At 50.1% G+C, this 142,165-nt stretch overlaps 2 protein-coding genes across 2 annotated transcripts; both read right to left on the reverse strand.

Annotated features, from left to right (window-relative positions):
- Positions 1 to 278: 278 nt before the first annotated feature.
- Positions 279 to 5,653, reverse strand: LOC142021166 (melatonin receptor type 1A-like). The gene is made up of 2 exons (XM_075009688.1): positions 5,470 to 5,653; positions 279 to 1,063 (listed from the first exon to the last, which is right to left on the reverse strand). The coding sequence occupies exons 1-2, from the start codon at positions 5,651 to 5,653 to the stop codon at positions 279 to 281; spliced, it is 969 nt and encodes a 322-aa protein (XP_074865789.1).
- Positions 5,654 to 18,840: 13,187 nt separating this feature from the next.
- Positions 18,841 to 103,029, reverse strand: FAT2 (FAT atypical cadherin 2). The gene is made up of 23 exons (XM_075010102.1): positions 99,765 to 103,029; positions 98,693 to 99,007; positions 90,710 to 90,771; positions 87,519 to 87,830; positions 86,555 to 86,765; positions 82,097 to 82,236; positions 79,826 to 80,101; positions 77,688 to 77,898; positions 69,520 to 73,572; positions 66,173 to 66,369; positions 64,407 to 64,560; positions 63,012 to 63,245; positions 61,264 to 61,653; positions 59,335 to 59,549; positions 58,691 to 58,828; positions 57,762 to 57,905; positions 53,164 to 53,361; positions 50,222 to 51,029; positions 48,391 to 48,536; positions 38,205 to 38,646; positions 35,212 to 35,365; positions 30,841 to 31,412; positions 18,841 to 20,991 (listed from the first exon to the last, which is right to left on the reverse strand). Exons 1-23 carry the CDS (start codon positions 103,027 to 103,029, stop codon positions 20,465 to 20,467), a joined length of 13,164 nt encoding a protein of 4,387 aa, XP_074866203.1. The 3' UTR covers positions 18,841 to 20,464.
- Positions 103,030 to 142,165: the final 39,136 nt, after the last annotated feature.

Genomic DNA, 142,165 nt, shown 5'->3' on the forward strand with positions numbered 1-142,165 from the left:
ACTGTAAATCACTTGGGAGGAGCTATTTCCAGCATACCGATCTGACTGAGGCTGGAGAGGCCGTGCCAGTGCAATTAAGGGATGAGGGATTTTCAAGCCTCCTTGCCCTGTAAGAGACAGTCGGTTGCAATATGGGCTGTGGTCTTGTTGCAGACAGCTTGTAACTAGAGCTGTGTTCTCTGCTGAGCTCTGTACGCTTTGCACTGAAACATGAAGCAGGGGATCAGTGTGTATACAGTAAATCTGACCCCTCCTCATCCCAGCTCAGCGTGTGGGTATTAGTCTCCATTAGTCCTGTAAGTCAGCTGCAACACAGTCAGTATGATTCTCTTGTACTCTTTCCTGAAGTTATGGTTCATCGCCCCATACACCACGGCATTCAGACAGCTGTTGAAGTAGGCCATGAAGTAGCTGGCCATGAAGAGCCATTTGGGTATGGAGGAACCCAGTGTGGGTCTGACTGCCACCGCGAAGCCGATGAAGTTTAACGGCGCCCAGCACACAGCGAAGAGCACAAAGACCATGAACATGGTCAGGAAGTTCCAGAAATCATGGGGCTTGATTTTCAGCTGCATGTCTGGCTTGACCCTGCGCCGCACCTGGATGACCAGCACCCAGATCTTCAGGTAGCAGTAGCTGACGATGGTGATGGGCAGGAAGAAATGGACCACCACCACGGCGATGGTGTACAGGGTGCTGACGGACTGGGCGAACGTGCAGGAGTACACGCGGGGGTCGTACTGGAGGGACTCCACAAACAGGTTGGGCATGATGGCCAGCAAGGTGAGCACCCAAACCAGCCCCACGTAGCACACGGTGTTGGTACCCGAGAACAGCTTGTCATACCTCAGGCTGTGGCAGATGTAGCAGTAGCGGTTAATGGCGATGCCGGTGATGTTGAAGATGGAGCCAATGACGCTGATGCCCATTAGGAAGCCGCTGACCTGGCAGTGGAGGTTCCCCATCACCCAGCCATCATGGAAAATAGCCACTAGGACCAAGGGATAAGGGTAAAAGGCCACTAGCAAGTCTGCAACGGCCAAGCTCACCACGAAGGCGTTGCCTGGGGAGGGGAACGCAAAAATAAAATCTGTTAGAATCCATGACTGGCATGCAGCAGCTATGTCCATGGAAATACCTTCTCCTTGCTAAACCCGTCCACCTCCTGTGTCTATTCCAAACTTTAGAACGGCCACCCTGGGTCAGGCCAAAGTCCATCTAGCCCAGTATCTGGTCTTTCAACAGAGGCCAATGCCTGATGCCCGACGGAGTGAACAGAGCAGGGAGTCACCAAATCAATCTCTTTCCAGACATCCGTTTCCAGCCTCTGACAGACAGAGCTTAGCGATTCCATTCCCACCCATCTTGGCTAATAGCCATTGATGGACCCAACCTCTGTGAATTTATCTAGCTCTAATTCCAAATGACAGCTGCTTAGTTTACTGTCTTTTTCCTTCCCCTTGCATGTCAGGGACAACCCTGTGGGACGGAGCTGGATTCTGTTCTGGCTCACGAATCATCTGCAGAATAACTCCCTGTGACCTCTTTAACTACCACGACTTCCTCCTTTCACTGCTACCTTGTGCCCTCACCCCATTGTCCTCTTTATCCCTTTGTTGCATCTTATCACAATCCTAGATCTGTAGCTCTTTGGGTCAGAAATTGTTTTATTCTTTTTCTAACACAACCGCTCTGTGATTCCCTCATAGGTGACACCACAATTTAAATAATATTAATGTGGAGCATCATCTTTAATATACTTATCCTCGGCCACCCTCAGGAGGCAGGGCAGTGCCAGTAGTACAGGTGGAGGCTGAGGGACAGATGGGCGAAGGAATAGATTTTTTTTCCCCCCCAAAAGTGAAACCCACTTTTGAATACTTGGGCAGTGACCAAAGTTCCGTGTAAGCTGAGTGCTGGGGCAGCCGCCCAGGAGAGATTCAGCTGATTAGCAGTGCAGCCACAGCCACCCACAGTTGGCAGCATGTCTTCCTCCTGGTGCTGCACATCCCCGTACGCCTTGGTGCACATAACATTTATTGTGCCTGTGGATGGAAAAAATTAGAGGGAACCCTAGCAGTGAGTGACTTGCCCACCATTGTCTGTGGGAGAGCCAGGCACTGGTTCTGGATCTCCCTCTGTCAGTCACTAATCACTGAGCCAGGCTGGAGTTGCAGAATCTTCATAGTCATGAGCTGCAAAAATCCAATTGCCTGGATGGAGACTGGGCAACTTGTTAACTTTTATCTCCAGCTGTGTTCATTCTCCATGAAAGCCCCTGGTTGCCACTTCAGTCATGGTTTTTCCAAGCAAAGCTGCACTTGTGTTGCTGAGGGAAAGGAAAGCCAAGCAGGGGCTTTGCTGTTCTTTGGCTTAAAATAACGCACATGCTCTCTGATGTGGGCATTCACCCCCTAAAGGGGAGAGCGCTGTCCACAGCTATCTGCCTCCTTTTCCACGAGAGAGAGAGAGAGAGAGAGAGAGAGAGAGAGAGAGAGAGAGAGGACTCCTTAGCTCCCTGCAGTGGCCTGTCATGCAGAAGGTTTTTGTTGTCATTGCCGAGAGAGAAGGTAGGGCTTTTCGGAGCAGTTCTAGGGTACAGAATTCGGTGTTAGGTGAAACAACAGAGATGTGGCCAGGCCTAAGCCACCATTCGCAGGGAATGGAGAGAGAAGCAGCAGAGAGCTTGCAACACAACATCGCTGGTTGTTCTCCTCCTTCCTCTTTTGTCCCCTCCCAAACTTCCCCCTCCTGTTCTTGTCCCGCTCCCTCTACTGCTTGCAGGGACAGAGAAGAGCGGACGAGGTGTTTCCATCACTGATCTCAAGGGAGAAGGTGCAGCTCAGAGGTGTTCTTCTGGGACTTGCAGAGGAAGCCAAAGCAGATGGGAACTGCTCAGTTGAATGCAATGGAGCCTTTCAAGCTGGCTGTGCTCCAGTGGGGAAGTGGTATTGGCCACTCCTTGTAGCCGGGGAGTTGGTCATCCTCAGCTGCTCGGGATGGACTCTGGACTTCGACCCCAGCGGGGGGGATGTTCAAGTCAGTCCTGCAGTGCTGGCGGATTTGCTTCAGGCTTTGTGTTTGCAGCCTCCATTGATGTTTCTCAGCTCTGTAGGCTCAGATTACACCACTCACCCCTGGACTAGCCTCAGCTCCTGAGTTAGCAGTGGGTTAGACAGTGACACTGCAGGTAGTGTAAGTGAAGCAGTGGCAAGGTGTGCCCCTGTAAGGGTCATGCAGGTGCACGCGAGTCTATTGGTTGTCTGCTCTCCGAGTCTTGATCCCTTTTGGCTTTTTCCTGCACTGAAGTCAGAATGCTGGGGGTGGGGCAGGGATCAAACCCCAGGGGCAGCCAGTAACCCAACCCTGGCCAGAGTGGACTCCCCTCCGGCAGGTCTGAGGGCTTGCCCCACTTGGATAGCGAGTCATGCTAATGAAGTCTGGCTGTACTGGAGCACAACATTTCTGTTACTCCCCTTGCAAAGACCGTGGGGTCCTACAGGCTCCATCCTCCCTGCACTGTGGGGAGAGCACCCATGTGTAGATAAGGAGGTCACAGCTAGCAGTGTCCATGTCTAGCAGTTACAGAACGGTGCCAAGTGCCATCCTTTTAGACCTGAGCTTTCACAAGTATGCTGCCTTGGGGTCACTCAGTTCTGGAGGGAAAAACAGCCTGGTTGTAAGATGCCTGGAAATTGCCTGGCTCCCACTGAGATCACTGGGATTTCTGGCTATCCAACACCTTTGAAAACCAGGCCCACTTTGTTTCCTGCTAGACATCCAAAACTAGTGGACACATTGGCAAAACAAGTCTCTGGTGCTGTGCCTCAATGTCCCTAATGTGGAATAACTCCCTCAGGGCATTGTGGGTCAGACTTAGCTGCTGTTTGTAACATGTCTTGGGATCTGAAGCTGTAGCAGGACAAATTGTTACATGACATGACTGATGGTTCTCCAGAGATGGTCACAAATAATTAGCCTCCAGGACTTTGGCTTGTAATCTGGTTTGCTACAGGTGAGGGAAGATGACAGTCTGTGTGGCGCTCACAAGGAAAGTGTGAGTTCAGCCAAATTCTCTGCTTTGTTACAGCAGAAACAGCCTAAACCAGGGGCATTCTGGTCACTTTCATGGTACATAAAGATGGACAAACATCCAAACTCCCTGCTTTGTTAAATGCCAGCTGGATTGTAGCTGCTGCCTGAGTCAGTCTGTGCAAATGGGAATGGCTGTCTCCTCCAGCAGGAATGCTGGAGCAACTCCTACCTTTCCTTTTGGGTCATTCTCCCTGTGCGCTTTCAAAAGCATGAGACAAACTAAGAGCTGGAGGTCTGGGTTCTGGTCCTCCAAACCCCTTAACTGAGCTAAGAAGAATTTACTTCCCTCCAAGGAACTGAGCCAGAATTCCCCTGAGGTGGGCACTGAAGCCAGCTGAGAGAAGCTGGGGTCACAATGTCCAGAAGCAAAGAGCGATGTGGGATGTGTGTTTGTAGGGTGCCCCCAGCTGAGATGCCTCAAGCAGGGGCTTTCAGAAAGCACTGTGTACCCGCTCTGAAAAGTCGAGCCCTTTCTTAGGGTGTCCCAAGGCAAGTGGTCAAAATCACAAGTCACTTTAGAAGATCTTGGTCGTAGGCTTGTTGGAGATCACGCGCTTGTGGTGGGCAGTGAGATTTGTTTCCTGCTGCCAGATTCTGCTGATTCCAACCCCATAGTCCCGCACTGGTACTACGTAAGTGATGCATGTGTAAAGCCAGGGCATGTGAAGTGAGCTGACAGCACACAACACTGACCATCAGAGCCGTGTGCGCCCTCTAAACTGTAGCGCTGCAGGACTCGATGCAGTCAGCACACCCCACAAATGCTGGGTACACAAGCCCAGAAAGCAGCACCACCCTGTCCTCGAGACAGTCTCACTCACAACACTCTTGTGGCCCACTGACAGGAAGGAGGGCCACTTGTGCAGCCCCCTCACTAGCTGTGGACGCCCCTGGCTGTTACATGGCACCGATTGGCATAGATCTTGGGCGTGGAACCAGGGATCTCCTTCCCTGGATCAGTAGGACCTGGGGTTCCTGCTAAGTTTTTTCAGTCCATGGGTAGAATAAATGTTGTGTGACCAAGGCATGTGCAGCGGTGCACCACCCCAGAAAACATGCTGAAGGCTGGGGTGGGTCTGCGCACCAGCCAGGCTGCACCTGACTCTCCTTAGGGTGACCGCAGATGTGGACAGTGGACTTTCCCAGGCTGGACTAACTTTTCCAACTCCTTGCTCTCAGCAGTTACTAGAATGTGCTTTGAATTCAGCTGTGCTGGGTGGGCGACATCCACACACCCAGGCAGGCACACAAGTGGATTCTGCCAGCTCCGGCATGTGGCTGCACTGGGGGGCTGGGAGCCTGGATTACTGCCCCCAGCTGAGCGGAGGGGCTCAGAGCTGCTCCTGCGAGCTCCCATCCCAGCAAGGCCTTTACCTGCTTTTCTCAGGTTCTTGTTCTTGAAGACGGAGACGATCACCAGGAGGTTGCCCAGGATGTCCACGGCGATGGTGACGATGAGGATGGCAGCCAGCGTGCTCACCACCCAGGGCGCGGAGCTACCCTCCTGCCTGCCCCACCCTGCAGACAGGTTCTTCAGCAGGGAGCCTTCCTCCTCCATCCTGGGGCATGGATCCTGCGGGGCAGAGGCGGGGCCCTGAGCGCCAGGGCGCGGGGCTCAAGACAGGCAAAAGCCCCAGGCGTGGTATACGGTGCCCCCCGGCTCCCCCGGGCCTGCCCTGGGCTCTTATGGGAGCTCTGCGGGCGGGGGCTCCCGGCCGGGCCCCGCGGGGAATGGGGCAGGGGGCTGAGAATTACGCGCAGGCCGGGCGCCCTCTCCAACGGGTGCGCCCTCTCCAAAGGCGCGCGGGGGGCGTGCCCCAGCCGGCTCGGGGGCCGCTGGGGGTCCCAGCCCGCAGGCAGCGTTCGGAGCCGGCGCTGCGCTCTGGGGTCCCGGGGATGCTCCGCTCCGCTCTGCTCTGCTCTGCTCTGCCCGGGCCGGGCCGGCCGCGCGTTAAAACGGGGAGAAACTTGGCTGAGCCCCGCCTTGCGCCTGCCCCGGCCGCCTCCAGCCCTCTCCCAGCCCCGGGGAGAGCCCCTCACCTGCGGCTCCGGGCCCCGAGCGCCCGGTCCCTCCGCAGCCGCCTCCCACGCTCAGCCTCGGCAGCCGCCTGCGCGGCGCTTTTATAGGCGAACCTGCGCTTCTGGGGCTCCGGGAGAGGGGCTGTTAACTCCTCCCTGCCCAGGCCGGAGCAGCGGCGCGTCGCAGCCCCCGGGCGGGGTCGGTCCGGCCCGACAACAGGCAACCAGCCCCCGCCAGCGCTGGGTGCTCGCTTGGCACAGGGGGAGGGAAGGAAAGGAGCCCTGGGCGCAGCTAGTCCCGGGCACGCAGGCCCTGGTAGCCAGGCTGGCTGTACCCCGGCGGTCACACCTGTGCCAGGAGCCCATCGCCGAGAGGGGCCGGGCGGGACCTCCACTTCGGCTCCCCCCTCTTAGTCCCAGCATGGGGGGCTGGGTCACAGCTGCCCTGCTCCAGGATCTCCCCCCAGTTCCTCCCTCTGTCTCCTCTGCCGGACAGGGCCAGGACAGGGCAAACCTCCAGAGCAGGGCTCCAAGGCAGCCCGGGGCAGCACTGCAGCAATCAGGTGCCCTCTAATTCCTCCCATCTCCCGGCAGTTTATTCCACTGCTTAACCACCCTTAGCGTTCAGCGGTTGTTTTCCAGCGACCAACCTAAACCACTCTTGCAGCAATCGAACCTTTTATCCTACCCGCAGCGGTTAAGGCGAAGAGTTTACCTCTCTCCTCCATGTGACAATCTTTTATGCACTTGAAACCTGTGATATCCCCTCTCTGCCTCCTCTTTGCCAGACTAACTAAACTCAAGTCTTCCCCTTTGCCCTCTTAGGGCCTGTTTTCTAGTCCATGCACCAGTTTGTTTGCTCTTTGCTGGACTTCTTTGAAGCGGTTAATAAACATGCGGACAAGGGGCACCCAGTGGACATAATATACCTAGATTTCCAGAAAGCCTTTGACACGGTCCCACACCAAAGGCTTTTATGTAAATTAGGCGGTCATGGGATAGGAGGAAAGATCCTTTCATGGATCGGGAATTGGTTAAAAGACAGAAAACAAAGGGTTGGAATAAATGGTAAATTTTCACAATGGAGGGGGTTAACTAGTGGTGTTCCCCAGGGGTCAGTCCTGGGACCGATCCTGTTCAACTTGTTCATCAATGATCTAGAAAATGAGGTAAGCAGTGAGGTCGCAAAGTTTGCAGATGACACCAAGTTGTTCAGGACAGTCAAAACCAAAAGGGATTGTGAAGAACTACAAAAAGATCTCAGCAAACTGAGTGATTGGGCAGCAAAATGGCAAATGAAATTAAATGTGGGTAAGTGTAAGGTAATGCACATTGGAAAAAATAACCCAAATTACACGTACAACATGATGGGGTCAAATTTAGCTACGACAGATCAGGAAAGGGATCTTGGAGTTATAGTGGATAGTTCTCTGAAGACATCCACGCAGTGTGCAGCGGCAGTTAGTAAAGCAAATAGGATGTTAGGAATTATTAAAAAAGGGATAGATAATAAGACAAAAGATATCATACTTCCCCTATATAAAACTATGGTACGCCCACATCTTGAGTACTGCGTGCAGATGTGGTCTCCTCACCTCAAAAAAAGATATATTGGCATTAGAAAAGGTTCAGAAAAGGGCGACTAAGATGATTAGGGGTTTGGAACGGGTCCCATACCGGGAGAGGCTAGAGAGACTGGGACTTTTCAGTCTGGAAAAGAGGCGATTGAGGGGCGATATGATAGAGGTATATAAAATCATGAATGGTGTGGAGAAAGTGAATATAGAAAAATTATTTACCTTTTCCCATAATACAAGAACTAGGGGACACCAAATGAAATTGATGGGTAGTAGGTTCAAAACTAATAAAAGGAAATTTTTCTTCACACAGCGCACAGTCAACCTGTGGAACTTCTTGCCGGAGGAGGCTGTGAAGGCCAGGACTCTATTAGGGTTTAAAAAAGAGCTCGATAAATTTTTGCAGGTTAGGTCCATAAATGGCTATTAGCCAGGGGTAAAGTATGGTGCCCTGGCCTTCAGAACAAGGGCAGGAGATGGATGGCAGGAGATAAATCACTTGATCATTGTCCTCTGTTCTCCTTCTCTGGGGCACCTGGCATTGGCCACTCTCGGCAGACGGGATACTGGGCTGGATGGACCTTTGGTCTGATCCAGTATGGCCATTCTTATGTTCTTATGACTCTCTCCAGTTTGCCCACATCTTTCTTGAAATGTGGAGCCCAGAGCTGGACCCAGTCCTCCAACTGTGGCTTAACCAGCACAGAGAGTGGAAGAATGACTTCCTGCATCTCATTCATGTCTCCTGGTAATATATCCCAGAGTGTTTGCTTCATTTTGCAACAGTATCACACTATCGACTCATATTTTGCTTATGGTCCTCCCAGATTCCTTTCTGATGTCCTGCAGTTCTTAGAACATAAGAATGGCCGTTACTGGGTGAGACCAAAGGTCCATCTAGCACAGCATCCCATCTGCTGACAGTGGCCAGTGCAGAGGGGGTGGACCGAAGACAACGATCGAGCAACTTGTCTCCTGCCATCCGTCTCCAGCCTCTGACAAACAGAGGCCAGGGACACCATTCCTACCCCTGGCTAATAGCCTTATATTTATCTAGCTCTTCTTTGAACTCTATTATAGTCCTGGCCTTCATAGCCTCCTCTGGCAAAGAGTTCCACAGGTTGACTGTGCGCTGGGTGAAAAAGAAGCTTTCTTTTATTAGTTTTAAACCTGCTACCCATTGATTTCATTTGGGCTACGTCTACACGTGCAGCCAACATCGAAATAGGCTATTTCGATGAATAACGTCTACACGTCCTCCAGGGCCGGCAACGTCGATGTTCAACTTCGACGTTGCTCAGCCCAACATCGAAATAGGCACAGCGAGGGAACGTCTACACTTCAAAGTAGCACACATCGAAATAGGGATGCCAGGCACAGCTGCAGACAGGGTCACAGGGCGGACTCAACAGCAAGCCGCTCCCTTAAAGGGCCCCTCCCAGACACAGTTGCACTAAACAACACAAGATACACAGAGCTGACAACTGGTTGCAGACCCTGTGCCTGCAGCATAGATCCCCAGCTGCCGCAGAAGCAGCCAGAAGCCCTGGGCTAAGGGCTGCTGCCCACAGTGACCATAGAGCCCCGCAGGGGCTGGAGAGAGAGCATCTCTCAACCCCCCAGCTGATGGCCGCCATGGAGGACCCAGCAATTTCGACGTTGCGGGACGCGGATCGTCTACACTGTCCCTACTTCGACGTTGAACGTCGAAGTAGGGCGCTATTCCTATCTCCTCATGAGGTTAGCGGCTTCGACGTCTCGCCGCCTAACGTCGAAGTTAACTTCAAAATAGCGCCCGACGCGTGTAGACATGACGGGCGCTATTTCGAAGTTGGTGCCGCTACTTCGAAGTAGCGTGCACGTGTAGACGCAGCCCAATTGGTGTCCTCTAGTTCTTATATTATGGGAACAAGAAAATAACTTTTCTTTATTCACCCTCTCCACACTGCTCCTGATTTCATACACCTCTATCGTATCCCCCCTCAGTCTCGTCTTTTCCAAACTGAAAAGCCTCTTTAGTCTCTCTTCATATGGGACCCGTTTCAAACCCTCATCATTTTAGCTGCCCTTTTCTGACCCTTTTCTAAAGCCAAAATATCTCTTTTGAGGTGAAGGAACCACATCGGGGCACAGGATTTAAGATGTGGACACGCCATAGTTTTATAAAGGGGCAGCAAAATATTCTTTGTCTTATTCTCTAACCCCTTTTTAATAATTCCTAGCATCCAATTTGTTTGTTTGATTAACGCTGCACACTGCATGGATTTTTTTCAGAGAACTATCCATAATAACCCCAAGATCTCTTTCCTGATTAGTTGTAGCTAAATTAGCCCCCATCATGCTGTATGTATAGTTGAGGCTATTTTTTCCAATTGTTCTGTGCTCTCTTGCATTTTGGGGAGGGGAAGTTGTAGTCACACTGGCTACCCTCCACAGACACTTGCGAAAGGTGATGGAGCTGCAGGTAGTTTCACCAGGGTGGAATTTGGCCCTCTGGCTCACAGGAAAAGGGAAGAATTCCAAACCAGTGTGCAGAAAGGACTCTGCCTCTGTGGCTGTCTTCCATCCCGCCAGGAGTGGTGGCAGGGAGGGTCCTCTCTTCTGCATCATGCCAAGAGGACTTGGTCAGGCAGAATTTCCCCTCCCACATCCAAGCAGAGTAAGAGAATTAATGTAGCCCAGGTCTCTGGTCTGCACAATGGGAACTTGCCAGTTGCTGTCTAGAGGTATCTGCTCCTGGTATAAGCCTGGTCAGTAGTTCCCCATGAGCTGTGTGCTTGAGAGCCAGGCCCAGAGCCTCCAGGCAGATGAATAGATTCCAGAGCATCCACAGGACCATGTGGCAAGAACTTCTCTTCATTCTGGTTTTGGTGGGGGACATGGACAACCCCCAGTCTCCTCTCAGACAATTCATGGAAAGCCTGGAAGGGAACCTCTTGGAACAACCCCCCTCAAGAGCCCCTCCCATGGGAAGGGGCAAGCTGGCCTCTGGCAATGAGGTCTCTTGCCTAGCCTCTCAAGAAGGGAGGGTGAAAGTGGCTGTCTCCTCCCCCTGCTTGGTGCTGCATTCTGTGTCCGCCCATCGGTTCAGAGCCAAAGGGGCTCACTGTAACTGGTTAGAACCTTGCAGCTTAAAAGTTACATGGGTCTTCACATGGTGTCTGATGAGGATGGGTGTGGAGGGTCCTTTGGGGGATAGGGAGTGTGTCTTGTTAGCTGAGCACTTGGGTTGCCACCCGGGAGAAATTCAGGTGCTGCACAGCTGATTAGCAGAGCGCCCACAACCAGTTGCATGTGTTTCTGTTGGTGGTGCAGATCTGTGCAAACAGTGGTGCACATAACAGAATTTATTCAGCACAGAGTTGGAAAAAATTAGGGGAACTTTGCAGGGTGGAGAGCGCTGTCTTTTCCAGTGACAAGATCCATTTAAAAAGGGAGGTGGGGGAGATACGTTAAGGCCCATCTGTCATCCTTATCCCAAAGAGCCACTGGAAATTCTGATTAGGCTCCTGCTTTCATTATCTTGGCATAAAGAAAGGTTTTTCCTAACACTGAGCTGTGAGTGGCACACCCCTCCACTGTCCAAATCAGCCCAATATTTTACATGAAAGAAGGGAGGTTGGGGGAGGAATCGCAGCTGCACAGAGCGCTTCTTGGAAACAGCGGTTTAGAAAGACCAATTTATTTTCTCTACCAACTGAAAGCCTGGGCTGAGGGCAACAATAGACAGTAATAAACTGCAGTTGTTCTCTTTAACAAAGGTGCCTTTGGAGAATAACCTTGTGTGTTTCCTCTCTCCTCTCCCACCTCCACATACTCCAAACCCATTTTAACAAGCTGGAAGGATGGAAAGAGAGGGCACTACTTTGATATTTATTTTTTCTTAGCAAGACCATCTCCTTAACGCCCCCCCCCATGTGACTCACTCTAATCTGACTTCGGTGCAATTCAATTTCACCTGGCCTTAATTGGAAGTGGCTCTAGTTAAGGTTGCATCACCACTTCTGCTAAAAAGGGGTCATTTCTAAGTCCTCTGAAATTGACGTGTGTAGTTGAATGCCTATGAGGGCTGGTGGGCCTCTGAAGGTTTGTCGGGTAGGGTGTGTGTCCCAAATTTGGGGTCATTTGAGCTCTAGGGGTTGTGGAGAGAGAAGGCCTGGAAAAATAAATAGCTGTTTAGTTGGTGGTTTTTGTTGGTTGGGATAGCACTAGAGATCAAACTAACTATGGGCTGAACCACTCTAATCCAGAACTCTCTCATTCAGCAAAATCTGTGATCTGGCTCAATTTACTGAGCCAGAAAATCACTTATCATGGGTGTGTCCAGTTTTCCTGCAGTCCCATAAACTTTGTTTATATCCACCAGTCCTGGCTGTGTTCTGTGCTGTTATTTTAGGTGTAATTTACCCCTAAATGTCGTCGAAGAGCCTAGTAAGCCATGGAAGTGTTGTTAATGCTGCTAGGCAATACTGACTTTCCTTTTTCTGGCAAATTCTCTTGTCTGGCACTGGTCAGGTCCCGAGGGTGGTAGATGAGAGACTTTCGATCTGTATTGCTATGTGGGTCAAAATGGTCTTACACTGTTGTTTTATCAAAGGGGGTGTGCGGCAGCCCTAAATCTGTGGGGGACCCAACCTCAGACAAGTAGGTCAGGAAACGTGCCTCTCTTCTACACAGAGGTGGAAACAGGCAAAATCAGCTGGAGAATTTGCATTCCCATCATGCTGACAACTTAACCACTGCAAGGGCTTCTACAGTCTGAATGTATAGGCAGATTGCTTTGAAGTTTGGTGTACCTGATGGACATGTGACACGTGAACCCTTCTGGCAAATGATCCCCAAATGGGGGTACTGATCCCAAGTTATGCCCCCCCCAACTGCTTTTCTTCCTCTACCTTGTACACTGTGAAATGGAGAGGAACTGACATTGGATGAGTCACAGCTCTCCTTGGGATTGACGACTCTGAATTCACCCTTCAATTAATGTAACTGAGGATAAATGAATCCCTTCCCCTCATTTCTAAGACACAAGGAGCTGGGGAGAGAGGGCCTGGCAAATGCCAGGATTTGAGAGTCATATTTGGAGCTTTTATTTTGGGGGGAATGTAATTCATGTAGTTGGGTGGAAAATTAGACATGTGGCTTCTCCCCGGCAGGGCAGAGGCAAAGGGCAATAGGAGGTGAGGGCTTTGAGGCTGCAGTGAGGGGACAGGGTGTGGGAAAGGAGATAAATGGGAGTGAGTGATAAAGGAGGGATGCCATTTGGGGGCTCAGGGGAGGGAGTGGAGGAGTGGGACCGTGAGAAGGGGTGAGTGGCAGAGTAGTTGGGGGAGGGTAAGGATTGGGCCATGTCTCAGTTCCACATTCCCGCCCCCCCCGCATTCTCCCATCCCCCTCATGGGAATTTTGAGCTCATAGTTCCCTGCCTGCCTCCTGTGAGTTGGGATATGTGGGCCTCACCCTTCTGGAGCTGTCCGAGCCCCTCTCACTGCCCTGGCATGTGTTCTAGGATCTGAAGGACCCTGGCTCCACTTCCGACTCTCCTCTCACATAAGTGTGGTTCTGGGGAAGCTTGTCCTGTCTGTGATGGGCTGAGCCCTCTGCCTTGCCCCCGAGTGATGACCCAGGTCCAGGAAGTCCTACCCTTCTGGGTGGGGAGCTGAGAACTGGAACACTTCACGCCTACCACGGGCTCTCAAGCACTCAGGAAGCGGGATGGGCACACTGAGCCCAGCAGCTCACAAATCTTGGCGCAGCTGTTTCAGGCTGTATCATCTCCTGGGGTTCTCATTCAGCTGAGACAATCCCATTGAGCTGAAGGGCCAGTCACACCAGAGCCTCTTCCACCACTGGGAGACATGTAGAGGATCCCTTCCCTCCACCAGCCTGCTGTCCTTCCTGCATGCTCCTACTGACTCTCGTAGAATCCTAGGGCGGGAAGGGAGCAAAGGAAGTCATCAAGTCCAGCCCCCTGCCTGAAGCAGGATCAACCCTAATAACTAAATCATCTCAGCCAGGACTTAAAAACCTCTGGGGATGGAGATTCCACCACCTCTCTAGGTAATGCATTCCAGTGCTTCACCACCCTCCCGGTGAAATAGTTTTTCCTAATATCCAACCTACTCCTCTCCTTCTGTAACTTCAGACCATTGCTCCTTGTTGTGCCATCTGACACCACTGAGAACAGCCTCTCTCCATCCCCTTTAGAGCCCCCGCCTTGGGAAGTTGAAGACTGCTATCAAATCCCGCCCCCACTCTACTCTTCTGCAAACTAAATAAGCCCAAATCCCTCAGCCTTTCCTCATAGTTCTCCTCATAGGTCATGTGCGTCAACCCCCTAAGCCCTTTTGTTGCCCTCCGTTGGACTTGCTCTAATACATCCACATGCTTTCTGTACTGGGGGGGGGCGGCCCAAGCTGGATGCAGTACTCGCAGATGTGGCCTCACCAGTGCTGAGTAGAGGGGAATAATCGCTTCTCTAGATCTGCTGGAAATGCTTCTCTGAATACACCCCAATATGCCATTAGCTGTCTTGGCTACAAGGGCGTGCTGTGTTGATTCATATCTAGCCTCTCATCCACTGTAATCCCCAGGTCCTTTCCCGCTGCACTGCTAATTAACCAGTCAGTTCCCAGCCTATAACAATGCTTGGGATAAATCCATCCCATTGCAGGACTCTGCATTTGTCCTTGTTGAACCACATCAGATTTCTTTTGTCTCAATCCTCCAATTTATCTAGCTCACTCTGGACCCTATCCCTACCGGCCAATGGAGCTACCTCTCCCGCTAGCTTCGTGTCATCTGCAAGTTTGATGAGGGTGCACTCCCCCTCATCCATGTCATTAATAGAAAAGTTGAATAGTACTGACCCTAGAATGGCTTCTTGGTGCACTCCACTTGAAACTGCCCACCAACCCAACATTGAACCATTGGTTGCTACCCATTGGGCCCAATCTCTAGCCAGCTTTCTATTCATCTTACAGTCCATGTATCCAATCCATACTTCCTTAACTTATGGACAAGAATGTTGTGGGAGACTGTATCAAAAGCTTTGCTGACGTCAAGGTATATCACATCCATTGACTTTTCCATGTCCAGAGAGCCAGTTAGCTCATCATAGAAGCTAATCAGATTGGTCAGGCATGACTTGCCTGTGGTGAATCTGTGTTAACCACTGTTGATCACTTTCCCCTCTTACGAGTGCTTCGAAATGGATTCCTTAAGGATCCCCTCCATGATTTTTTCCAGGTACTGACCAGTCTATAGTTCCCTGGATTGTACTTCTTTCCTTTTTTAAAGATGGGCACTACATTTGCCTTTTTCCAATCATCTGGAACCTCTCCTGATCTCCATGACTTTCCAAAGTTAATAACCAAAGGCTCTGCAATGACATCTGCCAGTTCCCCCAGTACCCTTGGGTGCATTAAATCCAGACCCATGGATCTGTGTGTGTTCAGCTTTTCTAAATAGCTCTTAACCTGTTCTTTCCCAACAGAGGACTGCCCACCTCCTTCCCATCCTGCATTGCCTTTTGCCATAGTCTGGGACCTGACCTTGTCCATGAAGACTGAGGCAAAGAAAGCATTGAGGACTTCAGCCTTTCCCACAAAGTCACCAGGTTACCTTCTTCACCCAGTAACGGCCCCCACACCCTCCCTGATCACCCTCTTATTGTTAGCGTACCTGTAGAAGCCCTTCTTGTTGCCCTTCCCATTCCTTGCTAGCTGCAGTTCCATTTGTGCTTTTGCTTTCCTCATTACCCCCCGGCGTTCTCCAGCCATATATTTATACTCCTCCTTACTCATCTGTCCAAGTTTCCACTTACTACGCACATCCTTTTTGAGTTTCAGCTCGCCAAGGATTTCCCTGGTAAGCCAAGCTGGTTGCCTACCATATTTGCTTTTCTTACTGTGCATCGGGATGGTTTATTCCTGGGCCTTCAATAAGATGTCTTTAAAACACTGCCAGTTCTCCTGAACTCCTTCCCCCTTCATATTAGCTTCTCAGAGGATCCTTCCCAACAGTTCTCTCAGGGAGTCAAGTGTGCTCTTCTGAAATCAAGGGTCTGTATTTTACTGCTCACCTTTCTCCCTTTTGTTAGAATCCTAAATCTACCATCTCATGATCACTGCAAAGCAGGTTGCCGCCAACTTCTATTTCTCCCACTAGTTCTTCCCTGTTTGTGAGCAGCAGGTCAAGCTGCGCATGGCCTCTGGTTGGTTACTTCAGCACCTGTACCAGGAAGTAATCCCCAGTGTTCTCCAAAAACTTCCTGAATTGTCTGTGTGCTGCTGTATTGGTCTTCCAACAAATGTCTGGGTGATTAAAGTCTCCCAAGAAAACCAGGGCCTGTGATCTAGAATCTTCTTTTAGTTGTCTGAAGAAATCCTTGTCTACCTCATCGACCTGATCTGGCGATCTATAACAGACACCAGATACGTCACCTCTGTTGCTTCTGCCTCTAAGCTTAACTCAAAGAGCCTTCACTGACTTCTCTCTCTCCATATACTGAAGCTCTGAGCAATAATACTGCTCTCTCACATACATCACAACTCCTCCTCCTCCTCTTCTCCCTGCTTGTCCTTCCTGAACAGTTTATACTTTTCCATGACAGTGCTCCAGTTATGCGAGTCATCCCACCAAGTCTCCATTATTCCGATCACCGCATACACCTTTGACTGAGCCAGGGCCTCTAATTCTTCCTGTTTGTTTTTCAGGCTTCTTGCATTTGTCTACAACCACCTTAGACAATTAGCTGATTGGCCTACTTTCTCCTTTCGAGCCAGGGGTTCTCCTTTTATTGTTCATTCTTCTTTCCTTACTTAACTCTCATTTGGGGCCCTCTAAGCCAGGCGTTCTGGAAGTATGAGCCCTGAAGAAACAGCCATTTTGCAGAAAGGCTTTAGGTGGGTTTTGTTCACCCAGCACTAGAGAGCTAACTACTGCCACGACGTGAGCCAAAATGGTCTCTATCCATCCTCATATGACCACCATGGCAGGGCCAGGAACTCATTAATTGCTCTGGGGAGCGAAACAGAGACTGGTCTGCAAGATCACGGTTTCATCTTGGTGTGCACAGGTGTGCAGTCTTCAAGGGTTACAGCGCTCAGCTCATTCAGACCCTTCCTTCTTGCCTGGCTGGTTCAAGGGACCATCTCAACACCCAGGCCCCAGAGTGAACTCCCCACCACGGCTCTTTCCAGTCCAAACATTTGCACGCTGTTGAAATGAAGCTATATCAGCTCACATTGCTTGCAACACATTGTCCCTCTCAGGATTTAATGTGTCTTTTTTATGGGGCGGCTTACTGCAAACACAGGGCTGGTTCAAGAGAGACTTGACCACTTAGATCAGGTCAGTCATGTTGCCTAGATGAGGGCAGGATAAGAACCTACTGAGAAGATCAGGGAATGCTGTCTGAACCCCAAGGCCCGGACATTCTGAGCACTCACCCTGCAAGGTTTCCATGCACTCTAAGGTGGTGATCGGCAATGTGGCAAGAGCACAGAACCAGCTCTCCAGAGCTCAGATGTAGGAGGGCAGGGGAGAGGTTGGCGTAGGTGGTTCTGCTTTTTGCCCCCCATCTCTGTGCAAAACCTTCCAGTAGCCAAATATTGCTCAGGGCTTCCCATCCCTACCATTGCATGCCCAGGAGGCTCACTGACCCCCACAGAGTGTCCAGCATACAGGCTGTAGCCCGTTTTGCTCCACAGGGAAGGAGTAAATGCTCGGTCCTTGCACTGTCTGTGGCTCCAGCAGGCTGGCAGGGCTGGGAGGGGGTGTTGGCAGAGTAGTGCAAACAATATTGGCTCCAATCCAAAGGTAAAGTTGCTCTGATAGCTTGGCCAGCTCTGGGCCTCGGCTCCCCCTGGATCTGCATATGGGGGGGGGTGGGGCCTTGCATGTGTGGAAAGTGCATGTGGTCTGGGTGCTCACAACTGGCACACGGGTGGAGACTTGTGCTCTAGGACTGCCACCTTGCCCCTCGGTTAACCACGGACCTGCTGGCACATACCCCTGCAGTGTAACGCTGACAGCCGGGAAAGCGGGGTTGGCCGAGGCTGATGCACATCCTGCATTGCCTGTTCGACGTGCACAGGGGCCGGTGGGCTGACAGCACTGTGCCACTGCCCATAATCCAGTGCCCGGCACTTTGTGGGGCAAGCCTGGCTCGGGGTGCTGCTGTTTGGCGTTGGGCCTCGAGATTGCAAGTGAAGCCTGGTGCATCACTTTGTCCTTGGGCTGCCTCTGCTGCATTTCCAGGACAGGCTTTCTTGTTGTCTTGGCACGCACGACCAGGCCTGCCCTCATACATGTGGGTCAAAGGATTCCTGTGGGCCAGCCTGCCCATTGCTCTCCTCTCTGCTGCTGCCATGAGCTTCTCTGCCCGGGGATGGCTGCTGCCCTGTAGTATGTTTGCAGCCGCAGTTCTACCTCCCTGCACCCTGGTGTGGGCGTGGTGTGCTCCTAGACTATCATTAATCCTGGCTGTGCTCAGCTTTTCAGTGGGCGAGGCCATGGGACAACAGCCTGCTGTTTGCATTTTTTCTTCAAGTACATACCTTGTCCATCTTTTGCACCCCTTGGGACAACTGGGTCCTGTAAGAGCAATGCTGATCCTATGTGAGCTATGGGAACGGGCAGGGTCGTTGTCACTTGCCTTCCTAATACAAAACCATTTGTGTATCCTTTCAGGACTTGGTGGGTTCTGGTTATGCCAGTCAGCACCATGGACAACCTCCCTGTCCCTGTGCCCAGTACTTAGCTGCTGAACAGCTTTGGATGAAGGTCTCCTTGCTTGAGGGTCTGTGCCTGTCCTGCTTTGTGGCTCTCTCGGGCCTGAGTGCATCTCAGGTTCATGACCAACTAGCTAGTGGCACAAGCCTTTGGGTTTACAAACCTGGGGTACTCCTGGGAGGCCCCATTGCTTGCATCATACCCCCACCTCTGAGAAGCAAGGGCTTCAAGCTGGTGAATGAAATGAAAAGGGAGTCTGATCTAAAATGTCCCATTTTCTGGAAAAACACAGACAAACCCACTCTCCTCTGACTGACATGGGGCATGAGTCCTAGTCCCTCCCTTGGTGACCCTGGGGACTCTCCAGATGCATCCCAAGGAAAACCACGAAGCTGGAATTTTGTTCCTGGTTGTTTATAGCTCCAGCACAAGCTGCTCCCCTCCTCTCCATCCATTGTTTTGGCTCAAGAGCTGCAGCCCCGCTCCATGGATCCAAAGGCCTCCAGGGGGTTTGAAATCTGAGACCGATCCAGAGCCAACATTTGCAGTTGGCCTCTGTCTTTAGAATGTGTTTGACTCAAGAGCCAGATTCTGATTGCACCCAAAATCTGGGGCATCTGGATCCAAATTTTGCATCCCTCGCCTCTTCCCTCCGAGCTTGGCAGCAGCCAGATATTGACAAAGGAGCTGTTGTTTGTTTTCAAGTAAAATAATAAAAAAAAACCCTTCTCTTTTTCAATTTTTTTCAAAAACCAGCCAACCAAAATAAAATATGAAAAGCTCTCAGACAAACAATACGTTCCCAAGCACAGGCCAAGCCCGGTGAACCCCCTCAGAAATCATCTTCCCATCACCTTGTCTCTCTGGGAGGGGACCTGGTGGGAATGAGGGCACAGTCACCTCCCCTGCTGCTGGGTGGGTGTAGTCACAGCTGTGCGCACACACAGGACTCACATTCACACGTCTGAGTTTCATTGCACATTGGGAGCTGCTGCCGGCAATCCTTTTAGAGACATTGATCCCCAGGTCAGGCCCTGGCTGGAGATGCTCAGCAGTACAGGCTGTGTTGAATCTGGGCTTGAGAGAACCTGGGATCCCAGCTGTACCCAGCAGCCCTTACCAAGAATCCCCTTTACTTGATGACAGCAGAGCTGTGTCCCAAGCGGGAGGAATACTGTAGATATGGATAAACAATGGGTATCACTTATGGTGCAGCTGGAGCCTGGCTGCTTTCCAGATTGGAAGGGGCTGAAGTAACTGTCCAATCAAACACCTCCTCTGAGTTATGGGCCCGCCTGTATATCTCCTCCTGCCAGTAAACCTGGGGTCCCTCATGAGGTGGGTTATGGAGGCAGGATTCTTAGCTTGGTTTCTCCTCTAGAGGTGGACGTTTTTCTGGGCTCTTTACTGTGGCAGAGAGATGAGTCCCAACATAAACTAATGTAACAGCTCAATTCCCTCTTCTCTCTCCTGCCTCATGGGCACATGGGGCAGCAAAACTCCACCGACCGGCCTGGAGAATTATTAGCCCAGCTCTAGCCCTTGGAGATGGGCACAAAACACCCTTCAAGGCCACCCAGCCGAGACAGAGCTCCCATCTCCCAAATCACGGGGAGTAACCAGTCCAGTCCCACCATCTGCTACCCAGGCAATGGATTGTCCCCAAGCTCTGTGGTCCTCTCTCCCCATGCTGGGATCTACGCCGAGGGCGAGGTGGTGCCTCCATGTCTGAGGAAGATCTTGGCATGAAGAGTGACTCTCGCCTGCTGGGGAATTCTCTTTGTGCTCCCTGGCACTGGCCTTGCTGCTTTTTGTCCAGCTGAGCTCCTTTCCCCCAGGCAGTAGCAGGGGCGGTTCAAAGAATGCTGGGAGAGGAGTTACAGCCCCACAGCACACGGGGGGGGGAGCTGTTCATGTGGCTGGGAAGAGTTGTAGGTCCCAGGAGAGAGGAACCCAAATCAAGGTTGTTTCTCCCTCCATATACGGCCCAGTCCCGGCTCAGGCAGCTTCCTTCTTGGGTCAGGCACGTGCCCCTTTTAAAACATCACCTCCTCACAGCTCCCATAGTCACTCTCTACCATGTCAGAGCCCTCGTAGTTTGGGGGCGGCCCTGGGTGGGCGCTGAGGCCGGGCTGGTGCCCCACCTCGCAGTCAGCATAGGATGGCTGGGCCACACTGAGGCGCATGCTCACCCTTTTGTAGCCAGCATCGGTGGGGCAGCAGGTGCCCTCACTCTGCAGCAGCTGGGCAGGGTAGTAGCTGATGGCAGTGTACTCGTTCTGGCACTGGGAGGCCAGCAGCTCTATGGGGCCGAGTGGCAGGAAGTCCTCCAGGGTCTGGTTGCTGTAGCGGGGAGGGATAGGGGCCCGCTTATTACTCTGGTCTAGCGGGAAGGGAAAGCCACCATATAGCTCAGCTTCAGTGTCTGGTTGGGGGACAGGAGGCAGAGGAGGCGGGTGGGTAGAGGCCAAAAGAGGGCCTGGAATGCTGTCATAATGGGGGTGGTCCTGGATGTCCGACGGTCGGTACCTGGGCGGCCAGTAGGTGGTTTCCGCAGGGTAGACTGGAATAAAATCAGACCCCAGTTAACAGCTGTACATCACCATGTCTCCCTAGAGTCAGAGCAAGCAGGACTGGAAGGGGCCTCAAGGGACTGTCTGGCCCGTCCCTGTGCCGACGTGGAATCAAGTACATCTAGTCACCCCATAGCTCTTTGTCTGTTCTTCCTCTCCACCCGCCCCCGCCCCCCTCCAGCTATCAAATCTGGGTGCACAGGAGTGAGAACAAGTAGACAAGAGGGATGTCGTGGTCAGAGTGAGGAGGTTGGCAGAGCTTGAGGGGGACAATGGTATGTAGCAGGTCAGGGTTAAGGGTAGCTGGCAGGGCTCTGTGTAAGGGTGTGGAGGGGAGAATGGCCAGGTGTAGCTGGTCAGATGTGAGGGGTGTTGACAGGGCAGCAGGGGAGGGCATAGATGGGTGAAGCTGGTGAGGTGTGAAGGGTGGAGCAAGTCAAGGGGTGTTGGCAGGGGAGTGGGGGAAATGCCAAGTGCAGCTGGTGACTGAGGTGTGAAGTGCATAGCAGGTCAGGGCTGAGGGGTGTTGGCGGGGCTGTGGGGAGAGGGGAATAGCTGGGCGTAGCTGGTCAGGGTGAGAGGTGTAGGCAGGGGAGTGGGGGAGTAGCCGGGTGTAGCTGGTCAGGGTGAGGGGTACAGCAGGGGAGTGAGGGAGTAGCCGGGTGTAGTGTGTGAGGGGTGTAGGCAGGGGAGTGAGGGAGTAGCCAGGTGTAGTGTGTGAGGGGTGCAGGCAGGGGAGCGAGGGAGTAGCCGGGTGTAGTGTGTGAGGGGTGCAGGCAAGGGAGAGAGGGGGTAGGCGGGTGTAGTGTGTGAGGGGTGCAGGCAGGGGAGCGAGGGGGTAGGCGGGTGTAGTGTGTGAGGGGTGAAGGCAGGGGAGCGAGGGGGTAGGCGGGTGTAGTGTGTGAGGGGTGTAGGCAGGGGAGTGAGGGAGTAGGCTGGTGTAGTGTGTGAGGGGTGTAGGCAGGGGAGTGAGGGAGTAGCCGGGTGTAGTGTGTGAGGGGTGAAGGCAGGGGAGTGAGGGAGTAGGCTGGTGTAGTGTGTGAGGGGTACAGCAGGGGAGTGAGGGAGTAGCTGGGTGTAGTGTGTGAGGGGTGCAGGCAGGGGAGTGAGGGAGTAGCTGGGTGTAGTGTGTGAGGGGTGTAGGCAGGGGAGTGAGGGAGTAGGCTGGTATAGTGTGTGAGGGGTACAGCAGGGGAGTGAGGGAGTAGCCGGGTGCAGTGTGTGAGGGGTACAGCAGGGGAGTGAGGGAATAGCCGGGTGCAGTGTGTGAGGGGTGCAGGCAGGGGAGTGAGGGAGTAGGCTGGTGTAGTGTGTGAGGGGTACAGCAGGGGAGCGAGGGAGTAGCTGGGTGTAGTGTGTGAGGGGTGTAGGCAGGGGAGTGAGGGAGTAGCCGGGTGTAGCGTGTGAGGGGTGAAGGCAGGGGAGCGAGGGGGTAGGCGGGTGTAGTGTGTGAGGGGTGTAGGCAGGGGAGCGAGGGAGTAGGCTGGTGTAGTGTGTGAGGGGTGTAGGCAGGGGAGTGAGGGAGCAGGCGGGTGTAGTGTGTGAGGGGTGTAGGCAGGGGAGTGAGGGAGTAGCTGGGTGTAGTGTGTGAGGGGTACAGCAGGGGAGTGAGGGAGCAGGCGGGTGTAGTGTGTGAGGGGTGTAGGCAGGGGAGTGAGGGAGTAGCTGGGTGTAGTGTGTGAGGGGTGTAGGCAGGGGAGTGAGGGAGTAGCTGGGTGTAGTGTGTGAGGGGTGTAGGCAGGGGAGTGAGGGAGTAGCCGGGTGTAGTGTGTGAGGGGTGTAGGCAGGGGAGTGAGGGAGTAGCCGGGTGTAGTGTGTGAGGGGTACAGCAGGGGAGCGAGGGAGTAGCTGGGTGTAGTGTGTGAGGGGTGCAGGCAGGGGAGTGAGGGAGTAGGCTGGTGTAGTGTGTGAGGGGTACAGCAGAGGAGTGAGGGAGTAGCTGGGTGTAGTGTGTGAGGGGTGTAGGCAGGGGAGTGAGGGAGTAGGCTGGTATAGTGTGTGAGGGGTACAGCAGGGGAGTGAGGGAGTAGCCGGGTGCAGTGTGTGAGGGGTACAGCAGGGGAGTGAGGGAGGAGCCGGGTGCAGTGTGTGAGGGGTGCAGGCAGGGGAGTGAGGGAGTAGGCTGGTGTAGTGTGTGAGGGGTACAGCAGGGGAGCGAGGGAGTAGCTGGGTGTAGTGTGTGAGGGGTGTAGGCAGGGGAGTGAGGGAGTAGGCGGGTGTAGTGTGTGAGCGGTGTAGGCAGGGGAGTGAGGGAGTAGGCGGGTGTAGTGTGTGAGGGGTGTAGGCAGGGGAGTGAGGGAGCAGGCGGGTGTAGTGTGTGAGGGGTGCAGGCAGGGGAGTGAGGGAGTAGCTGGGTGTAGTGTGTGAGGGGTGTAGGCAGGGGAGTGAGGGAGTAGGTGGGTGTAGTGTGTGAGCGGTGTAGGCAGGGGAGTGAGGGAGTAGGCGGGTGTAGTGTGTGAGGGGTGCAGGCAGGGGAGTGAGGGAGTAGCTGGGTGTAGTGTGTGAGGGGTGTAGGCAGGGGAGTGAGGGAGTAGGCGGGTGTAGCGTTTGAGGGGTGTAGGCAGGGGAGTGAGGGAGCAGGCGGGTGTAGTGTGTGAGGGGTGTAGGCAGGGGAGTGAGGGAGTAGGCGGGTGTAGTGTGTGAGGGGTGCAGGCAGGGGAGTGAGGGAGTAGCTGGGTGTAGTGTGTGAGCGGTGTAGGCAGGGGAGTGAGGGAGTAGGCTGGTGTAGTGTGTGAGGGGTACAGCAGGGGAGCGAGGGAGTAGCTGGGTGTAGTGTGTGAGGGGTGCAGGCAGGGGACTGAGGGAGTAGGCTGGTGTAGTGTGTGAGGGGTACAGCAGGGGAGTGAGGGAGTAGCCGGGTGTAGCGTGTGAGGGGTGTAGGCAGGGGAGTGAGGGAGTAGCTGGGTGTAGTGTGTGAGAGGTGTAGGCAGGGGAGTGAGGGAGTAGGCTGGTATAGTGTGTGAGGGGTACAGCAGGGGAGTGAGGGAGTAGCCGGGTGTAGCGTGTGAGGGGTGTAGGCAGGAGAGTGAGGGAATAGCCGGGTGCAGTGTGTGAGGGGTGCAGGCAGGGGAGTGAGGGAGTAGCTGGGTGTAGTGTGTGAGGGGTGTAGGCAGGGGAGTGAGGGAGTAGGCGGGTGTAGTGTGTGAGCGGTGTAGGCAGGGGAGTGAGGGAGTAGGCGGGTGTAGTGTGTGAGCGGTGTAGGCAGAGGAGTGAGGGAGTAGGCGGGTGTAGTGTGTGAGCGGTGTAGGCAGGGGAGTGAGGGAGCAGGCGGGTGTAGTGTGTGAGGGGTGCAGGCAGGGGAGTGAGGGAGTAGCTGGGTGTAGTGGGTGAGGGGTGCAGGCAGGGGAGTGAGGGAGTAGGCGGGTGTAGCGTTTGAGGGGTGTAGGCAGGGGAGTGAGGGAGCAGGCGGGTGTAGTGTGTGAGGGGTGTAGGCAGGGGAGTGAGGGAGTAGGCGGGTGTAGCGTTTGAGGGGTGTAGGCAGGGGAGTGAGGGAGTAGGCGGGTGTAGCGTTTGAGGGGTGTAGGCAGGGGAGTGAGGGAGTAGGCGGGTGTAGCGTGTGAGGGGTGTAGGCAGGAGAGTGAGGGAATAGCCGGGTGCAGTGTGTGAGCGGTGAGGGGTGTTGGCAGGAGAGTGAGGGAGCAGGCGGGTGTAGTGTGTGAGGGGTGTAGGCAGGGGAGTGAGGGAGTAGGCGGGTGTAGCGTGTGAGGGGTGTTGGCAGGGGAGTGAGGGAGTAGCTGGGTGTAGGGTGTGAGGGGTGTAGGCAGGGGAGTGAGGGAGTAGGCGGGTGTAGCGTTTGAGGGGTGTAGGCAGGGGAGTGAGGGAGCAGGCGGGTGTAGTGTGTGAGGGGTGTAGGCAGGGGAGTGAGGGAGTAGGCGGGTGTAGTGTTTGAGGGGTGTAGGCAGGGGAGTGAGGGAGTAGCCGGGTGCAGTGTGTGAGGGGTGCAGGCAGGGGAGTGAGGGAGTAGCTGGGTGTAGTGTGTGAGCGGTGTAGGCAGGGGAGTGAGGGAGTAGGCTGGTGTAGTGTGTGAGGGGTACAGCAGGGGAGCGAGGGAGTAGCTGGGTGTAGTGTGTGAGGGGTGCAGGCAGGGGACTGAGGGAGTAGGCTGGTGTAGTGTGTGAGGGGTACAGCAGGGGAGTGAGGGAGTAGCTGGGTGTAGTGTGTGAGGGGTGCAGGCAGGGGACTGAGGGAGTAGGCTGGTGTAGTGTGTGAGGGGTACAGCAGGGGAGTGAGGGAGTAGCTGGGTGTAGTGTGTGAGGGGTGCAGGCAGGGGAGTGAGGGAGTAGCTGGGTGTAGTGTGTGAGGGGTGTAGGCAGGGGAGTGAGGGAGTAGGCTGGTGTAGTGTGTGAGGGGTGTAGGCAGGGGAGTGAGGGAGTAGCCGGGTGTAGTGTGTGAGGGGTGAAGGCAGGGGAGTGAGGGAGTAGGCTGGTGTAGTGTGTGAGGGGTACAGCAGGGGAGTGAGGGAGTAGCTGGGTGTAGTGTGTGAGGGGTGCAGGCAGGGGAGTGAGGGAGTAGCTGGGTGTAGTGTGTGAGGGGTGTAGGCAGGGGAGTGAGGGAGTAGGCTGGTATAGTGTGTGAGGGGTACAGCAGGGGAGTGAGGGAGTAGCCGGGTGCAGTGTGTGAGCGGTGCAGGCAGGGGAGTGAGGGAGTAGGCTGGTGTAGTGTGTGAGGGGTACAGCAGGGGAGCGAGGGAGTAGCTGGGTGTAGTGCGTGAGGGGTGTAGGCAGGGGAGTGAGGGAGTAGGCGGGTGTAGTGTGTGAGCGGTGTAGGCAGGGGAGTGAGGGAGTAGGCGGGTGTAGTGTGTGAGGGGTGTAGGCAGGGGAGTGAGGGAGTAGCCGGGTGTAGCGTGTGAGGGGTGTAGGCAGGAGAGTGAGGGAATAGCCGGGTGCAGTGTGTGAGGGGTGCAGGCAGGGGAGTGAGGGAGTAGCTGGGTGTAGTGTGTGAGCGGTGTAGGCAGAGGAGTGAGGGAGTAGGCGGGTGTAGTGTGTGAGCGGTGTAGGCAGGGGAGTGAGGGAGCAGGCGGGTGTAGTGTGTGAGGGGTGCAGGCAGGGGAGTGAGGGAGTAGCTGGGTGTAGTGTGTGAGGGGTGTAGGCAGGGGAGTGAGGGAGTAGCCGGGTGTAGCGTGTGAGGGGTGTAGGCAGGAGAGTGAGGGAATAGCCGGGTGCAGTGTGTGAGGGGTGCAGGCAGGGGAGTGAGGGAGTAGCTGGGTGTAGTGTGTGAGCGGTGTAGGCAGAGGAGTGAGGGAGTAGGCGGGTGTAGTGTGTGAGCGGTGTAGGCAGGGGAGTGAGGGAGCAGGCGGGTGTAGTGTGTGAGGGGTGCAGGCAGGGGAGTGAGGGAGTAGCTGGGTGTAGTGTGTGAGGGGTGCAGGCAGGGGAGTGAGGGAGCAGGCGGGTGTAGTGTGTGAGGGGTGTAGGCAGGGGAGTGAGGGAGTAGGCGGGTGTAGTGTGTGAGGGGTGTAGGCAGGGGAGTGAGGGAGTAGGCGGGTGTAGCGTTTGAGGGGTGTAGGCAGGGGAGTGAGGGAGTAGGCGGGTGTAGCGTTTGAGGGGTGTAGGCAGGGGAGTGAGGGAGTAGGCGGGTGTAGCGTGTGAGGGGTGTAGGCAGGGGAGTGAGGGAGCAGGCGGGTGTAGCGTGTGAGGGGTGTAGGCAGGAGAGTGAGGGAATAGCCGGGTGCAGTGTGTGAGCGGTGAGGGGTGTTGGCAGGAGAGTGAGGGAGCAGGCGGGTGTAGTGTGTGAGGGGTGTAGGCAGGGGAGTGAGGGAGTAGGCGGGTGTAGCATGTGAGGGGTGTTGGCAGGGGAGTGAGGGAGTAGCCGGGTGTAGCGTGTGAGGGGTGCAGGCAGGGGAGAGAGGGGGTAGGCGGGTGTAGTGTGTGAGGGGGGCAGGCAGGGGAGCGAGGGGGTAGGCGGGTGTAGTGTGTGAGGGGTGAAGGCAGGGGAGCGAGGGGGTAGGCGGGTGTAGTGTGTGAGGGGTGTAGGCAGGGGAGTGAGGGAGTAGGCTGGTGTAGTGTGTGAGGGGTGTAGGCAGGGGAGTGAGGGAGTAGCCGGGTGTAGTGTGTGAGGGGTGAAGGCAGGGGAGTGAGGGAGTAGGCTGGTGTAGTGTGTGAGGGGTACAGCAGGGGAGTGAGGGAGTAGCTGGGTGTAGTGTGTGAGGGGTGCAGGCAGGGGAGTGAGGGAGTAGCTGGGTGTAGTGTGTGAGGGGTGTAGGCAGGGGAGTGAGGGAGTAGGCTGGTATAGTGTGTGAGGGGTACAGCAGGGGAGTGAGGGAGTAGCCGGGTGCAGTGTGTGAGGGGTACAGCAGGGGAGTGAGGGAATAGCCGGGTGCAGTGTGTGAGGGGTGCAGGCAGGGGAGTGAGGGAGTAGGCTGGTGTAGTGTGTGAGGGGTACAGCAGAGGAGTGAGGGAGTAGCTGGGTGTAGTGTGTGAGGGGTGTAGGCAGGGGAGTGAGGGAGTAGGCGGGTGTAGTGTGTGAGCGGTGTAGGCAGGGGAGTGAGGGAGTAGCCGGGTGTAGCGTGTGAGGGGTGAAGGCAGGGGAGCGAGGGGGTAGGCGGGTGTAGTGTGTGAGGGGTGTAGGCAGGGGAGTGAGGGAGTAGGCTGGTGTAGTGTGTGAGGTGTGTAGGCAGGGGAGTGAGGGAGCAGGCGGGTGTAGTGTGTGAGGGGTGTAGGCAGGGGAGTGAGGGAGTAGCTGGGTGTAGTGTGTGAGGGGTACAGCAGGGGAGTGAGGGAGCAGGCGGATGTAGTGTGTGAGGGGTGTAGGCAGGGGAGTGAGGGAGTAGCTGGGTGTAGTGTGTGAGGGGTGTAGGCAGGGGAGTGAGGGAGTAGCTGGGTGTAGTGTGTGAGGGGTGTAGGCAGGGGAGTGAGGGAGTAGCTGGGTGTAGTGTGTGAGGGGTGTAGGCAGGGGAGTGAGGGAGTAGCCGGGTGTAGTGTGTGAGGGGTACAGCAGGGGAGCGAGGGAGTAGCTGGGTGTAGTGTGTGAGGGGTGCAGGCAGGGGAGTGAGGGAGTAGGCTGGTGTAGTGTGTGAGGGGTACAGCAGAGGAGTGAGGGAGTAGCTGGGTGTAGTGTGTGAGGGGTGTAGGCAGGGGAGTGAGGGAGTAGGCTGGTATAGTGTGTGAGGGGTACAGCAGGGGAGTGAGGGAGTAGCCGGGTGCAGTGTGTGAGGGGTACAGCAGGGGAGTGAGGGAGGAGCCGGGTGCAGTGTGTGAGGGGTGCAGGCAGGGGAGTGAGGGAGTAGGCTGGTGTAGTGTGTGAGGGGTACAGCAGGGGAGCGAGGGAGTAGCCGGGTGTAGCGTGTGAGGGGTGTAGGCAGGAGAGTGAGGGAGCAGCCGGGTGTAGCGTGTGAGGGGTGTAGGCAGGGGAGTGAGGGAATAGGCGGGTGTAGCGTGTGAGGGGTGTAGGCAGGGGAGTGAGGGAGTAGGCGGGTGCAGTGTGTGAGGGGTGTAGGCAGGGGAGTGAGGGAGTAGCCGGGTGTAGCGTGTGAGGGGTGTAGGCAGGAGAGTGAGGGAATAGCCGGGTGTAGTGTGTGAGGGGTGTAGGCAGGGGAGTGAGGGAGCAGGCGGGTGTAGCGTGTGAGGGGTGTAGGCAGGGGAGTGAGGGAGTAGGCGGGTGTAGCGTGTGAGGGGTGTAGGCAGGGGAGTGAGGGAGTAGCCGGGTGTAGCGTGTGAGGGGTCTAGGCAGGAGAGTGAGGGAGTAGTCGGGTGTAGCGTGTGAGGGGTGTAGGCAGGAGAGTGAGGGAGCAGCCGGGTGTAGTGTGTGAGGGGTGTAGGCAGGGGAGTGAGGGAGTAGGCGGGTGTAGCGTGTGAGGGGTGTAGGCAGGGGAGTGAGGGAGTAGCCGGGTGTAGCGTGTGAGGGGTCTAGGCAGGAGAGTGAGGGAGTAGCCAGGTGTAGCGTGTGAGGGGTGTAGGCAGGAGAGTGAGGGAGCAGCCGGGTGTAGTGTGTGAGGGGTGTAGGCAGGGGAGTGAGGGAGTAGGCGGGTGTAGCGTTTGAGGGGTGTAGGCAGGGGAGTGAGGGAGTAGGCGGGTGCAGTGTGTGAGGGGTGGAGGCAGGGGAGTGAGGGAGTAGCCGGGTGTAGTGTGTGAGGGGTGTAGGCAGGGGAGTGAGGGAGCAGGCGGGTGTAGTGTGTGAGCGGTGTAGGCAGGGGAGTGAGGGAGTAGGCGGGTGTAGTGTGTGAGGGGTCTAGGCAGGGGAGTGAGGGAGTAGCCGGGTGTAGCGTGTGAGGGGTGTAGGCAGGAGAGTGAGGGAGCAGCCGGGTGTAGTGTGTGAGGGGTGTAGGCAGGGGAGTGAGGGAGTAGGCGGGTGTAGCGTTTGAGGGGTGTAGGCAGGGGAGTGAGGGAGTAGGCGGGTGCAGTGTGTGAGGGGTGTAGGCAGGGGAGTGAGGGAGTAACCGGGTGTAGCGTGTGAGGGGTGTAGGCAGGAGAGTGAGGGAGCAGCCGGGTGTAGTGTGTGAGGGGTGTAGGCAGGGGAGTGAGGGAGTAGGCGGGTGTAGCGTGTGAGGGGTGTAGGCAGGGGAGTGAGGGAGTAGCCGGGTGTAGCGTGTGAGGGGTCTAGGCAGGAGAGTGAGGGAGTAGCCGGGTGTAGCGTGTGAGGGGTGTAGGCAGGAGAGTGAGGGAGCAGCCGGGTGTAGTGTGTGAGGGATGTAGGCAGGGGAGTGAGGGAGTAGGCGGGTGTAGCGTTTGAGGGGTGTAGGCAGGGGAGTGAGGGAGTAGGCAGGTGCAGTGTGTGAGGGGTGTAGGCAGGGGAGTGAGGGAGTAGCTGGGTGTAGTGTGTGAGGGGTGTAGGCAGGGGAGTGAGGGAGCAGGCGGGTGTAGTGTGTGAGCGGTGTAGGCAGGGGAGTAAGGGAGTAGGCGGGTGTAGTGTGTGAGGGGTCTAGGCAGGGGAGTGAGGGAGTAGCCGGGTGTAGCGTGTGAGGGGTGTAGGCAGGAGAGTGAGGGAGCAGCCGGGTGTAGTGTGTGAGGGGTGTAGGCAGGGGAGTGAGGGAGTAGGCGGGTGTAGCGTGTGAGGGGTGTAGGCAGGGGAGTGAGGGAGCAGCCGGGTGTAGTGTGTGAGGGGTGTAGGCAGGGGAGTGAGGGAGTAGCCGGGTGTAGCGTGTGAGGGGTGTAGGCAGGAGAGTGAGGGAGCAGCCGGGTGTAGTGTGTGAGGGGTGTAGGCAGGGGAGTGAGGGAGCAGGCGGGTGTAGTGTGTGAGGGGTGTAGGCAGGAGAGTGAGGGAGCAGGCGGGTGTAGTGTGTGAGGGGTGTAGGCAGGGGAGTGAGGGAGTAGCCGGGTGTAGCGTGTGAGGGGTGTAGGCAGGGGAGTGAGGGAGCAGGCGGGTGTAGTGTGTGAGGGGTGTAGGCAGGAGAGTGAGGGAGCAGGCGGGTGTAGTGTGTGAGGGGTGTAGGCAGGAGAGTGAGGGAGCAGGCGGGTGTAGTGTGTGAGGGGTGTAGGCAGGGGAGTGAGGGAGCAGGTGGGTGTAGTGTGTGAGGGGTGTAGGCAGGAGAGTGAGGGAGCAGGCGGGTGTAGTGTGTGAGGGGTGTAGGCAGGGGAGTGAGGGAGTAGCCGGGTGTAGTGTGTGAGGGGTGTAGGCAGGGGAGTGAGGGAGTAGCCGGGTGTAGCGTGTGAGGGGTGTAGGCAGGGGAGTGAGGGAGCATCCGGGTGCAGTGTGTGAGCGGTGAGGGGTGTTGGCAGGGTGCAGGGGAAATGGCCTGGCATAGCAGTAGGCATTGAACTGCATGTGGAGGGCCATAGCACAGGCTTGGCCAGCCCATGCTCACACTAGGCCAGCCCTTGCCAGTGCCCCTGGCCCTTCCCCAGCCGGCGTTCCTGTGGGCGCGATCCCTCGCAGGAAGGAGGGGCGCGCGAGGGGGAAGCACTGACCCAGCTGCTCCCTGGCCCAGGAGCTCTTGCGGAAGGACTCGCTGTCGGCGTTGGAGGCGGGCGTGGCTGACGGCAGGTGGGGGGCCACGCTGCACACCACGGTGCCCCGGGCTCTCTGGGCGTTGCCTGCGCCGAAGGTGAGAAGCTCGGGCGCGGGCTGGCGCTGCTCCGGCGTGCCCCGCTCCTGGTTGTGGCGCGGGCCGTTGCTGAGGACGCTGAGCTCGATGGGGGACAGCGCCTGCGTGGCCACCCCCACGCTCTTGGAGAGCAGGTCCGGGTCCTCGCCGGCCACGGGCTTGTGAGCCTTGGCGGGGCGGCAGTAGCGCCAGCGGAGGAAGGCGAAGGTCGCCGCCAGGCAGGCAATGCCCAGCACCCCGGCCGCGATCTCGCCGATCTCCTGGGGGCCCAGCCCCCACTGGGCGGGCGCGATGTCGGGGGTAACGAGTCTCTGCGTGCAGAAGGCCCCCTGGTAGTCCCCGGTGCAGATGCAGCGGCTGGAGCTGCCGTTGGTCACGCAGCGGCCCGCGTTCCGGCAGGGGTTCTCCGGACAGGCCTCCGCCGCCCTCTCGCACCTGCAGCGGGAAAAGGGGGGGCGAAACCGGCCGTCACGGCTGGGGCCCCCTGCCCGCAGCGCTGCCCAGCCACAGCAGAGGGGCTGCTCTGCCTTGCTGGAGAGTCAGAATACCCACGGTTCTGTCAAGGGGACTCAGCGCTGTCCTGGGAGGATGTGGGGGGGGGGGGGGGGGGGGAGTAGCCTTGTTTCCTGACCCCGGCCCCTCCGCACAGCTCCCTTCTCAGAGCCCCAGCACCTGCTAGCAGCGGATTCTGCCTGGCCTCCATTGTCACCAGCTGTGATCCGACCCTTGCTGCTAGCGGTTCTGTAGGACTTTTCCATAAGTGCTGGGACTAGGGGCGGGCGGGTCCATGACATACAGCGCTCACAGGCTGCTTCAGTGCTTCTCAGCGCCCCACTAGGACAGCGGTCCCAGCCCCTTTCTGTCCACTGTGCCGCCTGACTTCTCAAGCTCCCCTGGCAGCTTGTGAGCTTCAGTTGCTGAATGCGCTGGTCGCTGGAGCGTGGTGTGTGGCTCCCTCTAGCGGGGCAGGGGAGAAGGTGGCCACAGGGACATATCTTGGGTAATAAGTTAAAAGGGGTTCCCAAACTTTTCCTTAGGGTAGACCCCCAATCAGCCCTCCCCAAACTGTCCGTGGATCCCCCCCCAGTCACCCCACAAACAGTTTGCAAACCCCCATCAAAGCCAAGGCTCACTGCATTCAATGAAAAAGGAAACCACAGCATAGATTCTTCAGGCGGCAATTAATAACTTGGTTGGAAGATATTTCACTTAGAAATAAGAATTGATTGTAACTTTGCAATTCATTTAAACCTTATTTTCTATCATCATTTTTATTTTTTTTTCCACGGATCCCCTGCAATGCCCTCGCAGACCCCCAGGTTGGGAGCCACTGAATTAGAAGATAGTTTTCAGGGAACCGAAGCGAAGTTGCCTCTTCTCCTTCAATTCCTCCAGCTAGTGAGAGGCTTGTGGGGTGGGGCAAGTGAATGGTCACTTATTTCCCGCCCACTGTTGCCGTTCATTTGGTCCTGAACAGCTGCTGCATCCCAATTATTAGTCCTTTCTTGGTAGCCCTAGGTCCCATGTGGTCTCTTCTCCCTGGTTGTCTGGATGGTGATGCACTAGCCCTTTCCTGGCTCCTCCCTCAGCCATTCCATACACTCCCCTGCACCACTGAGACATAAAACAGATCCTTGCAATAGCAAATGCATAGAGACAAAACTCCTCTTTCAAAGGCAGAGGGCGATTCTCCAGCATTACCCTGGTTTGCTGGGGAAAACTGGCTGTTTGGAAACTCTTCACCCAGGAAATCTCTGACAAGCCAGGCTAAGGAACCCCAGGGATGCTTTGAATTTAATTCATCCTTAAGAAATCTCTAAGCTGACTCCCCAGGGGAATCAAATATCTGGGGAGCCTCTAGTATAGTTTTCACAATGGATATAGAAATCCTCTACGTGCTCTAGACCAGAGTCATTGAGATTTTTATGAAAAGTCTGAGGGATCAAGACCAAACTACTGATGTCTCTCTTCCACCCCCAGTTAAAGCCCTGACACTTCCCTGTTCCTGGATACAACAGGAAACCCATAAATGTTGAAATGATTCCAGACTTCTTTCAGGGCTCAAAAAGTTGGATTGGGGATCCCATCCAGTAGCAAAATCCCTGCCCCCCTTAACAGGCGCCTTTTCTTATCACGGTGCTTTTCTTTTCCAGCTTCCTCTCAGTGCCTTCCCAGCCTTGCAGAAGTGCCCTGTGTATCTCGAAAACTTGTCTCTCTCACTGGTGGAAGTTGGCCCAATAAAAGAGATGGCCTCACCCCCCTGCTGGACCAGAGGGTGCGTGTTTCAGGTGCGTCAGTGCCACCGGTTAATCAGTTGCATATTCTCCCCAAAATAGAGTGGCTAGCTAAATATACACCCCAGAGGCCCGTCTACATGCGGGGCAGCTTTCAAAGGCAGCAGAGATGTGCCAGATCCACTTATACGTTCACTAGAGCTGGGCTTCTTTCGGCCATGTTGCGGGACAGGAAGGAGCCCTGAGGAGGGGCCTGTGGCTACAGCAGGCGTAATGGTTTCACATTCATTTACAAAGTTGACACTTAACCTTGGCCTGACTAGAGATCTTAACTGTCTCATGTACAAGGGTGACTTTCCTACCTTTGGTATTCCCTGGAACAAGACACAGCCTGCTTCATTAATTTGCTTCATTAGCTGGTCCTACTGCTGACCGGTACCACCCCCCTTTTTCACCTCCTTTCTCCCTGCTAACAAACCTGGGGTACTCTCTTTCCACTCAGTTCCATTGGAGGACATGGGTTTTACTCACCGAAGCTCATCACCCAATACGTTTGCCCCAGGACAGCTTATTCGTTTCACTGCTTATCACCCCAGGTGACATGGACAGTGAAATTGACCTTGGGAGGCCTGTTAACCAGAGACTGGCTCGAGCCCTGAAGCACGAGGTTTAGTATCCCTTCCCGAATTACTGTTATTAACTTTGGCCCTTGTGGACAATCTTCAGCTCCCCATTTGTGCCCGTTCATAGCATGCATTCGGCGCTGACAGCACTGAAATAGTTACTAGAGACCAGGGTGGGCAGGCTACCTTATTTCTGCCTGCTGTAGGGTTCTTACTCCTTCCCCTGAGGAGCTGATGCCCCTATCCAAGACAGGGCACGGGGCTGGAAGGACCTTGGGTCTCACCCAGCACAGACATCCCTCAAAGCACTGCAGAGGTGGTCTCTGACAGATGTGGTTCCTGGAGGGTCAGGACTGATATCTCTACCTAGCAGGGCCATCCCCAGGGGACAGCAGGGCCCTGGGCACCTCCATGCCCTGTCCCTTCCCTGCTCCGCTCCCTCCCTGACCAGCCTGGCTGGGGATTACCTGGGCAGGAGGTGGGAGGCAGCAGCGGCTGCATGGAATCATCTCCTCCTCTCCCCCACACTCAGCATGTAGCATTCTGCCACACCCTCCTAGCACACTGAGCCCTGCTTCTCCATGGGCAGCCAGAGGGGAGCCCTCCCCACAGAGCAGCCTGGCTCAGGAGGCAGTGACGGAGTTTTGCTGTTCCCGCCCACCACCTGCACCCTGTCACAGGTGATCCACCCCACCCCCCATCCATAGGACGGCCGGAGTGGCCACCACGGGGCCCCAAAAGTGCAGCTCTGCTCCTAGTCGCAGTAAGGGTCTGACTCTGGGCTGCTATTAACTGACTTGCTCTTCCACTGTATAACTCTACAGGTACGAGGCACAGTGCCATGCCTCATGCATCTCCCTCAGAACAATGTGTCCCCTGTGCTCATTGCCTCTGTTCTGCAAAGGAGCCTGGACCTGCCCCAGGTCATTTGTAACATGGAGGAGTGAAGTGCGTCCCTGGTAAAAGAGCAGTTCTGGGATCGGCCCTGTCACCAAAGACAGGTTGAGTCTGCACCAGACAATACAGTGGCAGGCACCCAGCAAAGCGCTGACCAAACAAGGTCCTTCTCCCAGGCTCTAAACAGCCTGTGTACATAGCTTAGCTACAGCCAGTGCAATCACAGGGGGATTAATTCATTGTCTGGTTCCTCCTGCCTTGCAGGGTCTGAGAATGTAATCCAAAGATACATGTAACGGGGCAATCAGTCTTGGAATAGCTGGATGGGGTATTAAGGTGTGTGACCAGGTAAGCTGCAGGGAAAGACAGTGCCTAGGTACTAACCTCAGCCAGGAGACACAGCATCCAAGACTAATTGTATCTTGTAAGCAGAGGACTCTGCACCGGGGAACACAGGAAGAAGCCTTTCCTTGGTCTTACCTTTCCCCGAGGTACCAGTCTGGGCAGAGGCAGGTGATGCCTGTGTTGGAGGCGAGGCAGGTGCCCCCGTGTAGGCAGGGCTTGGACTCACACAGGCTGTCCCTGAGCTCACAGCGGTCACCAGAAAACAGCACCGGGCAGATGCAAGTGTAACCTAGGGAGGGCAATAGAGAGCTGTGAGATTGCTGCACGAGCCGGGAGAGAGCCGGTTTCGGGCCCAGAGCCCATGAACCACTGGACACTGTGGGGAACAGTGGTGGGTGTGAACTTGGGTTGGAGGTTGCACAAGACACACAACTGCCTGAGGCTGAGTCTCCCTTAAATGCACCACGTGAAGAGAACATCAGGGTTGTCCTGTAAGTCTGGGGCAACCACCGTACAGCTCAAGTGAGGTCCTTAACTACAGCTGGGGACCACTCCCCTCCTGAGAGCAAAGCTGAGCCAGCAGCTGCAGATTTTTCTCACACGGTGCCCTGTGAACCAATGATTTCCCCTCTTGCCCAGCTGTAGCTTGCCAGGCAGCCCAGCAAAACACCAAGTGCTGGCCAGAGCCTGTCCCGATACCCCCTGTTCCCTTCCCCTGGGTGCGGTCCCAACACCACCTCCCTCAAGAGCAGGAGAGAAACCCCAACAGGTTGGGGGCTAGGACTGTGTTTTTTCTGGTGTCAATGCTTTGGTGAACTCTTTCCCACCATTCACTCACACAATGCTGCCTGTCCACCCTGGAGCATCCTAGAAGAGTCCCTGGGTGTGGCCCATGCTCTGGGTGCAGAGTGCACGGATGCCCAGGCTCACTTCTGCAGCATTAGTAGAGATGTGTGCACCCCCTTGTCTGTGTGTGCACACTGCCAGGCGTGTGCACACACAGCCGTGTGCATTCAATCCTGCTCTCACCAGGGGCATAGCCATGAATGGGCCTGGGTGAGCTGGGGCCCACCCGCATAGCCTCCGGGCCTGCCTGCCCCCAGCCCTGCCTCTGCTCTCACTGGAGTGCGGCGTCTTGCCCCCCTCTGCCTGGTGCTCCAGCTGGGCCAAGGGAATGGGGTTGAGGGCTTCTCCAGCTCTGTCCCCTGGTGCTTCCCAGAGGAGAGTGGGATCAGAGCCCCGGGGCTTGTCCTGCTCTGCTTGCCCAGTGCTGCCAACAGACAGCAGAGAAGGGGGCTGGCAAGCCCACATGTCCTGACCTGGCTCCCCTGCTGGAAGTGCTGGGCAGCAGAGCAGGACAAGTCTGGGCACTCTGACCTCACTCCCTCTGGAGCTCCTGGCAGGTGGACGGCAAGCCTCTGCCCAACTGCCTTTCCCAACAGGCAGGCTCTGTTTTATGAGGCTCCTATTCCTGGGGGCTCCTGATCACAACATCCATCCCCTGCCCTGGCCAGCTGGAGAAGTGGGAGAGGCAGCCCCATCTCTCCTACCCCGCAAAGTCAGGGCCCACCGACAAGTCCCATTGTGGCTCTCACACTCTGCAGCCCCGACCTCGATCCTGCCACTGGCTGGTTGGCCTCGCAGTGCCATTTGCATGAGTTCCCACTTCCAAGTGTGCGCGCGCGCACACACACACACAGAGGCAGGCTCTCTTGCATGTATACATGCCTGGAGCTCAAGCACATGCATAGGCACTTGCACAAGTGTATTTGCACATATGCACGTGTGCATACACACTCGCTCATGCACTCTTGTGCAGGCATGCACACTCACACATTTCATGGCTGTGCACTTTACTGTCAACTATTTCACCTGAGCTAAACAGCTGCCCAGCTGATAGAAATCTAAATCGCCTTGCTGGAGGACACCAGTAGGAAAGCAGAGAGAGGGTTGCTCTCTGCCCTTTGATTGTGGCTCACCTGGCCACATGGGATTCTGCAGCTGGCCTCAGGCAGAAAAATAAAGGACTCCGTAAGCACAGGGAGGGGTTCATGTCTCCCATCAGTGTCAAAGCCACCTCCTGCTGCCCCAAGAAAGGGGAATGGAAGTTACAGCAGGAGGGGCTGCTTACAAGGCTCTGTGCTGCACTGTTACACTATGATTGTGAGTCCCTCGTGCACTGTTTTCACCTGCAGAAATCAGAGCAAGATGGTCTGGAGAGGCAGGGGGGTGCAGTGGTTAGGGTGCTAGCCTGGGACTTGGGAGACCTGGAGCTGCTGCCCTGCTTGGCTACAGGACTCCTGCAAGGCCTTGGTCAAGTCACTTAGTCTCTCAGTGCCCCATCTGTGAAATGGGGATGACAGGGTAGTTGTGAGGTTGATGAGGCGCACAGATAGATACAGTCATGTTTGCGGCACTGATGAAATCCTGCAACAAATAAGTGCTAACCAGGCTCAGGTGACCCTGCGAATAGCAGGCAGGAGCCGGGTCCCCTAATTTTTTCCATCTGGGGCAAAATAAATATTATGTGCACCAAGGCATGTGCAGATGTGTACCCCCAGTACAAACACACGCTGCCAGCTGTGGGCGCTCTGCTAATCAGCTGGGCGGCACTTGAATATTTCCTGGGTGGCTGCCCAAGTGCTCAGCTTACAGAGAGCACTGGGCATGAAACTGTTAATGACGTTCACAGATTCCCTCCCCGCACCCTAGGGTGTCACTTCTAGGACGGGAAGAAATCCTCATCTCGTCCTGCCCCGGTGTTTCCACTGTATGGGACCAGACCTCGTGTAATTCCAGCCCCACCACTGACCCATTGAGGCTTTGTAAAAGCCTGAATGAAAATAGAACTGAATCCAAACCCTGCACGTCATGCACAAACTCCAGACCCCAGGCTCACTCCTCCCAGGAACAGTGGGGCACCTAGTCGGGCCTGCCAACGACTGCATAGCTGTGCTTCCAACTGCGTGAGTCTTGGCCACCGGATAGCCTGCTGGGGAAGTCCAGGGTTTCCCCTCCTGTGGGGGCAGTCTCCTTAAACTCGCCGTGAAGCTCAGCTGTTTTCCACACTCCCCTCCAGACTATTGATTTCCTATTGCCCTGATAGGAAGGGCGGGATAGTTGCGTACCTCCTCCGGGGGTCTCGGCGCACATCCCGTCATTGAGGCAGGGGCTGCTGCTGCATGCACCAGTATGGAAGCAGCACTGCTGTATCCCCATCTCCTCCACAATCCCCTCTGCCTGCCTCTCCCTGGGCAGGAGCATCATGTCTTCGCGGGCAATTCTGACAGCATCCAGGCAACCTCTAAACCCCCGAGTGACCCGCAGGGGCTGGCGGGACTGGACAATCCCTCCGAAAAGCAGATCTCTCCTGGAAGGAGTGACGCGGCAGGCCACGGGCAGCTGGAGAGTTGTATTTCCCAAGCGGTCAATGAGCAAGCGGAGGGACATGCTTTTCACTTCCAGAAGGACCGAGTGCCACTCTCCGTCACTCACAAAACCGGGGGAGGATTGGTTCCCAGCGAGATCATCCTGGCATCGGTGTCCGAGATGAAGCACTCCATTAACCAGCTGCAAAACACACCCAAACAGGCAGAATTAGCAGCACAGCCAGCACCTTCCGACCTCTTGGTTCTCCGCACCCCTGGATCCCCTCCTGGGCAAGGCAAGAGGCAAACACCTGAGGGCCGACTATGCTAGACCGGAAAGTCGACTCTAGAATAGCTGAAATCAACTTGTCTTCAACCGATTCATCTGGCCGCCCTCACCTTGGGAAGTGATAATGAGGAGTATCGGGATTGACTGTCGAGCCCCATTGGTTCAGCTTCATGTGTTCCCGCTAGGCACATGAAATCGAACCCTGGAAGATCGGCCCTGACTGGGTCCATCTCCGGGCAGTGTAGATGTAGCCCGAGATTTACCCGCATTGCCTAGACTTGTGACTGTTCAACCAATAGGATCTTTCCCTGGCCAAACACCTGGAGGCTTTGACTAGCGTTAGAAATGCAATGCGCGTGGGCCTGTCTGCACGGCTGCCTGTGGCAGCGGCTAACCGCATATATTTTTTAAATGTAGAAGTGTCTCCCCGCAGTTCCCTGGACTAAGGTGCCATCTCCCCTCAGCTCTGCTGAGTGCCTCAACAGGAAGCTGGAGGCTTGCAAGAGCCTTGCAACTGAAAGTCTCCTCTGCTCCCAGTTGTTCCCTTTGGGGCAAGGCAGGCTCGGGGGAAGCTGGAGGAAGTAGGTGCCTTCTCTCACCAGCACTCAACTTCACATGCAAGGTTTCACACCTATTTCAAAGAATCATCATAGAATCATAGAACAATAGAGTTGGAAGAGACCTAAAAAAGCCATCGAGTCCAGCTCTCTGCCCCAGGCAGGACCAAACCCAACAGATCAGCCCAGCCAGGGCTTTGTCAAGCTGAGACTTAAAAACCTCCAGGGATGGAGACTCCATTACTTCCCTGGGTAGACCATTCCAATGCTTCACCACCCTCCTAGTGAAAAAGTTGTTCCTAATGTTCAACCTGGACCTTCCCAACCGCAACTTGAGACCATTGCTCTGTGTTCTGTCATCTGTGACCACTGTGAACAGCCTCTGTCCAGCCTCTTTGCAACCTCCCTTCAGTAAACTGAAGGCTGTTATCAAGTCCCCCCTCAGTCTTCTCTTCTGCAGACTAAACAGATCCAATTCCCTCAACCTTTCTCCATAGGTCATATGCTCCAGTCCCCTAATTATTTTGGTCGCCCTCCGCTGGACCCTCTCCAGTGTATCCACATCCTTCCTATAATTGGGGGCCCAGAACTGGACACAGTACTCCAGATGCGGCCTCACCAAAGCCAAATAAAGAGGAATAATCACTTCTCTGGATCTACTGGCAATGCTCCTCTTGATGCAACCTAATATGCCATTAGCCTTCTTGGCTACAATGGCACACTGTTGACTCATGTCCAGCTTCCCGTCCACTACAACTCCCAGGTCCTTTTCTGCAGAACTACTACTAAGCCAGTCAGACCCCAGCCTGTAACAATGCTTGCTTATTGAACCTCATCAGATTTCTTGTGGCCCAGTCTTCCAATTTGTCTAAGTCACTCTGGACCTACCCTCCAGCGTATCTACCTCTGCCCCTAGCTTAGTGTCATCCACAAACTTGCTGAGGGTGCAGTCCAACCCCTCATCCAGGTCATTCATAAATATGTTGAACAGAACAGGACCCAGAACCGACCCTTGGGGCACTCTACCAGAAACCGTCCACCATCCCAACATCGAGCCGTTGATCACTACCCGCTGGGCCCGACACTCTAGCCAGCTTTCTATCCATCTTACCGTCCATTTACCCAATCCACATTCCTTTAACTTGCTGACAAGAATATTGTGGGAGACCGTATCAAAAGCTTTGCTAAAGTCAAGCTAAATCACACCCATTGATTTTCCCCTATGCACAGAGCCTGTTATCTCATCGTAGAAACTAATCAGATTGGTCAGGCATGACTTGCCCTTGCCCTTCATGAATCCATGCTGACTATTCCTGATCACTTTCCCATCCTCCAAGAGCCTCAAAATGATTTTTCCAGGGACTGATGAAAGACTGACTGGCCGATAGTTCCCTGGATCATCCTTCTTCTGCTTCTTAAAGATGGGCACTACCTTTGCCTTTTTCCAATCATCCAGGATCTCTCCCGATCTCCATGACTTTTCAAAGATAATGGCCAAGGGCTTGTCAACAACATATACCAACTCCCTCAGAACCCTCGGATGAATTAGTTCCGGGCCCATGGATTTATGTATGTTTAGCTTTTTTAGATAGCTCCTAGCCTGTTCTTTCCCCACCAAAGGCTGTCCACCTTCATCCCACAGTGCGTCACTTATGGCATTAGTCCGGGAGCTGTCCTTGTCCGTGAAGACAGAGGCAAAGAAAGCATTAAGTACTTCAGCTTTCCTTACATCATCTGTCACTGGGTTACATCCCTCATCCAGTAGGGGCCCCACGCCTTCTCTGATCACCTTCTTCTTGCTAACATGCCTGGAGAAACTTTTCTTGTTATCCTTCACATTCCTCGCGAGTCGCAATTCCAGTTGCGCTTTTGCCTTCCTGATAACTGCCCTGCATTCTCGAGCTATACATTTATACCCCTCCCTAGACATCTGTCCAAGTTTCCACTTTTTGTAAGCTCCTTTTTGTGCCTAAGTTTTCCAAGGATTTTCCCAGTAAGCCATTCTGGTCTCCTACCATATTTACTTCTCTTGCTGCGCATCAGGATGGTTTCTTTCTGTGCCTTCAATAGGGCTTCCTTAAAATACTGCCAGTTTTCCTGGATACCTTTTCCCTTCATGGTAGCATCCCAGGGGATTCTGCCCATCAGGTTCCTGAAGGAGTCAAAGTCTGCTTTTTTTGAAGTCCAAGGTGTGTAATTTACTGCTCTCTTTGCTTCCTTTGGTCAGGATCCTGAAGTCTACCATCCATGATCACTGCTTCCCAGGCTGTCACCCACCTCTACCTTCCCTATTAGTTCCTCCCTGTTTGTAAGCAGCAGGTTGAGCTGCACACAACCTCTGGTCGGGTCCTATTTAAAACTGACTAATCCTCATCTCGCTCACACGGCTCCAGCCCTGTCCTCTCCACAGGGGGTTGGGGAAGAGGGACTCTCAGCTGCTCCCAGGTTGGCCTGTAAAGCCAGGTGCTGCTTTGCCCTGTTTTCAGCAGGGGTTGCAAGCAGATGCAGCTAATCAGCAGAGCTGGGACAGGGCACAGGCAGTCTGAGTGCCTGCCAGCAGGCAGGGGAACAGCTTCTATAAAGAATTGTTCCACATGGGCTTTTAGCCAGGCTGGCCCACCAGGCAGCCTGTGACCTGGAAATCCTGAGGTCTCCAGAGGACTTGGCCATGCCATGCCAAGGTCTGCATTAGGACCATCTCTTTTGAGCAGCTGGACCATGCCAATCCAGTTACAACAAGGAGGAAGAAGGCAGAGCAGGAGAAAACCAAACCACCTTTTATTATTTCCTTTGGTTTTTGCTGTCTCTAGAGATGGCTTTGAACCAAAACTCAGTTCCTGTCACTTTCTCATGCAGCCAAAGCCCTGAGACTCCTGTAAGGCACAGGACCAAATTCTGTTCTAACTTATTACGTGCATCACCACATTGGTACACGGTGTATGTCAGGACGGGTGCGGTTTAGTCCCTGCTGCCTCCCTTTGCACAGAGCCCCGAGGTGGGAAGGGATCATCTCTGGGCTGTGATTCATCATGCCACATTAAATGTGGTTTGGATTATGGCAGCACCCATAAGCCGCAACAGAGACCAGGGCTCCACTGGGCTGAATGCTGTGCAGAGGCGTGGTGGGGAGAGCTGCCCCTCTAAGGAATTAACAGTGCAAATAGGCTTTTGTCTCCCAGTTTTATGCTCTGTGCCCTGGACCCACACCATCTCCCCCCTCCTCCCCCAAACATGTGGCCGCAGCCAGAAATCACATGACTTGACTTCTTGTCTGCTGCATTGGGGTTTAATTTGGATCACAGTTTAGCTGGCATTCAGGATGCCTGTGCCTGTGCCTCTGCCCCCAGACACAGGTGAACTCCCTTTGCTAAGCGATTGCTTGGTGTCTTGTTACTGGTGCGCGTGCTGGGGCTGTTCCTCTCTTGGCATTAACAGGAAGTGCTGACAGATTCTAGGCAAGCAAGAGCTGCTGGCAGTGCTGCCTCTTAGGAGCAGGGGAAGGGGGTGAAACAAAAAGGAAGAAAGAGCCTTGCTGTACCCAGCCTTTTATCAGCACATTGGGAACCAGGGCCAAAGCTGCTAATATGCTCTGCAACCCAATACTCCTTCCCCAGCACCACACAATCCAATCATTGAGCTTCTAACAACTAACCACACAATGCTGTCCATTGCCTGCGGCTCTTGGCGGGGCAGTGAAAAAAGAAAAGAAGCCTGGAAACGTTTAGGGGGTGAAGTCAGGTGACAACTCCTCTTTCCCCCTGCTCCATTGATACGGGAAGAAGCACCTTCCACAGAACCCAGGGGCCACCAATAGGGAGCATGTCTGGGTAGAATGTCCACCATTCACTGGTCCAGCTGCTGCAAGCTTCGCCAGGGACTCAGTGGACCCTTACGGAGCATGTCGGTTAATTCCATAGGGTGCAGCAATTCCTCCTGGGCAGAGGAATTCTCTATAAGGTCAATCTTAGCTCATGGGGAGAATCTATAGCAGTTCAGGGAAGGTTATGGGTGAATTAGCTCCAGTAAGGTCAGGCTGTTTTGAATGACCCCAACAGAGGCCAGAAGAATACATCTCTTTAGGAAAACTCAGTAGTGGACAGAGGGGAATACACCAGGGTAGATCCATGGTGGGCAGAGGAGACAGTCTGTGAAAGAATATAGAGGGGAAATGTGTGTTGGGAAGGACTCGGGGAAGCTGGCGGAGGGTCTCCACTGGGTGACCCTCAGGGAGATGGGTATGTAAGTCTCGGTACAGCGTTTTGCAGTTTCGCTTCTGTTTTAAACACAAGTTGGCACATAGTGGAGCACCAGTAACTGACTTGTTCATTCATGTTTCAGAGGGGGAGCTGTGTTAGTCTGTTTCAGCAAATGCAGTGAGGAGCCTGTGGCACCTTAAAAACTAACACATTGATTAGGGTGGAAGCTGGAGCCGCCTTTGTTACATGCATGAAGTGGAAACTTCAGTTTGGCATCAGTTTAGATCAACACAAGCAAAGATGGGTGTGTTAGTTAGTAAGCTGAGGACTAGTGCTAACACAGTCAGTTCAATCTGGGCGGATGTGGCTTGTTCAGAGTCTGGGGACAGGTTAAGATCAGGGCCATTGAGGGGTGTGGGGCAAAAGGGGCAGTTGCTCCAGAACCTGGTGATTTAAAAGGACCAAGGGATTGGGCCCTTTAAATTACTGCCAGAGCCTCGTGAGGTACAGTCTGGTCAGAGCTCAGGAATGGCTTGAGGAGGTGCGGTGTGGTCTGGGCGGGGCTGGGGGCTGGTTGCCCATGGCCCCACCCCTTCCAGGGGGGCCCTGAGCCAAGCCCCTGCTCCCCCCACGTTGCCCAGGGCCCAGCAAAGTCTGTTGCCAGCCTTGCTTCTGGCCCGAAGTGGAAAAAGTACCCAACAAGTTACTTGAGTAAAAGTACAGCTGCTGGGATACGGCAATGTACTTAAGTACAAGTCACCAGTGGCTGTGTGGAACACTACTTGAGTAAAAGTACACACATGCACTCAGGTCACATCTTGATTGTGCTTCCGCATCCAGAAGTGAAAGCAGCTGCACTTTTACTCAAGTAACTTTTTGGATACTTTTCCCACTTCTGGTTCTGACTCAGTGCCCTCGCAGCTAAAAGAAACTTGTTTATGAGCCTCCAGCTAGGCTGGCTTTTTCCTCCTCTTGGTACAAAATGCTGCTCCAGGACAGTGGGAGTGCTTGGAGATCATGTGGATGAGACAGGTGCCTTCTCCCTGCGAGGAATGTGTTCCAGACGCTGGAATTACAAACTGGAGACAATACGTAGATTAATAACAGCTGCTACTGGCTTGGGTTTTTGCAGCACCAAACCCTCGAGGGCACCTGGAGTTTATCGGGCAATATGACCTGGCCATGTTCTGATCCATCGGAGGCAGTCAGTGAACAGAGAGATGAAGAAAGGAATCAAAGGCACTGCTGCCCCAGGCCAGAGCATCTGGTAACAGTCCCCACTGGCCAGGCACATCTGGCGCTTTCTAAGCAAAGGAGACTGGGGCTTTGGAAGGTGGGCATCTTGAATTCAGTCTTTTGCCACCAGCACCTGTGTGCCATGGCTGGCTAATTAGCTGTTTCCTTGGATCCACTGGCCATACACCATCAACTACCAAGACCTGTGGCAACTGACTCACCAACTTCCTGCTGAAGAAGAAATCAGGAAGAGGCGATGATGATGGATTGGAGGTACCCTTAGGAAACCAGCCACCAACATCACAAGGTAAGGCTTAAGTTGGAACCCAGAAGGAAAAAGGAAAAGAGGGCGCCCAAGAAACAGCTGGTGTGTACACCTCAGGCAGGCACTAAAAAGACGGGATACACCTGGTCAGAACTGGAAAAGATCACCCAAGAGAGGGGATGCTGGTGAATGGTCGTCAATAGCCTTGCTCCAAGACGTAGGTGTGGAAGAGGCTTACTACTGCTTCTTGGATGCTCTGCCCTCTTCCCCCTCATTCCCTGTGTACCACCCTGAAATCAGCGGAGGTGATTTTATTCACCAGTCTCTAATGAGCATCTTAGAGACATGGTGGTAAAAGCTTCTAGTGGAACATGCCTAAGCTATTTAACTTTCTTGCTCCAAGCACCTGGTAGAGCCAGACTGTCTCATCCTGCAGGGTGAAGTCTGAGGCACACCGTTTAGGTCTGAGATCGGCTTGACTGTGGCCCTTCCATGAATGGTTTATTGAGGCTGGCTGGGGCAGTCAAGATGGGCAGCTTGTGGCTGGCATTCCATGCTTGCACAAGGTGGAGGAGAGGGTACAAGGGCCTTCTGCTTTTGTGCCCCTGTGCAATGGGAGGTCCAATCATGGTCCCTACAGACTGCTCCAGGCTAGCGCCAGCCTGGCTTTGTAGCCAGAGGGGCCAGCAGAGCTGAGCTGCCATGTAGGGGCATAGATCTTGTGAGCTCATCCTCATGACTGGGGAGGAATTCTGGCTAAGACAATTCCCCCGCAACACCTGCTGGAAAGCAGACCCTTTCCACATCTGCCCCAAGCTATATGGCCACATGGTTCAGGGAAGGGGACCGTCTGAGTCCTCTCTACTGAGCAGTTGTAAAAGGACACTGTCATCTTAAAAAAAAAATCCTCTGGGCTGAATATTATTCACCCAATCCTGTACCTGGTATCCCCTAGGATGGCTGTAATGGCAAGCAGTTAGAAGGGAAAAAAACCACATTTCTCCCTAATTTTTTCAGTGTGTTCATTTGCCAGCTCTTTGTGTACCACCAGATCCACCGAGTCCCTTGCTAGTCTGTCCCCTGTTGTTTGGGAGGGTCTTTTCTGCCCTAAGAGCAGAGAGGAAACCATATTAAAACAAAAAAAAATGCTGCAGAAAAATGACACAGAAAATGCAGGGGATTCAGGGCCTGGAGAAACACTTGAAAGTACTGTTAAACTCCATTTAAAAATGGATCAGGTCCCTTTCAATTAGTCCAATGCTGTATTGAATGTATGTCATAAATTCAGATTACGCAGAGATGGGCTTGGAAAAAGTAAGTCAGTAAGTGAAGTTATAAGATGTAAATTAGGGCCATTACAGTTAATGAAGAAAAGACAAAAAACCCTCTTCTGGAGGGCTCTTTCTCTCCCTCTGCTGCCACTGCGGAAGGGAGCAGACACATGCTCCTTTGAATTCTTTAAAGAGTCAGCAAGTGCAGCCAAAGAAAAGGAAGAGATGAGCTTATGATGTTCCTGATTCTGGCAGCTGTCCTGGATGACAAAACCCACAGCAGGAAATATAAGCTAAGAGGCCTGCAAGTTTAAGCTTGAATCGGCTTCTTCCTTCGCAGTGGCTAACGTTGATGATTAGTAAGTGAAGCAAGAAGACATTTTATAAGAGTTCCGTCACCACTTTCTCTCTCCCCTCCATTAAAACAAAGGGCATTTAATCCACTGGTATCCATCTGGACACCATCTCTGCATCTTCTTGGATGGCCGCTGGATCCATGCTTAGGCCAGTTCAGCCACTGAAGAAACTAGAAGAAGCACCTGTTGTTCCCTTTGGTAAATGAATGGATAACACCATGTTCAGGGGCTGCTGACTGGTTCCCTGGTGGCTGAATGGGGCTGGGCTGCTTAATAACAAGCTTGTGTGTTGGCAAAGACACCATATTCCCAGGCTCTCTCAGGGGACATTTGTGAGTCTGCAAGTTCAGTGGGCCGGATCCTCTTAGTATGAGCCCATGCAGCACTGCGGAAGTCTCCTCATGCTCCCCAGGTGACATGAGTGGGTACACAGGAACTGTACATTCCCTAAATTATCTCCTCTGCTGCTAGGCCTGTTAGTGTGATGACCCCTGAAGGCCTCTCACCCTTGAGGTGGGGGACACATGGTGCCTGGAGCTGTACGAACACACAAGGACATTTCTAGCGGTTCTCAGCATCTGCCTAACCTTGCCTTTGTGCAAGGGGGTAGGGATTTTCCCATTGGCTAATGGGGAGCAGAGCACCTTGTACCTAACAGTCAGTGAGCCTGAAGTCAACTAGGCAAGCTGTAGTAGAAGGATGAAACAAATGAGCGGGAGGGGTAAATGAGGAGAGGTAGTATTACCAGGCTGCCTTAGGGCAGATGAGCAGTCTGTACTGTCATTGGAGCAGTCATCGCCATCACCGCCACGTGTTACTGGCTTAGGTATCCCACTTACCTGAACAGACACTTGCAGGGTTTTTTCTCCCCGTACCTTGCTTCCCCTCTCCCCTTCCTTCCCCCATCTAGCTGATTGGCCAGGTTTTTTTCTTTAATGGTTTTTTTCCACCAGTTCTTCTCTCTGCTGTCAGTTATTCTCCAGATCTGAGGAAGTGGGTCTGTCCCACAAAAGCTCAAATCACTTAATAAATGATATGTCAGTCTTTAAGGTGCTGCAGGACTGCTAGTTCTGTTTTGTGAAGATACAGGCTAACACGGCTACCCCTCTGTGACTACTGGCTTAGGCGAGCATCCCAAGTTGCACTGCAGGCATGTTACCAACTAATCTTCATCTTACAGTACTTTAAAACAGATAACACCAGTGATGAGCAACCTGCAGCCTGTGGACCCCCTGGCTGTCCCCTGGGTGCTACGTGCCCCCTGTCCCATGTGCCACGTAGGGAACTGGAGCCCCACACTATGCCTCCCACCCAGCACTTTCAGAGGAGCTGCAAATCACATGATTTGTGCTCAGTCCTCACTGCTGTCCCTTCCCCCGAGCTGGAATGCCACGAGAATCAGCTGTTCACGGCACTCCAGCTCTTGGAAGGAAGGGGATGGAGCAGGTGATTCATGCGCTCTGCAAGTGCTGGGAGGGATGGGGGAGCAGGTAAGTGCAGGGCTCTGGTGCCCCAGTGTGAGAGAGGTGTGGGGGGAGGGGGTTAGCTGGGGTGGCCACAGGGCCAGAGGTGGAACAGCTGTGGGCTGCTGTGGCCCACTGAGGTGAAGGAAGGTCACTCAGGAGGCCCACCCCCTTTGTGATTGCCCATCTTTGGCTTACAGCTACTCCTCGGTGGGCATTTCTTTGTGCGCTTGGTTCCTTCCTTTGACTGTCCTTCCCTCCCAGCCCACATGCACTAGTGCAGAAATACACCCTCTTATTTTGCAAGTCCTACCTCTAGAATGGCAGCATTGGTCCCATTGATGTAGAGCAGAACACCATGAAGCTGGTGGGTTTTCAAGCGGAACTGCATCTGCCAGTCCCCTCTCTCCTGGTGGTGGTACCGCAGGTAGCTGTGTCCGCTGAATCGCACAGCTGTTCCTAGAAACACAACCAGGCAAAGTGGGTACTCTGAAAACCGGTGGAGATTCTGGGTTGTGTTCAACCTATAGCATCCAGGACCAGCCCTTTGCTTTCCCATGCTTCGGCCACCATAACTCCAGCCTGACCAGCCAGAGTCCTTGATGCTTCCAGGTTTCCACACAGTTCTGCCAGGGCAGCTGGTGATGAGCTGCAACGCCCCCTGCTATTTGCATGCCGTCCCTCAACAGCCCTAATGACCTGCGTCTCTGCCCTGATCTGCAGCGTTTTCAAATTCTGCCAATGCACTTCAATCTCTGGATAGGCCTGAACTCTAACTCATGGCTCTGCCTATGTGCCTCAGTCCTGCCCTGCAGTATCCCCAGCTGCTCCCGTTAGAAGGCTGTGAGCAGTGTTACAGTAAGAGCTCACTCCCAACCTACGAACTCCTGCTCTTCTGTGGGCAGTGTGAAAATACCGCAGCTCCCACGGATTAGTAACTCTTCAGTCATCAGCAAAAAGGGATTATTGCCAAGCAGTTACTAACGGGCTGCAAGCAGGACAGGAAGCGCTGGGATGTGCCTTCTCTAGCTGCAGCCCAGATGCTGGGACTTTCTTCGGGGAACGGGGATGCTATGGAGCACTGCTCCTGCTACTTTTTTCAGTCAATGGGTGGGATAAATTTTGTTATGTGCACCAAGGCATGTGTGGATATGCACCACCTATAGAAACACAGGCTGCCGGCTGTGGGCACTCTGCTGATCAGCTGGGCCATACCTGATTCTTTCCTGGGTGGCCACCAAGCGCTCAGCTCACAGGGAACACGGCTGTGGGCCCATGGGGCTGCACAGTGCCTCTCCTTGCACTCTCCAGGCCCTTGGGCACCACGTGCCACAGTGCTTCTTTCCCCAGCAGAGCACAGCCCAGAGAGCACGAGGAGTGAGATCTGCCTTCCCTCCCACCCTAATCCCTTGATGTTCCGGGTGACCCCTTGCAGGCAGGTTTGCGGAGCTTCAGTCCCAGGAAGAAGCACCGGGATGGGCAGAGCACCAGCTGCAGGCAGGTTGGGGGGTTGCCCTATCCCACCACTGCCTTATCCAGCTCCCAAACCTACCTTGCAGCTGGGGCCATTCTTTCCAAAGACATTTGTAATACCCAGCAGCCACAGCATTCTCAATGCCCGAATCCCATTCACAATAACATCCATGGGACAGGGTTGATGCCTGGCACCATGTTGCTGTTCATGGGAAGCTGTCAGTCACTGGGTTGCTGTTAAATGGACCTTATTGTACCTAAAACATGACTACAAATCCTCTGGCTTGACTTGAATTCCCCCTTGTAACTAGTACGTGCTTTGCTGGGCACAAGACCAAAGCACTGAAGCCCATAGAGCCCAGACCGTTCAGCTCTCCCGTGAGTGACTACCCTCTCTGTGGGAAATGCAGAGCCTGTGATTATTTAATGACATACAATAGGACCTTTGCGGCATCTAGCGGAATTCTTCCTATGGGCCAGATGGAATTTAAAGCTCCAGGGTAATAGGTCCAGCCCTGAAACCAAGCCAGAATGGCCAGGTAATGGAACAGGGGCAGCGCAGAACTTCCTGAACTTGACAGCGTATTGAAGGATAATCCCATGTGCCAGAGACGGACCAGCATCACTTTCCTAAGGGGGAGAAGTCAGGAACACTAAGAAAGATTCCTCACCATTGCAAGAACAAATCTGCTCCACCCTGTGCCGGGGTGTGAGAACGCTGAGTCGGGCGGTGCTGTATGTGGACACTGTGCCTGGGTCCAGCTGAATGGTCTCCTTGCAGACTCGCTGGTCACAATCTGGCCCATGACACGGCACATGAACGGCCTTCTTCAGCTGCAGCCCCACCAGCTGGTCCATCTCTCCAGCCGAGAGAGAGATCTTGTTTGCGAGGATGTGGGGCTCATAGAAAGCACCGTGAGGCTCTCCAACAGCCAAGAGGAGCTCCACCCCGTCAGAGGCTGCTGCCGGCTGCAGGCTGGCCATGTGGATGTTCTGCCGTCTTGTGAGCAGGGTGTTTCCCAGAAACCTTTGCAGGTTGCGCCAGTGGTCCCCCACAAACTCCTCGGGGGAAAGGTGCTGGAAGTGGAGCACCACGGCCTTGTCCAGGGCCTCCTGGCTGAAGCACCACACGCGGACGTTGACGGTGGTGGCGGTTTGGAACGTGCCATCACTGACCGTCACATTCAGGGCGTAGTGGCCGTGGGGAAGCTTCTTGCTAGCGATGATCTTGCCATCCGTTGCCCCCACGGAGAAGTGTCCCTGGGGAGGCACTTCAGCCACCAAGGCATACGCCAGGCTGTCTTGGGGGTCTCGATCCGTGGCGTGGATCTTGCCGAGAACACCGCCTCGGAAGGCACTCTCATTGGTAGTGATGAATATCTCCAGCGGCAGCACTGTGGGTGCATATCGGCTCTGCTCACTCACCTGGATGTTAACAAAGGCGGAGGATGACAAAGGAGGGATGCCGCTGTCTGAGACCTGGCAAGGAAAGCAAAAGGATCTGTTATGGCCCAGCGCCAGCTCTCCAGCAGGGCACAAGGGGTGGGTGGTGCTGTCTGTGTGAGGTGCTAGGCCAATTTTCTGTGCTGGTCTGCTGACTCACCTCAGGCCAGGTCTATGCTAGGCATTAAAGTCGATTGTAGAGATGCCAGTCCAGCGGCACAATTGCTGTAGCTAGTATCAATTTATTTACAATCAACTTACCTGGCCGTTCTCACTGAGGGAGGTTGATGGGAGAAACTCTCCCATCGTCGACCTCCCTTATTCCCTGTGATAGCGCGATGTCCCCAGACTTAGTGCCAGTAAACAGGACGGTCTGAGTGACTATCTCTGTAGCATCCATCATGTCATATTTCTTTAGAGAGAAGGTAGGTGAGGTGATGTCTGATATGGGACTAACTTTGAGTGGTGAGACAAGCTTCTGAGTTACTTCAAGCTCATCTGGGGTGCGGCTACACTTGCATTCCTCTTTCGAAAGAGGCATGCAAATGAGCTAAATGAAAAATGCAAATGAGGTATAAATTTGCATATTGGTGCCTCATTTGCATATTCTAATTTCAAAAAAGCTTCTTCCGAAAGAAGGAAGCCAGTGTAGATGCTGCTCTTTCGAAAGTAAATCCGTCTTCGAAAGAATCCTTCTTCCCATTAAATAAAGGGAAGAAGAATTCTTTCGAAGATGGGTTTACTTTTGAAAGAGCAGCATCTACACTGGCTTCCTTCTTTCAAAAGAAGCTCTTTCAAAATTAGAATATGGAAATTAGGTGTCAAATATGCAAATTTATAGCTCATTTACACTTCAATTTACCTCATTTGCATACCCCTTTCAAAAGAGGAATGCAAGTGTAGCTGCACCCCTGATGGGACTGTGTCTCCAATATCCTGGGACAAGCACAGCTTCACCACTACATATATCTTTGTCATGTCACCTCTTAAGCCCCCTTTCTTCAAGCTATATATAGTCCTAGGCTCCGCTTCTGCAAATTTGGCAATTGCTTTTAATGGGAACCTGATCACACTCTCCAATCTTTTTACCTCTTCTCACATGGTAGCTGGCACAGGGGCTTAGTGCATCACTGCTTCTTTGGAGACTGTATATTCTTCATTATTGTACTGTATAGATTCTTCATTATTTACCAGGCAATGTCATTCTGACGGCTCTCATCTTAATCCCTAAATTTATGTACATTGCAACACTGCCATGTCACTTGGAAAAAATGTCAGTTTGGGCTCAGCAAGCCCAGAAATCAGCCAGAGGTCCTGGGGGAGCTGGTGTGAAGCTCGAGGCAAAATAGCATTGAGCACTGCAGCATGGGGCTGAGGTGGATTGGCAGAGCTGTGGGGTAAACCCTGCTCAGGCATTTTAACTCACAGGACTGGCCTACACTAGACCTGACCGGTGATCCTAGATATGCAATTCCAGCTCTGACAATTGCATGGCTGGAATCAACTTATCTAGGGTCAACTTACCGGGCTGTCCTCAGAGGGAGGTCGATGGGAAAAACTCTCCTGTCAGCCCTGCTGACTCCTTGTGATAATGAAGAATAACAGGGTCGACCGCCGAGCCCTGATTGTTCAATTTTGCATGTCCCCATGAGGCAGGCAAAATCCACCCAGCTCCCAGTAAGTGTAGATGCATCCCTGGGTAAAAAACAATTTCCTGCCTCTGTTGATTTGTTCCTTCAGAAAAACCAGTGTAGGCAGGAAACAAGTTATTTCCCTCTCATTTGTTTCCTGGGGGCAGGTGTGAAATAAAAGGGAAGCATTTCATGCTGGAGAACTGGTGAAGCTTCCAGGAACAGAGGCAAGTCTCTCCTGAAATGGATGGTTACTAGAATTATATCAGGGAAAGCGTAATACGGGGTCAGTTGTCTACAGTTGCCCAGCAGGTTTTATTGCTGGAAAAACTGGTCTCCAATTTGGTGTAGACATGGCCCTGGAGAAGTGAGCTCTAGAGGTGGATCCAAATGTCAAAATTTGGATCTGGATCCACACATTCCCAAAGACAAGACCAGAGGTGCTTATATTTGGACTTTTGGTTGTATTTTCTCTTGCCTCCAGTGTTATGGCACTGGCCTTGGGAATTCATATCCCAAAGGGGTAAGGCAGGATCTACCTGGACCTGAAGGAGGTACTGCTCTTTGGTTCTTCTGTTCAGCACGGATGAGGTCACCAGCAGACCATCCTGCGTGATATCAAATGCTTTCCCGTCGTTTCCCTCGGTGATCTGGAATGAGTATGGTGGCCCATTCTCAGTGGAGTCTCTGTCACTCATGATCAGCTGCAGGACACTTGTGCCAACTGGGGCTGTTTCCTGAAAAATGGAAGAAAGAGGGTTGCGCAAAGCAAGGGAAGATAGTCTAGACAGGTGGAATGGCTCTGTCACCCAGGCTGCTGTTTGATCATGGCACTGAAAAAGCAAAGGGAGGCCTTGAGCACAGACATGTATGGAAACATAAGGGGAAACAGCCAGCAGCCCAGGCCTGGGTTTGGTAGCACATAACCCATTGTTAAAAATGTGCCTTGTACTTCCTGTTAGAACTTTGCTGACTTCAGCTGTGTCATACCGCGATCTGCTGGACTGAGTTGGTGTGTTTGCCACTTGGGTAACTTACTATTTATGAACACAGGGGAATTCCTCTGATGGGAAGGGAGCAGCTGTGTGCAACCCACACACTTCTGGGGGTGGCGGACTGTCTGATCTTGTGGCTCCAAGACCACATACAGAAGAATTATGAATTTGCTCTATTGCCTTAGCTAACAGCCAGCCCCCTGTACATGAGGTTCCAGGTTCTATTCTGCCTGCAGGCAACTGGCATCTGTCAGCATTATGTGTGCACAGCAGGGTTCTCAACCACAACATAATTGGAATAATCCTGGACCTAAGCTTGGGACAAGAACCTATCAACCCTCAAGGTGAGAACTAGGAATTCTGAAGTAATTACTATAATTAATACATAATCAAGAGATACAACTTCTAGCCACTGACTTTTGCTGTGCTGTTGACAACCTGATTAAAAAGCCCTCTACTATCAGACGTTTTCTGCCTGAGAAGATATTGATAAACCATCTTTAGGTCCCTTATTGTAAAGCTGCGTCACCAAACAACAAATTACTCTTGGGGCTCTTAAACAGTTCTTATTACACTCACCCTCAAATGCCCCAAATTATCCAAAACCCCAGATGGTTTTTAACCAGGGAATCTGGGCACCCATGACCAATGTTCCCTGTAATTTCTCTCATTCATGTGCAGAATAAATTTTGTTATGTGCACCAAGAGATGTGCACCACCAGTAGAAATGTATGCTGCCAGCTGTGGGTGCTCTGCTAATCAGCTGGCCAGAATTTGAATCTCTCCTTGGGTGGCCTCCCAAGCATTCAGCTTAGAATCATAGAATCGTAGAATACTAGGACTGGAAGGGACCTCAAGAGGCCATCAAGTCCAGACCCCTGCCCCAATGGCAGGACCAAGTACTGTCTAAACTATCCCTGATAGAAATCTATCTAACCTGTTCTTAAATATCTCCAGAGATGGAGATTCTACAACCTCCCTTGGCAATTTATTCCAGTGTTTGACCACCCTGATGGTTAGGACCTGTTTGCTAATGTACAACCTAAACCTCCCTTGCTGCAGTTTAAGTCCATTGCCTCTTGTTCTATCCTCAGAGGCCAAATTAGTCAGCATGGATTCATGAAGGGCAAATCATGCCTGACCAATCTGATTAGTTTCTACAATGAGATAACTGGGTCTGTAGATAGGAGAAAATCAATGGATGTGATTTATCTTGACTTTAGCTAAGCTTTTGATACGGTCTCCCACAATATTCTTGTCAGCAAGTTAAAGGAATGTGGATTAGATAAATGGACGGTAAAATGGATACAAAGCTGGCTAGAAGGTCAGGCCCAGCGGGTAGTGATCAACGGCTCAATGTTGGGATGGTGGTCAGTTTCTAGAGGAGTGCCCCAAGGTTCGGTTCTGGTCCTGTTCTGTTCAACATATTTATCAATGACCTGGATGAGGGGTTGGATTGCACTGTCAGCAAGTTTGCGGATGACACTAAGCTAGGGGCAGAGGTAGATATGCTGGAGGGTAGGGACAGGGTCCAGACTGACGTAGACAAATTGGAAGACTGGGCTGCAAGAAATCTGATGAAGTTCAGTAAGGACAAGTGCAGAGTCCTGCACTTGGGCCGGAAGAATCCCAAGTATTGTTACAGGCTGGGGTCCGACTGGCTCGGTAGTAGTTCTGCAGAAAAGGACCTGCGAGTTGTAGTGGATGAAAAGCTGGACATGAGTCAACAGTGTGCCGTTGTAGCCAAGAAGGCTAATGGCATATTAGGTTGCATAAAGAGGAGCGTTGCCAGTAGATCCAGAGAAGTGATTATTCTTCTTTATTTGGCTTTGGTGAGGCCGCATCTGGAGTACTGTGTCCAGTTCTGGGCCCCCAATTATAGGAAGGATGTGGATACACTGGAGAGGGTCCAGCGGAGGGCGACCAAAATAATTAGAGGGCTGGAGCATATGACTTATGAAGAAAGGTTGAGGGAATTGGGACTGTTTAGTCTGCAGAAGAGCAGACTGAGGGGGAACTTCATAACAGCCTTCAACTTACTGCAGGGAGGTTGCAAAGAGGCTGGAGAGAGGCTGTTCAGAGTGGTCACAGATGGCAGAACACGGAACAGTGGTCTCAAGTTCAGTTGGAAAGGTCCAGGTTGAACATTAGGAAAGACTTTTTCACTAGGAGGGTGGTGAAACATTGGAATGGTCTACCCAGGGAAGTAGTGGAGTCTCCATCCCTGGAGGTGTTTGTCAAGTCTTGCCTTGAAAAAGCCCTGGTGAGGCTGATCTGATGGGTTTGGTCCTGCTTAGAGCAGGGGGCTGGACTTTATGGCTTTTTTAGGTCTCTTCCAGCTCTATTGTTCTATGATTCTATGATTCAAAAAGAACAAGTTTTCTGCCTCCTCCTTATGACACCTATTTAGATACCTGAAAACCACTATCATGTCACCCCTCAATCTTCTCTTTTCCAAACTAAACAAACCCAATTCTTTCAGCCTTTCTTCATAGATCACATTCTCCAGACCTTTAATCATTCTTGTCACTCTTTTCTGGACCCTCTCTAACTTCTCCATATCTTTCTTGAACTGTGGTGCCCAGAACTGGACACAATACTCCAGCTGAGGCCTAATGAGCGCAGAGTAGAGCAGAAGAATGACTTCTCATGTCTTGTTCACAACACATCTGTTAGTGCATCCCAGAATCATATTTGCCTTTTTTGCAACAGCATCACACTGTTGACTCATATTTAGCTTGTGGTCCACTATAACCCCTAGATCCCTTTCTGCTGTAGTAATTCCTGGACAGTCTCTCCCCATTCTGTATGTGTGAAATTGATTGTTCCTTCCCAAGTGGAGCACTTTGCAATTGTCCTTATTAAACTTCATCCTGTTTACCTCAGACCATTTCTCCAATTTATCCAGATCATTTTGAATTATGACCCTATCCTCCAAAGCAGTTGCAACCCCTCCCAGCTTGGTATCATCTGCAAATGTAATAAGCATACTTTCTATGCCAATATCTAAATCGTTGATGAAGATATTGAACAGAACCGGTCCTAACACAGACCCCTGCAGAACCCCACTTGTTATACTTTTCCAGAAGGATTGAGAACCATTAAGAACTACTCTCTGAGTACATTTATCCAGCCAGTTATGCACCCACCTTATAGTAGCCTCATCTAAATTGTATTTGCCTAGTTTTTTTATAAGAATATCAAATGCTTTATTAAAGTCTAGGTAAACCACATCTACCACTTCTTTCCTATCCACAAGGCTCATTATCCTATCAAAGAAAGCTATCAGATTGGTTTGACATGATCTGTTCTTTACAAATCCATGCTGGCTGTTCCCTATCACCTGACCACCTTCCAAGTGCTTGCAGATGATTTCTTTAATTACCTGCTCCATTATCTTTCCTGGCACGGTTACAAGGACACTGACCATGGCAAAAAGCTGCCTTCATGATTACACGTGCTCAGCCTGTGAGTGTAGTGGGATGGCAGGACAGAGCCTGCAGAAGAAGCAGGAAGACATGGAGGGACTGGTCCCTTTCTCTGTCCCTAGAGGCGCTCTGTAGGCTACAGAGGGCAGGGAGAAGAGGGCTGCAGGTCAGGGCTTGGGCGCTCAGTACTGAACATGCAGGCAGGTTCACCAATGCTGGGGCAGATAATGGGGACAGTTGCCCCTGGGTCTGGAGCTGTGGTCACCCCTGGCAGTACTTCAGCAGCAGCCAGCACTCCAGGCCCCTTCGAAACACTGTGGTAGCACTGCTCTGCCCCTTTGCATAGCTCTAAGGGAAGGGGTGAGTGGCCAGCACCATGGTCTGAATGGTGCTGGGGATGGACTGTCCTAAGCCCTGCCCCTTCCACCCTTGGCTTCACCCCTTCCGGGGATGCAGAGTTGCTGCCCACCCCTGTTGGCCCGGGACCTGTTGTGGCTGTCAGCCCCGTTGCTTGCAGGTGTATTGTGGGGTCAGTTGCAACTACTGGCCATGTGTCAGCCTCTAGCCAGCACTACTAGCTCATCACTTGTCACAAGCAAAAAGCAGAGCCTCTCTTCAAGGCCAACCCAGTGGCCTGGTGTAATTTGCAGAGACTCTCGGAGATGTCCGTCAGTGAAGCAACCCACTGTCTCCGCTGAGCCGCGGCCACCTTACCTGCACCACCACGCTGTAATTGAGCTGGAAGAACCTGGGCGGGTTGTCGTTCACGTCCACCACCCTGATGCACACTGCAACGTCACTGAACAGTGCTGGCTGGCCGTTGTCTGTGGCTCGGACTGTCAGGGAGTAGCTGGGAACCTAGAAGGCACAGGGCATGCGTTGACTGGGAGGTGCGGCAGAAAGCCTGGGCTTCAGATCTGGAGGTTTTACTCTCCCCGCGTGCAGGCTTGTTAAGGAGCACACAGTAATGGGGAGGATAACAATCACCACATGTGGCCCTGCTCTGGAGCTTTCCATCCGTATGTCTCCTGCTCCTTTACCAAGGAAGTAAATATCATCATCCCCGGGGACAAACCGAGTCACAGAGATGTCAGGAACATGTGCTTTGGGTGGGGGCATGGAGTAGAGGTGAGATTGTGTGGTGTAATGGTTAAAGCACCAGGAAGACAACCAGCTCTCCCGAGTGCTGGCACTTCAACCATTATACCACATTCTCTCTGCTCTAGTCCATCCCACAATGCACCCAAAGATTGTGTTCCTGAGTCTTCAACAATACCTCTGGGTCCAAAGGTTCAGCAGCATGGCAACCAGAGGTGGAAAAAGTACCCACAAAGTTACTTGAGTAAAAGTGAAGCTGCTTTCACTTCTGGATACGTGAGTACAATGCAGATGTGCTGTGCATGTACTTTTACTCAAGTAACTTTTTGGGTACTTTTCCCACCACTCACGGCAATTGATTACCGTGGCCTGGTGAGTGGAATGTTTAAATGGATCATTCAAAAAAACCCACCACCCTGGAAGACAGCTGAGCACTGTGCACTTTCCCAGTCTTTTCCGCCTGCTTACGGAGGTGTGATGCTTTCTAACTCGTCCATCTGCAGCATGAAGCTCTAGCTGACCCATCTTTTGGGAGTGCCACTCACCTCCTCCCAGTCCAGGTGCTTGGCAATATGGATCTGTCCACTCTGGGGGTGGATGACAAAGTGTCCCAGCGGGTTCCCTCCCACAATGGAGTATGTGAGCTGATTGTTCATTACCCCATCCAGGTCATCAGCCGACACCTATTGGGGGAGAGAGAAGGAGGCATTCCTGATGAAATGTCTTGCCAAGTGTTGCTGTGCATTGGAGTGTGGGAGGTTCTGACTAGGGCATGAGAGGGGAAGGTGGATTGTTCGCCTGTGGTACAAGACTTTGAGTACCTTTCTGAAGCCAGCAAAGCCACTCTACTGCCCTCCTTCAGATTCCTCCTTAAAAACTGTACCTCTGCCATGGTGCCTTCAAAACACTCAACAGCGGCTGGTGGGCCAGGACTACTGCTTTTGCCATGGTTGTGTAACAATTTCACAGCTGCTCTCCCCAACCCCACATTTTCTGGATCCACCTGTTGTCTCTGGTTGTACAGTTAGTCTGTCAGCTCTAACGGGCAGGGATCCTCTCATTGTTTAGTGTGTGCATCAATCCCTGAGTGAGGCCTCGAGGTTCCACTACCCTGTGAATAAGGCTGTGAGAGACTTGGCTGCAGTCTTTATTTAGACTGCTCAGCAAGGATAGTTCTTTTCTGTCTTACCGTAAGGATGGTTTCCCCAACAGCTGCATCCTCACGGATTTCAGTGATGTAAGGATCCTGGGTGAACTTTGGCATGTGATCGTTTATATCGGTGATGTTAATCACCACCATGGTGATGTCACTGAGAGAAGCAGAGCCCTTCCTGGTACCCTCCACAGATAAGTAATACTCGCGGCTCCCTTCAAAATCCAGGCTCCCAGTAACATACAAGATGCCTGCATATGGGTACAGAGAACAAAGACAGGAGATGCTTTGAAGACAGTACGTAATGTCTTTTAGTGACTCAGGTCCACCAAGGAGACGATTGGTAAATCACCAGGAGGCAAACCCCTTGTGGCTACGGTTCTGGCCCATCAAACCAGGTCACTGCAATTTGTGACTTCACATCAAGTGGCCAGGGATCAGACAGACTCTTTTCACAAGTAGCCCAACTCTGCTGTCAAAGATTTGAAGTAAAATATTTTTTTTCGCTGCATGACAGCTTCTGGTTTCATATATGGAAAAGATCAGATCTGGGACAATATAAACCAAGAACATCTTGCTGTACAGTGGAAAGATAGGTTCTGATGAAACCAGAACAAGACAGATATTCAATCAAACATGCCATGTGCCAGAAAGAAAAGGTGCTGGTTGATATCTATGTGGAAGTACGAGAGACAACTGGCAGATAGGTTACCAGCTGAACAGTGGTAGCTGTCCCCTTTGAAAAGTGGTGACACGAAAGCAAATATGGCAACACAATGTTGTCATCAAATCATCCTGTGATTATTACTCAAGTCCTGTGTTAACCTTTTCCTGGGAATTATTCTGTTCTAAATCGGTCAGGCTCGTTCTTCTGAAGACATAGGTTTGGACAAGGTAGGGAGGGTGCTGGAGCTGGGATGATCGAGATAAGGGCAGCATCTCCGGCGGGGATGATGCTGTTGAAGGCTGAAGGCCTCCACTGTTAGACCAAAGTGGTTATTTCAGGAAATCTAATGTTGGTCTTACAGTCGGCCGCTTTTGTCCTCTCTTTGGATAAACAATGCGGCACACGACTCTAGTCCGTCAGGGCTGACTCAGCACTTGCTGCATGAGCAACAGCTCCATTCTAATCCAAGCTTGTTGAACAGCCACCTACTAAAACCACTGAGCAGAGCACCTGTGTCCTGTCTGATTCCTTACGAGATCAGGGTGGAGCGTTTTTCCTCCAACATCGACAAAGGGAACAAAACCATCCTGAACTTTCATAGTGGAAAAAATCTCCCTGGGCTGTTCTTTGCTTGTGTATCCCTTCCCACCCTCCCGCCCCTGGAAGTCTAGTCCAAAACCCACTAAGTCAACAGGTGTCTTTCTGTTGACTTTGGTGGACTTTGGATTGTGCTCTAAGAGAACCTTGTGTCTGAATTCAGGGCAGGAGAGAATGACATCTCTCTCCCTCCTCACAAAGCGTACACTAACTGGGCAGGAAAGAGTACAGGGCTGAGGAGAGGGGATGGAGAGCTGCTGAGCTGGAAGAGACGTTATTTTAAAATAGGAAACATTTTTTACAAAAATCAGTTGGAGAGAGAGAAAGTAAGAAGGGGGTGGGGGAAGTTAAACAAAGGCAGGGAGATAAGAGAGGCGAGGGAGAAAGATCAGAGGAGAGAAGGGGAGGGAGAGAGATGGGAAAGCAGGAAGTAAAGATCTCCAGAGAAAGAGAAGGTGGGAGGGGGAGTGTGGAAGGGAGCATGAGGAATGGAGGAAAAAAGTTTTGTTTAATGATCACGAGAAAGGGCTAAAATAAAAGAGGGAAGCCAGGTAAAGAGCAAATGAAGTGCAAACAAACATCATCAAATTCAATAGGGAGGTGAAAGGGAGAAGAGGTCCGAGGCAGAACGAAAACAGGCTCTGCCTGGGTTGGTGTCGTTGTGACAGTCGAGCTAGGACATGCAATGGAACAAGACCTACCTGTGTTGGAGTTGATCTGGAATTTCCTGTGATCATTCCCATTCACAATTTCATACTTGATCTCCCTGTTCTCCATGCCATCTCTTGTCAGCGTGGACAAGTTGAGGACCTCGGTGCCCACAGGCACATCTTCTGCTACCGTGGCCACATATTCAGTGCTCAAAAAAACCGGCAGGTATTCGGTCAGATCCACCACAGAGACCGTGACAGTGGAGAGACCAGAGAGGGGGTGCAGGAAGTCCCGGTCTGTTGCACAAACGGTTAACTCTAGTGTTGAAATGTGAGTGTCCTTCAGGGGCTTCTCGAGTCGGATCACCCCAGTAGTCTCCTCGATTGAAAAGTATCCATCAGCGGAGTCAGTGAGCGAATAGGTCACCTCTGCATTGTGGCCTGGAAGGATAACGGGGCTGGATTAATCCCTGGGCAAGATTGACATGGTTTCCTCTATTACAATCAGTAGAACTACGTGTATCTAAATTAACTTAAACCAAACGGCGAGACTGAGGCGTTTGGTTGCATTGAAGTGCACCCATCCAAAACGAATCCAACCTTTTCTCCATCTCTGCTGCCATCCACCAGCTATTTGTTTCTGATATGTTGTTGCTCCCTTTTTTTTTTTAATTTATTATTTTTATTTCTACCCTCATTCAAAGCAGATCGCACAGTCTCACACAACTGTAAATTAAGCCATCACAGAGGAACTCTGCCAGGAACCTTATCCAGAGCTCAGGAAACACAGAGTCACAAGAAAAATACAAGCAACTTCACAAAGATCCTTTTCATCTCTCTTCCTTCACCCTGTCTTCCTCCTGCCTCATTTATTAGTCTTCGTTGCTACTGCCATGGGCTCCCATTCTCCTTTGGTTGTGATATTTAAAGCCAGCAGCTCTCACATATACTAGCCCAGTACTTCTCAACCTTTTTTAATACAGTACCCCTTTAAAAAATTATAAGTAACCCCAGACTTCTCTCACATAGTCCCAAGGGTACACATACCACCGGTTGAGAAACATGGTCCTAAGGTAATTGCAGGTCTTGAAACAAGCACCATTCAACCTTTCCCAGTTACTGGCCCCTTTGCAGGAATCAGATTTGTTTTGCATACCACCGTTATACCTCCCTTAAATTACTTGCTTACAAAAACATGCAAAAATATCACAGAGGATGACTTCTGAAAACTTGCTGGCTTTCTACTATCTTATTATCAAATAAATGAATTGGAATAGAAATACTGCACTTACCTTTCAGCATAAAGCACATGAAGCAGTAAAAATAAGTCATTGTCTGAATGAAGTTTTAGATTGTACTGACTTCACTTGTGTTTTTTATGTAGCCTTTTGTAAAAGTAGGCAAGTATCTAGATGAGTTGATGTACCCCCTGGAAGATCTCGGTGTATCCCCAAGGGTACATGTACCCCTGGTTGACAAATACTGTACTAGTCCAATGAGAAAGAGATCAATCAAGAGTAGAACTTCAGTCTTCTACTTGGTTGTGCATAATACTACTACTAAGCTATTAAGATACCTTCAGCTGATATCTTCTGAAGTTTTCATATGTACTGAGTTTCCTACCCAGTCTTCAAGATCTCCCAGAATGTGTAAGCTGTTAGGAGATTGGCTCAAATATCCAAACCCCTTTGCATCAAGCCACAGCCATTTATGTCCTTTGCTGCATTCCTTCCCTGTAATTTGAGAATTTCTGTCTGTGATGGAAGAGAAGTCAGGCTAGAATCCCCGTTCTAACTCACCCTCATCGAGATCCCTGGCAGAGACCACTGCAATGGGTGTCTTCACTGTGGTGTTATCAAAGACTGCTACTGCGCAATGACTGGGAAAGAACCTTGGAGCATTGTCATTCGCATCCTCTATGAGTAGGGTTATATCTGCCTGGCAGGAACGGCCTCCACCATCTGTTGCCTTGGCGACAAGATGGTACATAGATTTCTGCTCCCGGTCTAGAGGTGCGGAAGTGGTCAGCTCCCCTAGAGAAACAGTAAGAGATGGTGACGGTGGCAATCTAAGAGCATTTTGGTAACTGGGGGCTGAACGATATACGATGACAATGCACTAGACTGCGGAGACAGCAGACTTGGGTTGAAAAACTAGTTCCGGCTTGGGGAGTAGTGGAAAAATGTCCATGTGTTGGTGCTACAAGCTAGTTGGATACAGTAAACTCTCATATCTGGCAGCTCCAGGACTGGGAGGTTGCTGGATAGTCAAACTTTCTGGATAATAGAGAGATATACTTAGCAATGCATTACATTAAAGACAAACAAGATTAGGTGTTAAGAAACAAACAGGAATGTATGCAAAGTGCTTCATTTACCAACAGTAGGGTTGTATGCTGTAAACTGATACTATATGTGCTGTATTTATTTGTATTTACTTTCACTATGCTGTACTTACGGAAAGTGTATCTAAAATTGACTTATGGTTAAAATGCCAGTGATCTGAGAGTTTGGGATGATAGAATGCCGGATATGGAAGAGTTTACTGTATCTTGGTCAGCCTTTGTACAGGAGTGGCTTGGGATGGGCAGAACTCTGCCAGGGAAGTTTATACAGGGCGTGTCTGTGGTGCAATAAATTGCACTTTGATAGCAGAATCTCAGCCGTCTTTGCAAACATTGGGTTTAGCCTCCTCAGAGTGGATCACCCCGGCAGGTCGGTTAATTAATAGCTCTTTCAGAGACGGGGAAGCTGCTACAGGAAGATATCTTGCTTAAGGTCCTGCAGAAAGACCTTGCTAGAAGTTAGAATGGAACCAAGGCCCTCTTGACTCAACCCTGCCCTCTATGGCCCTTCTTCTCCCTTATGTCCCTCTGTAGACTGTGATATCCATCCTCCCACTTCCACAAGCACTAGTCACTCACCAGGGTAACTCCAAACATATTTAAAGGAAGTTAGTGGAGAGGTGTTCAGTGGACTCCACAAAGAACCACTATTTTAAAGATATTGCCGTAGATGAACAGAAGCTCCCATTTGCTCCCCACTGCTACCTTGACAGCACTGGCAATAAAGGCTCTGTTTATTCAACAGGAGATAAGAGGTCAGGGAATCTCCTCCACAGCCACAGCCTGATCTCTGAACTGCCTGGGCAAGGAAGAGAACATAAACCCGCTATGTGGTAGATGCAAATCTTACCCGTATGTGGATCCAGTCTGAATTCCTCGGCCCCAGGACCATGGAGACTGTATGTTATCTGCGCATTGCTGCCAACATCAGAATCAGTGGCTGATATTTTTAAAATGAAAAGCCCAGGGAGTGCATCTTCGGAGACTTTCCCAGTGTAGAGAATCTGGAAAGGAGAGAAGTTACCGCCATTGGCGGGTCGGGTCTTGTTCTGTGTGTAGGTCTTGCACGATCACACCAATGTAACAAAAGCTTACTGCTAGAGGTGGTGATTTCAAATAACAGTGTGGAGGGAGCTGGTAAGAAGAAAGCTGCTACAGTAGGATCTTGAGATTGGCGAGTGCCACATTTGCAAATTCAATTACTTGTGAATGGCCTCGTTTCCCCGGGGCTGGGAGCGCTGGCGGCTGCTGTGGCTTTTCCCTCCGCCCCATTCACGAAAATCAATATTCGCCAGGGTTCTGAACACAGAACCCCGGTGAATGTTGAGAGCCTACGGTATTGTCCAGGCTTTGCCTGCTTTTCTCCCGTGCGTGGAAATGGGAAAGCCAGGTCTGTGGTGATTTGCATCCCTGCGTGCCTTTAGCACAATCTTCTAGGGCACTAGGCTTGCTAGTGAATTGGGTCCGGCAGCTTCGGCTGCAGCAGGCCTGTTAGATGTCATGCGTTCAGCTGTTATGGCTGCTTCCATTTGAAACAAAGGGAACACTCTTTTTTATGGTGTAGGTGTGTATTACAGTGCTCCTAACCAGCAGCAGAGTGATAGGCCTAGGGACTCAACCCACCAAGCACAGGTAAAGGTGCCTCCCCATGGCCCATCCATGTTCCTGTGGTTGGATGCAGGGGTTCACCTTTGGTGGGAGAGGATAATTCAGTGTCTGCTCTTTGGTCTCTTCTGAGAGTGCCTCAGCATTGTTAATTAGCATCTGTGTCTTTTGCGAGAAGGAAACTGGCCTATGGGAAATTGGGCCGGGGTCAGCAAACTCATTTTGCATAGACCACTGAACGTACCTTGAAGCGTAACAACTGTTGGTCATTACCAGCTCAGGTCACCCAATGACATTAATAGGTAGCAGGTTTAAAACCAACAAAAGGAAGTATTTCTTCACACAGTCAACCCGTGGAACTCCTTCCCAGAGGAGGTTGTGAAGACAAGGGCTTTAACAGTGTTCAAGAAAGAGTTCAATGAATTCACGGAGGTTGGGTCCATCAATGGCTATTAGCCAGGAAGGGTAGGAATGGTGTCTCTAGCCTCTGTTGGTCAGAAGCTAGATGGATGAGAGGGGAGGGATCATGTGATGATTACCTGCTCTGCTAACTCCCTCTGGGGCACCTGGCACTGGCCACCATCTGAAGAAAGGATGCTGGGCTAGATGGACCTTTGGTCTGACCCAGTGTGGCCGTTCTTATGGCTCAGATCAGTGACCTGGAGAGGAAAAGGTCTCTATCCTATGCCAAACCACTTGCATGGCCCCTGTGATGAAAATCCTTTAACCTATTGGGATTCATGTCTTGTCCATTTTCATGTGCTGCCCCAGAAAGCTCCTCCCACTGTTTGCCTCCATGTGTTCTCTGTCGGAAAGCTTCTGTTGTGAGCTACAACTGCCTTACACAACTGGAGTGTGGGTGTGACCCTCTAGTTACTGTGTCGATAATGAAAAGGCAGAGAGTGTGGTTGAAGTAATAAGAGTACAAGAATTACCACCAGACTGAGCCAGGGTAACTTGAGATAGCTGTGACCCCTGTTCTGCTTCTGTTGTCCTTCCCCCTTGCCTCACCTGCTTGCATTCAGGGTTGTTGTCATTGATATCGAGGACAAAAATCTCCACTTCCGTGACAGCCTGAAATTTCCCATCGGACGCCGTGACCTTGAGGAGATATTTCTCCATAACTTCCCGGTCAAGTGGCTTCTTGGAAACGATTTCCCACTCTTCCTCACCCTGTTTCACACTGAACTGCCCTAGCATGTCTCCTTCTGGAAAGAAGGCACAGAAAGCACAGCAAGGAAATAACTGTACAGCAAGCACTGGAAGCATGAAGGGATAGGGGCTCAGGGACAGACACACTGCTTCTGGCTTGTGCCACGTCACCCTCTGCTCACACAACTTGCTTATGAGGACCTGCAGGTTTTAGAAGCAGCTGTGAGGAGAAACTAGCCTGGATATCCTGTTGGCTCCATCTCAGGCCTTTGACTCCCCCCAGTGCACTTTAACCTCCCAGCAACTACCACTTATGTTTCGGCCATTGGTTGCTTACATATTCCATGAGCTACTCGAGGGGAGAACAAGTTGTTTTCCAAGGAGGCTGGCAGCTTTGAAAGGGCCTGGCAGTGCACTTATGAACCAGCATAACAACACAAAGCGTATCCCATTTCCTTAAGTCTGTTCATCCCTCTGTCTCCAAACACAATAGAATTATATGTTGCTAAAGAGATCCGTAAACGACAGCTAGGCGGGAAGGTAAATATGGATTATTCGCTTTTGTAGGGCAACAAATGATTTTTTTTAAATGTATTATTGCAACTGAGCCTCGGGAGCAACTTTTCTTTGTGTAAGAAGTGACTCTTGAGGCGGTTGTGTAAATGCTAACAGGCAGAGTCTCCAGTCTGCCAAGGTTGCTCTGGGTGGCTAATGTGAGAGACAGTGACCCCAAAAACTATGGCTGGGGATGCTGGAACAGTGGGTATAATGGAGTGTGTGGGGGCTGAGAGCCATTGATCCAAACAGTAAACCCTGCGTATGATGGAAATAACTCCTAGAAAATTCACATGGATAGTGGGACTCGCCTGTAGTTAAAGACCTGGTTGCCTTCCCTGGACCTGCGGTATAAGTGGAGGCAGAGGGTGTGTTGGGTCGGGGAAGGAATGCGAGGGGGTGTCACAAACACCACTACACTAGGTTCCTCATTTACGAGAGGTCCATGAAGCACCATGTGCTTCCTTGCAACTTTCACTTATGCTGGGGTGGCTGAGAATTAGGGACCCACAGCCAGTGTTCCCTGTGAGCACTTGGGCAGCTGCCCAGGAGAGATTCAGGAGCTGCCCAGCTGATTAGCAGAGCACCCACAGCCGGCAGCCTGTGTTTCTAGTGGTGGTGCACATCCGCACATATCTCAGTACACGTAACAAAATTTATTCCATGCAGGGATGGACAAAATTTGAGGGACCACTGGCCGCAGCTGGTGCACTCCGTTGCACCCCAGGACACTCCAGCCCTCGCATTTTAATTTTTAACTTCCTCTGTGCTTTAAAATATCAAGTGACAAGTCCCTGGCCCGCTTTGCCTCCACAGCTGTTACTCTACCATTCACAAGGCCACTGAGAACTTTAAGGCTGCAGGGAGAAGAGATCTCAGCTACTCCTGCTACAAAACTACATGTGAAACTCAGGCATTACTGAGCCCTCTGTTTTGGGATCAGAGTTCTATTGCCCCTGACCCCAAGGCGTTCCAAGGGCCCTTGGCATACAGAAAAGGGACACCCACAAAGACAGACCCTGCCCCAGCATTGTTACAATAGGTGTCATGAAACCCTTCTATAAGTTTATTTCTAAATAGCATATGAGGGGCACACAGTGGGCATCGGTATATACCCTGCCTCCTATTAACACCACTTTTCTATCTGATGCACATTCTCCCTTAGCTAAAAATAACCATTTCAGTTAAGGGGAGAAAAGAGTGCCTCAGAGAACTCTCCCTAACGCAATGATCTAAGTGGTAGGAACTCTTCTTGAGTGCTGTCTGTTCTTTTGTGACTCGTTGTAGGCCCTGGGGCCATACGTTTCTTGTTTAGAATTTTAACGACATATGGAACCCCCCACCCAAAATAGAGAAAACATAAGAAAAGCCAAAACAACATCAAAGTGCATTTTCGAGGGAGGAGAAATAATCTGAAACCACATCTTAATGAAACCAGAAATGTTCAAACAAAACCAGCCTAATAGATTCAGCCAGGAGAGTTAAAAATAACCAGGCATGCAAAAAACAGGTTAAGTAGAGACTGAAAACTCAGACCTTCTCCTTTTGTTTTAAAGACTCTAACAGTTTGCAGGTTACAGCATGATCCGACTAAATCTGTGACCCTGAAGGGTCTTCGTCTGAGCTGAAACAAACATTTTAATATTAAGCATTTGTTTTATTGTTGAGAAAGACCCTTTGCAGTCAAAATGTACAACAAAATCATGCTGTTACTTGTCAAAGCCAATTATGGGACATTCGAGCTTTTAATAATCTTTTGACTTTTTTAAGGCTTTGGTTAATTTTGTTTGGCCTGGCTTGCATTTTGGGTATGCGATAACCTCCTTATTGTGTCTTAATAGTGGAAAACTTATTATATTTGAAACATCAGTATTGGACATGATACAGGCAATGGGCTAACTACACCACTGTGTGAGTGTATGCAATTACAGATATATAAGCACTGATTCTTAGAATAGTAACAGAGAGGAAGCTGTGCTAGTCTATACACTATCAAAACAAAAAGCAGTCAAGTAGCACTTTAAAGACTAGCAAAATAGTTTATTAGGTGAGCTTTCGTGGGACAGACCCACTTCTTCAGACCATAGCCAGACCAGAACAGACTCAATATTGAGTCTGTTCTGGTCTGGCTATGGTCTGAAGAAGTGGGTCTGTCCCACGAAAGCTCACCTAATAAACTATTTTGCTAGTCTTTAAAGTGCTACTTGACTGCTTTTTGTTCTGATTCTTAGAAGTATTGAGTGTCCGTAAATGTCATTGGTTTCATCCTGAACATATTCAGTACCAGCAAATCAAGCACATTCTGTCTCTCTCTCCCTTTCTCTGTCTCTGTGTCTTTACATATAGATTTACATTATATATATGTATGCAGATGTGTGTGCTGGCTCAACTAGATCATAAGACAAAAGCAGGACTGAAGAAATTAAATACAGATCACAATCTCCATGGGAAACACAATATTATGACTGGCTCTGAGATCTGCAATCCCCCCATTTGAAAGCACTTAATACAAAGCATGCAATACGTACTGCAATGCAACCATTTGGGGAATAAGATACTATTCAGAGAGAGTAAAGGTAGCAGGATCTGGCCCTAAGATTATATTCTAACTATTCTTGCCAGCTCATGATTTAAACCGAGTAGCAGCTCACCAGTTATGTAACAAGTGACGCGTCTATTCTGCTCGGAGATATCCGCATCTGTGGTTCTGAGTGTGGCAATGACCTGGCCAGGCTCCGCATTCTCAGTCACTGAGCCTTTGTAGACCTCTGAGGTGAACTGTGGAGCGTTATCGTTTTCATCGGAGACGGTGACCTCTACCAAGGTTTGGGAAGACAGCTGGACCTTCCTGCCATGGTCTGTGGCTACCACATAAAAACGGTAAGTCTCCTTAGCTTCACAATCCAGTTCTTTCAGTGTTGTGATCCAGCCGCTCTCGCTATCAATGGTGAAGAGTCCTCTGATGTTGCTAGGTTCCTCTTCCAGGCTGTAGGTCACCTGCCCGTCACTCCCTGTGTCCTGGTCATTAGCAGTAACTTGAATTACTGTTGTTCCCGATGGCATGTTCTCTGTTACAAAAGCTTGGTACGGATCTGCCTCAAAAATCGGTTTGTTATCATTGACATCTTTCACTTGGATACTTATGGACACTAATGAGACCAGCTCTGTCTCCTGGTGTGAGCAGAGAGCCATTACATCAATCTGGTACCATTTGGTCTTCTCGTGATCCACAGCCTTGTTGACTTTCAAAGTCCCCGTTTGCTTGTCCAGTGTAAATACCTCATCCTTATTGCTTTCAGTGATGGTTCCCTTCACCAGGCTGTATATTATTGGCTCTTCTGCCACAGCTTTAACGGAGCCTATTTCTGATCCTTCTGGAAGGTCCTCTGATGCTGAGAACGTATACAGTGGCTCAGAAAATCTTGGCAAGGGCACCTCTCTGGGGATGATCTGAAGATTCACCGGGACAAGAGAGTTCCAGTGAGGCGGTCTGCTGTCTTCAGCTTTGACTTTGAAGTTAAAGGCTCTATTTTCCAACCCCACGAGGCTCTCTTTGACTTTAACCACCCCAGTGGCAGCACTGATCTCAATGAGATCCTCTGCAATGCCATCCACCGAATCAACTGAGTAGGTGACGTCTGCATTCACGCCTTCATCAGCATCATAAGCCATGACCTGTATGACCGGGGAGCCTTTACTTACATTAGACTGAATAGATAAGGTGTACTCGGAGGCTTTGAATTGAGGCGGGTTGTCATTCTCATCTGTAAGGATTATCTTGACTGTGCAGAAAGCCACCTTCCCACCCCCATCCTTTGCCATGACTTTAATAGCAATGACCCTCTCAGTGGAATTTTCTCTGTCCAGCTTCTGCCGTGTGGCAATGTGGCCTTTCTGGTCTATCGAGAACTTCTCATGGGCCAGTTTGTTTATAATAGTATAATCTACAGTGCCATATGGACCATCATCTGGGTCAATAGCCAGAAGCTCGATCACCTTGGTTCCTACCTCGGCATTTTCAGCCAGCTCCGCTTCATACATATTCTGCCAAAAAGATGGGCTGTGTTTATTGGCATTGGTGGTATTGATGTACACGGGCACAATGGTCTTGAAAACCCCATCTGAAGCAGAGACTCTGAGGTTATAAGATGACTCCAAGTCCTTTCTACATCGGTTGAGCATGGAAATGACTCCAGATGTGCTATTGATGGTGAAATGTCTTTTGTCATTGCCTGAGAGTATTACATACTCCAGTCTGGCAGTGTCTCCGCTGTCAGGGTCCAGAGCCTGGACCTTGACCACTGTATGGCCACAGGTGGCCATTTCGCTCACCTTGGCTTCATACTGTGGTTGGCTGAATTCTGGGGGGTTGTCATTTATGTCTGCAACATCAATGATCACGAGGGCTTCACTGCTCAGTGAGGGAATGCCGTGATCTGTAGCTCTTATTTTCATGAGAAATTGCTGGTTTGTTTCATGATCGAGCACTTGGGTAGTTGCTATTTCTCCTGTGTGAGGGTCAATATCAAAAAACTTGGTAGCATCTGAACCGTCATCCCAGATTTGATAGGAAATTATTTTGTTTCGTCCTGAATCCTTATCAAATGCTAAAAGCTGGACCACAGGGGTCTGAGCTGGCAAGCCTTCTGAGATAGATGCTGTGTAAAGCATCTGAGAAAATACTGGTGGATTATCATTAATATCTTCCACGTCCACTTCCACCATGGTTTCCGAAAAGGACCCCAGTGCTGTGTCCGTGGCTCTCACAGTAAATGTGTGTTTAGTTTCAGATTCATAGTCCAGTTGGCCAGTGACTGTAAGGACACCAGTCTTGAAGTCAGTGTTGAAGAGTTTAAGGGACTCTTCTTCCATGATGTTGTAGATGAGGCGCAAGCCTTCAGGACTCCGAGCTTGCGTGTGGAGAATAGGTGTGTACAGGGGGACATTTTCTGGCACTTTCACTGTATAGTAATGACTTTGGAACAAAGGATTGGATTTGTTCCTCACAGTGATTAAAACCTCTTCTTCGGCATGCAAAGGAGGCTTGCCACCATCTGTAGCAATAACTTTAAGGCTATATTTATTTAAAGCCTGATAATCGAGGGGTTTCTTAAGTGAGATGTCCCCCAGGTAGGGGTCAATCCAGAAGTACTCATAGAACTCTGCTAAAGAGTAGGTAACGGCTCCATTATCTCCTATGTCCCTGTCAGTGGCAGATACCTGAAAAAGGACATCACCCGGTTCTGTGCCATCCTGAATGGATGTATAATAGGGCACGTTCTCAAACTGTGGGGGATTGTCATTGGCATCCTCCACGTAAACCTTGACAATAGCCTGAGACACCCTGGGAGGGTTTCTACCATCCTTTACTTCAACAGCAACCTCGTACATATCCTGTGTCTCTCGGTCAAACTCCACCAAATTGGTCTGCAGCACTCCTGAGGCCTGGATCATTCTGAACCTATCCTTGTGGTTTAAGAGGGAATAAAAGAGCGGCTCATTTAGCTGATTTCCCCTGACCCCAAGAACAATCAGAGTCTTTTGTACTGTAGCATTCTCCAACACGGTGGCTGTGTAAAACTCCTGATCGAGTGCTAAGGCAGTAACTTGTGCTTCAGTTAAATTTATCCTGACCAGAGCAGTACTCTTATACAAGCCATCACCAGCTCTGACTGTAAGCTCACGATTATTTCCCAGGAGGGTAGCATTAACCACTGAGATGAGACCCGTGAGCGGGTGAATGCTGATAGCGTTGTCAAGATTGCCTTCTGCTATGCTGTAAGTCACCTCCGAATCTGCATCTTCTGCATGAACTGCCAAAAGCTCCATGCCTGGGTGGACAGGCAGTGGGACAGAAAGTTCGTAAGTGTCTTTTAAAAAAACTGGAGGAAAGTCATTCACATCTTTGATGTAAATTGTGACCTTGGCAGGCGTAGATGCAAATAAACAGGGACTACCCCTGTCACGGACATGTATGCTGAAGTGGAAAACGGGGATGAGCTCGTAGTCGATATTGGCACAAGTGGTAAGTGTTCCCATGCTCGGATCGATATGAAAATATTTCAGTGCCTCCAGTTCTAAAATTTCAAAGACCAGCAAGGCGTTGGAATCTTGGTCAGCATCGGTTGCTTGTGCTACCAGTGGCGCATTGTTTCCATCCATAACCATGCTTTGAGGTGGAGCATTCTCACTGATCCAGCCAACAAAGGAAGGCTTAACAAAGGCAGGTGCGTTGTCATTCTCATCTATGATGTAGATAAGCACTCTTACCTCCGTAAATGCTCCTCCCATGGTGGTGCCTCGGACTTTCAGCTGGTAAAATGAGACCTGCTCAAAATCTAAATTCTTCTGAGTGGAAATAAGGCCTGATTGATAGTTGATAGAGAACACACCCTCCCCATTTCCTTCTTTTATTTCGTAGCTGACAGGTGACACACTTGTGGCTGAAACCAGGAGAAGAGGAGAGCTGGCAGCAATAGATTCGCTGACCTCTGCAATGTATTCCACCTCAGAAAATTTAGGAGGAGTGCTGTCAGAGGGTTTAATCTGAATGTGGACAGTTGTGGAGTCCATCAGTTGAGGGAACCCTTGATCTTCTGCCTTTACAATGAGTGTTAACCGCTCTGCCTTGAACTGGTCAAGTTTCTGGGCAATTGTAATAATTCCAGAGAGTGAATCAATGCTGAAGAACCCTTCACTGTTACCTGTAATAAGAGAAATGGAAAAATTAGGAGATGACTACACTCTGTGGCTGTATTCTCTTGGATTGTTTCCAGAGACAGTCCTGGTTTCATCTCAAATGACTGCTGATGGCCATTGTCTGTTTCTTTCATTGGGAAATTACACTAATGTCCAGGCTAATGGAACAATTTGTACAGGAGAGGTGCTGAGAGCTATGGAATGACACTATAAAACTGGGGTCAGCAACCTTTCTGAGTCGGAGTGCCAAAATTTGACCTTTCGATTTCTATGTACAGTGTGGCTACGTCTACACGTGAAGCCTACATCGAAGTAGCTTATATCGATGTAACAACATCGAAATAGGCTATTTCGATGAATAACGTCTACACGTCCTCCAGGGCTGGCAACGTCGATGTTCAACTTCGACATTGTGCAGCACCACATCGAAATAGGTGCTGCAAGGGAACGTCTACACGCCAAAGTAGCACACATCGAAATAAGGGTGCCAGGCACAGCTGCAGACAAGGTCACAGGGTGGACTCAACAGCAAGCCGCTCCCTTAAAGGGCCCCTCCCAGACACAGTTGCACTAAACAACACAAGATCCACAGAGCCGACAACTGGTTGCAGACCCTGTGCCTGCAGCATGGATCCCCAGCTGCCGCAGCAGCAGCCAGAAGCCCTGGGCTAAGGGCTGCTGCCCATGGTGACCATAGAGCCCTGCAGGGGCTGGAGAGAGAGCGTCTCTCAACCCCTCAGCTGATGGCCGCCATGGCGGACCCCGCTATTTCGATGTTGCGGGACGTGCAACGACTACACGGTCCCTACTTCGACGTTGAACGTCGAAGTAGGGCGCTATCCCCATCTCCTGATGAGGATAGCGACTTCGACGTCTCGCCGCCTAACGTCGAAGTTAACTTCGAAATAGCGCCCGACGCGTGTAGCCGTGACCGGCGCTATTTCGAAGTTAGTGCCGCTACTTCGAAGTAGCGTGCACGTGTAGACACGGCTTGTGAGTGCTGGTGATAATTTTTAATGTCACTATGGCTATGTCTACACGTGCCCCAAACTTCGAAATGGCCATGCAAATGGCCATTTCGAAGTTTACTAATGAAGCGCTGAAATGCATATTCAGCGCTTCATTAGCATGCGGGCGGCAGCGGCGCTTCGAAATTGACGAGCCTTGCCGCCGCAGGGCGCGTCCAGACGGGGCTCCTTTTCGAAAGGGCCCCGCCTACTTCGAAGTCCCCTTATTCCCATGAGCTCATGGGAATAAGGGGACTTCGAAGAAGGTGGCGTCCTTTCGAAAAGGAGCCCCGTCTGGACGCGCCGCGCGGCGGCAAGGCTCGTCAATTTCGAAGCGCCGCTGCCACCCGCATGCTAATGAAGCGCTGAATATGCATTTCAGCGCTTCATTAGTAAACTTCGAAATGGCCATTTGCATGGCCATTTCGAAGTTTGGGGCACGGGTAGACACAGCCTAATAGTCCTACTTACAACAGCTTCATTACTAAATAAATTAAGATGCAGAACTTTACCAGTTAGGTGGTGGTTGGTAGCATTAACTGGTCTGGCATTGAGTGAGCTCCCGGCTGCACAGGGGAGGAGGGGTGGGACTGAGCTCCTGCCTCATGTGTTGAAGAAAATCATCTTGCATGCCACTCTTGGCCTGCGTGCTGGGGGTTGCTGACCCCTCCTACAAACCATGTGTATAAACCCCTGGAATGTAGCTGCCACCTCCAAGCACGCATAGTTTCAGCACTTATGGGTTTGCTTTGCTCTAACATGAAGGATTGGTTTGAAAAATTATTCTTTAATTCAGGAGAATTTAATGCTGGTGAAAGGTGCACTTTAAATTTTCTATTCATGTGCTGAACACATATAGTGTGGGCTCTGCCAGGTTACCCCACCGTACCCTTCTACTGCAATTATTAATGTAATCTGTGTATTTCAGTAGAACCAATGAGCTCCAGTCATGATCCCGGCTCCTAAAGTGTGCTGTATGAACACAAAACAAAAAAAGGCAGCCTCATCCCAAAGAGCTGGTCCTCCACCAGTAGCCAATGTAGCACATCTTTAAATGTTTGTGTTTTACTGTTAGGCCGTGTCTACACTAGCCCCAAACTTCGAAATGGCCACGCAAATGGCCATTTCGAAGTTTACTAATGAAGTGCTGAAATGCATATTCAGCGCTTCATTAGCATGCGGGCGGCTGTGGCACTTCGAAATTGACGCGCTTTGCCGCCGCGTGTCTCGTCCCGACAGGGCTCCTTTTCGAAAGGACCCTGCCTACTTCAAAGTCCCCTTATTTCCATCAGCTCATGGGAATAAGGGGACTTTGAAGTAGGCAGGGTCCTTTCGAAAAGGAGCCCTGTCGGGACAAGCCGTGCGGTGGTGAGGCGCGTCAGTTTTGAAGTGCCGCGGCCGCCCGCATGCTAATGAAGCACTGAATATGCATTTCAGCGCTTCATTAGTAAACTTCGAAATGGCCATTTGCGTGGCCATTTCGAAGTTTGGGGCTAGTGTAGACATGGCCTTAGAGTGATAAAATATATGCTCACGGCAATCTGTGGGCACCTTTGAATGGCAGGGACCATCTCTAGGAATTGGAATGAGGCACTTCAGTTTCTATAGCGATCACTTCCTTGGCCCCTCTACTGAGACGGCCACCAAGAAAGGTGGTGATAAGCTTGGGAATGTGGACACATACCCATTAGTGGCTGGACAGAGACCACCCACTCAGGCCTGCTGGCTATGGTATGGGGCAGCTGTTCTGGGAACCGGTGCTGCAAATTGCTGCGGGAGCCCCTCACAGTGTGCTCCAGGTAGTGCTGAGGGCCATCTGCCCCCACTGTGCCCCTTCTGTCTAAGGCCCAGCTCCTTCTGAAGGATGTGGAGCTGGAGTTCATCCCTCCCGCACATGCCCAGGGGCTCGGTGTCAGCCCCACTGCACCCACTTATTTCACACAGGTCATCAAACAGCAGCCTGGAAGCTGTTTCAATCACTAGCACCTTTGGTTAGACTTGAACTAGTGACCCAGGGATGAAGTCGTCTCTAAGAAAGTTTAATACTCTACAACAGGATCGAGGAATGAACAACTTCTAAATGTGCCTCCATGAACCCGTTCCCATCTCCAGCACAGGTCTGAGACAGATACAGCCGCTAGAAAGGGCACCGTGTGTTGTGGTTGTCTAGTAGGCTGCGGCCTTTCTTGAGGTATCGAGGAATCTGGAGCTCATTCAGCACTGCCGATCATGTGCACTCAGGCTGTGCATCACTTAGGTTACGTCTACAAGTCGACCACAGATATGCAATTCTAGCTACAGCAGTTGAGTAGCTAGCATGGACATATCTGCGCTCAGCTAACTTCGCTGTCCCTACTGCGGAAAGTTGACGGGAGAAACTCTCCTGTTGACCTCCCTTACTTGTCAACTGCAACTCGTGAGAAGTTAATTTGGTGTGTCCCTACTAGACACACAAAATCAAATCCTGAAAGATCAACTCTGAGCAGGTCAATCTGTCAGGCTAGTGTAGATGTAGCCATAGAGAGGTTAAATGTGCAGCTAAGCTGTGATGGCTTTGAAGATGAGAGGTGAGAGAGAACAATGTGAGTTTATGCCGAACTGAAGTCAGAGACAGGGGACTGGGCCCAAGGAAGAAATGCCAGGAGGTATTAATTCTAGCATGCCTACTCCTGCAGTTCACCTAACAGCACTGACTTTCCAGGCATTTTCTCCATTTTTAGGAGCAGCCTGTCTCTGACCAAACCCCACAGAGGAATGACATTGGATAACCAAGCGCACGTTGTAGAGGGTTCCTGCTGTTACTTTCTACATTGGGTGAGGCTGAGTCTGTGCATGCCAGGAGAGATAAGCAGACCCATTTCCACAAGAGGGGATGCAAAACCACCTTCCCAGTGAAGGAAGCTCAGCATAGCTCCTGTTGCCTCAGCTAGGAGCTAATTCCTTCTCAGCTCTGCAAACCACAAGAGCTCAGCAACTGTAATATTGAAGGTACATAGAAAACAAGTCCAGCCACTGAATGGTGGATCCCACTACCCGGAAAAGCTAGATTCAGGCAGTGGATTCATGTTGCATGCATGTTCTTAACTAGCATTGCCCTGCCTCATGGCCCTCACCTGCCTGAAGAAAGTAGCAGATTTCAGCATTAACTCCTTGGTCCTGATCCAGGGCTCTGACTTGAACAACTTCGGTGCCTACTGGTGCAGAGTCAAGTGCCTCTGCTTCATAGTGGGGGCTGGCGAACTGGGGAGGGTGAATGTTGCAGTTCTCCACGTTGATGACAACTCGGGCAAAGTTCCGTTTGATGGGCACTTCCTGGTCCCTCACCTGAATGCACAGAGGAGGAGCAGATTAACGTTATACTTGGTGACAGGAGCGCTTCTCCATTACTCTTCCACAGGTTTACCAGGATGGAGATGCTTTGACTATAATACCCCACCCCTTTGGGTGGCCCCCAGCAGGGATGTAGCCTGTGCCCTGCAAAACCACAGCACAAGCCTCTGCCAACTGACGCTGGAGGAGTAACTTTGTTAGCTGGTAGTAGCAATAGGTTCTTAACCAGCAGCAACTAGCATAGGGATTTAAGGCGGGACACTGGCCATGTGCCCTTGCCTCACTCCCTCCCAGCTCGGGCCCTGGCCCCACCCCCTGCTCCGCTCCCACCCCCGTCTTTCTGCAGAAGATCCACATCACTTCTAGTGGGTGCAGGGGCAGACTCACCCCCATCGGATGGTGTGGTCCAAGAGCAGCGCAAGCTGATGCTGGCGGGGTGTGTGTCTGCCCTTACACCCATTGGAAGCGGTGTGGCGCTAACGTTGGGGGGGCCACGTGGAGGGGTGCATGTGAGCCCCCCCGCACTCCCCAGGTGTCGCCTCTGCTCTTAACCTCCCTGAGCAGGGCCCTCCCAATTTAACTTCCTGTTCCACTGCCTGTCCAGCCAGGCATGGACCTTTTGGCAGGGCATGCATCAGAGAGCACGAAGAAGGCCCTTCCCCATGAACTCTGGTGTCTCCTTGGTCCTCTGTCTGGACAGGGGAAAGACAGGAGTGGTCCCTCCCCTGCAAACTGCTCTGGCGGTGGGAGGGGGGCCAGGCCAGACCCACCTCTACCTCCTGGGGCTGCAGAAAACATTGTGGTTGCTGCCTTTGCAGTCCAGCCCTGAAGGCAGCCCAGAAGTAAGGATGGCAATTCCATGACCCCCCACGGCAGGTTTGTGCCTGCCCCCACCACAGCCTCCTTCTGGGTCAGATCCCTCCTCCCCAGTGACAATACTGTGAAATTTCACATTTCGACAGCTGCACTCATGACATTTACCAGTTTCCAAATCCAATGGCCATGAAACTGGCCACAGTGGACTGTGAATTTGGCAGAGCCCTATCTAGGTGGGTCAGCTATCAGCATGTCCAGGGCCGGCCTTACAAATTATGGGGCCCTATGCAACTGAGGAACCCCCTGCCCAGTTTTTGCTGGGATCCAGGTGCTTTCCCCACTCTTGCATGGCTTCTCCTGTGGGCTTAGACACCTGGGGTGTCCCTACACCCCAACTCCCCCTGCTCAGCTCCTGCTGGATTCCAGGTGCTTTCCCACCCTTGCATGATTCCTGCAGGGGGCTTAGCTGCCTGATGCTTCCCTAACCCCCACCAACCCTCTCCGTGAAACTCCTGCCAGGGGTCTGAGGCTTCTTTCCCTCCCTACCCACCTCCGCATGGCTCCTGCCTGGGTGGGCCTGAGGCTTCCCACTCTCCCCCCACATGCAGCTCCTGACAGAGGCTGAGGAGTCTGTCCTTCCCCTCCCCCATTCATGCTGCTTCTCTCATGCTCCTCTCCCCCGTCGCAGCTTACTGGGACTTGGAGGCTTCCCTGGGGGTACAGCAGAGCCGCAGAGGCTGGGGGTTCCTTTCTGCCCAGAGTTTGGCAGCAGAGAGCCCTCATTAGCTGGCTCCAGAGGGCTGTGAGCGTGTGTGGGGAGGGCAGGGAGAAGCCCTCCAGAAGCCACGGGGCTCTCATGAATTTGGCACCCCAAGTTTGGGGCACCCTACCCAGCTGGGTATTTCGCATGTGCCTAGAAACAGCCCTGAGCATGCCCGTCTGGTGTGTTACATGGTGAAAGTGAAAGTTCTGTTCTTTCTCTCCCCTCTAAAAGTGTTGGCCCTCATTTAAACTTCTTAAGTCACGCCCCCCCGTTTTTCCAGCAGACAAAGGGACCCCATCCCCAGTTCCCACTCAGAGGGCTGCTGCTTTGGCTCTGACATACCATCACTGTTAAGACGTGCTGCAGCATGGATTGAGAACTGAGCCCTTCCGTGGTCCTGATGGCTCCATTGCTCGGATCCACCTGGAAGAGCTGGCTGCTTCTGGGATCCAGGCTGCCCTGTAGGGTGTAGATCAAACCCTTCCCTTGGTCCTCGTCTGTTGCGCTGACCCGAAGGATTTCTATCCCAGGGGGCGTGTCCTCTGGAATCGTCAGCTCATAATGGCTGTCCAGGAACTGGGGCTGGTGCTGGTTAATGTCAATCACATGGATGTAGGCCTGTGGGGGAGAGAGTATAATCCCATGGGCGGGGAGACTAGGGGGAGGGAGGAGAACCCTATTTGCTAATCAAAGGGTTGCAAGAAAAATTAAAAACACAGATTAAGCAGCAAGTATTGGTTTGTGTGGCACAGTTAAGTATGCCACTGTTGTGACTCTCTTTTCTGATTGCAACTCCTTTCATCCCTCTGCAGGGACAGGCAGCCATTTTGTGCTCATTTCAGTGCAGGCTGCTCAAGAAGACAATACACTGTGCTCTTTTCACGGAGACTTTATCTTCACTGGCTTTTGTTTTGTCTGGTGGCTCTTGCAATCCAAAAAAGCCATTTAGACTGAAAGCGTCTGCTGTTGGGCACAGGCATTGGCCCTGAAAAAAATTTATGCAGCTGTTGGTTTTGGTCTTGCTGGCTGATGTCATGCTGCTTCTCACTGATTTCACTGAGGGAAACTGAGGAGCAGGAATGGTGGATGGGAGGAGCTTGTACATACCAGGAGCCGTGTGAAAATATGCTACAATAGCAAGTGTTGGAGCTTACACTTATTAAAAAGACATAACCCCTCTCATACTGCAAACCCTGTCTCTGCTAGGGAGTGGGCTACTTCCTTCCATTGTCCAATACCCCAGAATCTCTTTCATCTCTTACCTTCTACCTTACCCCCTACCTCTGCACCTCTTGCCTAGGCACCTGTAATGATTCCTTTTAACAAAATCAAACATGTCCCCGTGTTTTGCAATACCAAACTTGCTGACATGCAGCTGTGGCCACCAGACCAACGATGAGATTCTTGGAGGCAGAAAATGTGCATCAGTCAAGGAGGTGTGTGTTTGTTACTTGGAACAAGAGTTGGTGACATTGAAGGTAGCAGAAGCTCACCAGTGAATGATGGGATGACAGTGTTTACTTGGCTAACGACTTGTTGACTTACCCCCACAAACCACCCCAGGGAATTCCCCACAGTGTGTCACCATAAGCTGAGCTAAGTGGTGACTCAAAGGCTAAACTAGACCTCAAAGTTGATCATAGATATGCAATACAGTGATTGTGTATCTGGAATCGACTTATCAATGATTGACATCTGTGATGGGTTTACCTGGCCATCCTCACTGAGAGAGCGTCAGCATCACTTACACCTCATGAGACTGAGGGGTACAGAAGTCAACTGTGCAGCCCTGAGCATTTGATTTCGCGCATCCCCACTAGGCACATGAAATCAATTGATGGTGACCAGGTCAATCTACTGGGTAGTGTAGATGTACCCAAGGTTAGAGCTCTCTTGTAAAATGCTTGTTGAATTGTGACTCTCCTTGTATCCAAAGGGTAATGGTCAGAGACCACATGCAATCCCTGAATACTCCTCTCAGGGACCCTAAAAGTAGGACATCGTCAACCTACACAAGCATAGAAGAGCTGTACCTTTGGATACAGAACTGAGGAAGTGGTAGGGCTGAGAGGGTTGTGTCTTCTCCTGCCTCCTCTCCCCAGCCCCAGTGTGAGGGAGGTGCCCTTTGTGCTGAGAATGAGAGAGAGAGAGCTGCAAGGCCAAACAGGGAAGAAATGGGACTAACATTCTAAAGGGTGTCTCCCCGCTGAATCACTCATGGTTACTCCTTCGGCTGCCATGGCCACCAGAAAGAGCTGAGTGAAAGACTCTGGTAAGAGGACGGAAGAGCTTCCTTCTTACTCATTTCCACTGTCTGAGTCCCTTCTTTCACTTAGGTTGATTTCCTGTGGGACTTTTCTGCTTCTACTCTTGCACTCGATCCCTTCGTCGTTTATGTCATGAGTATAAAAGAGCATGTGTGACCTGTAGGGGGCAGCCGCATCTTCCTATATCATGTGACTCTGTGGCAATAGAAGGACCTGTAGCATGGGGAATCAACTTATAGCACAGCCCAAATGGGACACTTGCATACCTAGGCCCCATTCCACGGCCTGCTGAAGACAACGGAAAGATTAGTGGCTTTAACAGCCTTTAGGAATTGTGGGAACTTACCTGGGTTCTGATGAAACTCGACCCATCGGTGACTTCTACAGTAAGGTTATAGCTTGGCTTCTTCTTTGCATCTAGGGCTCTTGCAATGACCAGGCTGCCTGTGCTCTTTTCAATATCAAAATCCATGTCCTCATCACCAGCTGGGTTGGGGGAGAGAAGTGAAATGGAGGCAGGAAGGAAACAATATAATCATCATCATCAATAATAAATATAAAAAAAAAAGCTGGGAGGTGTGTGAATTAAAGGTCTGTCAGGGTACTATCAGTGGAAGGAGTCCTGGCAGCTGGTAGATGTCTTAAACATCCCACCCCTGTGACCTGAAGAGAAGTATGTAGGTCAGACAGAAGGGAGGCCCAAGTGGGAGAATGCCCCAGTGAAAGTGTTTTTCTTGTTTGGTATAAATTCTGAAAGGCCTGATCAGAGGCAGAAGGAACGGCAGGGCATCTCCAGCTGAAGAGAAGGACTAGGAAGATGTCCCAGGCCTAGAACTGAGAGAGGAGACACCGTGTGCTGGTTTCATCTCGGGTGGGAATTTTCTTCCCTTCACCCCCAGCCCTAATTCCCTAGGAGAGCCCTGATTTCAGAGACTTGCCTCTACCCTCTTTGTAGTCACTGCAGGAGCTGGGTGGGGGAAGGCAGAGCTGTTAAATCTCCCCAACTGGCCAGAGACTCCAAAGTTTAGGCACCTGTCCCTGAGCTTTTATTTCTTGCACTCACTGAAAGAATAGGGGAACATTTTGGAGGAAGGAACTGTAGGCCACATCTCTGTGGTAAGAGCTCTAGCTGGAAGTATTAGGGATATAAACCATATGGACGCCTTGGAGCCCTGGAGAATGGTAGCCATGGAGATCCAGCCTTGTGGACCATAACCCTTAGCTCACTCACAGACAAGGAGATGGCTAGAGAACTGGCAGTGGAGAGAATGGTATGGTCTAGGCAGTTGGGGTAGCTGTACTTCTGTGACATGGATAGGTGAGGGTTACACTCTTGGCAGGATTTCTATGGTCAGGGCATCCTATTGTTGGTGGGCAGTGGGGAGCTTGAGGGACAAAGAGGGGAACTAGAAAAGAGACAGAGAAGGGGGAAATTAGGCCAAAGGAAATGCTAGCCGCGAATAGGAAGCAGAACAGCAACAAAGGGGCACAACCGAAATCTCAGATAGAAGACCGAAATGGATAGGGGGAGGGCAGAGGAGTGAATTTTTGTGAATGCTACCGTGGATACTCAGATTTGAAAATTAGGGCATTACCTCATTTGCATCAGATCTCCAGATTTCTGGAGCTGCAGGTTTGTGACGGATGGAGATGGGGTGACTCTGCACAAGGGGAAGCTGCAGAGGATTTTTCAAACTCAAGGTTGCCCTGACAGTAAGTTAGTGGTGTCCTTCCTCCTCATGGCAGGGAGCCTGCAAGCTCTGGAGAAGCCCAGTGCTGAGCAGCTGCAGAAGCAGACGGTGCTCCCCGTGTGAGCCAGGACTGTTTCTTCAGCCCAGATGGCCGCATAGCATAGACTGGAGGAGCTCAGTGGAAGAGTCATTCCTCATGCTATTGCCAGGCAGCCCAAGGCTGACTGCCCCTCCATTGCCTCGCCCGAGTCGCTTGTTATTTACACGTCAATTGCCATTGGAACAAGTCTGGTTTACAGATGGTTAGAGGCTATTTGGGCTATTTATTGTGTGCCCCAATGTCTTTGCCAGATTCGTGGTTCTGAATCAAGCCTATATTCCTATGAGCATCTCATGGTGCCGCTATTGGCAGATATTGGAAAATCTTGACTGATACAGGGCAGGAGAGAGAAAAGAAGCTGAGGCTGAGAAAAAAGACATAGACAAGTGGATTCTCTTCCCCTAGTGGAAGACATCAGCATGCTAACCTTGCCTGCATGGGGGAGTGGGGCCAGAGGAGAGAAAAAAACAAGTAAGGAAAGAATCCAAATAGGAGAGGAAAGAAAAATTTCCCAGCCCCCTAAGGAAAACGTGAAATCCCTTCCCTCTCTTTACCTGCTACAGCCTTCAAAGTGGCCCAGTCTGGGCTCTCTCCCTCTCAGCTGTCACACCCATCCCTCCAGTGAGAAAAGCCTTGAGTGCTGTGAAAGTCTCCTCTCAAATGATGCCCCTGATTTCTGCAGCATGAGCAGTGCCACCTTTTGCTGTAAATCGCTTCTCCTCCAGCAGTGTAAAATAAATGTAACAAGAGAGTTTCAGATCAGCATTCCCTGTAAGCTGAGCACTTTGGCAGCTGCCCAAGAGAGATTCAGGTGCCGTCCAGCTAATTAGCAGTGCCCACAGCACCTACAGCCAGCAGTGTGTGTTTCCACTGGTGGTGCACATCTCCATCTGCCAACAAAATTTATTCCACCAACGAATGGAAAAAAAATTAGCGGGAACCCTAATGCAATATTAGAGGCATGCAGTGTAAAAACTGATGCAGCACTCAGCACCGATTAATACTCCATGTGCTAACAACCACCTTTTTAGAACTTGGTGTTTAGTGTGCATGAGGGCAGAAGAGGTCTGAGCCACGAGGGAAGAAAGATGCTGTGATTAAATTCAGAGGCAAAGATCCTTGAGGCTACACGGTCCGGTCAAGTGGTAAAAATGGAAAGCGAAAGTTGCATTGCCATAGTCAGCACTATACAATGTTAACTCTTGTTAATGGTGTTTGCACTTCATTACCCTTGCCCAGATGCACTAGAGGGAGAAGTATTTACTCATACACTTAAAGCTTGGCCTGGGAAGACTGGACCCCAGCTGAGACTAAGTCAAAAAGGCCATGACCACAGTGCCACTGCACAAGGAGGTCCCAGCATACTACTCAGGGCACACGGAGCACTGAGCAGCTGGCCAGGTCTGAACCACTTACTCTGCTTAGTGCAATCTATGGAAAAATCCACCCCAACTTCACAGTCTGCCTTATCATAGAATCATAGAATCAAAGGGCTGGAAGGGACCTCAGGAGGTCCTCTAGTCGAGCCCCCTCTTCAAGCAGGATCAGCCCCAACTAAGTTATCCCACCCAGGACCTGGTCAAGCCAGGACTTAAAAACCTCTAGAGATGGAGAATTCACCACCTCTCTAGGCAACGCATTCCAGTTCTTCACCACCTCCTGGTGAAGTAGTTTTTCCTAATATCCAACCTACTTCTCTCCCTCTGTAACCAGAGTCCGACAACTGTCTCAGCTGGAGAACTACTCTGGGTAAACACCTTCATCAGAGGTAAGAGAAAGACACGCTGTTCACAGAAAACCCGATCTGATGAAATCGTAGACTATTTCAGAGCAGACTAGGGAGTAAGAGGAGGAGGAATCCAAAAGGAATTGTTTTACTAGTGGAATCACAAAGTTCCCTGAGCAAAGCAAACGTGGTAACCAGGTCAGCCAATCAGGACCCCAGAGCTGCTTTTCCAGGCTGCAGTGCAGGGCAATGTTCCTCTAAGTATTTCCATCCACGCGCAGAACAAATAAAATCTCCTCCATTTTTCATATCTCCATCTTACTTTCACTTATCCTCTTTGTCCCTCCATGTGGGCCCATCTCCCCCTCTCCGCTCTCGATCTCTTCCATTCGTCCCTCTCGCCTTTTCTGTGCACCGAGACGTGTGCGAATGGGCACCACCAGTAGAAACAAATAACCTCACTGTGGGTGCTCTGCTAATCAGCTGGGTGGCGTTGGGATCTCTAACGAGTGGCCATGCAAACACACAGCTGACAGGAAACACTGCTGCAGGGCCATGATTGCTACATATTTCCTATGAGCCATGTGAATCTCTCACCCTCCGTATCTTGCTCGGGTGACCATCTGTGCAGTATTAGGTGGGACGGTCCCATATTTGAGACACCAAAAAGGCTTCCCTACTTATTTTTTAAAAGGGACTAATTGTCCCATGTTTGGTCCCTCTCCTGCTGACCTTTTCCTCCAGCAGCTGCACAGGCGCAGCTGCTGGCAGGAGTCACTTCCCCAAGCCTCAGGGAAGTGGGGGAACATGGGTGGCTGCCGCGTCCCTGCTGCTTCCCCAGGGAGTGTGGGTGCTTGCTGCTTCCCTGGTTCCCAGGGAGCACTGGGGGCTGTGGCTTCCCCAGGGCAGGGCCGGTGGCTGCTGCCACCTTCCTGGCTCCCCAGGGCTTGGTGGAGCCTGGAGGAGCTGTCCTTCCCCTGCATATCTCCCTGTCCCATAATTGGGACAGGGAGATACGGTCGCTCTGTATCTTGCAGTGCAAGAGATTTTATTAATAATGGGCAACTGCCAGAAATGTCATGGTCAAAGATGATGGATTGTCCTTCTGTCTACTGTGTACTCAGACTGAATGCCATGCGATGCCTACATGGAGGCTTCACCTTTAATCTTAAGTAAACAACTTCGTTAGCTCAGGGCACGTACGTGCTGAATGCCAAGAGGATTGGGGCAAATATTGTTCCTGTTCTTAGATACCGCAGCACTGGTTTCCCACTGGTGTCTCCTCACCTGTGATGTTAAACCAGAGCTGGCTGGGGCCAATCTCAACGCTGATCACTCCCACCATGTGGTTCACAGGGTCCGTTTCCATTACAGCAAAGTTAAAGTGGGGCTCGTCGAAAGCTAGTAGCTCTGAGGAAGGGCCTGAGTTCGAGACCCAATTGATGTGAAGCCTCACACTGGAGGAAAGTGGGGGGCTGCCGTTGTCAGTCGCTGTGACCTGCCAATGAACACACAGCTGGTTTTCAGAGAAAAGGGCTGATTTTGCAATTCCCCACATGATTCGGGTTGGACAGAAGTTCTCAGAGCTCTTCATGATACTTCCTTGTAGTTTCTCTTTCAGTTTCAAGCCTGAATGCACCCAAAACCCCACAAAGCAAATTCCACTTCTTTGAGAGGAGTTTCACATGCTTTCACATGAAGTCATGCAAACCAAATTCCTCTTGGTCACAAAGCAAATCCTTGAACTTTCCCATGCTCACTCTAAATCAGACACATGCTTGTGTCCAAGCAGAAACGGACCTGGACCATTGCCCTTGATCCAAAGGCCCCTGAGCTTGGCAGAAGTTTGAACCCGTGTCCAAACTTCATGAGTTGGGCCCATCTTTCTCCCTTTAGTGGGCCTGAACCAGAACTCCAAATCTAAACACCTTTAAAAATATGGGAAAGCTCAGATCCAAGTCTAGGTGAGACTATGTGGAGGATCCAGGGATCATGTAGATCCCTGGAAGAATGTGGTGGATTGCATCTCAGACTTCTCCTCCACTTTTCATATCTCCATCTCACGTTCACTTATCCTATTTGTCCCTCTGTGTGGGCCCGTCTCTCTTTCTCCACTCTCACTCTCTTCCATCGGTCCCTCTCATCTTCTCCATCTCTTTTCTCCCCTCTCTCATGTTCTCTCTACCTCCTACTTTCTCTTCCCCTCTCCCCGTCTCCCGCCCTGTGCATTGTCTCCCTGTGACTCTCTTACCGTTAGTATGTTGTATTCTGAGGCAGGGAAAGCCTTTCTGGAGAGCAGTGTGCCTGTTGCTGCGTTGATGGTGAATATCCCCTCCTCGTGCTCTTCAATGCTATAGGTGACATCTCCGTTCTGCCCCACGTCACGGTCTGAGGCAATCACCCTGCAGACTGGCAGTGGAGACTCTGAAGCTGCTCGCTCTGGGAGCTGAACCATGAAGAGTTTGTGGGAGAAGCTGGGAGGGTTGTCGTTGGCATCCAAGACCTGGATCACCACTTTGGCAGTGGACTTCAGAGTTGGATCACCATTGTCCGATACAGCAACCTGCAAAGAACCAGGGGACGAGGTAAAGGAGCATCTTGTTATGAGCCAGGCCACAACAGCCTGAAGCATGAAGGGTAGCTTTAGATATAAACTGTGGTTTGTTGGGGGGATGTGTATTTATCTTCTAAAGTGACTTGGATGTCACTTCCCTGACCAGATGAAATTTCAGACCTATCCAAGTGCATGTGACCAATCTGTTCTCTGGCACCTGCAGCTAGCAGAAGTTGTGCAAGTCCCACCACATGGTGCTGTCTAGGGCTGTTCCACGTCTGAGAAGATGCATTAACTACCTTCACCTGGAGGGCGTAGGGATACATGCTTTAAACACTGATGGGTCCAGATTCACATCCCACTAATAGCCTAGGCCAGTGGTTCCCAACCTTTTCACTAGGGCAGACCACCAATATCCCCCAAACCATTTATGCCCCCCATCAAAACCAAGTCTAGCTGCTCTGTGCACTTCCTTAAATGAAAGAGGGAACCACAACATAGATTTTTGGACTGCAATTAATAACATGATTGGAAGATATTTAATTTAAAAATAATTGATTGTAACTGTGCAATTTATTTGCAATTTATTTTCTCTAATCATTTTTATTATATTCTATTATCATTTTTATCTTTTTTTTTTCACAGACCCCCTTGCAATACCCTTACAGACCCCCAGGGTTCTGCAGACCCCAGGTTGGGAACCACTGGCCTAGACCATGGGTCATTATAGGTATGACTCTGAGGATGATTCACCTCTATTTTATACTGGTATGAATCAGGAGCAATTCCATTGAAGTCAGTAAAGGAACATGAATATGGATGAATGGATTCCTTATCTATCTATCTATCTATCTATCAGCACACAGACATATATATATTGTTTTTTCAGCATTCTGGATGCATGAATCAGAAATTATACCCTCCCCATGGCATGGGTGAGTTTTGTGCCAAAAGTCCTTATAGAGGTATTTTAACTTAGATTGAAAACAAGGTCTCAGATCTCACCTGTGACCTGTGTGACAAGCTATTGACAATGATCGTTGTACAGGGACTGTAACAAAGGGGATGGAGGCTTTGTTTAAGATTTGGGCATTTTCACTGATCTGTTTGTGGGATTAGAAAAGGGACACCAAGGTCCTGAAATTGCAGAATAAGTAGTGCGCTGAGCTATCTGACAAATGATTACGGAAGCCACACAAATATAGAAAAGATGCAGGAACTATAGAGTACGTAGAAACAAAAAAGACACTGACAAATGCACTGAAGTGACTGAGCACTGAGTGTAGAGAGAAGAGCTTCTGAGTTCTCATCCTGACCCATCCCAAGGTTTGGGACATGTCACTTAACAGCTCTATGCCTCAGTTTATCCATCAGTAAAATGGGGCTACCCGGATGTCTTGAGAAGGATGTGAAAATGAAAAGGCGTGAGCATGTAAAATGTTCTAGAATTACTAACCATTATTAATAGGGAGCAGAGGGCTGGTTCCTCTGGGCAGCTGGGGATTCTTTCATCTTTATCTGAATGACCCTATTATGGGGGAATCCCCCGGTGATGTAAAGGCAGCACAGCTTGCCCTATGCCATGCTTGTTTCCCTTGTTGTGTAGAGGCTGTGTGAGTGCTCTGACAGTTCTGGGGTAGTAGGATCAGGCTTGCTGATGGGGTGGAGGAGAGGGGGCAACTCCCCTGGGGACCAGCAATTCCAAATGGCAGGAGCAGTGGCTGCTGGAATCCCCCGCTCTTTAAATTGCTGCTGAAGTGCCACTGGGCAGTGCTGAGGACAGGCTACCCTCAGACCTACCTCCTCCTCCCATGCCTCCTACTTCCTGGAGCATGGAGCCATGACCCCTTGCCCAGCAGCCTGGCAAGTCTGTTGTCCCTGCTGAGTGGAATGGCCCATGGGGTTGCTCTTCTTTCTCTAACTTGTACTGGGGGGGGGGGGGCAAAGGGGGAAGGGGTAGTTTGGGCCCTGCTGCATTCTTGGATAAGGAAGGCAACTTTCCCATCCCTCCAATCCAGCGGCCTCCCCAGCCTAAGCTTGGGGTAGCTGAGGGCAGGGCCTGGATAAAGGATGTGCATGCACTGGAGAAGATCCAGTGGAGGGCAACCAAAATGATTAGGAGCTGGAGCACATGACCTACAAGGAGCAGCTTAGGGATTTGGGGTTATTCAGTTTGCAGAAGAGAAGAGTGAGGGGCAATCCGATAGCAGCCTTCAGCTTCCTGAAGTGGGGCCCTAAAGACAATGGAGAGAGGCTGTTCTCAGTAGTGACGATGGCAGAACAAGGAGCAAAGGTCTCAAGTTACAGAGCAGGAGGTGTAGGTTGGATATTAGGAAAAACGATTTCACTAGGAGGGTGGTGAAGCACTGGATAAATGGAAGCTAAAGAAGTGGTCACCATCTCTAGAGGTTTTTAAGTCCTGGCTTGACAAAGCCCTGGCTGGGACGATGTAGTTAGGGTTGGTCCTGCTTTGGGCAGGGGGCTGGACTTGATGACCTCCTGAGGTCCCCTCCAGGCATAGGATTCTATGATTCTAATGTCATACACTATGATAAATAAAGACAAATTTCTCTGTCTTGGCCTCTAACAAATCAACCACTGTCCATCTTGTGAGAAGCTACAATTGCAGTTCCCACTCTTTGTTCCCTGTTGCTTGGAACAGGACTCTTGTGCCTCCGCTCTTCCGTTAGGAAATCTTGAGGCACTTTCTGAAAACATTGTGCAGCTGGCACTTGGGGCAACAGGAAAAAAAAAAAGGCCAAAGATTTAATTATCTTTCCCAGAACTCAGGAGCTGAGGGTATGAGTCTCTTTCTCTGTGTGCCAACTTGCAAGGCAATGTTCTTGGAGGACTTGAAACAAACTAATTACAGCCTTGTCATTACCTACCTCTAGGATATGTTCAGCCTTGTGTTCTCGATCCAGCTGCTGAGATGTGGTGGAAATCAGACCTGCCAAGAGAGACACTGTCTTTGAGTTCCAAGCCTCCTAGGTGGGGATGGCACAAATTGCTTTTCTGATGTGCCAGTGGGGCGGGGTAGAGAGTCCATAGCTGGCATTGCCCCTTAAACAAACCAATGCAAAAGCAAGAGGACTGTGGGAAGGCAAAGTTTCCTGGCCCCAAACAAACAAACTTCCCATCCTTGTGAGTAGAAGTGGTTTTACCCTGTGGCAATGTTGCCTCATGTTTCTCAGTTTTAAGCACTCATCTCTAAATGTTACAGTGTTTTGGGCAAAAGTTTGGAGTTCCTTTTTAGGGAGAGGATGAATCTTTCTCCCAGGCAGCTGTTGGAAGCTGCAGCTCATTACATCCAGGCTAAGAGGCACACACCTTTTTAACAGTGACAGTAATTCACCATTGAATAAATTTTCCAAGGGATATGGTGGATTCCCCATCATTGGATCTAGAGTCAATGGCAGAGGTGGAAAAAGTACTCAAAAAGTACTTGAGTAAAAGTGCAGCTGCTTTGGAGGGGGAAGTACCTAAGTACAAGTTGTCAGTGTCCCTCTAGAAAACTACTTGAGTAACCCATGCTCACACCTCACATCTAGATTGTACTCAAGTATTGAACAACGCAAGCAGCTGTATTTTTACTCGAGTAACTTCTTGTGTACTTTTCCCACCTTTCATCAATGGCCTCCTAAAAATATGCTCTAGCAAGGACTTGTTGCAGGGATTAGTGGGCAGAGCCACCCATAGGCATACACAGAATATAGAGTCGTGTGCCCCCAATTTAGTAGTGCCCTATGCTGCTTATGTCCGACCCTTGCTTCACCAATCCCCCGGCTCCTGCTCCACCTCCTGGCCTGCAGCTCAGGCAGACTGCACCGCTCCCCATTCTGCCTGGTCCCCCTTCAGCCTCTTTGTCTTGTTTCTGCCTCCCACAGCTCCTGACCCTGCAGCCCTTTCACCCCATGGAGCTGCTGTCCCCACACTCCTGCAGTGACAGCTGGGGTACAGAGGTTTGGGCTGCTTGGAGCACCAGAACACATAAGGATCACTCTGTTGGGGAAAAATTCTCTACCCTGTGTTATGCAGGAGGTGAGACCAGATGATAATAATGGTCCCTCCTGGCCTCTAAATTGATCAGTTTCCCAAAGAGCTACCCCAGGAAGACTGGATCCTGGTGGTAATTCCTCTCCTGTGCTCTCCTGAGGCTTCAGCTTTGGTAAAACCAGCTCCGCACTGTTTTCAAACCAGCTGTTCCAGCTGGTGGAAGTTTGACATGTCATGCATGACTGTCTTACCATGAACAGCCTCCTGCCTGTGAGCACTCTGTGGTGCAGCTGGCAGTCATTTCTTGGTGTAGGATATATTTATTGTGGGCCAGATCCTGAGGGCTCTTTACTCATGCAAACGCCAGTGGAAGTCAGCGCACATTTGTGCGAACATTGAGCAAGGGCCTCAGATCTGGGCCAATAATAATACAAGAGTAATTCATAATTCTCTGTCATAAGTAAGTGTAGGTGCAATCCAGTGCACTTTCCACCAGAGAATCCAAGACAGGCCCAAATGAGATGCTTCTCAGGGCTGGTCTATGGTGGAACTGAAACCCAGCTGGGTTTTAGTTGGCATCCCAGTAGCTGGGAAATGATGGAATAGAACAGGGGTGGGCAATGAACATCCCAGGGGCTGGATGCGGTTTGCCAGGGTTAGTCCCTGGTGGGCCCTGATGCTTTATTTACCTGCATGTCCACAGGTCCAGCTGCTTGTGGCTCCTGTTGGCTGCGGGTCGCCATTTCCGGCCAGTGGGAACTGAGGGAAATGGCACAGCCTGGGACACCACTTCCTGCAGCTCCTGGTGGCCGGGGATGGTGATCCATGGCCAACAAGAGCTGCAACCAGCCATATCTGTGATGTGCAGGTAATTAAATAGCCAGGGGCTAACCCACAGACTGCTTAGTAAGAGGGTGGACTGGAACCTACTGATCCTCCTTGTTCTATGACAGATGTTTCATGACCCAGGCTGAACCTTCTCTATGGAGAATGCAGGATGCTGCTCACCTGCAGTGGCCAATTTTGCTTTACATCTGTAAGTCCTGTGTACAGTGGGGATTCTCTCTCCCATTGACTTCTCATTCTGACCCCAGGCTAGCTCCGTATGCGCTAACTTACTTCTCTGCCTCCCCCCACCTCATGCCCAAGCGCAGGGAGTGGTGTCTCGCCATGCTTTGTTAATCACCCTGTCATGCGCCCAGCAAGTGCCTTTGGTTAATGGTTAATTAGTCTAATTCCCTAATGGAGCTGCAGTGCTGCCCTCCTACCAAGACACACAAGTCTAAAGTGTGCTCACAAGGTCTCTGGCAACTGAGCACTCACTGCTGCAGAGGCTGAGACCACACACAATGTTCATGGGAAGCCAGCTGGAATTCATACCTGTTTTTTATTTGCTACTGTTCTGTTATGCACACTCAGAAACCAGAGAACCATTACTGAAGGGAAACTTCCATCAGCTTTTGTCCCTGAAGAGGTGTTTACACACAGTTTTTGTGCCACCTCCTCCCAGGAGTTGGAAAAAACCCACATTTTCCCCATTTTCCTTTCTCATTTGTCCAACGCTGAGCAGACTTTCTAATGGGGCTGGATATCCACTCTGGGTTTTTGTCTGTGCCCCAGTGCACAGTGAAAATTAAGGTACCTTGTCACTGTTTGGAAAGACCCACTGACTACTCAGCCCCAACATATAGCATGGAGGTTAGATGACAACTGAGCTGTTAACTCCCTCCAGCTCTGACTGTCCTGGTTAATCATTGAGGAGGCTGCCCTTTTTACAGAATCCCAGCCGAGAACCCACACAAGCATGTTTACTCCTAGATCCCCTCCTCCTCACAGTAATCTTCACGCTTGTTGGGATGCTTGCTTGCAAACTAACCCTGATGCCCTGTTAACAGCTTTAAAGCCTAGTTCTTTCCCATCTGGAAGAAAAGTTTGGAAGGCCAGGAATCCACAAGCTCTGTGCTTGCAGCTCACCTGGTCTCATGTGCTGAGCAATGGGAACAGATCGTTTCTGCCTGCAGCAAGGGAATGCCTCCTGCTCGTTGTGAAAATACAGAAAAAGAAAGCCAGTCGTGTTGGAACAGGAGCAGCAACCGGCAGCACATTGGTCTCAGTGAATAGGAAATAACAGCTTCTGCTGGCAGAGCTGGGGGTGAGGGGCTGATCTGATTGCCAGCCCAGGCAAGAGCAGAACACAAAGAGTTAAAACAGGGAGCTGGGTGTCAAGGGCACCAGAACTGTTCAACACAAGATCCTGAAAAGGGAGAAGCCAGTTTGCCTGAAATCCTTTTTCTCTATGTACCAGAGGGGTAGCCGAGTTAATCTGTATCTTCAAAAACAACAAGAAGTCCTGTGGCACCTTATAGACTTACAGATATTTTGGAGCATCAGCTTTCATGGTCAAAAACCCACAAAAGCTTATGCTTCAAAATATCTGTTAGTCTATAAGGTGCCACAGGACTTCTTGTTGTTTTTCTCTATGGTTCCCTTCCCTCTTTCCTTTCTCCCTCTCTCATGTGCTCTCTTACTCTGCCTATTCCTTTTTCTTTTGTTCTCCCATTTTTGTACCTCACTACATCTTTCTTTCATTCTTTCTTTCTTTCTTCAGACACAAGTTGTTGAGCTCATGAGAAGGACAACTGGAAGAAAGTTAATGACCAGTGACATACAGGAGGTCCAACTAGGTGATTTCTGTTTCCTTATATTGCCCCGTGACACAGTTCACCCCGCACTAGACCAGAAAAGGTTCATGTGGCCCAGGAGGAGTTAAGTGATCTGATAGGCCACATTTGAGGCAAAAGGAGGCTAGATGATCAGTCCTCATTAAGGATGGATTCCAGCTGAGCAGTAGAAGGTGGAACTAGTCAGGCTCATGGGAGGGCAAGGGAGACAGTTGCACAGGGGCCCAGAGTTTCAAATGGGCCTGGAGCTCCAGTGGTCCTTCACTCATGGTAGCGGCCTGAGCCCTTTTGAACCACCATGGAAGTGCTATCCATGTGGCTGTGTGCGGGGGCAGCGCTGCAGTCCAGGCAATGCTAAGGTCTGAGTGTGCTAGGCTCCACCCTTCCAATCTTGGCCCAACCCCTTCCAGCACACAGAGCTAGCTCTGCTCACCCTTTGCCCCAGAACTAGTATGGGGAAGGCAACTTTTGGTACATGGCACAGCAGGGCGCTCCACTGGTGAGTCATGAGAAGTTTTGTTTACTTTGATCACAGCCCCCACAGCTCCCAGAGTTGCAGTTCACCATTCCTGCCAATGGGAGCTGTAGGAAGTGGTGGCCAGCATGTGGAGGTGTGGAAGCCAGCAGTCCCTCTCTGGGCTTAGAGAGGAAAAGAAGGTCCTGAGATGCTGCCCTGAAGGAAGCGTTCACCTAGGAGTGTTGGGGAGCAGAAGCCCAACAGTGGTGGAGTAGGAAAAGACTCAGGGAAACTGCAGCAAGGTTTGAGATGGTGCCAATTTTGGCTGGTGATTCACTGATGTCATTCATTTGAACATAATCAAGTCCTCTCCAGGGTTCTTTAGAACCATGGCTTGTCTTTTAAGAAAGGTATCTGCTGGTCTTGGGGCTCAAGGAGGTCACTACACAGGTGATCTGAGCTAGGAGCAGTCTGTGTATATCTCCTGGTCTTGTGTCTCCAGTTCCTAATTCCCAGAGTCAAGTCAAGGAATGTGAGATTTGGTAAGAAAAGCTGGAGGATTTGCAGCTGGAACAAACCCAAGCATGTAAAGGCTTGCTGCAGGCGCATGAGGGTAGAAACCTGAGACTTACTATGGCTTTAGTTTATTCAAGGACTTTAAATCCAGTCTCACTGTCAAGTCAGTCCTGTATGCAGCCCTCTGTTTAGAAGTGGCGTAGAAAATCTGCTCCACCCATGTTACACAGGGGTTGCCAGTATCATGTAACAACACTGCACACCTGATGTAACAGCAATCTGCAGTTTGCTGAACCTGGGACAGTAAGATGGGCAATGCAATGGGACAGAGCAGAAGAACAGGTGTATTCAATCTGGGTTAAAACAATGCCCAAAATCAAAGGGCAATGACTGGTGTTCCCTGTAAGCTGTGCTTTCCAGCTGATAAATAGAGTGCTCATAGCTAGGTGTTGTGTTTCTATTGGTGCTACACATTTTCACATGCCTTGTTGCACATAAAATTTATTCTGCACGGGATGGAAAAGATGACAGGGAACATTGGTAAAGACTGGGAATGTTATGCACCAAACCAGCTCCAGAACACCTGGCACATTTCAGCTCCGCAGTTCTTAAACTCAAAGTCAGAAGATCCACAGACAACACTGATTACTGTATCTGTAGGAGGGTACCACAGAAGATGACATGTTGAACATGACAGACAGGTGCAGGGACATTTACAGACAGGCAGCTTCCCTGACAGACTTTCTGCCTTGCCTCCTCCAGGACAAACACGTTGATGTGCTGTACAAGGAGACACGTATCTGAGGGCAGACGGCTAGTGCAATTCAGAGAGACTGCCATAATATCAGATGTCTTCTGAAAAGGCAGAGCTGGAGAATATTATGCATGCCTCTCAGCATAAACCACATTGATCCTCAGGCACTAGGCTCCCAGCTGCTTCCTGTTCTTGTATGTGTGGGACTTTCAGGGCCAATTTAGCTAATTTACAAAGCTGCAGACTAGAACAGGCCACAGCAAGAAAGTGGAAAATGATATTTTTCTCCATGGGTATGTCTATAGAGCAGCCTTAGTCTGAAATAAGTTATTCCAGAATAGCTATTTCAAAACAACTCTGCTACACACAAAAACACATTTCAAAATAGCGCTTAGCTATATACATTGTCTGCACACAGAGTCTATGTCTACATGACACACTGCTGCCAGCAGGGTCATGCAAATGAGGGCACTCAACAATGCAAACGGCCACTCATTTTCACAGTTGGCATCTCATTTGTATAGTTGCCTGAGACTGCTGGCCCAGCAGAGGATTCTGTTGTCAGAAAACAAGCTGTGTAGATGGGGTTCTGTCAACCAAATCCCCCCGTGTTGACAGCCCCTTATTCCTGAAGAGGAATAAGGGGCTGTTGACAAGGAGGGGTTTGGACAACAGAACCCTATCTACATAGCCTGTTTCCTGATGACAGAAGCTTCTGCCAAGACAGTGATCTCGTCTGACTATACAAATAAGGTGTGCAACTCTGCAAATGAGCAGCCATTTGCACTGTTGAATGCCCACATTTGCATGACCCTGCCGGCCATAGTGCGCCATGTAGATGTAGCCATAGTACCTATTTCGAAAGAGGAAACAGTGCTTATTTCAAAACGGTTATTTTGAAATAGGTGCTATTTCTCGCAGAATGAGGGCTACCAATTTTGAAACAACTCTACTTCTTACTTATTATTTCAAAATAGTGGTTGTGTCGTGTAGACGCACTAATAGTTGTTGCAAACTAACACCTGTTATATCAAAATAATTATTCTGTGTAGACATACCCCATGAGACTGCAGCACCACCTCACCTCGTGGGGTCCTCGTGGCTGAGGGAGGTAACATGGAGGGCTTGTGAGCACAGTGCAGATAAGGAGAGGCCGCTGCCTATTGCGTGAGGCAGGAGATGCCTTCAGCCCACAGAGATGTTAGTCTGATCTTTCACCAGCACTAACCTCCCAGCGCTGCCAAAGCCCCAGTAGGCCCGTGTCTCTCCCACGAGCTGCTAGAATGCATGTGCGCTGCAGAGAGTTGACTTGCCTTTTCAGGACATCCAGCTGCTGTAGCATACTACGAGCAAGGAAATAAGCCCAGTTCAAGACTTTAACCAGTTGCGCTATCCTGGTGTTGCCATGTTAGACTTGTTTAATCAGCTCTATACCATACTCAGATTCTTTGTCCTCCAACTCCTCCTTTCCCAAGGCTGATGTAGTTGGCAGTATGGCAGAACTTTCATTTTTTGAGACCAACCCAATGTCTGACTGCCATAGTTTTAGGATGCTGTTTACACTAAGCCTTGGTGGACTTTGGATGGCACTAACAGAACTGGCAATGAATGCTGATATGCAAGGTGCTGACTAGAGCAGGGGTGTGCAATAAAAAAGTGGCGGCCTGCCAGGGTTAGTCCCTGCTGTGCCACTGCTGCTATATTTACCTGTGTCTCGACAAGTATTGGGCAATCACAGCTCTGATAGGCTGCAGATCACCATTCATGGCTAGTGGAAGTGTTAGAAAGCAGCCTGGCTTGGGATGCTGCTTCCCTCTGCTCCCATTGCCTGTGGAAGGTGATCCACAGCCAGCAAGACCCACAACTGCCTAGTACCTACACAGACACAGATAAATATACAGGTGGGCACCTGCCCACCAGGGACTAACCCTGGCAGATTGGATCTGGCCCGCAGGATAGTATTTGCCCATCCCTGGTCTACAGTGGCAAGAACTGCCAATGGCACTGGAGAACTGGATGAGTTCCCAAATATAATAGAATTGGTTTTTTTAACTGATCATATCGTATAATGATTGTTCTGTTTGACAATGAAAGAGTGCCTTACCCTTGGTGCTGATACACTTGCCCCTGGCTTACACTGCTCAGTGGGGCAATTGATTGTAAAGAACAATATTAAAAATAAGTTTTTGATTATCTTTGATGCTCTTAAAGAGGTAAAACAATCTTGTGTCTTTCTGAGAGCCACTTGGGTGCAGATAAAGACTAGCACAACTTGTGGACATACCAGTGATAGACAATTGGCCTGTTGGCAGAGATCGTACCTGGGGATTGGGATGTTTTGAAAGAGTCACTATTAAACGGACCCATTTCATCAGAGGCCAGGGGTAATTTAGCAGCTATGCACTGAGTGCACTCTGTGCCTCACTCTATGTGGTCTATGGAGACACCAACTCTGTTTAATCCTTACCTGTGACAGGGTTAATGGAGAAGAACCCTTGAAGGTTTCCATTTAGGATGTGGAAAGTCAATTTCCCAGTGGAGCTGGAGTCTGGGTCCCTGGCATCAAGCTGAAGGACAGAGGTATTCACTGGGGAGTTCTCCATGACAGAGGCATAAAAGACCGGTCTCGACATCTGAGGAGGGTTGTCATTGACATCAGTGACTTCAATATAAACCTCAGTCACAGAGGAGAGAGGAACTGAGCCTCGGTCAACAGCTAACACAGTCAGCCAATAGTGAGATGTAGATTCTCGGTCCAGTGGTCCCACAGTCTGAATTGTACCTAGGAGAGTTACAGAAAGCTCTTTCAGTGGATTCCAAGAGCTCCCAAAATTATGCACAAGAATCCCCTTAAAAACTCTGGGTTGGAATTTGTATGTGGTCCGCTAGCACTTCTGTGTTAGATCTGAATCTGGTGCATGGGCTGAGGATTATTTTAGGGATGCAACTTGCACACCTGGCGCAGAGGAGGGGTTGTTAGATGGTGGAGGGAGAAAAAAGGGTTTGAAATGCTGCAGCAGTAGAATTCAGTGGATGAAGAGAACCTTCATTTAATACCCTATGGGCCCAACTGAACAAGGTGCACGCAAACCTCACACTGCTGAGGGGCCTATACTGGACACAGAAGTCTCGGGCATGGGCAATGAAAACTCAGAAGGGAGCATGGCATGTGTGTCTGGGACATGGCCCAGTTCCAAGTTCCCCTGAGCAGCTTCAGGTGGTGGAGCTGTTATGGGACTTTGGCTGCTCTTGCAAGCGATCTTCTCCTTGCAGAACCTCCTAGGCTGGCAGGAGGTCCATATGTTACCTGCTCCCAACCAGCATGAATTCCCATAGGGAACAGCTGCCCTGGCTAGTACATGTGGATGCACATTACATTTCCAGCACAAGCACAGACAATTTGAGACCATGGACTTTGCAGACAAAATATAGAAGGTTGCTTGTGGGTCAAAATTCAGACCAACCACAGGATGTCATTTAAACCAGTCTTCTCCGTCTCCCTGCCCTCCCCATTTTCCCTTACTCTGGCCCATCATTACCTGTGTCCTTGTCAATGCAGAAGACAGTCAGGCCAGTGCCTTCTCTGATGAAATATTGGAGTTCTCCATCCTTCCCCTTATCACCATCCTGAGCTGTCACCATCATCACTGTGGTGCCCTCTGGGCTGTTCTCCTGCACCCAGCCACTGAACACGAAGGTGGCAAAGTGAGGAGGGTGCAGGTTCTCGTTGACATCCAGGACATCAAGCCCCATGTGGCAGAATGAAGAGTGTGAAATGGGCCTCCCACCGTCACTGACTTGTACGGTTAGATTGTAATAGTCCCTCTTCTCATAGTCCAACTCTTTCTCCACCCGGAGAGCCCCCGTCAGCCTATCAATGTGGAACATCCTCTCCTCGTTGTTGATAAGACTGTATTTTACCTCTCCCCCAGAGCCAGCGTCAGGATCAAAGGCTTCCAGGAAGAGCAGAATGGTCCCAAGAGGCAGGTCCTCAGGGACCTTCACATGGTTCCAGGCTGGGATGCAGTGTGGGGAATTGTCATTAACATCTTCCAAGGTCACAGCTAGATCAGTGATGGAAAACAGCTGGTGGTCCATTTTAGGCTGGTCCCTGGCTTCTATTTTTAGCATATACTGAGGCCACACTTCTCTGTCCAGGGGGCCGATCACTGTCACCTCTCCAGTGACACTGTTAATGACAAACTTATCAGTGGGGGCTAGGAGGGAATATTTTACCTTCCCGTTGTTGTCTGTATCAGCATCTTCTGCTCTTACCTGTGCTACAATTGTCCCTGTTCTTACATCTTCTGGTATCACCACCCAATATGCGCCTTGTTGGAATTTAGGAGCATTGTCATTGGCATCCAACACGTTCACAGCCAGGAGTTTCCATGATGACCTCTGAGGAGTGCCAAGGTCGTACACAGTAATGTTAAGAATGTAAAAGCTTGTTTGTTCATGGTCTAAAGGGGAGAGAATTTGGAGGAGACCCATTTCTATGTCAATGGTAAAGCAACTGTCCTCATTTCCATCAGCAATCACATAGACCAGTTTGCCATTAAAGCCGGTATCTGGGTCAACGGCTGCAAGGTCAACAATGGTTGAGTTGACTGGGACGGTCTCCATGATATCAATAGACCTTGGAAAGTTGTCATCAAACTGGGGTGTGTGATGATTTACATGATGAAAGGTCACTGAGGTTTCCTCCTCCAGGCCTTGGTCCTGAGACAGAGATTTGATGGAGTGGATTATATTCTCAGTCAGTTGTTGCAGTACCCCGGTCTCCTCGCATTGCATGTGGACAGGGAAGCCTGAGCTGACCACAGTGATGTTAACAGATGTAGGTAAAGCATAGTTTTCTCCATCTGTTGCCGTTATTTTCAGAGAGTAGAAGGGTGATTGCCCAGCTGGAAGATCTCTGAGAGATGTTCTAAGGGAAATGACTCCTGAGACGGGATTCAGGTCAAAATGCTGCAGCTCATTGCCAGACATGATTTTGTATTTTACATGTTGCAGCTCATCTATGTCAATGGCTGATATTGTGACCACAGGCTGCCCGATTGGTAAGTCCTGGGGGATGCTTCCATTGCAGTTTGCCTTCTCAAACACTGGGGCATTGTCATTCAGGTTGCTCAAGATGAGAGAAACATAAACCTCTGTCTCATGGCGGAAGGGGGAGCCCCAATCTGATGCCCAGACACGCAGATGGTACCATCTCTGCATCAGTTCATAGTCCATTGGTACAGAAGTGGAGATGATGCCTGAGTACGGGTCAATAACAAATGGAACTGCTTGCTTGTTGGCTAGGGTATAGGTGACAAAACCATTCTCCCCCTGGTCGTCATCAGTAGCTCTCACTGTTAAGACGCTGGTACCAGGCAGAAGGTTTTCATCAAAAGTGCTGTGATATGAAGACTGAGTAAAACTTGGAGCATGGTTGTTGCAATCAATTATATCAATGACCACAGAGGCAAAGGCCTGACTGTTGGCTGTTGTAACTTCAAGTTCAAAGTGAGACTGGTCTTGGAAGTCCATCATTCTGACTGTTGTTATCAGCCCAGTTTGAGGGTTGATTTTAAACCCTGTGCTGTCGGGAGTGGATCTCAAAATATACTTCAGATTTGGGAAGACTGGTGTGATTTTAGCCATAGCAACTTGGGTCCCAGGTGGGGAAAATTCACTGATCTGGACCCTATACACTTCCTGCTCAAATCTGGCAGAGACATACTTGGAAGGAGGTATGTGGATAACTCTAACCTGAGAGCACAGAGGTGGTTTGCTCTTGTCCTTGGCCTGCAGGCTTAGGTTGAAACCTGAGGGATTAGCCAGCCAGTTGATCTCTTTGGCTGACACGATCATGAACTCATTGCTCCCAGCAAAGGATTTGATGGCTTTGAAATGCCTTCCTGGATCTCCAGCCACAATATCAACTGAATCAATCTCGGCTTCTGAACCACGAGCTTCCACAAACAAGGTAGCATAGAGAAGATCCTCAGCAGAGTCAGATGATGGCACCTCCACTGAGACAATGGCTGGTGGCTCTCTGGCAGGTGGCTCCACTTGGACCACCAGACTAGCCAAATTTCCAAATCCATTACCCTCAGAGATTTTCCTCATTCTGTCCACAGCCAGGACCTGCAACTGGTGCTTCCCTCGGTGGGTACCATTCAGCCTCCCTGCGGTCATCACTACTCCACTGGTGGGGTGTACCATGAACAAGTGTGAGGGGATGTGGAGGGTGTAATAGAACTCTGCATTCTGACCCACGTCAGCATCTGTGGCGCTGACCACGCTGATGGCAGTTTTCGGAGGCGTGTCCTCTCCGATGGTGACTTTGTACGAGGGGGGTGAAAAGAGAGGCTTCAAGTCATTCCTGTCCAGAATGTGGATCAGCACTTTGGCCCATGCTTCATAGGCAAAAGCTTTCTCCGTGGCTTGAATTATCAACAGGTAATGGTCTTTGACCTCCCTGTTTAAAAGTGCTGTGTTTCCGCTCCTCGTTCTGATCCTCAGGAAGCAGAAATCTCCGACTGTGTGCTCCTCTGTTTTAAAGAGACCGTCGCTGTCCCCAGAAGCTATTCTGTACCTGATGGCCCATTCTGGATCCATCGCATAAATCCCCATTTTGACATAGCTGTGTACGTAGGTCTTGGGGGCAGAATTCTCATAGATGGTGGCATTATAAAAAGGATGGGTAAAGTGCAAAGGGGAGGAGCTGCCTTTCTCAGAGTGCCCCAGGCAGGCCAGCCAATGAATCAGAATAAAAGCACAGCTCAGGACAGGCCTCTTCAGAGCAATTTCCATGGCGCATGAGGGGCGTGTCTTCTTGGGCCCTAAAAGGGAGACGAAGAACAAACAATTAGTGTGTTCGCTAACAGGGGTGGGGGCAGTTTTATTAACCCAGGATATTAGAACACAAGAGAAGAGGCCACAAAAGCTGCTGTGTTAGGCTCACATTCAGCAGGGCCTGGTTAAAAGATGCAGTTCTCTCCAGTGAATGTCACAACATGGGAACATAGGAATTGCCAGAGCGGATGTGAACCTCGGTCTATCCAGTCTTATCTCTGCCAGCGGCCAGGAGCAGGTGCCTGAGAGTGACTCCACCATGGGAGCTGTGGGGCAACCTTCCTCATCCTGACTAAAGATTGCATTAAACCCTGGTGCATGTGGTTTTCTGTCCCTTCCAAAATGCTCTTTTTTTTGCAATAGCTCTTATAACTCAGGGTGGCCTTATTATTCCTATGAATATTCAGTGCCTCCTTGACTCCTGCTTAGGGCTGTTCTGAGTGAGGGGCAACCACCTCCCCCCCCAGTGCCCCAGGTAAAGGGCCGGGGACAACCTCCATCTCTCCCCCATGCTGCACCCACCCACCCTCTTACCCCTTCCCTGACCAACAGGGCTGAGGGGTGGGGAAGGCTAGAGAAGGCATCCTCCTCTGTCCCATCCATAGCATGGCTGGGGCAGCTGCCATGAAAACCCCAAAGTGCAGGGCCTGGGGCTATTGCCTCAGTTCACCCTATGGACGAGACAGCTCTGATCCTGCTGAGGCAGTGGTCTGTATTTCGCTGGTTGGTGCTTCCTCTGGCTGAGCACCAAAAGAGGATTGTTGCGGGGAAGCTACAATCCTAGTGCACCTGCTGCCGGATTCTCACTAGCATCACAGGTGAGTCTGTGAATTGACAGGATGGTGACATCCCTGGAGGAAGGGGGATCAGAGGCATAATTAATAAGGAACAATGTTCTTAGTGAAGGTGATCATGGTTTTTAAATGGCCCACGTATTTTTTTATAAAGCTAGATGAATGCTGTTCTCTTTGCAGTAAGGGATGAAACCCATTATACTCACTGGTAATTCAAGGTATTTAGAGGTGTCTATATTTCCTCTGGCTATCCCAAGAGGTCTGAGGCTGTTCCTTTCTCTTTTAAATTTAAATTTCATATCAAGCACCAGCCAGTTGTTTGGTACTTTACTCATTTAAATCAGAGAGGTTTTGCTTTTCCAGATGCTTTTTCAAGATCCATCTCTTTAAAAGCCAGGACTGGTTCAATTTCCTAGTTAAACCAAACATTAGGAACAAATTATCTGCACCAAAGTTCGTGCACATGTGCATCAGCTTCTCTGGCTCATTACTGATGAATAAAGGGTTGTATGCTAGACACTTATCATTCACAGCTAGCCTTCATTAATAAGTAAAGGCCTCTCCTCCAGCAGCCCAGATGATGGGAACTCCTTCCAGAACAACTGAAGTGTAGCTATAGCCAGTGGTGAAAGTAAGGTGGTGGCCCCTGTTCACAGCTCCAGCAAGACCTGAGTGAGCTGCAGCAACAGCCAGTAGGGAGCTATTTAAAGAGCTGACAGGGACCCGGATTGCAAAAGAACAGTACAGGTTGAATCTCTCTTGTCTGGCATCTTTGGGACCTGACCAATGTTGGAGGAGAGAATTTGATGGATGAGAGGAGGTTAATATTTTCCAGCAGCATTACCAACACTTCCAGTGCTACTGGGCTCTTAGAAGACATTTACGGGTAAATTACAGGTAAATACCAGCACAGAACACTGAAAGCCAGGACTGGGGGCTGTAAACAGACTTTATGGGACCATGGGAAACTTGGCTGCACCCATGATAAGTGGTTGTCCAGCTAACTAAAATCATGTTGGATTACAGAGTTTGCCGGGCGAGAAAGTTCTGGATTAGAGAGGTTCAACCTGTACCTCTAAGAAATTTAAAGGTACATTCACCCCTGGCTATAGCGTATGTGGTTTGGGCCACAGGGCAGTGCAAATATCTGAGAGAGAGCTAAAAGCCAGTGTCATCGGGATTTGGTACAGAGCTGGCAAAGTCCAGAGCACTTTGCTACTATAATATTTCACTTCCAAACAACTTGGCATTCATTGAGTTCTGAGCAAACAATGCAACACATGCTTTAAAATTATCCAGAGATGATGAGGTTGATCTGCTGAGAGACAGCCGTGTTCTTAAAAGAGCTGCTTGCTACCCCAGAGGGCTGCAGACTCTGGCAGCACATAGGGACTTGTTGGAAGAAGCTCCTTTGCAACGTTTCTGTGGCTGAACCTAGAAGGAAGGCAGGTGGGGGTGTATGAAGGGATGTGTATCCTATCAGTCTGCAGAGCAGAAGGAGTTCTGGTCTCATACAATACAAGTGAGCAGAGAGAGTTTGTTAAAAAAGGGTGAAAGAGACAGGAAGCACTTAAGAAGGTAGGATTTTTGGAGTGACATCAGACTATTAACTTTCATGTCTTGTATCTTTTGTCTAGCAGGGTCAATGCCTAGTGCTTCAGCATGCAGCAAAATATTCTTCTTCCCCCCACCCATCATTAACCAGTATCCTAAAGCGTTCAAGTTAATTGTTCTTATCTCAGTGTGTGCACCTGCTGGTATTATTTTATGTGCCTAAGTACAGCCAAATTTTTCCTCATGTGTGTTTGTGCAACTCCCATTACAGTCAATAGGAACTGTGTTTGCAAGTGTGGCAGCAGAATTTTGCACTTCACCCACACTAGAATATTCCAGTCCCTTCTTGCCTACCTGTTGTTTTCCCTCTTTTTCTCTTATGAGTGGACACTAATTCAAACCCTCCACCTATGCGCCCAAGGGAACTACAGTCATTGAAGCCCCCGGTTCTCAAACATTCTCATTCTGCGAACACTTCACGAGAGACACTGACTTGTTCAAGGACCCACTTCCCTTTCCAACACTCGATATGGCCACTGCTTATTCTTCCTGCAGCCCTTGAATGGCCATTTTGCATCAGATTTCTCTAGGTTGCATTTCCTTTCTTTCTATATTTAATGCCTGGCCTGGTTTTCCCTGGTTTCCCTTCTTTCTCACTCCGGAAGCAGTGGCATGTCCTCACAGGCAGCTGGAAACGGGGAGCAGAGCATGTTGCTGCTTTGAATCAAGCCCAAGGTGGCAAGGTCCAAAAGTTACCCAAGGCCTTTAGCTATTTGGAATGCTGTGTGCAATGAATCTAGAGGCTCCCCAGTGGACAGAGGTCCACATCTGAACAAGCACCACCGCTGTTGGCACCCTAGTGTTAGTAGAGACTAGTGCGCTGGGATTCCCCTCTGACCCCGACCCATCAGGTCCCTACAGATCAAGCTTAGGTATAGAAGGTAGGAAGCAAAAAGGTTGCTTAGCATTGCTGTTGCTCAGCATTGCTGTTGCTCATGCATGACTTCTGTCCCTGGGACTGTTACCCTGATACCTCTCCACACGCACTAAGCTCCTAAGAAAAATGGTTCAGAGGTGGAACCAGAACACTGGAGAAAGCAGTAACAAAGCCCAGCTGGATAAGTGAATTGCCCATGGGAGCAAAACCCCTCAGTGTGGGCTGCTCTATGACTCATGGGAAGCCTTTAGGAAAAGGCATTTCATATTTTACAGCAACAGAACTAGCAGGGTTCTGCAGAACTGTAGCAAACTCTGAAAACTTACAGAGGAGGTTGTGCATGGAAAGGGTGTAAAATAAACGGACTTTAATATCACAACAGGAAATTGTGGACAGGGTGTAATGCTCTGGTCTGGTGACGGACTAGGTCGTTAAGGGAGAAGGGACTTCAGGGTGAGGAGTTGTGCATAACACCTGGGGGGCCTGCTGCCTAGTTCAGGGCTCCTTGACTCATGGTTTAGGTGTAGCAGGCTGCATACAGACTGGGTTTGGTTCGTCGATTAACACAGAATGGAATCCTTTCTGTGCTTAAATTACGCTGTAGCATTCTAGAGGAGGGAGTTTATTATTCTCTATTAAATAGTCAGAAAAGTCCAACTTTTCAACAGGTTATTTTCTATGGGAAGCAAGAAAAACAAATCCCCTCCACATCTTTTACCAGAGAGGCTCAAGGAATGACACGAAGAAACTGTGGTGCAGGCTGCACGTGTGTCTCTGGCAACAGCTGTCTGTGGTGATTAAATCTGTATCCTCTGTACAAGATTCCCTCTAATTTTTGCCATGCTTGGTTGAAATAAATTTTGTTACTTGCACAAAGGCATGTGCAGATGTGTACCACCAATAGAAACACTGGCTGCCAGCTGTGGGTGGCTGTGGACGCTCTGCTAATCAACTGGGCAGCCTGCAAATCTCTCCTGGGTAGGCGCCCAAGCGCTCAGCTTACAGGGAACACTGCCCCACACCATGCTCTGCAGTGCACAGAGGATGCTTTGTGTTCAGTCCCTGCAAGGCAGTTAGTTGCCTAGCTGACATAACTCAGAGCCTGTCTCCTTCATCTCCTGCCCTTCCCAGGATCCATTTACCTCCTGAGGCCTTTGCCTTCTGGTGCCTGGGAATGCAAGGGAGGTGGATGTACACCTGCTCTCTGGCCACAGAAGCCCTGGCAGTGCTACACTCTTCAGTGCTCTGTTTCTTTCATCTTTACACAATCCTCCCAGAACATACATTTGCAGGAATTCTATGGTTCTACACATTGCTCCCGCTAAAGTACCAGAAGGTAAATACCAGGAGATCATTCAGCCGCACAGGAGTCCAAGAGGGATCCGAATTCCTTAGAAGGTTGGTCCGAGACTCAAGTACCCAGTGAACCCTTTTATTCTGCTCTTAGTCAGGCTGAGTTTTAACTGAAGAATGACCTTGGTGAATCTGAATTAAATGTTTCATTGTTGACTCTACATGAAGAGTGTCCAAGAAGCCTGGTAAACAATAATGAAGAGACTAACAAAATGATGAGACCCGGGGGTGAGGGCAGGCGGGAGGCAGAGAGCTGAATCCTTTACCTATGGGAAAACTAAGTGATTACTAGTAACCTCAGGTTAAGGGCCAGGCTCCCATACCCTGTATGGCTCCCTGCAAGCATTGGATAGAAAGAAAAATTGTGAGCTGTTTCTTGTGATTTCTCAGAGTGATGCTAGCTTCTGATTCTGCAGGAGCAGGGGATCCCAGGCAAAACACCTTGTACAGAGCTTGCATGCTTTTGAGAATGTTCCAGGAAAGTGGGGAGAGGTGGGGGGAAGCAGAAAGGAGGTGGGGGTCAGAGACAGAGAAGTCGCTGAATTCTAGCCCCTCCAAAAGAAGCAGGAAAACAAAAAACAAAACAAAAACAAACAAACAAACACCTAAGGCAGTTAATACTTAACATAGCTGTTGAATTAAATTCATCCCTCAGGCAACTCCCTGGGATGAAGCAAGGCCATCATGTCTGCTGCCTGGAGAAATACAGATGAAAAGGTGGCTCATTTCTGTGGATTCTCCCTCCTGTTTCTTTTACCAGCTCTAGTTCTTAACAGCTTCTCCTTATAAGACTGAAAATAAAGCTAAGCTGTGGTGTCAGAACGTTGCCATGAAGCCTCTAGGGGTTCCAAGCCAGTCCCAAGCCTGGATGAAGGAGAAGGGTTGGTCAAATGAGTGATGATGTGCAGATTGTGAAACAACAATATGAATGAAATCTGATGTCAGTACAAATAAATGATGAAAGATGCCGGCTCGGATATCGCCTGGATAAACAAGACCCATGACACGAATCGAACGATTGGGGTTGGGTCGATAAGTTGGCTACTGAAAGAAAATTACAGCTCATACACATACTCTCAGTTGGAAAGTGGAATGGCCAAACATTGTGGTCGACTGGAAAATTAGAGCTGCTTCGGAAGGAGATGGAGAGATACCGAGGCCATGTACTTGGACTGGAAGAGATGTGTTGGATGACATCGGGAGAGATATGCGGTTGCAAAGTCATTGGGTCAAGGAACGAAACAAAGCATGAGGCAGGAGTCGGATTCCTTATTAGCAAAAGAACTAAAGGAGCATTGTTAGGATATAAACCAGTAAGCTCAAGAATGATGTTAGCGAGATTCGAAGCAAAATCGTTCAACATCTCAGTCGTTCAGGTGTATGCACCCACATCGGACAGTACAGAAGAAGAGAATGAGCTATTCCATAAAGACTTGATAAAGACGTTGGAGGAGACAATGAAGACAGATGTGTTGATCATCAGAGGAGATTGGAATGCGAAGGTCGGAACAGATAACAGAGGCTGGGAGAGAGTCATGGAAAGGTTTGGCTATGGAGAAAGAAATGAATGAGGCAAGAAACTACTAGAGTTTGCTACAGAGTATGAGATGGTGATCTGCAAAACAAGATTCCAAAAAAGGGACTGTTGGAAGTGGAGATGGTGATAGAATGATGGGAAGTCCAAGAACATGATAGATATGATTTTGATAAGAAGATGGGTAACATCAGTATAGCAGTGCCAGACTTTCCAAGGAGCAGATATAGACTTGGACCACAGTCTAGTGTTTGCAAACACCAAGATGAAACTCAAGAGAAAGCATAAGACACGGTTTAAGAAGAGAAGAGAAGAGATGTGGCAAAGCGAGGCGAGAAAGAAATAGGGAATGCATGCACAACAGTGCTTGAAGAGAAGAGTAGGAATGCAGCCCCAGAGCAAGACCTAGGTACAAGAATCGAAGGGATAGCCATGGTGATAGAAGAAGCAATTGAACAGACTGTTCTGGAAAAAGAGAAAATCAGTAAGAAGTGGATTACGCAGGAGATACTGAAGTTGGTCCAAGAGAAGAGAGCACTGACAATCAGAAGGATTGTTTCTGAGATGGCAGAACAGCAATATAAGGTGAAATGCAAAGAGGTAAGGAAAGCAGGCAGAAAGGATAAGGTGAAATGGTTAGAGGAGCAGTGTGATGATATAGAGAGGTGTTACAGCAAATGAAAGACCAGGGAGGTGTATAAGATGATTAGGAATATTAATAGGAAGGGGCAGCCAAAGCACATATGATCAAAGACGAGAAGACCAAGTGCTCATGAGCAAGGAGAAGACTGTGCAGTGATGGATGAGATATTGCACCACTCTGTACAAAGCACAGTTGGACCTGAGTGTCTCAGAGAGACTGATTGTAGAACTGAAAGAGATGTCTCCCCAAGCATCAAGAGCAAGATTGATATTTCGAAGGAGGAAGTAGAAATATCAGTGAAACAACTAAAGATCAACAAGAGCCCTGGAAATGATAAGATCATGGAACAGATGATTAAACATGGAGGAGAAAGTATGATTTGGGAAATACACTGAATATGTAACGTAGCATGGAAAGAAATGAAGGCACCTAAGGAATGGACAAGATCCACGCTAGTGACAACACACAAAAAAGGAAGTGCATTGGAGTGCAAGAACTACAGAACAATTACCCTAATGAGTCATCTAGGCAAGGTGCTGATTATGATACTGATGGAAAGACTGAGATCACAGATAGAAGAACATCTAGTGGATGAGGAAGCAGGATTCAGGAAAGATAGAAGTACCCATGCAACAGATATTGGCACTAAGATTGATAGCAGAGAAAGCTTAACAAAAGAATAAGAACGTATACACTTGCTTCATTAATTTTCAGAAGGCATTTGACAGTATAGATCAGAAACTGACAGGCAGAGTTGGAGTCATACAGAGTGAATAGCACACAGGTACAGTTGTTGAAGGATATCAACGACAATGTGGAGGCAGTGGTGAGAACATGCAGGGAGTTGGGAAGTTGGTTTAGAATGAATAGAGGTATGAGACAAGGAGATCTGATATTGCTGAGTATCTTCATCATGCATCTAGAGATAGCCATGGATGAGATCAGGGAAGAGGTAGAAGGGATATCTGTGTATGGGAAAAGAATTAACAACTTGAGGTTCACGGATGATATAGTTATCATTGAGGAAGATGAGGAGAAGCTAGCGAAAATGGTGCAGGTGCTAAATGAGAAAGGGAAGCAGTAAGGACTAATTATAAACATTCAAAAAACAAAAACAATGGTATTTGGAGATAAGAAAACAGGAAGGAAGATCAGTGCAAGTGGGATTGAACTAGAAAAAGTAGACAAGTTCACATACCTGAGGAGCAACGTAACATATGATCTAGACTGTAAGAAGGAAATAGCAACTAGAATAGTGAAAGCAAGAGCAAGTTTGAAGGTGGTGGATAAAGATCTGGAAAAGTAAAGCGATTAGCTTAGGAACGAAGCTGAGCATCTTGAAAATGTGTGTATTCAGCAACATATTGTACGGATGTGAGACATGGATGATAACGAAAGATTTGGAGAAAAGAATATTGGCATTCGAGGGGAATTGTTATAGAAAGATCCTGAGAATAGGATGGATGCAGAAGGTTGCCATTGAGGAATTATACAGGAAGATACAGCCAAGAGAGAACCTGCTGAAGAAGGTTAGACAACGCAAGTTACAGCTATTCGGGCATATTTGCAGAATGAACGGTGAATGAAGAATCAAGACTCTGGTATTCGGCATAATGGACGGTCTGAACAGGAGAGAAAGACCCCACAGGGAATGGATAGATGATGCAGTAAGGTGGTGCAGAGCTAGTCTACAGAAACTAAGCCACTCTGCACTGGACAGAGAAAGATGGAAGGAAATAGTTAGAGAGGCATCAGACACCAACAAGCACTGAGCCCATGATTGATGGTAATGATGCTGATGTTGTGGTGTCAGGGCAGGGTTGAGTAATGGCACTGCCCAACAGGCCTGCAACAGTTACAGGGGATCCCTGTCTCTCAAGGAGGAAATCTCATTATTCCCCTCTTGCCACTGTATGACCCACGCAGATCGCGGGCTTCTCTCATTCTGGTGCCTAGATTTTGGGCACCCCCTTGAGACACCTCTGAGCTCTGGACATGCCAATCCCACCCTACCCCCCACTCCAACAGAAGTCACTGGAATTAAGGGAAGCTCAGCACCTCTGCAAAACCAGGCTCATGGGAGTCAGGCACCTTGGTACCATGGAGGCTCTGGGCCACAGTGCCTCTGACTGCAGAGCCCCAGAGAGCAGACGCCTTCTCTGCATAAGTATTAGAGGGGTAGTCGTGTTAGTCTGTATACGCAAAAATAACGAGCAGTCCTGTGGCACCTTATAGACTAACAGATTTTTTGGAGCATAAACTTTCATGGGCAAAGACCCACCCACATGCATCTGACCAAGTGGGTCTTTCCCCAAGAAAGCTTATGCTCCAAAAAATCTGCTAGTCTATAAAGTGTCACGGGACTTCTTGTTCTTCTCTGCATAGGCATGCAGGTGTTGTTGGGGAAAGAGCATTTCCTCTGTAATTCTCAGTACAAACTACTGTGTGCTTGTCTGGGGAATCTCTGAGTCTGCTCAAACCTTCTGTTCGTCTTCTTTACCACAAAGGCTTGGACTCCTCTCTCCCATGAGCAATGCACTCTGCATCAGCCTGCACTCTGTTCCTTTTTAACATGAGACCAGGAGAAAAGTCTGTTCTTGGGATTCCCATTCACGCCCCTCCCCCGCACCTTTTAGTTCTCATAGGAGCCCTACCCTGCTGTGTCATATGTTCCCTGGCCTGCTCCTCCTCTTCATTTCTCACTCATCTGCTTAAAACTTTGCACAAAGCGGGGCCAGAATAGTTGAATAGTTCTCACCTGAGGAACACGTAGATACACGCCTACCTCTTTGCCAAAGGTTGTGCGGGCGGGGGGAAGGGGAGAGAAGGAAGCTGTGTAGCTGCTCAAATACAAATGACAGGGTCAGTTTTATTGTACTTCTAAAGTGCAAAGGTCATGAAGGAAGCAGGGCCAGAGCTAAGGGAGCAAATTATTTTGCAGGGTGGGAGCAAAGTCAGAGGCGGGTGAGAAATCCAGGAATGCACTTTCTGGCTCAGTGTGGAGCAGGAGGGACACCATATGAGAAATTCATTGAGAACCAAATGTTGCAAGGAGAAATCGATCAGAAAATAATGAACATTGTTTAATGTAGAAAATGGACGGGTATAAAGCATATAGGTTTAACAAGGACATTTATCCATGTCACTAAAAACTCCTTTGACTAGCAATGAAAGCTTTTAAAAAATCTTATTTGCTTTTCAGAGTTCATGTCACTTATTTACAGTTTGCCATTTTCTTGGCTTGGTCCATGTGAAAAAAAGGCTGGTCAGCTTTATCTTGCAGCTGTCTGGTTTCTCCTCAGGTTCAATGCACCAGCAGAACCCTGCAGGGGGATGTGATATGACAATGCCTGTATGAAACGTAAGTTGCTTTCACCCCAAGACCATCCCTTTAAAGTAATAACATAGCTGCTTTCATAACATGCAGCATTGGTGTTACCCCTTACAGCCTCTCACTCATGAGCAGTGTTTTCCAATAGCATGGCTGAAAATCATTTCTGGGTTGCTAAACAGCCAGGGATAGCATGGCTGGTCATTTAAAACCTGGTGCTGCACAGGTACTTTAGGACTGAGGTTTGCCCTTGCTTGGAATGACCCATTAAATGCTGCTCCTGCTGTGCTGAACATTTGGCAGGTGGATCACTGAGCCTGGATGATAACAACACTGATTTGCTGCAGTGCTAGTTCTGGTGGTCACTGGCTGCATTGCTGGATGACAGCCTGAGATGGGTATTATGCACCCGGAAAAGGGGACACACAATGCCACAACCAGTATTCTCTGGAAGCTGAGTGCTGGGGTGGCCGCCCCGGAGAGGTTCATGTGCCACCCAGCTGATTAGCAGAGCATTCACACACACCCACAGTGTGTGTTTCTATTGGTGGTGCACATCTGCACATGCCTTGATGCACACAACAAAATTTATTCTGCCCCGGGTGGAAAAAATTAGAGAAGACCCTGACCCCAGTGATATGAAATGATCTGATTAGGCAGATTAGGCTTCATTTTCACATTGCTCCTGTATCTCCGAGTAACACATGTGCCAGTCAGGAGGCTCTCTAATGCCGGCAGCCACGTACTGTTTGGTTTAATGCTGTTTGTATGAGCGCATTGTCCTGCAGGAGTCCAGCTAATGAAAGAGACCGATAAGATCACCAGCATGAGGGCAGTGCCAGGACAGGGAGGGCTCTATAAATGCCTAGATTACATAGAAGACAGCTGCCTGCAGAGCTGTCACTGAGAGCTAGTCAGTGAAGCATAGGAGAGAGTCACTAGGCTTCAGCGTGGAGCATCGCTGGGAGGGCCAAGGACCCTGACCTGCACTAGCGTGGCGTCGTCCACCCAGGCTCTGACCTGTAAAGTAGCTTGGCACGGATGTGGCTCCATTCTCATGAAGCTGCCAGACCACTTCATGCCCGAGAGCAGAGGAAGGCTCACAGCACCCCTTGGGGGCAGGTGAATATCATTGTCCCCATTTCACAGACACAGAAACAGAGGCATCAAGCAAATAAGTGCCCTATTCCCTCTTCAGCCCGTCCCACAAGAGGGAGCGACCTGTGGAGCAAGTGGCCTGGAATTAGGTAAGGAGGCCGGTGCCTCCCCACATGATAGAGACTCTGAAGCCGTGCCACTAAGCACTGGTTAGCATCAGCAGCCATTCTGCTTGGGCTTACGCCCAGGGATTCCATCTGGTTTGGAGCGGGTGGTTAGCAGTGTGAATGCAACAAGGTGCTGAGCCTCTGCTACATACGTGGGCAGGCAAGTGTGTTAGTTTAACCTACTTTCTGCTCTCTCCCAGCCTTCATCTCCCAGCTCCTCCTCCTCACGAAGCACATTCTGTAATCTGCACCTTTTTCAACCTGCCCCCCTGTTCTGCTGAGCTCCAGAGGCAGAGATCCTTCCTATCCCTGTAGTTAGAGCTCAGCGCAGAGCACAGGAGGAAGGGATGTCCCTGTGTAACACACTCACCTACTGGGTGTGGTTCAGTGTCCCATGTAGTGGCACTTAGACCACTTTTATGGAGAGAAAGAATGAGTCTCATCTGCAGTCTTTGGGCAGGTCTACACTAGGCCTGAAAGTCGATCTTAGATACACAATTCCAGTTATGACAATTGTGTAGCTGGAATCAAGGTATCTAAGACTGATTCATCAGGCCATCCTCACGGAGGGAGAAAGTCTCCCATCAACCTCCCTTACTCCTCGCGAGAATGAGGAGTAGCAGGCTCGGCTGTCAAGCCCTGACGGTCTCATTTAAGTGCCCTAAATTGAACCCCGAAAAATTGACCCTAATGGGCTTTTAGCTCAAGCTGTGGAGGCTCCTGCACTAAGAACCAGAAGTCCCAGGTTTGAGCCTGCCTCTGGCGGTTACAGGCACAAGGCATCCAATGGGTGATGCTGAGGACAGCAGCCAAGAGAGCCAGCCCTGGAAAGCGAGCTTCCAGCTGGAGTCAAGTAAGAGCTTTGTTCCAAGCATTCAGCAGGGAGCAGAGTGTCTCCCTCTCTACAGCTTGTCAGGGACTTGCAGTGTTGAGTCGGTCTTGGGCACTTCATTGCCCATAAGGCGGAGAAGCTGGCATGCCATTTGGGAGACGGGCACTGCAAAAGGCTGGGGAGTTTGGGGGCAGTCACTGAACTAACTGGTATAGCATGGCCAAGAGCTGCCCGCCCCTATGGGAACCTACGCATGCCTGCAGCATATGAATACCAAGCCTGGGAGCAGTTACAGAGTACAGTGCACATGGAGATGGGGGAGACATTCAGAAAGTTAGCGCGTAGGCTGAATAAGGCTGTGCGGCAAGGAGAGGTTTGGCTGTGGACTAGCCTGTGACAGGAAGTGGTAGGATCCCATTGCAAAGGGACATTGGTGGTACTCCTAGTTTTGGTAGGGGCCGGGAAGTTCTGGCTTCACTTCTGATGCCTCCATCCCCATGCAGGTCCCTGATTCTGACCCTATGACCTTATTCCCATTCCTCTTTTACCGTTTGTTTTACCCACTCCCTGCATGCACCTCTTTTGATGCTGGGGATCCTGCCCTTATGCTGGAGGGGGAGGGGCTTTGGATGGAGTAAGCTTGTGCATGCCTGTCACTGGCAGTACATTAGGTACCACCTGCACCTTAGCCCCAAAGTGCCCCACATTCACCACAAGCCAGAACAAGGCTGTCGGAGGAGCTAGGGAGGCCCTCTGAGTCTCAGCCAACTCCACTTTTTGGTAGCAGTCATTGTCTCTCTGGGCTCCATCTGCAAACCCATAGAGAAGTCACTTTTCCAGTGCTGCAGTGTATTTTGGGAATCACTTCTGCCAACCCTCTATGCCCAGCGTGAGCACCCACCTGCAGAACTGGCCCCGACAAAGGAATCTGTAACCGTAGGTGTATCTACACTGCAGCTGGGATGTGTGACTGCAGCAACTGCGGACACACCTGAGCTAGCTTTGACCCAGCAGGGGAGCCCACGAGTTGTAGCAGCCAGGGCAGTGGCAGGCATGGAGAATTATCAGAGTACAGGCCCCTGCCGCAGCATGCGCTGCAATGGCTGCCCTTTGCTGGCACTGCCACGCCACTAGCTTAATCACAGCTGGCTCTGGTTTGTGTAGGATGTGCTGCGTTTGAGCCTCCCAGTTGCTGTGTAGACATATGGCTCACAGTTCCGCTTCCTTCCTAGCCTCTCTAGCCTAGACTCCCAGGAGAACTCCAATTTTCTCCCAGGCATATAATTTGATTGATTTAATTGATATGACCCATCACCAATTTTCTTTCTTAGGTACCCAATTCACCTGCTGGTGTTTACTTCTGGTGACGGGCCACACATGCCCCCTCAAGTCAGCTTTCTGCTCTGACTCCCCTGCTCTCGGCTCAGCACTGGTTCTTCCAGACACTTCGCTATGAATCGAGTATAAAGTAGGACGAGTCATCGAATCATAGACTCACAAAACTGGAAGGAACCTTGAGGGATCATTAAATCCAGTTCCCCACCCTCCTGGCAGGACGAGCACCATCTAGACCATCCCTGACCGGTGTTAGTCCAACCTGCTCTTAAAAGTCTCCAGTGATGGAGATTCCACAACGTCCCTAAAATTTATTCCAGTGTTTAACCACCCTGATAGTTAGGAGGTTTTTCCTAATGTCCAACCTAAACTGCCACTGACTACAATTTAAGCCCATTGCTTCCTGTCCTATCCTCAGAGTTTAATGAGAATAATTTTCTCCCCTCCTTCTTGTAACAACCATTTAGACACTTGAGTCAACAAGTTTGGTTGCACACCACAGATCTCTGGGAAGCTGTGGTGCAGAAATGTGCATTGTAAAATTACACCAAAGAGCTGTTTCAGCCAATGGTATTGCTGCCCAAATAGCCAATAAAAATACCAGTCCTGCATGCCGTTAGTAGATATAGGGAGATCGGTTGCCCAAGCAGGACTATAATACTATTGTTATCACAAGTTGTTTCTAGAGACTGTACAAGCAAACAACATGGAGAGTCCCTGCCCTGGAGAACTCACTGTGTGGAGATGTGACAATGTGGGAAAGGTGACGAATGTTGCAGGGAGAGAAAGGCAGCTTGTTGGGTTTGGAGGTTGTCACAGTGGGCTGCTTGTCACAGACACATGTTGGCTTCATTAAATTTTATCAACTCTATTTACAATATCCAGATGGGTCTCCTCATCTGTATCCATCTTCCTACCTTATTTATCCAGAGCAAATTGATATGGGGTTCTAGATATTGAGTCACACTCTGTCTGCATCTGGCTTTCACTTAGTAATAGATATAAGTATCTGACAGAGCTGTAATATAGTATCCCTCTGCCTACCTGTTAAGTCTGACATACATGTTGTATCTACAGTATCTCTCCCTGAAGGATTTATTTGCAGTCTCTGTCTAAAGCATGATCACTCCACTATATTTCCTAGCTCCAAATCTTTCTGTTTCCAACAGTGCCCCACAATCTGCTCTGCCCTCTTCAAACACCGCACAGCTCTTTCTTCCAAGAACCGGGAAGGAAAGTTTCTTTGCAACACACCTGTCTGCCTACCAAGGAAAACCACAGCAGAGGACAAACTGCTTGTTCAGCTAATCAGGTTTCTAAAAGGACAATGGGGTGCTGGCTTTGCCAAAAAGGTACTGATGCTTTTTAATCCTATTTTGTGTTTGCACTGGTAGAGATTTAAGAATACCCTGATATAGGCACAGACCCACAGACAAATACCACATATGCACAGAGGTGAACACAAGTAAACACACATACACAAAAGAAATACCATTTCGGTTGCCATGTGCTGGCATGGGAATCCTGTGTGACTTCTACTGGAGCTAAGAGCTATTGTCCCCCAAGCAGAATGCAAAATGAATTGGCTTCTAATAGATGTTTGATTCCAGGTGTGAGTTAATTACTTATTTTTGCCCCATAAAAGTGATGCTTCTTTGTTTAAAGGTGCAGAAGATGCAGCAACTTCTGCATAAGGTTCCTATTTAAGGTTCATTCAGAGTGAAAATATCAGCCAAGGGAGAAATGTGGAGGTAAAGAATGGCCCCTGCATGGAGTGCAGTTTGGGTTCATTTTTAAAAAAATGTTCTGGATTATAAGAAGGGTGTTGTGTGTATGTGTGTATTTGTCTGTGAGTGATGCAAACAAGGGCAGTATTAAGATAAAGAGTGCAACTACAAATCAATTCTAAATGGATTCTCTTGTACAATAACTCCTTATTCATCCCAGCTTCCTTTATCTCAGTGGGGATTGCCTTACCAGCTGGCAATAAGGCTAACCAGTCACCCTGGCACCTTCCCCTCTGCAGCATGGAACGTTCCCGGACCTGTGCTTGGCAGGGAGAAGTGAGGCTTCTAAACCACAAATGATGCAGCTAGAAGTAGACAGCATCCTTACTACCTGTGGAGGCACCTTTCTCAACCCCTTAAAACCCAACACCGCTTTTAATCATGTTAGGCTGCAGTAACAAGAAGCTACTTGGCAGCAGCCCCAGGGCTTGCCACAGAGGCATGTGCCAGTGCCCATCAGCTTGTGCATTGGTAGAATAAAACTTGTCCAACTTTTGTCATCTTTACAGTTTTTTTCAAAAGAATGCTCCAGCAAGGCAGGTTTTTCTCCTAACTATCTCAAGCCACCATTGTCATCAGAGATGTCAGCTTTGCTCTTATGGATTCTTGCATTCCACCTGGTGTGCTTTTAATTCCCTCCCGAGATTAATTACGCAATTTCTGCCTCTGCTAAGGGCTTGCCTATATCATCTCCATGCTGCAAACGCCTGGGCATCCCTTCTTCTCTTCTTTCCCTTTCCTGCATTGCACAATGTGGGCTGGGGAAAAAACAGCTGCACATTCATTGAGCTGCATTTACTAAGGGTTTTAGGCATAGCGTGCTCCCCAGCCTCCATAAATGCACAAAGAACAGAACATACGTTGACAAAAACAGACATGCATTGTATATGCCTACACCTACGTGAATGCAGACCAAACACCGAGGCCCCTTTTTGACTCACCTTTTTCCTTAATTTCGCACCTTTGCAGCCCTACTGGGGACAGTAGCAGGCGCATCATGGGAAGAAAGGTGCTAGAGGTTCTGACATCTTCACCCCTTTGATGTCCCTAGTGACATTAGCTGTCAGGGTAATAAAAACGCCCGGGCCCTGGTGGTAGCATAACCGGGATATCATAAGGAAAAGCTTGGTGTCGATAGGGCCTGCACACAATGCATGGTTCAAATCATTTTCGTTTACCGTGCATTCCCTGGTGTGCTCAGCCTCAACTGCTGCGCAGAATCCATCTGCCGGGGGTGACGGACTGCCCCTCACTCTTGGAAAAGTTTACAGGAGTGACCTGAAAAAGCTACTGCTCTGCTTGATCTGGGGCAGCAAATGCAAAATGCACACCAGTTTGCCCTAGTCCCATTCACAGTTCCTCCTGCTGGAACTGACAGGTCTGAGGGAATGGAGGAAAGCAGGACAAAAAGTTGTTGGTTGAGCAGTTTTTTTTTCTTTTGCTAAGAACATAAATCTTAGGCTTGGACTGTTTGTTTTAAATCAAAGGTTAAATCTATGTACTCACGGGCTAGCACCGTTTCCCGAGGTCGCCTCCGATAATCCTAGGTCCGTCCATCCAATCCCTCAACCATGCTGCACAGGGCTCCCTGAGTCATACCGAGTTTGCAAAAGCAGAGAGCAGCATGCCCTTACCTGTTGCAGCCAGAGAGACTGCTCCTGAAATGTATTGTCTCACTGCTCTCTGTGCTGAGCCTTCATGCAGTGCCCCACCAGCTGCAGGAGATCCATGGTGGTTGTGAAGTGGAGGCACTCAGAGAAGTTCCAGCAAGATGAGATTTTTGGCTGGCTGGAATCCCTGAAGCACAGGTTGAACACGGCTAGCGAGAGCGTTGCAGTAGGTGTAACTCCTTCCCTGCAGTCCCAGCCCTCCCTGACCAACTGGGGGAGGAGAAGAGGCATTGCTCTCACTCTGGAGAAAGAAACGTGTGTGTGTGTGTGTGTGTGTGTGTGTGTGTGTGAGAGAGAGAGAGAGAGAGAGAGAAAGAGAGAGAGAGAGAGACCTGGGCAGACTTCCAAGCCTCTGAGCCAAATAATGGCTGAGCTCTTTACTGTTAGATTATCCAGCAGTGCCATGAAATCCAGGATGGCAACAACAATGGGGGGAGAAGAGAATAAACCAGGTAAATCCCTAAAATGCTGCTTAAAAGCCCGTAGTTGTTTTGATGTAGGAGCCTCGGAGGGGCTGGGGGATGGATGGGGAAAGTGGGGCGAATCCGGTTCTGATCACAGAGGAGCTGAAAGGTAAAAGGGCTCCAGGGATGTTACTGGGATTGATGATTTGTATTGTGGTGTCCCCTGGAACCCCAGCATGAGCCAGAGACAGAGCTAGGGGCTGTACAAACATAGAACAAAGGCAGCCTCTGCCCCAAGGTGCTTACAATCTAAGTACAACGCGAGGGACAACAAGGATACAAGAGGCTGCTAAAGGAACAGTGAAACAAACAGCAGCTTTTTGGGACTTCTGAGGAGTCTTACCTGGGCAGAGGCTGAAAAGTGAGGCTACAGCTTTCTAGCTCCTCAGGCTTCTCATTTACACCTCCCCCACCCAGTGCTCCCACAGAGCTCAGCCATGTTGCACCAGTGCAGCTAAGGGCAGATCTTAGCCCAGTAAAGAGTTTCAATTCCCTTTTCTTTTTACACCAACTTAATTGTTAGCCTTAAAATCACCAGGGGATGAGAAATCTGCCTTGGTCGGGTACATCTGCCATAACGGGAGGGTTTTGATCACTTTTTGATCATAAGTTATCAGAAGGGGTAGCAGTGTTAGTCTGTATCCACAAAAGCAACAAGAAGTTGGGTGGCACCTTATAGACTAACAGATTTATCAGAGCATAAGCTTTCCTAGGCAAAGACCCGATTCATCAGATCCATAAGGTGCCACAGGACTTCCTGATGTTCTTTTGATCGCACCCGGCCTAAGAAAATTTGTAAGCATTGAGGCGGGGGAGGGGGCAGGGGGCCCAAAGGTTTTTGGTGATCTAGACAAACTACGACTTTGGCCCCTTGCTCCCCACATTCAGTATAGAGAACCATGAGAATGAAATGTCATCTTTATTTCTTTGGCATTCAATGTGACCAAAGTAAAAAGGAAAGTAAATAAACAGAGGCCAGAATTTCTACCATTATCGAACATTACAACAGAAAAGAATCTCTATGTTACATGGCACATGTTAACCTGAGCAGTCAGGTGTTTGACAATAAGGGTTTTTACTGGTGACAAGTATCAAAGAGGTAGCTGTGTTAGTCTGGATCTTCAAAAACAAGAAGAAGCCTTGTGGCACCTTATCTGTTCGTCTATAAGGTGCCACAGGACTTCTTGTTGTTTTGAAGGGTTTTTACGGTTACTTTAAAAGTACAATACATAGCGCAATCTTAATCTTACTGGTACTTCTGATTCTCCTTGTACAGTCTTGTTAAAACCTCTCACTGAATTTTTCAAATCCAACACCATACAAATTCTTTGGGGCTACGTCTACACGTGAAGCCTACATCGAAGTAGCCGATTTCGATGAATAACATCTACACGTCCTCCAGGGCTGGCAACGTCGATGTTGAACATCGACGTTGCACAGCACCACATCGAAATAGGCGCTGCGAGGGAACGTCTACACGCCAAAGTAGCACATATCGAAATAAGGGTGCCAGGCACAGCTGCAGACAGGGTCACAGGGCGGACTCAACAGCAAGCCGCTCCCTTAAAGGGCCCCTCCCAGACACAGTTGCACTAAACAACACAAGATCCACAGAGCCGACAACTGGTTGCAGACCCTGTGCATGCAGCATGGATCCCCAGCTGCCGCAGCAGCAGCCAGAAACCCTGGGCTAAGGGCTGCTGCACACGGTGACCATAGAGCCCTGCAGGGGCTGGAGAGAGAGCGTCTCTCAACCCCTCAGCTGATGGCCGCCATGGCGGACCCCGCTATTTCGAAGTTGCGGGACGCGCAACGACTACACAGTCCCTTCTTCGACGTTGAACGTTGAAGTAGGGCGCTATTCCCATCCCCTCATGGGGTTAGCAGCTTCGACGTCTCGCCGCCTAACGTCGATGTTAACATCGAAATAGCGCCCAACATGTGTAGCCGTGACGGGCGCTATTTCGAAGTTAGTGCCGCTACTTCGAAGTAGCGTGCACGTGTAGACACGGCTTGGGAGTCCAGTGTCTTTGGGATTGTGACCCGGAACACGGCAGGACAGCTGTTGGCGATCACTGACTGGCCTTCACCGTGCCGTGTGCAAGTGTATGCCTGGCCTACACGGGCTAGTAAGGCTACGTCTACACTAGACCTTAAAGTCAAATTACAGCTGCGCAATTCTAGTGATGGCAATTGTGTAGCTAGAATCGACTTATCTACAGTCGACTTATCTGGCAGTACTCACTGAGGAAGGTCGATGGAAGAAACTCTCCCATTGACCTCCCTTACTTCTTGTGATATTGAAGAGTACAGGGCTCGACTGTCAAGCCCTGATAGTTTGGTTGTGCATGTCCCTACTAGGCATGTGAAATCAAACCCTGCAAGTCTGACCCTGAGTGGGCTGATCTTCTGGATAGTGAAAACATACTGTGAGAATGACTGACCTGCCAGATCCTACCCCGAGGCAGCGAACCCAGGCGGCACTCTTTTGAAGCGAAGCCGTGAGACATTTTAACGGTATTTACATATGCAGCTGTGAACCACAATGTGAAATAAGTAACGTAACTCACCTTCTGACTTGGCAGTGATGCAGTTTGTCAAGTACAATATGCAATGCTTTCATTTATAAGAGTCTAGAAGATTAACCCAGCATTGCTCAGGTCCTTTAGGGCAGGAGGTGGGATGTGGGGAGTGCAAATGTCAGGCCAGGGAGTGGGGGGCTATGGGAAGGGGTTGCAGGTACAGGAGTCAGGGCACAGGGCTGGGAGGTCTGGAGGGCCAAGGAGAGACAGTAGGAGTACAAGAGTCAGAGCATGGGGTGGAGGACTCAGGGGAGGAGATTCATGGCAGGGGTGGGGCTCAGGCCAGGCAGCTTAGGACACAGGGAGATTGGGAGGGGGTTTACCAGGCTTTCTCATGGTGTCAAAGTTGGCATTGCCTGACAGCAGCTCCATCTGGGTCTGCAGCTGTACTGCCATGGCAGGTCCTCATGGGGAGGAGCCGGGGGCCAGGGGTTAGCAGTTCCTTGGGGGCAGTGCTGCTGGCTAGCAGGGCCCCCATACTCAGTGCTGTGGCTGAGGCCAGTGGGAGGGTTTTGGGGGAAGGAGAGGGACACTTGCCTGGGCTAGTGGCCAGCAATATGGAGAGCTCTGGCCCCAGCTGGTCACTTCCTGCTGCGGCCACCCCCCTGTGGTCCCTGTGCGGTATAACTGTCCTCCACGCTTGCTACCCCTGGTGGTCATTACAGAGCACAATGGTCCTTCCTAGCAGACCCTTTTCTTTCCATGTTATGGAAAAGAATAGAATTCCAAGCACATCCTATTGTCCTGGCACAACCACACCCTGACCTTGCTTTAAGTTGGATAAGAGGAAGCTGCAGCCTGAATTTGGGGGTCCTAGCTCTTACCATTTAGGAGGCATTTTGAACAAGTGGATTGACAGATGGATGGACGGACTCAGGTCTAATTGGCTCCCCTTAACACCTGGCACTCTAGATGCCTGTCTAGCTCACCTGTGGGGTTGGGCCAGCTCTGGAGACATCTCTTCCGGTGCTATGGATGCAAAGGTTGTAACATTGACAGGACACAGGTATTTCTACCACTATGTTTTCTTACTCTTTGCAGCCTGACTTCTGCTATTGGTCACAACCTGGCAGCCACACCCATGCAGGGAAATACTTAGCAGTCTGCCTCATGTAGCTGCACCTTGCATCATATGATCGACTAATACAAGGTGGGGAGAGCTGGCCGACCATTCACAGTGAGTATTTTGTTGTTGAAAAATGGTTGTTTAAAAACGGGGGTTTCTGGGTGCAAACATATTTTTTTGAATTTTTCAAATATTTTATGAAACTACAACTGAATTTTTGTTGGTGTTTGATTCTGTCTGCTCCTTCCCTTCCCCTCCGCCTTCCACTTTTTAAATCACTTGCATGGGAAAATAGAAAAAATAGGGTGGAAAACGAGGAAAAACATGGGCTTAATGAAAAATTTTGAATGAAACTCTTTTTCAATGGAAACTTGTTTTTCCAGCAAAATCTTCACAGACACCATCTGCTTCCCTCAGAAAATTTCCTTCTCCTCAAGCACCTGAATGTTCAGTAATTGACTAAAAACTTTCTTTTTTTTTATTAAACATCTGTGGAAAAATTAGCTCCAAGGTGGTTGCAGATGCAGCTCAGCCAGTGCTGAATGTGGCTTAAAGATGTATATTGCTGGACACAAACAGTATAAGATGGGTCAGGGCTCTTTGGGACTGTTACCTGATGTGATGAGATCCTGCTGAGCCTGCTTTCCCAGAGAGCCTGGACATCCTGTAACCCTGTCTTGTTGAGCCAGACATGCTAGCCTGCAGCAAAATGGCTACAGGACAAGGCCACACCCCCAAGGCTTCAAGACGTGTACTGGAAGCAGCATAGCATGAGATCTTTTCTTAGCACTCAAGTGCACAGCCTTTCTGGGAGCTGAACCTTAGATACATCTGTCTTGTGTTGCATCGAGTTCTATACAGTATATGTGTAACCCACCCACCTCCTGGGGGTGGTTCAGTGTCGCACATAATGGCATCTAGACCATTTACAGAAAGAAAAGAATGAGTCTGCTTTACAGCCTGAGCTGAGAGGCCACTGGCTTTTAGTTCAAACAGTAGAGGCTCCTGCACTAAACTCCAAAGCTGCCAAGTTTGAGTATTGGTTGATGAAGTTCCTTGAGCGTTACTAATGGTTCTCACTTATGTGACTACATGAGTAACACAGGTTCACATTTCTCACTTCAAATACAGGAATGACACATGCATACAAATGGGATAATCATGTTCAGTGGATTACAGTCTTTCAATGATATATCACATCAAGTGTCTCACACAAAGCATAGTCCAGTTACATCATATTCATATTCATAAGTATTGCCATGAAAAATATGGACTGCCCTGTCACGTAGGATTCCAGGAGCTGAGGTAAAAACCTGCCTAAAAAGCTTTTCTCTTCTTTTTCTGAACAAACATTATTACAAATTAACTAGATTGGAAGACAAAGTAGTTCTCTCTCGTATCAGCACATTGGATGGGACTTGCCAAGGCCCTCAGCCAGCACTGGTGTCATTCTTCTCTTACTGCAGTCAGTCCCAAAGCTCTCACTGACTTCAGTGGGAGCACAGCTTGATCAAGACTAAGGGTCTTTGCAGCCCCTTCCTTGTGTTGCCGGCTCCTGTGATTTTAGCTTAAATCCCAGTGAGCTGGGTGTTTTTTAAAAGCCTCAGAGGCTACAAGCTGGTTGTTACTCAGGGACCCTCCGACAGACAGACAGACAGACAGACACAGACAGACGCACAAACTCTCTAAAATATATACCTATATCTACAGATTATGAAGGGTATAGTTAAAAAAATAACAATGAAAGCCTCAGTTTTAGGATGTCTCACAAGAACAAAAAACCCAACTGCTCATTCAGTAACATTAAGGGTAAGTATATTCGAAGCAAATGGAAGGCCATTCTACTTCCCAGGGCTGTGACCCTCAGCCACCTCAGGTGAGAGAATCAGGTGTTGATGCCTAGATTTTAATGAGGTTAGGTAACTTTCTGAACAATACTGACATTGTATTTTAACACGCTGAAGGATGAGTGATCAAATCTCTGGCCTTAGGGCATCATCTGCTTGCCACAAAAGTTGGGAAGTAATTTTCCCACATTTAAAGCCTTTCACAATTGGCCAAGTGGCATGTTTTTCCATCACTGTCCCTGGAAGCATCAGGCTAGACACCGCAGAGACAGGATATTAGAAAGGGTGGGCAATTGATCTGATCTAGAATAGCAAATCATATGCTCTCCAAGGCTGTGTCTAACTTGCATTCCTCTTTCGAGAAAGGAATGCAAATGCAGGAAATCCAAAATGCAAATGAGGCAGTGATTTACATATCTCATGTTTCATTTGCAAAATCTCTTTTTGGAAGAGATTCTTTCAAAAGAAAAAGAAGTGTAAATGGGGCTCTTTGGAAAATAAACCCCATCTTTGAAAGAACCCTTCTTCCTGAAAGAAAATAGGAAGAGGGGGTCTTTCAAAGATGGGGTTTATTTTCCAAAGAACCCAGTCTACACCGCTTTTTTTCTTCCGAAAGAATCTCTTCCAAAAAGAGATTATGCAAATGAAGCATGAGATATGTAAATCAGTACCTTATTTGCATTTTCTGTTTCCCTCATTTGCTTTCCTCTTTTGAAAGAGGAATGCAAGTTAGACACAGCCCTAGATACTAGCTGGACAATATGGCCCCTTCTGTGATCCCCTGACTCTAGCACCTGCACAGTATATTTGCTGCCTTAGATTGTCCGTCTCTCTATTTCAGTTATTTTTGACAGGTTTTTGTATTAAAATACTATTTCAGCAAATGCTGTGTGTCGTAGTTCCGTGAATGGGGTTCCCATGCTGCAGGTGGTCACCCTGCTCCAAGAGGACAAAGGGTTAAACCCAGCCCTGGGAGAAAGCTGAGGAGCCAGCAGCTGAGGCAATTAGCTGCCAATTAGGGCCCAGCTGGGGGACTGTATATAGAGAGGCTCAGGAGAAGGAGGAGAGGAGACTCTTGCTCCATCTGTGGAGCAGGAGGGACCTGGCTGCCAGGGAAGCTGTAGGGCTGAGAGAAAGCCAGGGGAGATCCCCCCAGGCAGGCTCCCAGGCTGCAGGGCCTGAGACAAGGCCTGAGAGTATTAGAGCTGCAGGAGAGCAGCCAGGGTAGGAGATGGCGACCGTTCCAACCCCTTGCCAATGATCAGTGGCCATTTCAGACTGCAGTTAGCCCCTGAGGTGAGGGGCTAGATCAATGGTTCCCAACCAGTAACAGGGCACACCTCAATGAGACACACAATCCCACAGCACACCCACTTTCTCAGGCTGAATCAATTGCTCCTAAATGCAGAGCTGCTGCAGGGGAAGGGAGAACTGATGACTCTGCACTCCCTGGGAGCTCAAGCAGTAAGGCTGCCTGAGTCCCAGCTCCTGCGGGGTCGGTCAATTTCCCCTCACAGAGGCTTTGCGGAGGGGTATTTGCTAACAGCTGGAGAAAACAGAACATCTGACATTCAGACTGTGTGTGTGTGTGCTTGTGTGTGTGCAAATACTTACTAGAGTCTCTCACCAATGGCAAACTTCCATGAGGCTACTCCCATGAGTAAGGGCTACTTGTGTGAAACTCTCTGCTATTACCAGGATCCAAAATCACACAGGAAAGAAAACATGGCAGGAGCTGGTTGCTGTGATGTTTGGTCTGAGAGCTTCTGTTACTCCTGTGCTCACACTTTCCTACATCTTCACCTCAGGATAACATTATTTCCGTCTCCCATTCTAAGGCAATAGTTGTCCCTGATTTCCTTAGGTGCAGCTCGAATAGGCCTGAGCTGAGCTTTGTATCTTTCACTTCCTGTGAGGCTTCTGCCCCTTGGCTTTTGGGACTAGTCTCTGACAAAGAAACTTCTCCCCATGTATTTTATGCAGAGTGTTTTCAACTGTCCACAGGCCTGATCCTGCTAAGTGCTGAGTGAAAAACCAAACGGAAAGCAGAAGTTCACTGACACGACTTTCTCAATCAGTCAGGTTTCACTTGCATGGGTTTCTCTGAAACTATGCCCTCACTGGTTCCTCTGTGCTCCATAGAATTTTCCAAGAAAAGCAGGCCCAATAAGACTTAAATTCCTCATGTGAAAGACTGGCAGAAAATGAAAACTTTTGGTGCTGTCTTATTCATCATAACAAAGCAAAATAGAACACGCAAAAGTACATTTTCCCCCAGAAAGGTGACCTCTAAACTGTTCATAGAGGCCATGCAAAGCTTTTGCTGTTGAATTTCTAGAGGCAGGTTCTGAGATTCCTCCCCTTGAATTTTTCTTCAATCTGCATCCTGTTTGGGGGATTCCTTAGGGTGCAGAGCAAGACTCGTGCTCATTTAGCCTGTCTTACTGGGGACTGAAATCCAGCAGGACTAATCTTTTTGATGGATGGCGACAGGTTTAATTCATTCTCATTGATTTCTGGAAGCAGTTGTTTAATTTGGAAAACATCTGGTTTGGTGTTGGGTGCCAGTTTTATTTATTTATTCAAGTGAATAATAATAATTTGGAAAAAGAAATAAATTGGAGGCCAATCACCCCCTCGTACATTTCTCCCCAGCCAATCCAGGTTCCACTGAGATGAATTCAGCACCCCTGAGAAAAACTCAGTGTGGTGTTCTTCTTTTCTCTTTTTTTATTTCTTATACTGCAAAAGAACCAAGCAGGCCCAGCTGAGATGAGGCGCTAGGTGTACATGTAACAAAGGCAGCCCCTGCTCCAAAGAGTTTACAACTTAAACAGACAAGGCCGGAGAAGTGGCTTGTCTAAGATCACACAGTAGTGTGACGGCAGAGCTAGGAATAAACCCCATCCCTTCTTAGTCCCAGGGCAATGTCCTAACTGCTAGTCCATGCCTCCCTCGCTCAGCTTCTTGCTTGCCTGCCATAGACTTTTGGAAGATGTAAGGAGCAAGGGGTTTAAATCCCACCCAAGGTTCTTAGGAAGTCCCACAATGCATTGCAGCAGGGACTGCTGTGCCTTTCAAGGAGATGAAGTCATCTGCAGACCAAGCCATCTGGCACTATGACGGTGTCAGGAACTCAGTGAAACAGAAGGTTTTGTGCAGGTTGGGATGTCAGCATGCTGCGGGGGATGTCATCACTCCTGCAAACAGATGGGACCCTGAGGAGAGTGAGAGCAGTGCCACAATATCACCCAGGAGAAGGAGAGACTCGGCGTGGAATGCAATCAAACGCACAGCAGACCTGCTGGCACTGGGCATCTGAGTGCATTGCAGTCTCATTTGTATCCTCCACTCAAAGCAGAGATGATGGACCTTGAGCTCTGTTCTACCAGGCGTGAGCAGTAGGATGCAGCTTGACTGTGGACATCACTGTGGGAGGGGCTGGCTCATTAGTCTCTTTCTCCACCATCCGACTTACTCCGTAAGCCGTTACCTCACTTTGAGCCAGTCACTTTCTATCCTTTGCAGGAACGCTTATGTCATCTTTGGCGCCGGTCGTTGCCATTGAAAGCAGCATGCTCTCTTGCTGTGGTTTCCACAGGGTGTTTCCTTGGAACGCAGGAGAAAGGGGTGGAGAGGACAAGGATCACTGGTTCCCAGAGACTCAGGGAAATGCTCTTGAGTAAGAAGGCCCCCTGGTCCTAGTATTGATCTCACCTGCATGCTCCAGAGGAAGGTGAAAAGACCCTTCCTGCTCATCTGGGGAAAATTGCTTCTCTGGTAACTAAGTTTTACAATAAGTTTAACGGAGTTCATGAGCCTGGATCCCTGTTGGAAGATTCCTGATTCCATCCTCAGATACGGCTGGTGTCCACATTGCACATTCTGTTCATATCACTGCTCTTTCCAATCCCTAACTCCCACCAGTGCCCTGAAGTTCTTTACCTAGTGATGTTGTCAGTCCAAACTTGATGTTAACTCATCCCAGCCATTTCACAGACCAGACTAAAATGGACTTTTGGGGGCTGATCTATGGAATGCACTTACAAAGGCTATTTCTAATGTACATATCATCAACAAACTGCTGTACTGGAGCTCTGATGTGTGCAGGAGGCACCAGCCAGATATGCTTAGTACCACTCACTGCCAACCTCAACACTTGCTGCCCCTGACATTCTACAAGGCAGGAGTTCATAGAATCCTAGAATCCTAGGGCTGGAAGGGACCTCAGGAGGTCATTGAGTCCAGCCCCCTGCCCAAAGCAGGTGCAATCCCAACTAAATCATCCCAGCCAGGGCTTTGTCAAGCTGGGATTTAAAAAACTCTAGGGATGGAGATTCCGGCACCTTTCTAGGTAAGCTATTCCAGTGCTTCACCACTCTTCTGGTGAAATAGTTTTTTCTAATATCCAACCTACACCTCCATCACCAACTTCCTGGTGGCATCCTGTAGCGTGGGTTCGTTGCCCTGGGAGAAGCTGGAATAAGAAAGACAGATTAATCTTTGTACCCTCACTGCCCCAGTGAGCCATTTATGCAGAAGAAAGATATTTTGGCCTCCATGGTGGGATGGGACCTGCTACTGAAAAGTGTAGAGGGCAGAAGTTAGAAGAAAGGATGTGTTAACAGGTCAGGGCTAATTAATCTAGGAAAGGAGGAAGCAAAGGGTTAGAAATCTAATGGGTGAGGTCTGGGATATGAGCATGGTGTGTGGGCCAATAAGCAGACCCAGCTGCTGGGTCTGATTAACTAGTGACACAAGGTTCACAGGGAAGACACGCATCCATGCACTAGCAAGGCTCTGAATTTCAGCAGCAGATTCTTTCCTCCTCTCACACTGGTTAGCACAAAGCTTAACCCAGTCCGTCCAAGGATGCTTTGCTCTGTCTACACACTTTGCCAGCCTTTCCCATCATCTGTGCCAACATCCTGAAATCTGTGCAGCCTCTTTGTAGATTCTTGGTGTGCTTCAGAGTACAGTACACTCTTTGGGCTCCTACAATTGGATTCACTTGACATGTTCAAGTATAGATGTTGACTCCATGGAGGCTTCAGGACTGGAGCACCACGGGGGAAAAATTGGTGGGCAGCCCACTATCAGCTCCACTGTGATGGGGTGCACTCACCCTCCACTGGACAAGGGAGGGTTAACCCTGCATTCAAGGCTGAAAAAGCCACGTCTCCTCCACCTTACTGGGCATGCTCCCGATTCAGTGGTATAAAAGAGAGCAACTTGGCTCAGCCGGGGCTGACTGCCAGAGAGAGAAGACATGCACTGTCTGCTCCAAACAGATCTCCATAGAATTCCAGTGATGGAGGTCCTGCAGCACAGGCAGAAGGCATGACACTTCAGACACTTCCCATAGATGCAGTGAATCATTTACAAGTTGAACCTCTCTAGTCTGGCACCCTCGGGCCCTGACCGGTGCTGAACTGGAGAATTTGCTGGACATGGGATGTCATTATTGTCTAGCAGTGTTACCAACATGTTCACTGCTTGCTGCTCTCTTAGAAGACATTTAAGGTTAAATTTGAGCTAAATAACTATACAGAACACTGAGAGCCAGGACCAGTGGCTGTAAACAAACTTTATGGGACTGTGGGAAACTTGGCCACCCCCGTGATAAGTGGTGTCCTAGCTAACTAAAGTCATGCCGGACTATGGATGTTGCCAGATGAGAGAGAGCCAGACTAGAGAGGCTCAGCCTTGCCTACACTATTAACTGTGGGGATGGTGTTAAGCAGCAGCCTAGGGAAGGTGATGGCAAACCAGTAAGTGAACTGGAGCCAGGAAGTGGTGTGGTGTGGTTGGAGCTCTTCCATGCTGACACAGTGGCTTGAGCTACAACCACTGATAGGGCCCTGTGCTGGGGTCCAGTGGAGAGGGAGAGCCTGGATCCCCCTGCTGGGAATGTAACCCTCCCCTTGGCTCCCTGATTCTGGCCATTGTGTTGCACTGCCCAGCAAGCTGGGGCAGATCAATAGACCTCGCCCATTGTGCTACACAGCCCTAGAAGTAAAGACAAATTTATAGACTCAGGCCTGTGGGTCACACAGCCTTGGGAATAAAGGCAGGTGTATTGACTCTGGCCAGTGGGCAACACAGCCCTGTGGAGAAGGACAGATTCATTGACCCTGGCCGGTCGGCCATACCAGTGTGTGGCTAAGGGGAAATGTACCAACATGGGTTGGGAAGCATGAAGGCGGGAGTTCCAAGTACACTGCCCTAGACCTAAGGCAGATGGGCATGCTCACCCCACACTGGATGGGATCCTCTCCAACCGTGTCACATTCCCCCATGGCCAAGCACCAGCTTCCCACACACCAGAGGCCCCATGAATCAGTACCTCCCACTCCCTCCCCGCACATCCTGCTTTCTACGATCAGCCACTTGGCCGTGTTCTGGAGGTGGGGTGGGGGTGGGGAGGAGCCAGGATGTGGCGTGCTTTAGGGAGGAGGTGGGAAATGGGCTGGAAGAGACAGGCTGGGAGGTGGGATTCAAGGGTGGGGAGGAATGGGAGCAGGGTCTGGGGCAGAGCTGGGGCTCAAGCGCCCCCCAGCACTTTTGAAAGTTGTCATCTGCCTGTCCAAGCCACTGGGGTCTTTTCTTACTAATCTCTGTTCCTGTGAATAACATACCCACACGAGTTAACCCTGTTTGTCCCCCATCTTGCCACCTTGTTTGAAGAGTTTTACCCAAGCACCATCTGATAGGAAACCGGCCCAGTCATTTGGTACGTTTGCTGTAAGTCACCCATGTTTCTGAGCCATACAGAAAAGGAGGAGCAACACGTCAGTAATGTGGATTTTCACTGTAGTTATTGTTCCAGGCTCTGTTTTGCAAAAGACTGAAGTTCCTGGCTGCTTTGCTGATGCTACTACTGAGCTCAGCATCCAGCTCTGCACGGCTGGTAACAGTCCAGCCAAAGTACCAAAACTGGTCAATAACATCTAGACGAACACTGTCCAAGGCAGTAGCTGGAATGGCTCTGAAGAGTCTCAGTGTCTGATAACGATTTGCTTCGAGCTTCTTGCTAGCCCAGGCATTTTGCATGAATCGGGTGAGCAATAAAGGTGTTGTGAGGGATCAGCCCTCAGAGCTACAAGGTCTGCACCATCTGCAAGCAACAGGTCCCTGGTGATTATCTCATACATCAGAGGGAAGCATTTGAATTCAGAAGCGAAGAGGGATAGAATGTTGCTTGCAGAGGCAAAGGTTCAAACAGAACTAGCGATTGGCCAGGGCTTTTTCTCTACAGCACTGGCAAGCTGAGATGAAGGAAGGTGTGAAATGCATGTTTGTACCTGCTCTCCTGAAGAAACCTGGAGCCCTGGATTGTGAAGTGTTGGCAGCTCACCCTGCAGGGACTGGTCGGGAAGCAGAGCTCACTTTGAAAAGGCAATAGATGGCTGAAGATCATGTCCTGTGACCCTAATGACCTTTTTAAAGGATAGGCCTGAAGAGGCTTGTTCTAGACAAATTGCCAACGCAGTTTGCTAAGTGGGGATTTGCCTGTCAGCCCTCTAGGGCATAGGAAGTAACTTGATAATGCTTGTCATGGCATCTGAGACTTCTACAGCTCCACGTACATTAAGGGCCATCTGGGAAAGGACAAGCAGGAGTGTTTATCCCTCTTTTTGCTTCTTTGGGACACATACCAACCACCTGCTTGTTTTTAGCACTGGAAATCTTAGAACATAACATCTTCATTTTTGCAGGAGAGCGACTGTGATTATAGCATCCCAAGGGCCAAGGGACTGAATTGCCTTTTGAGGGGAAAAACGAATTTGAATGACTGAAGAAGGCAGAGGGAGCCTGTCCTTTCACACTGGTCTAGCAAACCGAAACAAGGTCTCCACGTAGCTCCATCAACTGCCTGCACAAAGTCCAGCTGAAATAGGGAAGTAATCTGAGTCACTGTGTTGTCTGATCACTAGTTTGTAGCAAAGAACAAAGTCCTTCTGCTTGGTAGGGAAACATTCCCATGCAAGGAAAGAAGAACCTATCAGAAAGCACTTGTAAACTCAGGGAGATATGTGCATACAATTCCCCTTGATTTGGTCTCCTGGAAAGAACTGGCCTAGAGTCTCTGGATCTTTGGTTTCATCTGAAGCAATTCTAGGCATGGGATACCAGTGTGCAGTGGAAGAGGCAGTCAAATTCGCTACAAACTGCCGGGTTGCAATGAGCCTGCAATAGGAACCTATTGTACAGTGCAACACTCAATTAGACCCATTGTTTTGGTTTAAAGGATGAAACAAAAAGCCACAATTATTTTGGATCAAATTGAAACAATTTGGGGGTTTGATTGATGAAATCCCATTTCTGTTTGTGGTTCAGCTCAAACAACATGTTTCAATCTGAAACTTTTTTTTTCCAGTTCAGGTTTGAAAATATGAAGGCTTAGGCAGGAGAGTTCCAGTTGCCCTGGGGCCCAGCACTTCAAAGGGCCTAGCAGCAGCAGCAGCAGCAGCAGCTGGAGCTCTGGGCCCCTTTGAAATTGTGGCAGCACGGCTGTGCCATTCCACACTTGGCTCTGAGGGAGCACGTGGAGGCCCACGGCTGACTGCCCCAAACCACGCCTCTTCTGCCATTGGCTCTGCCCCTTCCAGGGACAGGGAGCGAGGCCCCCCTCCCACCTTGGCCCCAGGCCCACGGTGGTTGATGGCCTCACTGGTTCCACCCCTCCTTGTCTTTCAGCCATAGATCTTGCTTGGCCAAGTCATTTACATTTGACATTTTAAAATCTAACCTCATTAATCAGTTCCTCCAAGCCCCTCATTTCCTGCTCTCCTTTCAGTTTGTCTCATCTCTTTTGGTATGGAGCCCAGTAGTCAAGGGCAGTCACACCCAATGTTCTCTGTAAGCTGTGTGCTTGGGAAGCCACCCAGGAGAGATTCAGGTGCTGCTCAGCTGATTAGCAGAGCGCCTACAACTGGCAATGTGCCATGTGTTTCTACTGGTGGTGCACATCCGTGCATGGCTTGGTGCACATAACAAAATTTATTCTGCACATGTGTGAAAAAAAATTAGGAGGAACATTGGTCAAACCCAAGCTGTATCGAAAGAGGCAATGGTAACATTGCTGCTCCATAGAGATTATAAATAGATTCCATTGTGCATCAAGTACAAACACAGGGAATATAATGACCATGATGGTTAGCCTGAATCCATTGTTGCTGAGCAGGGGAAAGTAACAACAGAGGATGCTGGAGTCAAAAGTAACGTTCAAAAATAAACAGATCATGTTTACAGTAATTCGGGGCCCTTTGCCTGGGCGTGTTGCAGCATGGCCTTGTCTCTCGCTATTGTCTCCCTGTTCGTGATACTCTGCTGGCACTTATCAATGGAACGTCCTGGAGGTTTCCCAGGCTGGTGGAGCAGTTTTTTGTTCATTTAGAAGGTTCTTGCACAACCACCCAAAGGGGAAAGTGGTTCCTCCTGCCAAACTCGCCAATAGGCGCTACTTCAAAATGCATTTTGCGTGTAGCTCTGCTATTTCGGAATAAGCGAGTCCAGAATAGCTTATTCAGGAATAATGCTGCTGCGCAGACATACCAGGGGCCACAAGGGAAGCTGCCAATCTTGTCTCCCAAGGGAGCACTTCCTGTGGCATATCTCTCTGCTGCAGCTTTGTGGTTCTACTTTCAGCCTTCCCAGGGTAGCAGTGTTGGCTGCCCTATAGACCCAGGTTCTGTTCTGTTTTCCCAAGAGCCTTGTGCTCTTCTTGCAGGTTAGGCAGCCTGTTAGATGACTGGTAGTGAGTTCTTCTGTAGATGACACTTCTGTGTTTAGATGTCTCTTGAGGGAGCAAAGGATTGGTGCTCATAAAAATAAACATAAGGGACAGACAGCAAGGAAAGTAAACAGGGGGTGAATGGGAGGCCCTATTGCTCTGGGGCTTTCTGTTAAGAATCATATTAGGTGCTGGAGTGGCAAATATACCAGCCTCCATTTTTATGCCAGCTCACTTTGAAAAAATCCTGCTTAATTGCACCATTTAATTGACTAAAGGACTATCACTAAAACCAAAGGAAAATCTAATTATGGGTGGCTCCGGCAGTGAGCGGCCTGCATAGTCTTCCTCCAGCCCCTCAATGCACATCTGGTACCCAAAGGGGACAGGATCCCTGCTCTGTATTTTGTAACATGCTTTCATGCAATAGTAACAGAGAGAAAGCCATGCTAGTCTATATACTATCAAAACAAAAAAGCAGTCAAGTAGCACTTTAAAGATTAACAAAATAATTTATTAGGTGGTGAGCTTTCGTGGGACAGAGCCACTTCTTCAGATGATAGCCATACCAGAACAGACTCAATATTTAAGGCACAGAGAACCAAAAATAGTAATCAAGGTGGACAAATCAGAAAAAAAATTATCAAGGTGTGCTAATGAATCAGGTGTAGGCAGGGCAACTTTGGAATGGGGTGAGAAGCTAGCAGTTTCTTACAGGGACCATCTCAGAGGAGAAGTCAGCTCCCTGCAGGCCTGTATAAAAGTGCTAACATTTTCCCAAATGAGAGGAAATGGGGATCTAATTGCATAGCAACAAAAAGATCTGCCTTGAGAACTAGCAGCTAGTCTCAATGTTTAATACAAACTCTGCAGCCTGAGTATATGTGTCTATAAATGCCCTGAAGCTGTTGCATTTTATAAACACAGTAATTGGTGAGCAAGTGCAGATAGGGAGGCTATATCCATATAGTAGGAAAGTATCTGGAATCAAGTATTCTGGGACAGGGAGGTTGTGTGTGAGTTTTTTAGCTGTTACCCCCACTAAACAATTCCTGTGGTCTTTGAAAATTAAGGACCTGGCTCTGATTGCAGCTTGCTACCTGATATTTATAAAAGCATTGGTAGACCCTCACAAATAGCGAACAGTCCTGTGGTGCCTTAGAGACTAGCAAACTTATCAGATCATGAGCTTTCCTGGGGAAAACCCACTGCTCCAGATGAAAATCCTGGAGACCCTGGTCATTCTAGAGCTTTATGAAGGCTTGGGCTGTTTCTCCAAAGCAAAACTGTGCTTGGTGTGGAACCCACATGAAAACCAATGGTCTTCTGACAGTCTTAAAATATGACTTGGGCATGCAGCGCAGTTGGGAATGGGCCAGGTGATCAAATCTAGCTGCTAAACTCTTGCGAAGTCTAAGGCTAGCAGAATCTGGGGTTGGAATAGCAACAGACCCTTTGGCCTGTGGGTTGCTCTGCTACAAGAGTAAACCACGCTGGGGCAGAAGGGATCTATTGTAAACAGGTTCCTGCAATGCTAAGGGAGGGATTTGCCAAAGCACCTTGTAGCAATCTGCACAGGACGAGTTGGGAGGAGCACAGATTACAGGAGGAGGAGTTTGGAAGGGGGCACAAGGGATTTGTACACAGGTGGCTTGAATCCCATGTGCAGTTGCAGTTTCCCTGTGGCCAAGCTCTCTGAATGAAGGGCCTGTTTACTTTCACAGGCATAGAGTCCATCCATGGTGTGACCTGGGTTATAAAATGCTCCAGGAGATCAGCATCTCCTACTGAATTCAAAGACAATTCTCCTCTGCTGACCTTGGGGCCAACACTTGCAATCCTGGATGTGAAATGGTAGGCACCTGAACTCACCCATGACTGGCTTTTAGAGGTCTCAGGCTCCCTCTGTTCATACTGAAGGTAGATGGGTGCCACAGGTGCTCTGCATTGCTGAAAACCAGCCCAGGTTTACTACGCTCCCCAAGCATTATGTTAACATCTTCCTCCTGTCATATCATAGAATCATAGAACAATAGAGCTGGAAAAGACCTAAAAAAGCCATCGAGTCCAGCCCCCTGCTCTAAGCAGGACCAAACCAATCAGATCAGCCCCGCCAGGGCTTTGGCGAGGTGAAACTTAAATACCTCCGGGGGTGGAGACTCTACTACTTCCCTGGGTAGACCATTCCAATGCTTCACCACTCTCCTAGTGAAAAAGTTTTTCCTAATGTTCAACCTGGACATTCCTAACTGCAACTTGAGACCATTGTTCCATGTTCTGCTATCCATGACCTCTGTGAACAGCCTCCCTCCAGCCTCCCTTCAGTAAGCTGAAGGCTGTTATCAAGTCCCCCCTCAGTCTTCTCTTCTGCAGACTAAACAGTTCCAATTCCCTCAACCTTTCTTCATAAGTCATATGCTCCAGCCCCCTAATTATTTTGGTCGCCCTCCGTTGGACCCTCTCCAGTGTATCCACATCCTTCCTACAATTGGGGGCCCAGAACTGGACACAGTACTCCAGATGCAGCCTCACCAAAGCCGTATAAAGAGGAATAATCACTTCCCTGGATCTACTGGCAAAGCTCCTCTTGATGTAACCTAATATGCCATTAGCTTTCTTGGCTACAACGGCACACTGTTGACTCATGTCCAGCGTCCCGTCCACTATAACTCCCAGGTCTTTTTCTGCAGAACTACTACCAAGCCAGTCGGACCCCAGCCTGTAACAATGCTTGGGATTCTTCTGGCCCAAGTGCAGGACTCTGCACTTGTCCTTATTGAACCTCATCAGATTTCTTGCAGCCCAGTCTTCCAATTTGTCTAAGTCACTCTGGACCTTGTCCCTACCCTCCAGCGTATCCACCTCTCCCCCTAGCTTAGTGTTATCCGCAAACTTGCTGACAGTGCAATCCAACCCCTCATCCAGGTCATTGATAAATATGTTGAACAGAACAGGACCCAGAACCAAACCTTGGGGCACTCCTCTAGAAACTGACCACCATCCCAACATTGAGCCGTTGATCACTACCCGCTGGGCCTGCCCTTCTAGCCAGCTTTCTATCCATTTTACTGTCCATTTATTCAATCCACATTCCTTTAACTTGCTGACAAGAATATTGTGGGAGACCGTATCAAAAGCTTTGCTAAAGTCAAGATAAATCACACCCATTAATTTTCCCCTATCCACAGAGCCAGTTATCTCATCGTAGAAACTAATCAAATTGGTCAGGCATGACTTGCCCTTCATGAATCCATGCTGACTATACCTGATCACTCTCCCCTCCTCCAAGTGCCTCAAAATGACTTCCTTGAGGAGCTCCTCCATGATTTTTCCAGGGACTGATGTAAGACTGACCGGCCTATAGTTCCTTGGATCATCCTTCTTCCCTTTTTTAAAGATGGGCACTACCTTTGCCTTTTTCCAATCATCCAGGATCTCTCCCGATCTCCATGACTTTTCAAAGATAATGGCCAAGGGCTTGTCAACAACACACGCCAACTCCATCAGAACCCTCAAATTAATTAGGTCTGGGCCCATGGATTTATGTACGTTTAGCTTTTTTAGATAGCTCCTAATAGCTGCGTCTACACGTGCACGCTACTTCGAAGTAGCGGCACTAACTTCGAAATAGCGCCCGTCACGTCTACACGCGTCGGGCGCTATTTCGAAGTTGAAATCGACGTTAGGCCGTGAGACGTCGAAGTCGCTAACCCCATGAGGGGATGGGAATAGCGCCCTACTTCGACGTTCAACATCGAAGTAGGGACGTGTAGACGATCCGCGTCCCGCAACATCGAAATAGCGGGGTCCTCCATGGCGGCCATCAGCTGGGGGGTTGAGAGATACTCTCTCTCCAGCCCTTGCGGGGCTCTGTGGTCACCGTGGGCAGCAGCCCTTAGCCCAGGGCTTCTGGCTGCTGCTGCTGCAGCTGGGGGTCCGTGCTGCATATACAGGGTCTGCAACTAGTTGTTGGCTCTGTGTATCTTGCACTGTTTAATGAAAGTGTGTCTGGGAGGGGCCCTTTAAGGGAGCGACTTGCTGTTGAGTCCGCCCCGTGACCCTGTCTGCAGCTGTGCCTGGCTCCCTTATTTCGATGTGTGCTACTTTGCCGTGTAGACGTTCCCTCGCTGTGCCTATTTCGATGTTGGGCTGAGCAACGTCGAAGTTGAACATCGACGTTGCCAGCCCTGGAGGACGTGTAGACGTTATTCATCGAAATAGCCTATTTCGATGTCGCAACATCGAAATAAGCTATTTCGAAGTTGGGTGCACGTGTAGACGTAGCCAATGTGTTCTTTCCCCACCAAAGGCTGTCCACCTTCATCCCACAGTGCATCACTTATCACATTAGTCCGGGAGCTGTCCTTGTCCGTGAAGACAGAGGCAAAGAAAGCATTAAGTACTTCAGCTTTCCCTACATCATCTGTCACTGGGTTACCTCCCTCATCCAGTAGGGGACCCACACCCTCTCTGATCACCTTCTTCTTGCTAACATGCCTGGAGAAACTTTTCTTGTTATCCTTCACATTCCTCGCAAGTTGCAATTCCAGTTGCACTTTTGCCTTCCTGATAAGTGCCCTACATTCTCTAGCTATACATTTATACCCCTCCCTAGACATCTGTCCAAGTTTCCACTTTTTGTAAGCTCCCTTTTTGTGCCTAAGTTTTCCAAGGATTTCCCCATTAAGCCATTCTGGTCTCCTACCATATTTACTTCTCTTGCTGTGCATCGGGATGGTTTCTTTCTGCACCTTCAGTAGGGCTTCCTTAAAATACTGCCAGTTTTCCTGGATACCTTTTCCCTTCATGGTAGCATCCCAGGGGATTCTGCCCATCAAGTTCTTGAAGGAGTCAAAGTCTGCTTTTCTGAAGTCCAAGGTGTGTCATTTGCAGCTCTCTTTCCTTCCTTTGCTCAGGATCCTGCAGTCTACCATCCATGATCACTGCTTCCCAGGCTGTCACCCACCTCTACCTTCTCTATTAGTTCCTCCCTGTTTGTAAGCAGCAGGTCGAGCCGCGCATGACCTCTGGTCAGGTCCTTCAGCACTTGTACCGAGAAGTGGTCCCCAACATTCTCCTGAAATTTCCTGGACTGCTTGTGTACTGCCATATTGGTCTCCCAACAGATGTCAGGGTAATTGAAGTCCCCCACGATAACGAGAGCCCGCAATCTGGAAACTTCTCTCAGTTGTCCAAAAAAGGCCTCATCTACCTCATCATCCTGATTTGGTGGCCTGTAGCAGACGCCAACCACCACATCTCCAGTGCTGCCTACACCACTAAGCTTGACCCATAGATTCTCAACAGGCTTTTCTCCCTCTATGTACTGGAGTTCCAAGCAATGATAGTGGTCTCTTACATACAGTGCAACTCCTCCTCCTTTTCTCCCGTGCCTGTTCTCTTCCTGAGCAGTCTATACCCTTTCATGACAGCGCTCCAATCATGCGACTCATCCCACCAAGTCTCTGTTATCCCAATCAAGTCATAGTTCTTGGATGGGGCTTGGGCTTCTAATTCCTCCTGTTTGTTACCCAGGCTTCTGGCATTGGTGTACAAACACCTTAGATAACCAGTCAATCTCCCCACCCTCACTACTTGAACCAGGAGTCCACTTTTGTTATACATTACCCTTTGCATTTCTTCCCGACCTCCAAGTTCCTTTCTCTCCTCAGGGTTTTGGTCACCGTCCCCCAGTGAACCTTGGTTAAAGCCCTCCTCACTAAGTTTGTAAGCCTACTTGCAAAAATGCTCCTTTCTCTCTTGATTAGGTGGACCCCATCTCTTACCAATAATCCTTGTGCCTGGAACAGCGTCCCATGATCGAAGAATTCAAAGCCCTCTCTCCAACACCACCTGCGTAACCATGGATTTACTTCCTCAATTCAACGGTCCCTACCTAGCCCTTTCCCTTCGACAGGAAGGATGGACGAGAACACCACTTACGCTCCAGATTCTTTGACCCTTCTTTCCAGTGCCACATAATCCGCAGTAACCTGCTCAAGGTCATTCTTGGCCGTATCGTTAGTTCCCACATGCAGAAATAGGAAGGGGTAGTATTCCAAAGGCTTGAGCAGTTTTGAAAGGCTCTCAGTCACATCATAAGTTTGAGCTCCCGGTAAACAGCACACCTCATGAGAGTGCAGGTCCGGTCAGCAGATGGATGGTTCAGTCCCTCTTAGGAGGGAGTCCCCTACCACGACCACCAGTCTTTTTCTTATGAGGGTGGTAATCATTGAACCCTCACCCCTAGGACTACACATCCCATGTCCTGCAGTAGAAGCAGTTCTCTTGTGATTTTTTCCCTCTGAGGCTCCTTCCAAAGCATTCACCACCACAGAGCCAGTGGAGAGAGCCTGAAAGTGAT

Source organism: Carettochelys insculpta, chromosome 15 (assembly GCF_033958435.1).
Source record: "Carettochelys insculpta isolate YL-2023 chromosome 15, ASM3395843v1, whole genome shotgun sequence".
NCBI classification, from domain to species: Eukaryota; Metazoa; Chordata; order Testudines; family Carettochelyidae; genus Carettochelys; species Carettochelys insculpta.

Excerpts from the sequence above, each read along its gene's own strand:
- FAT2 (XM_075010102.1), bottom strand. The coding sequence starts at position 103,029 with ATGGAAATTGCTCTGAAGAGGCCTGTCCTGAGCTGTGCTTTTATTCTG. Across the intron at positions 59,550-61,263 it reads CCAGATCAACTCCAACACAG|GCATCTTGTATGTTACTGGG; the intron begins GTAGGTCTTGTT and ends ACCCATATGCAG. Across the intron at positions 20,992-30,840 it reads CTGGGCCAGGGAGCAGCTGG|TCTACCCTGCGGAAACCACC; the intron begins GTCAGTGCTTCC and ends ATTTTATTCCAG.
- LOC142021166 (XM_075009688.1), bottom strand. The coding sequence starts at position 5,653 with ATGGAGGAGGAAGGCTCCCTGCTGAAGAACCTGTCTGCAGGGTGGGGC. Across the intron at positions 1,064-5,469 it reads CAAGAACCTGAGAAAAGCAG|GCAACGCCTTCGTGGTGAGC; the intron begins GTAAAGGCCTTG and ends TCCCCTCCCCAG.